This window comes from Peromyscus maniculatus, chromosome 8, assembly GCF_049852395.1.
Source record: "Peromyscus maniculatus bairdii isolate BWxNUB_F1_BW_parent chromosome 8, HU_Pman_BW_mat_3.1, whole genome shotgun sequence".
NCBI lineage: Eukaryota > Metazoa > Chordata > Mammalia > Rodentia > Cricetidae > Peromyscus > Peromyscus maniculatus.
Window position 1 is genome coordinate 83,835,951 of NC_134859.1, and position 104,079 is coordinate 83,940,029.

Here is a 104,079-nt window from a genome sequence, read left to right on the forward strand (position 1 = left end):
ACAGGGTTTCTTTTTTTTTCTTTTTTTTCCGGAGCTGAGCACCAAACCCAGGGCCTTGTGCTTGCTAGGCAAGCGCTCTACCACTGAGCTAAATCCCCAACCCCGAGACAGGGTTTCACTATGTAGTCTAAGCTGGCCAATGAGGCCATTCCATTTATTTTTCCTAGTGCTGGGGAAGGAACATGTTAGGCAAGGACGCCATCACTGAGCCCTTGCCCTGTGGGAGACCTGCTCCCACTTTTACCCCAGGGTACTCTTGAGGAGGGAGAAGTGAGAAATATTTAGATAGAAGGATAGAGGGGAGAGAAACAGAAACACAGGATAGCTCGGGAGGGCACCTTCTGTCTCTTCTAAAGGTCTATTTATAGGAGTGCCCAGAGGTGGAGCAAAGACCTCCCCCTAGCTCAGCCAGGTGTAGACCCTTCCAACCACCTGGTAACCACGCGCATGGTCAAGCAATCCTCTAATGCAGCCCTGCTGGGTAAAGCAAGCTCAGATCTCACTAGGAAACCTTTGTGGGCCTCCACATTGCCCATGATCAGCTTTTTCTCCTCTTATTGTTTTTTTGACAAGGTCTCACTATGTGAACATGGCTGGCTTGGACTCATAGAGATCTGTCTGTCTCTGCCTCTGGAATGTTAGGACTAATGGCCGTACCACCATGCCTGGGCCTCTCCCATACTCCTAACTCTTGGAGACAAGGTCTCCTTATGTAGTCGGGGTGGTCCTTGAACTCATGGTCTTTCTGCCTCAGTTAAAGTGGACAGAAGTTAAAGTGGATGGAATATAAATCCAAAGTGTAAGGTCATACACCTGTAATCCTAGACCGTGGGAAGCTGAGGCAGGAGAGTCTAAACAGGGCAGCAAAGGCAAAGGGGCCATAATAACAGAAAAGGCACGGTTGAAAGGAAAAACCACCAACTGGAGGAGACAGGGAATACCAGAGGTGGAATACAGATGGGGTAATGGTCTCAGGTGGGACCAGGACGAGACGCAAGGTGCCAGCTTTGGTCTAGGATATCCCTACCTGATGCCACTGGCACACGCTGACAGCTGAAATTTGGGTTTTCCTGTGTCGGGTCTGGTCAGAGTGCTGTGCACACTCACCACACCCTAAGGTCAGCAGCACCTTTTCCTTGTTTCCAGAAGGAAATGAGGCCCAAATGGGCCCAGGAACTGATCTCAGTTCACACAAGCAGCAAGAACAGGACTAAGCCAAGAGCCCCATCTACAGCCACACCCACTGCCTTGCTGCTGTTGTTGTTGTTACAGTTTTGTTGGTTGAGACAGGATCTGGCATCGCTCAGACGGGTCTCAGACTTTCTCTGTAGCCAAGGATGCCAACAGTCACCTTGAACTTCTGATCCTTCTGCCTCCATCTCCCAAGCGCCACCCAAGTATTACAGGCACGTGCCACCATACCCAATTCATGCTATTTCTGGTGCTTAGATAGAACCCAGGGTCTTCTGCACACAGGTAACAGCTATATCACGGAAGCTGTCTCCCAGTGTCTTCTCATTATTATTAGATTAATAATAATTAATCTTGTACTGGAGTGGGGAAAGAACACATAAATGGTGGTCAAGAGACCAGATACACGTTAGTAACAGGACGTGTTGGCTGAGGGCCCGTGAGTGAGCAGGGCCACAGTCCCAGGCTCCTCTCCCCACGCTGGCTGTGCTTTTCCTTTGTCCTGGGCTCTAGGCCCTGCTGCGGAGCAGGTGACTGCATGCTTTGGATGGTGAGTTTGTGTTTGGTCTGAATAATGCGGACTGCCCTGTACTGGCAAAGAGAACAATGGATTCCACCTGAGCAGGAGTCCGCCTGCCCCTGACAAGCCCTCAGTGCGCATGGGCTGACAGAACTGATGGACAGTCCGTACGTAGCATTCCACTTAGCCCATGCTCGCAAGGCAGCCAGCAGGTAGAGGTGCAAAGGATTCTGGGAAAGGGAGGCTCTACTTTCTTATGTGAATCAGGGAGAGAGCATTAAGCAGAGAGGCAATGGGAGAAAGAGTCAACCTCAAACTATGCTAAGCCCTTGGCAATAAATTCCCATCAAACTAAGACTGCTGAGGACGGAACTTGGCCTGGGCCTCCCTCTTTCCCCGAATGTCTTTTACAACTCTGACAGCTGACTGCTGGGAACTTGGTCTTCAAGTTTGCAAGGAGCCTTGCTTCTCCCTTCCAAGAAGACAGGTCAGGCCAAGAAGAAGAGCTCTCCGCAGTGGCCACCATGTAAAGCTCATGGTGTCAAGCAAGTCCCAAGAGCACTGTGCAGCCCAATTCATTAACCCTTAGGACAACCCTGTGCCATTCTGAGGAAAGCAAGCATGGACCCAAACATCCCAGAATGAAGTTAAAGGGGTTCAGAAGTTGGCCCCCAAATCAATCAGACCTGCTCCGGGAGCCCGCCAGGTGGGTTTGGTGTCTCTGGCCTGGCTGGGAGGGGTGGCCCAGAAGGTAGCAGAGCCAAAGGCAAAGGAAGCCCAAGGTTCTGAAGATCGAGGTCAGGACTGTCAGTCAGGGCCTTGGACCTACCTCAGCCTAGGGGTCGGGGAGAGCCTCGTCTTTACCAGGCAGTGAAACAGGCCTAATTCCCGAGGGAGAACCGTGCCCAACCCCCCTGTTCGCCACACCGTGATCTCATCTGCTGAAAGACCCGTCAACACAAACTGTTTCCCTTCCTTCCTGGGGAACTGAAAAGTCAGAAAATACCACTTCCCCGCTGGCCAGAGGTCAGGTGCTCAGGTCTGGCAGGAACTGGAGCCTCTAAAGCCAAATCCAGCCTGGCACAGTCACAGGGTCCTCTGGGCTTCTCCCCACAGCCTGGGCCCTGTAAGCAGTGGCGTCTGTAACAGCTGGTGACTAGGCAGGGCCGTTAGACCGGGCAGGGCTGGCATGCCTCAGTGAGCTGATGGCCGCTGCACAGACTAGCCAGACAGCCCTTGGAGCAGATGACCAGTTGGGGTGGGAGGTGGCAGGTATGTGCTCAGACTTCCGGATGGGAGCCAAGAGGAGCAGCCAGGCCCCAGGACTTGGGCCTCTGGGGTAACCGCAGGCAGAACGCAGCCCACTCACACCCCTCTAGGTCCTTGCCTTCTCAGGACAGTTTCCTGACACCAGACTTCCCTTTCTCAATTCCTCCGAAAGGAGGTGACCAGGCAAAGATTGGGGGGAAGCGGTGGTTGACAGTAATCGATAGGAGCGTCTCCGCACAGTTCATGCGGCCTTATCTCTCTCTCCTTTGGATAGCGTGTGTCCGCCGGAGTCCGCGGGGTCGGTGATTAATAGGGGCCATCACTCACTGTCCTGGACGGCTGAAAGGCAGCAGGGAGGGGGCGGCCCTCCCCAGAACTGAGATAACAAGCAGCAGGAATAATGAGGGGTGTCACTCCACTTTTCATTTTGATGGAAAGTCATTAGGGGAGTCAACGGCGGCAACAAAGAGCCATGAATCAACTGCTCTGCTATGAAATTAAAATCGAATTGCCGGCCACCCCCAGCCCTATCCTTCCTGGGAAACAGGGATGGGTAGGTGGCTCGGGAGACGGCCGCTATCCTGGGGTGGGCTCTGCCCAATCCCAGAGCAGGCGGCTGTGGGCAGGAAGTGGACAGACAGGCAGCTAGGAAAGGTGACAATTCCTGTCTCCACCTTCTTTATCAGACCTGCCTCCCCAAACCACATATCCCCTCCGCCTAGAAGGTAAGCTGTGATGCAGAGGAAAATACAACTTTGCTGCTTCCCACAGGGCTGACTCACTGCTCTCCTTGGGCTGCTGGCTGGGGTGGGGGCAGCATGGGCCTCGTCAGAGCAGGGGCAAGGCTGCACTGGCCACCCCGAAGGCCCTTCCCGAACTATCTGTCAACACTTGTGGGGAGCGACCACAGGAAGCAAGGAGAGGTCTCTACAGCTGCTGAGGGCCTACTGGATCGAGAATCCAGGAAAACATGTGCCCAGCTTCAGCGGCGAGCAGGCCCAGGGAAGAGGTGTAAGGGACACCAGCAATGAAGTCTTTTCCTTTTTTATTAAGCCTTGCTTGATAACTAGAAGGAAAAGCTGTGGCTTCAGGCTGACAGGCCACAGAGCCACAGGCCACAGAGCCACTCAAGCCAACCTGCAGAGATCACAGTGAATGCCAGCGTCACCATTCAGGTGACACTTCACGCTTAGCCCCCGGGTGTGCCTGGCTTCTTGCTGGCGAGGCCTGGTAGCACCAGCCTGGGCTGTCCCACCTCCACAGGAGGCTGGGAGCATGTCACAGAGAGGTTCCCATCAGGTTCACGGGACGGCCACCGTACCTCTTAGAGATGTCAGCTTCAATCTGAGAGACAGAGAGCAGAGTGGGCAGGGAGCAGACAGGCAGGCGCATGGCCTTGGTCTGTGGAACTGGGGGACCCTCCTCCCCCCGGGGGCAGGGCAGGCTCCCCCTGGTGAGTCTCACCAGCTTCTGCAGCTCTCTGGTCTTCTCCAGCAGCAGGTCCAGCTTGGGTTCCAGAGCTGCCTGCTCCTGAAGCGCCTCCTGCTGCTTCTCCACCATGAGCTCTTTCTTCAAAGCCAACAGCTGGGACTGCTTCAGCTTCTGCTGAAGGAACTCCGTCACTCGGTCCACATACCTGTACAGGGCACCCTGTGAGGCTGGCTGTCTGCTACTTAACTGCTGGCCCGGGGGAGGCTCGGGAAACCAATTCCCGGGCAGGCCTCCCCTCCACTCCCCTCCCATCCTTCAGTCCTTTTTCTGGTAAGGAACAGAAACTATTCCCGATTCCTACCTAGTTGGGAAGCAGATTCTGTCTGTAGACATTAATCGACCCTCTGCTGCCCCAAAGAGAAGCCCTATTCCCAGGAGAAAGCCATGTCCACAGGAAGAGGGAGCCATGGAAGAGGAAGAAGACAACACGGAGAAGCACAGATTCAGCAAAGCCAACCTTGGCGAGGCCAGGATCATGAACAAGTGCTGCATTCGGAGACTGGTGAGCCGGCCAATCAGGTCCTGCAGTGTGGACACCAGGCTGAGCATCTTCTCTTTGGTCTGACCCTGAAGGATGGCAGGAGCCAGCTGGAACTGGCTCACGGACAGGATATCGGCCTCCTCGCTCATCTCCACTGCTCTCTGGGACAAGAAGATCTCGAGCTGAGGAGGGAAAGGACTTGGTTCACACCCAGAGAAGGACTCAGAAGCTGAGCCCTCCAACAGGGAGAGCCAGGCTCTGAGGAGACAGACTGTCCCCTCTGCACCCCCTACTGCGGAGATCCCTTGCCTACAGATAGAGAAGGTATCAGCCCAACTGTTATTCTAGCCCCCACGGCGACCTGGGTCTGCTTAGCCCTCGCTCTGCTCTCCATCCTTCTGCCCCAGCCTTTGATCACATAAGTGAGACTCCCAGGGCAGGTACCAATTTTCTCTCCATGGGAGAGTGGGAATCATGCTTGAGAAACCCTGGGTTAGGAAAAGTCTAGAAAGAATATGAGTAGCAGCCATATTTCTAAAACGCAGTCTCTATGAATAAGTTAACCTTGGGCTAGGTAGCTAGCCCGACACCAAGCCTGATAACCTGGGTTTGATCCTCAGAACCCACATGGTGAAAGGTGAGATGTCACAGATGTCCCCAGCCATCTTCAATGCTTCTAACTTGAACACCAGCATGATAAAGAGTTCGTCTAAAATTAATATCTTGTTCCTGAATTTTCCGCAAAGATCTTTCTTTTTTTTTTAAAAAAAAGATTTGTTTATTTATTATGCATACAGTGCTCTGCCTGCATGTGTCCCTGCAGGCCATAAGAGGGCGCCAGATCTCATTACAGATGGGTGCTGGGAATTGAACTCAGGTCCTCTGGAAGAGCAGCCAATGCTCTTAACCTCTGAGACATCTCTCCAGCCCCTTCCGCAAAGATCTTTCATCTGCAGTAGTTGGCCCCCTTAATGCCATTTGCCTCATAAATTGAGGAATTTCAACATCCCTAGGTCTTGCTGAAACACTTAACCCTTCAAACAGTACTCCACTGTCTGGTAGGGTTGTTCTTCTACTTATGGTACTACTAGGTGAGTAAAGAGAAGCATTCCGGTCTCTACCAGTGCCGTATTATGAATGTGCATGTATGCACACACAAATAAGTAAGGACAAATTCTAAAGGGGAGAAAACCTATCTTACTATGTTATGAAAACTGAGTATCGTTTGTCCCCCGCTCCGCATGCGGCTACAGAAGGAGAAAGGAGAGGAAACCAGATAGGCACAGAATTTCCAGGAGGCTTGCCATGAAGCTAAGGATGACCCTGAAGTTCCAAACCTCCTGTCTCTGCCTCCCAAGTGCTACACCCGGTTTGTGTGGTACTGAGAACTGAACCCAGAGCTTCCTGAATGCTAGGCAGACACTCGACCAACTGAGCCTCCTTGCTTCCCGGTGATCTGAGGCACCAGTACCATCTGATGTAAGGCACACTCATCTCGCTCCTTATCTGCTCTTCCTGCTGGAATCGAAGCACCCCAGAGGAAGAGCTCTGAAAGTCTTCTTCATTGCTCTATCTCTATTGCCCAAGAAGAGCCAGTACTTTGGAGATGTATTGTAAATGCCAGGGTGGTGCTGGGGGGTTCCTAACTTGTGAGGCTCTGCTCTAGGAGGTGGACATTTGTCAGTACTCTTCACATAGCAGGAAGAGATTAGAGGTAATGTCAACTGTGTCAGAACCTGGTCACCCCCGATGCCTTCCAGAAGACAGTACCTCCATCAGCTCATCAATGAACTGATTCCGGGTCTCAGGGTATTCAAGAAGAGTCAGAGCGTCTGAGCCCCTAGCAACGCCCTCTGGAGCTGTGAGAAAGAGAGACAGGGACGTCAGGATGGAGCTGAGGACTAGAGAAGGAAGACTCTCGAGTTTGAGAGTCATCCATAGGATTACTATGGACACAGGCTCACCTCACTAAAGACTTCTCGGCCTCACCCAGGGGGCACACTACCCTTTTCCACACGTCTCAGTCCTACTCAGGTCTGCCTGCAAACTCCCAGGCAGACCCAGAGGCAGCTGGTGGCAGGAGGAGGTAAGTGTCATCCTGCACTGCCCTCTAGTGACACAAGTGGCTGCTACAGCCTCTCTGCAGACTTGGGAGGGGGTGGGGTCAGGTCAGACCCAGAGCCCAACAACCCCTAAACAGTTTACAAATGACTGGCCATATTCAGTCTCTAGAACAGATCAGAGTTGGTGGGTGGGACACGGTGGTGGTGCACACCTTTAATCCCAGCACTGGGGAGGCAGAAGCAGGCGGATCTCTATGAGTTTGAGGCCAGCCTGGTCTACACGGAGAGTTCCAGGACAGCCAGGGCTACACAGTGATACTCTTGTCTCAAAAACCCAAAAACAAGGCAAAACAAATCCCAACCAAAAAGGGAGCTCAGTTTCTAGACTTTATATTTAGCTGGCCCTCTCTGGTCACTTCCATTCACATCCTCGTCAAGACTGACTCTTATTTTTATGAGACAGATCTCGCATGGGCCAGGCCTTGAACTCCTGCTTCTCTACTCGAGGGCTGCAGGGGACAGGGCACTCACCCTCTGTTCCGGTCTCCAGCACAGTGATCTCTGCAGCAGCAGCAGCAGCAGCAGCAGCAGCAGCATCAACACCCCAGTCTATCTTGTCACCCCCAGCATCCTGGATGGACAGCAAAGACTCTGCAATGTCGGAACTGGTTCCCTAGCCCAGGGAGCCAGAAGAGACCAAAGGCCCCGAAAAGTTCAGCGACTGCAACCCCCATGGAGCTAGGGCTACAGGCCTGTGCAGGGGCAAGGGTGGTGATGCGGGCTTTGATGACGCCACCCTCCTTCCTGCTTGGTGAGGTCATCGGCTGTTTGTATCCATACACCCCAAACCCCAGGAGAAAAGAGTTCTAAACAGGTGACCCACTTTTGTGACTCTGCCTCCCTCAGGAAGCACCTGGCCTTAGAACCGGGAGCCGTCACATATACAGCTCTTTTCCAGGGCCGAAGCAGGACCACTCAGAGACAGACCTAACCTTTGACTCTGATTCCAGGGAGATGCCCCAGTCTATTCCAGGGGCCTCGGCAGAGATGCCAGAGTCGGAAACGGCCTCCACTCCGAAGTCACCCCAGTCAATCTAAAAGCAAACACAATGTCAGTGTGAACGAGGTCGTGAAGACAGGGAACGGGGTCTGCCTTTCTGAAGGTCTCAGCGCCTTGCAGAAAGTCCTCCTGCCAGTTGCAAAGAGCCCCGGCTCCCACAAGAAAGGGCTGTCTCACTGAAGACTCCCCAGGTCAACATGAGCCAGTGGCTGAGGCTCCTGGCCCCTGTCTGTACTCTGGTCTCAAGAAAGCCAGGAAAGTAAGGGGCCTCTGGGTTCTCCTACCTAATCTCTCTCTCACACACACACACACACGCACGCACGCACGCACGCACGCACACACGCACACACACGGCTGCCCTCATTCTTCACTGTGGTGATTCAGCTCAGGGCTTGGGCTTTGTGGCCTGTCTTACCTCATCTTCTTGCACCTGCTCAGGAGGTTCCTCCAGCTGCGGCCGCTCTACCACAGAGGGCTCTGTGCCTGTCCTCCATTCATACACGGTGGAGTTCCCCTTCTTCTTCACGTAGCGCAGCATGGGCAGCAGCTGCTCTGGGGGGCTTCAAGAGAGCATGCTAAGTGAGCCCTCCCACGGCCGCTTGGGAAGCTGGCACAGGCTCCATCCTGCACCCACAGGCCAAGGGCACGTCCTCCATGCTCCAAGAGTATGGAACAGGTGACATGTTATGTGGGGGCAATACAACAGGGAAGAGCCAGAGGGACGAGGGAAAGCACCCCCTCGCTCAGGGACAGCGGAAGTCCTCCTTACCTGTCACACACAAACTCCACACAGGCCTGGTACAGGTCGATGGCCTCCCCCAGGGACTGAGCTCCTGCTCCTATCTCAGCCAGCTGGCTCGGCAGCTCCTTCACCAGGCCCAGGAGCTCTCTCCGGACATTGTCTCCCTCGAGGTGAGAGAAGGGAAGAGTTAGGTCACACACGGTGGGAGGTGGAAATCATCAAGTCAAAGAAAACATCCAAAGCTGGGCGGTGGTAGCGCACGCCTTTAATCCCAGCACTCCGGAGACGGAGGCAGGCCGATCTCTGTGAGTTCGAGGCCAGCCTGGGCTACAGAGTGAGATTCAGGACAGCCACCAAAACTACACAGAGAAACCCTGTCTTGAAAAACCAAAAAAAAAAAAAAAAAAAAAAAAGAAAGAAAAAAAGAAAAAGAAAAAGATCCAAAGACCGCAGGAAGGTGAGACACTGAGCCAGGACGGGCACAACCCAGCTGAGAAGGAAGCCTAGCCTGCCCGCTGCAGAGGAGCCGGGCCCTGGAAGACAGCGGGGCCCCGAGACTCTCCCACCGGGATGGCGCCCACTCACCGTGATGCCGTACTGTTTGCATGACTGGTAGAACTGTTCGCGCTTCTCAGCGGCCCCAGCCTGGCCCTCCTCCTCCTTACGGCTGTATTCCTGCTGCAGCTGCTGGCACTTGGCAATCTGCTTCTTCAGTGAAGGGATCTCATAGCTGACATTCCGAACCAGGAGGCTAGAAAGCTCCACTGAGGAGGCCCAGGAGATTTACTGTAGGACGACAGCCTCGCCCGAAGGTGCACACAGACACCAGAGCATGGCGGGGAAGAGAGAGCTTGGCCTCTCAACTTCCAGGCCTAGCTCTGGGCCCCGAGACAAGTTGTGTGCCCTCTCCTCCTCAATCCTCAGCTTCCAAACAGGGATCATGGTGTTTGTCGTGCGGACCCACATAAAACACCAACCAGAACCCCCTGGGCGCTTGGTATCTATTAATTATTACAGTTATTTACTATTCAGATCCACAGTCCAACCTACAATCAGCCCATTAGCTGTTCTCTCTCAGTCTCCCAATGTGGCCTCCAGGATGACCCACACCTCTTCTGCCAACCGTGGAATGGGAATGCAGAGGAAAGCGGGGGTGGGGGTGGGGGGGTGGGGGGGTGTACATACCACCCCCAAGGGAGACAGAGAGGTCAGACACCTGCTCAGTTGAGCACACCAGTGTCCACTTCCTGCCTGATCACCCTTCTCCCCTGGCACCCGAGGAACTGTTTCTCACACCTACAATCAGGCAACATCTGTCCTGCACCCCATTTCCTTCTGTGTGCCCCCTAAGCTTGGTGTTTCAGAATCCCAGGAGTGGGCTTCCCCGTGGATGCTGGGGCCACGTCAGGGTCACTTTACCTAAGTAGGTGTTGTCTTTCTCATACAGGCTTATGATCTCCTGCCAATCCTGAGAAGAAGAAGAGAGGAAATGAGAGAGAAGCACTCAGCAGCCCCCTCACAGGCGCTCCCTGAAGGATGCCCCAGGCTTCACACCAAATCGAACTCCTCAGCTTCCTCCAGCTTTAATGTTGGCTGGACCCACACCCATAACTCGGGCTGTGACACTCAACAGTGATTCCCAAAGGTCAGGACATGTAAGGCCAGGGGACAGGTCTACTTTGGTATAAATTATAGGGACAAAGAAAGACCAGGAAATACACTATGAGGGCATTTCGACTTGTTCATCCGTGAGACTAGGAAGCTGTGGATTGGATGTCCCAATTGCACATTACCAGTCCTTGACCACACTTACCTTCATCCGCTGAGAAGAGTACCGGCCAAAAATATTTTTGGTGGAGGCCTCGGTACCTTTAAGAAGGTCCACTATTCTTAGGCAGTGGAAGTAATGAATGTCTAGAAAGCAAGAATGGGGACTTTCAGAATTCTACCGTTCTTCCTCTCTTCCTCTGACTATGGCAGGAGCCTGACCCACGCACTCCGCTGCCAGTTACTTTGGCATGGAAGGAACCAGCATCTACAAGCCAGAAAACAACCCTCTCTCCTGGGGTCAGCCCTTGGTGGACACACAGGACTCCAGGGAGGAGGGGGCACCAGAGACACGGCTCCAAGTCACTCACAGGATCCAGAGAGCAGCTGGGCAATCTCTTGGCTCTCTGGCATGTCCTGGATGGCAGTGTTGATCTTCTCCCTGATGGTCAGCACCAGGCTTTGCCATTTTAGGTTACAATGTCTTCTGTCCACCAGCCAATCTGCGTGAGAATCAGTCGGTCGCCACAGCCCGCCACACCTCCAACCCCCGCATCAGGAATTCACCAGTTCAAGCATCACATACTGGATAGTGAACGGCAGCTGTTTTGGTACTGGCTAAGGTATCAGAGGACGCAATGGGAAGATGAAAAGGCAGACAGACTCAGAGAGGTGCCTGGGCTAAACAAGCTCTGGCGCCCCAACTTTATCCCCGGAATGAGCTTTACAGGGCCACTGCCTCAACACAGGGATAAAGACAAACTTTAAATCGGCCCTGACATGAAAGTGCCATTTTTGACCAGTCTGCAGTCTCTGTAATATTTTGCTTCTGTGGGTAATTATATCTTTCTTGTTGACAGAGGCTGCTGTTCGACTTCCATTTCCTCGGGGCTGGGATTAACCACGACAATGGAAAACACACGGTGGTTATGCCAAGCCCCGGATGAATGAACAACGGCAAAGCCTCTAACACCTATGGTGCCCCAAGGACTGGATAATGTTAGTTGATGATCTGTTCTTTTTTTTTTCTTTTGAGACAGGGTCTCTCTATGGAGCCCTGGCTGTCACTAGGTAGACCTGGCTGGCCTTGACCTCTGCCTCTCCAGTGCTGTGATTAAAGGTGTGCTCTACCACCACCTGGCCTCGTCACTGGTCTGTTCTCAACCCTGAGTACCTACCACTCTACCACACGACCACCAGTGTAACTGACCTGGTTTGGAGGCCTAAGAGCCATGCTCATTTCCTAAGGAGAGAACTAAGGTTCCAGTTAGATGGTCCTGGGGCCTAATTATCAAGTTTATTTAAATTATTTTTTAAATATTTATTTATTTGTTATGTATACAATGTTCTGTCTGAATGTTTGCCTGCAGGCCAGAAGAGGGCACAGATCTCAATACAGATGGTTGTGAGCCACCATGTGGGTGCTGGGAGTTGAACTCAGGACCTCTGGAAGAGCAGCCAATGCACTTAACCTCTGAGCCATCTCTCCAGCCCTTAAAACAGTTTTTATTAAAAATTTAATTATACAGCCAGGTGGTGGTAGCGCATGCCTTTAATCCCAGCACTCAGGAGGCAGAGCCAGGTGGATCTCTGAGTTTGAGGCCAGCCTGGTCTATAGAGTGAGATCCAGGACAGACTCCAAAACTACACAGAGAAACCCTGTCTTGAAAAAACAAAAAAATTAATTTGTTTATTTATACACTGTACATGTATGTGTGTGTGCACACAGGATCCACAGCTCACAAGTAGAGTTCAGAGAACTACTTCCAGGAGTCAGTTCTCTCCTTCCATCATGTGGGTCCTGACATTGAACTCGGGTCCTCGGGTCTGGCAGCAAGAACATTTACATTAACCTACCGAGTCATCTTGCTGGTTCGAATTATCAAGTTCCTCAGTCAAGTTTCTTTCTCTTTGTGCCTCAGTTTCCCCACACATAAGATGACGTGCTGAACACTGTGCCTTGTGTGTAGCAGTGACTCAATAAACCCTAGTGATTTCATTTTAATAAAGACAAGTGTAACATGGCACCTGGTATGGAGCAAACACTCAGTGAACGGCGTTCCACTGTTCTTCTCATGACTAGAGGACAAGCTCTCACCCCAGGGTGGGTACATCGTGGCCCGTGCCTGTAACCCCATCACTTAGGGGGCTAAGTGACCAGTGCCCATCAAAGGACCGAATGCCCCTCATAGGGGTAAATTTAGAAAGGTGGCCTTGTTGATATATCTGTCCACTGGTCAAGTCTCTCAAGCCTCAACAGTATCAGGAATTCCGTCTCTGCTTCTGCTGTGTGTTCCTCTAAAACTGTCAGAAAGACAAACTGCAGATGTCAGAACTCCTACAAGGGCCTGAAGTCATCACTGTCTTAGGGACATGACTGACATGGACCGAGGAATATGGTGAACATTTAAAGGGCCAGGAGCTGTGCACATGTCCAGAAGAGATAGAATGAGGGACATGAACAAGGTACAGAGATGGCCTGGCCACTAAAAGGTCTTGTCTGTCTTTAGTGTCTTTCCATGTAGTCCTAGCTGTCCTGGAGTTTGCTGTGTAGACGAGGCTGGCCTCTGCCTCCCGAGTGTTGGGACTAAAGGCTTTTGTTTTTTAGGCAGGGTATTGATATTGCTAAGTGTTCCTGGCTAGCCCGGTACTTGCTATGTAAACCAGGCTGCCTGAGAACTGCCAGCAATCCTCCTGCCTCAGCTACCCAAGTGTCATGGTTACCAGCATGAGCCACCATGCTTGGCATTAAAGGTCTGTACCTGAGTCTTAGGCCTCTCTTCTCCATAAATTCAAAGCGGGTTTGAAACCTTTTAAATAAGCGGGAGGGGGTTTTCCCACCCCAAAATAATGCAAAAAGCATAAAGCCAGAACCAAAGAGACTTAGGTCCAAATGGACAGGCCATTTGGTAATTGCCCATCTTGAACGCTAGCCACCTGTCCTGTGCGCCAGACTAGGATGTGATACTACGTTATAAATGTTATACATAGGGGCCAGTACAGACTTCCCATATGCTTCCTTCAAACAGGTCGGGCCTCCAGCGTAAGGCACCTCAACCCGGACTTGCACAGCCCCTGGCTGCTGGTGGCAGTGGGCAAACGAGCAGGCCTCCCCCGACAGCCGACCGCGCGGGGGCGCCTCTCCTACCGAGCAGCTTGCTGGTCTGGATGTCGATGGGCACGTGCTGGTGGTCCTGGTGGGAAACACGACAGGGAGGGAGGGGGGCGTGAGCGCGGGGAGGCGCCGGGCCCCGCGCGCGCGCGCGATCGCGCCCGTCTCACGAACCCAACCGCCACCCTGCAGGGCCAGGGCGCCCGGCGGAGGACAGGAGGAGTTGAGGAGGCCGGACAGGGGTCCCAGGGTAGACCCCACTTTCTCCAGCCCTGGTCCCCCACACCTGCATCCTTTCTCCACTTCCGCTTCCGGCCAAGACCCCAGCCCGGCCCAGCACCAATCCCGAGCCGGGGTGCCTGAGCCTCCGTTCAGAAACAAACCGGCCTCCTTCCGCCACGTCGTCGTCTTCCGCGGAGCCAATCCGAGCTCACGCCCCGCCCCCCTCCGAAAGCCCCGCCCACCATGAAGTTCTGAATGGCTGAGTATCGGGGGGGGCGGGAGAATAGCGGATAGCCAATGGGAGACGAGAGGCGGGCTCGGGGCCCGTGAGCGTCTGGACGGGCTGTAGCGCTTGCGCGGTGGCGGTAGGGGGCGCCCAAGAGCCGGCATGGGCGGCTTCCTCCCGTGCCGAGCGCAGAGCCCCCTGCTGGAGAACGAACACGTCCGCGGACAGGGTCCTAGCGCCGTCCAGATAGCGTTTTCGAAAGAAGTTGAAATTCCTTTCACCCCACTTTTCCTCCTAGGTTTACCACCTATAGAAGATCGCAGGCGCTTTTCACACTTTGTCCTTCCATTTTGTTTATGTGATAGGCATGGGTTTCAAGTACCCGATTCTTGTTGGGAGATCAGGGACGGGGGAGGGAGCAACATTGACACTGAGTATTAGAGTAAAAGCTGAAGAAGGAAGAGACGGAACAAAAACTGTACAGGCCACAAACTGCGAGAGAAGACTCGCAGCATATGCGTGGTCCAACGCGAAGTGGAATGCGAGATTCCTTGTTTAAAAATTACAGGCTGGAGAGATGGCTCAGAGGTTAAGAGCACTGGCTGCTCTTCCAGAGGTCCCTGGTTCAGTTCCCAACACCCACATGACAGCTCACAGCTGTCTGTAACTCCAGTTCTAGGGCATCTGACACCCTCACACCAATGCACATAAAATAAAGTTAAATACATTATTTTCTTAAAAATTACAACCGATTTCAAGAGGACACTATACAGGTCTCCTACCTATGGCTCATCTTAGGCCCACGCTATGCAGTAAAAGGCTTAAGCAGGGAATGACCTGAGAGGAGGTTGTAAAAGGCAAGGGTCATATCAAATAAGGAACTTGGACTTCGCCCCTGCAGACAAAGAGGAACCACGGAAGGACATGCACATATTAGTTATAAGGATGGGTTTACGGGAGATAAGACTGGAGACCAAGCAACTAGAAGGAGCCTGAAATGCAGTGGTTGGAGCCTGACCTAGGGCAGAAGGTGTGGGGAGGAGATGGGCAGAATCTGAAAGATGTTTAAGAAGAAAATGGACAGGACTTGGCAATAGATTGGCTGAGTGGGTGAGGAGACAGACATCAAAATGATGATCAAGCCGGGTGGTGGTGGCGCACACCTTTAATGCCAGCACTTGGGAGGCAGAGGCAGGCGGATCTTTGTGAGTTCAAGGCCAGCCTGGTCTACAGAGCGAGATCCAGGACAGCAAGGGCTACACAGAGAAACCCTGTCTCAACAAACAAACAAAACAAGAAGACACTCAAGTGTCGAGTGGGAATCCCGCCACCTGCGACAGTGACGCAGCAGGCTGAGCATGTGTTGGAGAAGAGGGGCCTTGAACTTGTGAAGCTGGCACTGCTGGGAAACCATCAAGTGGAAAGTGTGCAGAAGACACTTGGGTCTGTGATTAGGACTGCAGACAGTGACCAGGCCAGACAGAAGGACAGCCTGGAGAGTCATAATAAAGTCATCATCGAGGTTCGGTGGCAGCTTCATTCCAGGGAACGCTGCAGAGCTGGACAAGAAGTGGGTAGAGTGAAGAGAGAGGGTGAGGTGAAGGGCCCAGGAACCTCACAGATCCGGGTACGGCTTCCTAAATGCTGTCTTCCTTCTTCACTCACCCCAAGGCAACACGACACCCAGGGTTTAGTAGATTCTGGACTGAACGGCCTGGTCTGATACAGGACTGGGTGGACCTAGATTCTGGCCCTGTGAGATTTTGGACAGTTTCCACACTTCTCCAATAGCCACAGTTCTCGCCACGTAGAGATAACACTTAGCCTATCTCAGGGTATTTGTTTAGAGGCTTAAATAAATAAACACACTAAGGGTGCAGAACCCAGGGCAGAGCTGGTAGAGTGTTTGCCTGGGACGATGAACTCCTGGGTTCTATCCCCAGCATCACACAGGACCAGAAATGGTGGCACGGCATGTATCTGTAATCCCAGCACTTGGGAGGTAGAGGCAGGAGGCTCAGATGTTCAAGGTCATCCTGGGATATACAGACCCAGTCTCAAAAGGGGAGAGGAGGGGAGAAGAGGGGAGAGGGAAGAAGAGGGAAGAAGAGGGAGGAAGAGGGAGGAAGAGGGGAGGAGAGGGAGGGAGAGGGAGGGAGAGGGAGGGAGAGGGAGGGAGAGGGAGGGAGAGGGAGGGAGAGGGAGGGAGAGGGAGGGAGAGAAAGTTAAGAGCACTGGCTGCTCTTCCAAAGGACCTGAGTTCAAATGCAGCCACTCACAACCACCTGTAACTCCAGTTTCAGGGGAGTCTCACACCCTCTTCTGGCTTCCATGAGCATCAGACACACACACACACACACACACACACACACACACACACATACACGGTACACAGACATTCACACAGGCAAAACATTCACACACCTAAAATAAAAATAATAAAAATATCTTTGAAATGTTCAGAACTTTTTATAGTTGACAACATGGTATAGATATGTAATCTCATACTTTGTGAACTATACATAAATAAAATATCATATACAATCATTATTACTATTGACTAAGTCAACAGGCGTCCCTGGAAACAGTCCACAGGGGAGAGAGAACTAAGGGCCTCTTCAGGGCTCTCACAGGAACTTGGCTCCCACCTCAGAATCCTGACTCAGGCATTGCTAGAACTCCCCTATGATTAAACAAACACTTACTGGGTTCAAATCGTGTGCTGCAAGTTCCCTGGGACATCCCCAAGAAGCCTGGCACCGCCACACCCTCCAAGTTTATCTCTCCTCCTTGAACCAACAGGCAGGGCATGGCAGGGCAAGGCCAGTCTGGTAGACCCAGCCCTGGTGATTCGGTGAAACAGAGACCACCAGTCCTTCCCCGTCACCTACAGCTTCCGGGATGACTCATGTTGTCCTCAGCTACTGACCCTGGGGGAAACCAGCCCAGAGACCATAGGCAGGTGGTGTTTTGGTGGCATTCTGCGCTTTTCCAAGCTCACAAGGCACTTGAGGTCTCCGGGCAGACTCAATGACCAGGTTATCCAAGTCATTAACTCTGCCGACTTGGGGGGACTTCGATTGTTGGGATCCCAGCAAGGAGAGGAGACGGGAGGTTTCTGATCACGAGTCTCTGCTGATTTAGAGGAGTGGGGGGAAGGGTACATGCCTGGAGATGAAAAAAGCGACAGAGCCATTGCGGGGCAGGCTTCGCCCCGGGGAAGCCCAGAGCCCCGGTGCAGGTGCCACGCCTGCGGACTGCCCTGCCCTCTGTTATTGTTAGCTTGATTATTAAGTGATAACCACCTGCCAGGGTAGAGCTGTTTTACAAGCTATCTCTAATTTGATCCTTGTAACAACTCATGGTGTGGATGCGATTATTTGCCAAGTTGAAGGCAAGGGATCCGACGCTCCGATTGTTACTTATCCAACATCAATACAAATGCTGCTGGTGGGGTTGTGACTCACCCCCCCCCCCGCCCCCGTCATGTCAAGCTGCTCAGCTTCCATCCCTGTTCTCTGTGTGACACACCTGTGCCTACCCCTGCCTGCCCCGCTGGCTCAGCCACCGCCAGCCCCTATCCGTCCTTCAGCGGTCTTCAGACTGATTTCCACTTTCTCCCTAGTTGTTAGGTTAGACTCGGTGTTCTCTCACTCCTGAAGTTCCTTCTCCCGTACAAAGTCCTTTCTTAGCCACACCCAGTTTTGGACCAGTGCCCATGGCTTATCTTGAAATACTCATAAAACGAGGCATTACCTTTGACATCCAAATGACCTTTATATGCATCCTATGTGGATTACTTTATGATCTGAACATTGGTGTGTGTGTGTGTGCACACGCACGCGCATCTGAGGAAGAGAGAGAGAGAGAGACCTGTTTCCTCTTTTTCCCCCAGGGTACTCTTGAGGAGGGAGAAGTGAGAAATTTGTAGGTAGAAGTATATATAGGAGAAACAGATAGAAACACAGGATAGCTCGGGAGGGCCTGCATCCTAACCGACTGGCCCCTTCCATCTCCACTAAAGGGCTCTTTAAAGGAATGCCAAGAGGAGAGGCAAAAGACCTCCCCCAGCACAGCCAAGTGTAGACCATCCCAGACACCTGGTGACCATGCACGTGGTCCAGCCATCCCCTAATGCAGCCCTGCTGTGGAAGCAAGCTCAGATCTCACTAGGAAACCCTGTGGGCTCCCACAGAGAAGCTCCCTGGAAGCCCCAACTGGACATTTTGCTGTTTGGGGTGTACCTCTGTGTTCTTACTGTTTTCAGTTTATCCCTCAGCTGATTTGTGAGCGCCCTGTGGGAGAGTTTACAGACTGGCTCATCTCTGTGACCCGGTACCTGACAGCTATCTGCCATGCAGTGACAGTGGCTTATACTAAAAGGAAGGATGAACGGTGTGCTGTCCACAGGGAGGTATTAATGATGCTGTGGTTGTGATTCATGTTCTAGGGGAAAGGACTTCAAGGTCCCCAGCTCCTCCCCCCCCCCCTTTGCAGGTCAGGATATGAAGCCAACTCCCTCTTGAGCCCCTTGGGAGTCAAGTAAGGGGACATTGGAAGAAATTAGGGCTGGCTGGCTTCCCAGGTTAAGCATAGGTCCATGAAAGTCCATAGGTCCAAAGGTCACACAGACTCTGCCATTTGTCGTCAGGGCTACCGACTGTACCCTTCTTGGTTGGCCATGCCCTCCATCCCCTCCCTCACTTTTATCCTTAGGTGGCCTCATGAACTTGGCCCTCTGTGTCATCTCTCAGGTACACCACTGTGTTTATTTCTGCACCTTTGCTGCGACAGGGGAGTGGATCTAATCTACCAAGAGACAGAAGACTAAGTCCATGATTAAAGCACCCTTTATCAGTCTCCATTCCCATGCAGGCCCAGTGCTGGCGCCCTTAACTCAAAGACACAGCTGTAGTGTTGGAAAAAATCCAGCGTGTGGTGTGACGGCCTGCCCCACTCTGCATCCCATGAAACCTCCCTGGAGACCAGGGCTGTGTTCATCTATCAAAAGTGCTTAAATAACCCCCTATGAACCAATTAGCGCGCATGCTCAGAGCGCAAGGGGAGTAGATAACTGAACTCTCACCCAGAGGAGCACAATCGTTCACACACAGAGTGGAGAGAAGTGAGGTCGGAGAAGTTGGCAAGGATGGATCGTGAAGAGGAGCCCTCAGGTCCACAACTGGGTTGGAATTGAATCCTGTGGACAGTTGATCCCACCTAGAGGGCAGCAGGTCCCTGGAAGACTATCAGTTGTCCAAAAGATCTAACTATCTGTAAATGAGTTTCCTCCCCCTACCCCTGTGGATCCAGTGAGAATTTTTTACATCCAAAAAGGACCATTTCTATGAACATGAAGCCCAAATGGCCAAAAAGCACTTAAGTGAGATGTCCAACCTTATAAGAAACTGGGTGTATAGTTTGTTTTACCGGTGCTGTGGCAGATTATCACAAATCTGAACGCTGAAATCCAGGCAGGTTCCTGGGTGACAATTTGTCTGTGCTTCCCTGTCTCTGGCAGTGGCCAGTGGGCCTTGCTCCTGGCCTTGAGGAATGCCAGTCTCTGTCATTCTTATCGTGTGTGGTAGACTTTCTGTGTGCCTCTGTGTCTCATCCTCCCACAGGGAGGCCAGGCTTTGGATTTAGGGCCTATCTAAAGTGGTGTGACTACATCCTAACTAAATACAGTGCACCACCACTGCCTGGCGAGTTTTTGCTATTTTGCTTTTTGAAACAGGGTCTTGAGTAGTTCACCTGGGCAGGTCTCAAACCTTACCTATCTGGGGATGATTTTGTTTTAAATTATTTTTAAATTTTCTGTGTATTGTGTCTGGGTGCTTTGTCTGCATGAATGTCTGTGCATTGAATGCATGCAGTGCTCTCAGAGGCCAGAGAGGGCGTCTGATCCACTGGACATGGAGTTACAGGCTGTTATGATGTTATGAGCTGCTTGTGGGTGCTGGGAACCAAACCGGGGTCCTCTGGGAGAGCTGCCAGTGTTCTTAACCTCTAGGCCATCTCTCCAGCCTCTGAGGGTGATTTTTTTTTTTTTTTTTTGAGACAAGGTCTTACTACGTAGATATCCACCTAACTCTGCCACTTAAGAGTGGGAGTTAGGGGCATGTGCCCACAACACTGGCTCTGAGGCTGATTCTTGGAGTCCTGGGCTTCCCTCTACCTCCCAAGCACTTGAATTACAGGTCTTCACTACCATGGCCGGCTGGATCTTCATTCCCGCCCCCCTTTGGTTTGTTATTGTTGTTGTTATTTGTTTGAGACAGAATCTTGCTATGTAGCCCAGGCTACCCTAGCCTAAACATTCAGCAGTATTTTCTCAGCCTCCTGAGTGGTAGGATTAGAGGCGTGTGCCTCCAGGTCTGGCCATAGGGACTGCCAGTCTCACAGTGGTGGGCTGCAGGTGGGGGCAGGGGAGCTCTGGGTGAGTATCACCCCTCAGAGTGTCCTTTGTGGGGACAAAGTAACTGGGTTTATTTTTTCTCTAGACACAAGTGTTCCCAGAAGAGCATGGCCTTTGGCCAAGTGCTTCCTGGGGCTAAGAAAGACCCCAAAGGAGTCTTAGCTGTTTGCCAGCTGCTAGCCACTCCCAGGCTTATCAGTAAGTCCTTCCTCCGTAGAGGACCTCAAGGCACAGTTTCTGCCACAGCCTGAAAATGCAGAGTGAGTCTGCAGAATGAAAGATAGGGCACACTGAGAAGTGACCCCAAAGATATCTCCCTTAAGGTCCTGGAGCAAGCCCTAGTGACCTTATTTGGAAGGAGGAGTGTTAGGCTGGATCTTCTGATGAAGAGATAACCTGGGCTCACTGTGGTGAGCCCTGATGGCCATCCTGGGTGTTCTCTAAGGAGCAAGGCAGAGGGAGCTGAGATACACAGATACACAGAAAAAGGGTGGCATGAGGGTACAGTGGTACAAGTCCACCATCCTGGCATTTGGGGGATGGAGGCAAGAGCTCAGGGCAGCTTCAGCTGCATAGTAAGAGCGAAGGAGGCAGAGGTATGAGTGGCCCCAGCCCAGGCAAGCTGAGTGTCAGTCACCAAAGCTGAATGAAGCTGGGAGCAGAGCTCCCAATGAGGAACCATGATCCTGCCTTGATCTGGCCCTCTTGATCTGGTTCGTACTTGTGATCTCCATCACTATGGGAGAATCAATTTATGATGTCACATGCTGGTAAGTTTGGGAGGACCTCCTCGTGATGGCCATAGATGGTCAATACAAAGGGTAACAGTTGGGCAAAATGCAAGCAGAAGCCAGGCTGGTGGCACACGCCTATAATCCTAGCTTCTCTGAGGGCTGAGAGAAGTTCAAGGCTCACCTAGGCTACTAAAAGAGTTACAGTCAGCCCGTGCAATTTAGTGAGAGCATATCTTTAAATAAAACATAAAACGAAAGAAAGAAAAAAGACAAGACGGCAGGAATGCGTTCTCTTCTGGACTCGGCAGCAGAAGGAAGATGAATAAGAACATCTTTTGGGGAGCATGGAAAAAAGCCACAATCATTGTCAGGTGCTCTGAGGCCCCCACTTTCAGAAGGCAACCTGCGGCAGATAGGGGTCCCCTGCCAAGTATGAGAGAAAGTGTAGCCGGGCGGTGGTGGCGCACACCTTTAATCCCAGCACTCGGAAGGCAGAGGCAGGCGGATCTCTGTGAGTTCGAGGCCAGCCTGGTCTACAGAGCGTGATCCAGGAAAGGTGCAAAGCTACACAGAGAAACCCTGTCTTGAAAAACCAAACCAAACCAGAGAGAGAGAGAGAGAGAGAGAGAGAGAGAGAGAGAGAGAGAGAGAGAGAGAGAGAAAGTGTAACTGGAGAGCCAAGACTAAGAAACCAAACACCACGGGGACTGGAGACTTGAGGCACCCCAAGACTGTCACAGATTCAGACGTGGACTCGTGAAGGACCAACACCTAAACCCAAGAGGGCCACCATTGCAGCATCGGCTTCATCTTGAGGGTTTTGATGATCGGTCACAAAACAAACATTCTGGGTTTCAAACACTAAAACCAAAGCAACAATAACAAAATCAACAACCAAAAGAACAGTACTGGGGACCCTGCCCAGCAGCAGAGGTCCTAGATTCAATCCCTAGTATGAAAAAAATGTTGTTGAGGGCATGTATATACGGATATATATATATATATATATATATATATATATATATGATATATATACCAATATATCATCAGTATACCATCAGTATGCCCACTAAGAGGCTCCACCTGTGAGCTGTGAGGTGGTGAGAGGATCCAAATTCTCACTTGAGGAGTGGGAGGCATCTGGAAGGGTACTTGAGCCTGGTCCTCATGTGTGTTGACTGCTGAGATCCCTATACCTCCTGAAAAAAAAAAAAAAAAAAAAAAAACCTCTTGCCCCTGGTGTGGCCCATCAGATACTGATCTTTGCCCTCTGTGCTTGTGACATGGGCTAGGCTAAGGCTCAGGATCTGGTCTCTTTCGCCTTCTGCTGTTGGTCACATGGACCAGGCCCTACACGCTCTCAGGGGCTCCAGTGTCCCAGAAGGGCAATGTTAAGGGTACAGCTCCCTTCTCCTCTCTATCTTATAAACTACCCCTGGAAACAATTTCTGTTCCCTGGGCAGAGCTCAGGACAACGGGAAGTCTATGTCTGACTTGGCTAGATTTGGGATCTAATGGGGGTCGGTGGCTGTGTGCCCCAACAGGACGCCGAGGTCCTCAGTTCTCTCATGGGTGAAACTTAAGCCCAGCAAGGACACATTTCTAAACACACACACCACAGGCTGTGTGTGGTGCATCATACTTGAGCCTAGTTTTTGAAGATATGCTTTTAAAAATGCCATTTTTTTAAAACACAGCAATAAAAGAGAGCAGTGATGTCCAGAACTCCAAGTCGCACCTCCCAGAATAGATGTGTGAAGGCCACAGGTTGGGCCTGCACCTGTCCTGGTGGCATTGACTAGGGGTAGGCCACAGGCAGGCCCGCCACTGAAGTTCTCATGAGGGGCTCCATCTTCGCTGTGGAGCCGAAAGAACGGGGTTCTGTTCCTCTACTGTGACTCAAACACCACAGAGGCGGGGAGAAGGAAGAACTTCAGGACAAACCCCTTCTGTGCGGATGGGAAGTGGTGAGGTGACTTTGGGAGACCGTCCACAAGCCAAAGCACACCTCGTCATTCCCCCACGGTCTCCCGATCAACTGAACTGCCGTCAGTTTTCAGCTTCTGACAGACAGCCTGGGATAGCTGAAAGTGACCTGCCTAGGAAGCCATGAATACCTTACTAAGACAATCAATGGTGTGTGCCTTGCCCTAGAGACAGGGAGACCTTGCAAAATAACTTCCTCAAACTCCCACCACATGTACACGTGCATGTGTACACACACACACACACATACACACACACACACACACACACACACACACACACACACACACAAGCTAAGCCAAGAGGAAGCCAGTTGTGTAGCTGGAACTTCAGAGGTCGTATACAGGCTCTCCTCCTCACATACCTAGATGCTCCAGGGAGAGCAGCGCTGGGCACGTGGCTGCTGGAAAGCTGCTGTAGATAACATCAGTGATGCTTTTCTCAGCAGCGGTTTTAAAGTCCTACTAAGTGCCAGGCATAGTGGCGTACGCCTTTAATCCCAGCACTCGGGAGGCAGGGGCAGATCGATCTCTGTGAGTTCGAGGCCAGCCTGGTCTACAGAGTGAGTTCCAGGACAGCCAGGGCTATGCAGAGAAATCCTGTCTTAAAAAACCAATAAATAAATACATTAATAATAATAATAATAAATAAATAAATAAAATCCTACTATGTAGCAACTGTATTGCTGTTATTGGTGGTATGTCTTTCTGGGTTTAAGGAGCCAAGAGTCTATAAAAGAGCCCAGCATTAGAGCATCTCATTATATTCTATTTATCTGTATGCGTGCATATGCATGTATACATAAATCAGTCATGGCATCTATATCTTACTCAACGAAAATATAAGAGCAACTTCTATGGAGAACAAGAAAACCCTTGCTGTTATGGGAGGTGTAATAATTATTAGTTCATGTTTTGAGGGATGAATAGGAGTTTGGTTTGGAAAACTGAGTGTGTAAGGAAGCTATTCCTAGCTCAGAGCATAGCCAGTGTTCCTGAATTCACCTTCCTAAGCACCTTCTGCTCCCATATAGGCCCCCAAAGAAGAGCTTGGGTTCAGGAGAGTTGGGCGGGAAGAAGAGTCTAGAAGGCTATATAGTCTCAACCTTCCTAATGCCGCGACATTCCTCATGTTGTGGTGACCCCCAACAATAAAATTATTTTCTTTTAAAGATTTATTTATTCATTATGTATACAGAAGAGGGCGCCAGATCTCACTACAGATGGTTGTGAGCCACCATGTGGTTGCTGGGAATTGAACTCAGGACCTCTGGAACAGCAGTCGGTGTTCTTAACCGCTGAGCCATCTCTACAGTCCCCCAATAACATTATTTTCATTGCTACTTCATAACTGTAATTTTGCTACTGTTGCTGGATGTGGTGGCGCATGCCTTTAGTTCCAGCACTGGGAGGCAGAGGCAGGCAGATCTCTGTGAGTTCGAGGCCAGCCTGGTCTACAGAGTGAGTTCCAGGACAGGCTCCAAAGCTACAGAGAAACCCTGTCTCGAAAAACAAAAACAAAAACAAAACAAAACAAAACAAAAAAGAATTTGCTACTGTTATGAATTGTAATGTAAATATCTGGTATGTGACCCTCAAAGGGGTCGTGACCCACAGGTTGAGAGCCACTGCTATGGAGGTTGCCTCCTAAGAGAGCCAGGGATGAGGGAACTCCAGTGTGGGCCATGGGATGGGAAGCCTTTGAAGGTCTGTCCATCCAAAGGTTCTCTAGGATTGGGGGGGGTGGGCTATTAGGATAGAGAGGAATAAAGAAACAAGGTTGTTTATGATATGTTTATGATGGGGAAGACTTGAGAGTTGGCTAGTTAGAGTCAAACGCTGTGGGGAGAGAGCCAGGGAAACAGGGACTTCTGGGCCGTTTTTGGCCCCAGTGCCTTGCTCTGTGCCGGGCACACATACCCAGTCCAGAGAGGAAGGAAGGCAGCTCTGAGTATGTTAGGGACAAGAAGCTTCCAGAACCCTGGCTGTGCGGCAGCTGCTTCTTACCCTGGAGAGATGCCCATCTGAAGGATATGCCTCAGGACAACTACCCAACAGCATTCCCCAAGGCCAGCTGCCAGGCTGAGGTGGGTTTGTGGGAGGTGGCTGTGTACACACACATTCTACCTTTCTGTTTACCTATACCTACCACCTCCTCCTCCTTTCTCCCCTCCTCCTCTCTCCCCTCCTCCTCCTCCTTTCTCCCCTCCTCCTCTTCTTCCTCCTCCTCCACCTCCACTTTCTCTTTGGGAGTCTGAGAAAAGTTGACGCTTATGCAGAAACCCTCTGCCCATAGGAGATTCTTCGTGCAATTTCAGCATTCTGAGAAAGAGTTCTCTATGTAGCCCAGGCTAGCCTCAAACTCATGATTTTCCTGCCTCAGCCTCCCGAGTGCTAGGGTTACACTGCACCTGGCTTTGGCATATTATTTTAAGCCCCCTCCCCCCAAATCACCTCTTAGCAGGAGGAGGCTATGTGAGGGGTCTAAAGAGCCTTGCCCACACACCAGGCTACCCCGTTTTCCTCCAGTGAGATCTCCGGGGGGCCTTCAGGTTAAGGGGGGAATCCCAGTCCCCCTGCCTGGAGATGAGCTCTGGGTGGGGGAAGAGCCGACAGCCTGGGAACCGGTCTGCCAACCAGTTCAACAAGAGGCTGGTTTCAACTCAGGGAGTTCAAAGGAAGCTGGGATGCCCAGCCCGCTCTGGGAGCAGCGGGCCCTTAACCCTTTCTCTGTAGTGCCCTGGCAACATCCAGGGGGTGGCCGGAGCTGGAGAGGGGTCTGAACCTCTTTGGAAGATAAAATGGGTGGGGGTGGCTTTGGCGATGGCCTCAGAGTGCAACCAGGACCCCGAGGAGCTGGGAAACTGAGGAAGGAGGCTCCCGGGCTCCCCCATCCCAGACGTCCCTTGAGATTCGGTCCTCTAGCCTGGTGATCCCAGGAGGACGCTGGCTTCTGGGTGGATGCAGGGGCACTGGGATTGGATTTCTGGGCTGATGAATATTCATCAGCCTGAGCCGGCCTCTGCTTCTGTTTTCTTAGCTGGGAGGGGCCGGGTTTCAGGTTCACCTTGACTCCAGGAGCTCCTGCGCAGCCAGCAGGTACCTGCTCCTCCTGCACCTGTTTCCCTCACACCTGCCCTGCAGCTGCTCCTACCCACCTCTCCAGGCTGAGTCTGGCCAGCGTGACACCCCGGAGACACCCTCTCCTCCTCCAGTCTCACCTGCAGCTCCTACATTCAGCTCCTCTAGGGAAAGTCTCACCTCCAGCACAGAGCAGTCCGGATTACAGGTACAGGCAGCAGGGACTGGTGGGTGGGGAAACTGTGACCCGACCAGGGTTCCCCCTCCTGCCTCCACGGTGGACAAGCCCAGCAGACCCTGTCTTCATCCAGCCTCACCCCACGGGCCTCTGGGAGAATGCCCAGGCCTCCAACAGAATTCCTGCCGAGAAAGTTTCACTATTAACTCTTATTCCACTCAAGACCATCCCCTCCGGCCCACAACCTGTGTGTGTCGGACCATCTGGTAGAAACATCGCCCACTTCCTACCCAGTCTCCTTCAGGGTGGTCAAGGGCCATTGAGGACCCTGCAGAGGAGGGGGAGCAGGTTCCACGATGCAGAACTGATACCCTTCCTTCCCTGCACCTCCACCTCTGACTCAGTCAATGGTTAACTCGTCCAGCTCAGAAGGAGCTTGGCCCACTCCGGGAAAAGCCCTTCAGATAGTGTTCTAGCTGGGGTGACGGGACCTGTCTTGGGCACTTCTGTGCATGCCATGGTGCTAGCCACCCGAAGCAAGAGGTGGCAAGTTGTCTTACAAGGCCTTTCATGGGCCCTGAAGCCACACAAACAGCAGAGGTGGATTGGCATCCTTGGGACCTGATTTCCCTCATCCCACGGCTGCAAGGCCCAGGGCAAGGGACCAGCCCTCCAGCTGGCATCTCGGGGCCCTGTATACGCAGACAGCTGGTCTCACCAAATGTTAGATCTGTGTGTCCACTCCCAGGTCCGTCCGTCCCTGTGTCCAGTCCCCCACCCCCACCCTAACCTCCGGCTTTCCAGGATCATGCACCAGCATGTGACTGGAAACATTTTATTCTTTAGGACTCTGGAGAGCTGGGAAGCTTGTACACCAAGCCACTTTTTGCTGCTGTTGTTTGTTCATTTTGTTCATTTTTTAAGACAGGGTCTCACTTGGAGACCAGGCTGAACTTGAGTCTTGTTGGGTAGATCAGGCTGGCTTTGAATTCACTGTGTATCTTGTCTGAGGTCGGAGATTCCAAGCGTAAACTCCTACACTTGGCTCATACCCCCTGCTCCTGTTTGTTTTTAGACAGTTTCTTTTCTTTCTCCTTTTTTGGTTTTTCAAGACAGGATTTCTCTCTGTGTAGCCCTGGCTGTCCTGGAACTCACTCTTTAAACCAGGCTGCCCTCAAACTCACAGAGATCCACCTGCCTCTGCCTCTCTAGTGCTGGGATTAGAGGCGTGCGCCACCACTGCGGGCTAGACAGAATATCTTTATGTAGTCCTGACTGACCTGGAGCTCCCTATGTAGAGTGAGCTGACTTTAAACTCACAGAGATCCTTCTGTCTCCACCTCCTGAGTGCTAGGATTTAATGTGGGTGCCACCATGCCAGGCTATATTCTATATTGGTTTTTATGTGCACTAAAGACCGTTGAGGCTGAGTTATTATGCAAAAGAAAGAATAGTCCACTGCTTAATCTGTTTTACAAAACCAGATTTCCATGTATTAGGCTTGCCTCAAGGGACAAACACTAGTTCAGGTGTTTAGGTGTCCTGGGCAGAGAGGACAGGAAGGCCAGCAAAAGCATCCATAAGAGTCCAGGGTCCAAGTCCAGGACACAGGACACCAAGGCAAGCATTAAGCTGTTCCCATTAACAATCTTCTAAGCAGTGCCTGTGACCTGTTGCTCCATCAACTTCAAGGAGAGGTAGGCTCTGGGAATGCCACCTTGAGATACAGTACTTTTTGTTTGTTTTTTGAGACAGGGTTTCTCTGTGTAACTTTGGAGTCTTCCCTGGAACTCACTCTTTAGCCCAGGCTGGCCTCGAATTCACAGAGATCTGCCTGCCTCTGCCTCCTGAATGCTGGGATTAAAGGCATGCAATACCACCGCCCAGTGAGATATAGTACCTCTTAAAATGGGTACATCTTAACTGGTGTGGGCAGAAGCCTCTCTCCCGCATAGAGCTAGGAAGTCAGATGCTTTGAGTAGATGCAGGAGCTAGATCAGCCAGCCGCCTCGCTAGTCCCCCAAGTCTCCGGCGGCTCCAGATGGGCAGTGGTGGGTCGACAGGGCAGCTACTGAGCGGGCACCCTGTCCCTCCTTCCTTGCCCTCCTCCTCCAGCTCCTTCCAGTAACCCGCTCTGGAACACCCAGTTCTGTGCAAGGCTGTGCTAAGCCCAGGAGGGGCACACTGCCAAGGCAAACCTCTCAGGCTGTCCCTTGGTGCGCTCAACTCTCCAGGTGCCAGGAAGTACCCCTCCAGCCCTCACCCCTGCTCCCCAAGGGCCGCGTGTCCCTCCCCCACCCCCCCACCCCGCTCTAAGTGGGAGCTGCATAAGATCTCCATTAGCTTCTGTTACTCGGACTAGCTGAGAGGGTAGAGTGGGCAGCGGGGGTCTGCTTCACGGACAAAGGAATGGGAAAGAGTCTCCTGGGCTGGGGGTGGGGTGTGGGGGGGAGTAGGGAGCGTGTGTAAAGGGGTAGGAGTCACCACAGGGGCAGCGGCAAGGGGTGCTCAGCTTGTTTCCAGTCTAGGCCAGTGTCTTGCTTTTGTTTTTTTCTGAATGGGATATGCTCCCTCACCCCAAATACCCATATACATTATGGAAATTATGGAAATCAGAAAGCCAGAAAGAGAGAAAGCAGCACCCTGTATTTCTTCTACTTATTAAAAAAAAACAAAACCCCAACTGGTACTCAATTTGCATTTTTTTTCTTTCTGGTGATTTTAGAAAATGTAATGAAGGCCATCAAGATTTGGAGGGTTTGGTGCTGTGGATTAAACCCAGAGTTTTGGTTATATTAGGCAAAGTCTCTGCCGCTTAACTATGCTCCCAGCTCCCTCCATCATCAGCTTTTTAAAAATTACATTTCTGACGCCTTTAATCCCAGCACTTGGGAGGCAGAGGCAGAAGGATCTCTGTGAGTTCGAGGCCAGCCTGGTCTACAGAGCGAGTTCCAGGACAGCCGGGGCTACACAGAGAAACCTTGTCTTGAAAAACAAAAACAAACAAAAAAATATTTTTCCGTGTACATAAGGGGTGCATGCCATGGTTTATTTGGCAAAGTCAGAGGACTTTTGAGAATCAATTCTCTTCTTCCAGCGTGTAGGCTCTAGAGATGGAACTCAGGCCCTTAGGTTTGGTGGCGGGTGCATTTGTGTGCTGGCCATCTCCCAAGCCCCTCCCCCCCCCCACGTCGGCTTTTAAAGGAGGTAACACACGCAAGTCTGGGCTGCCTGGCCACCCAGCTTTCTGGGGTCTGTTAGCTTCCACGCCCCCCTCCCCCAGTGTTATCCCAGGGCATGCCTAGGGTCATAAGACCAGACCTCCAACCTCCCTGGCCCAGAGGGGCCTTTGCTTATGTCGTTCAGCTCCCTCATAGAATTTAATCCCTCCAGGCTTCCGTCCCCCACATGCTACAGACATCTCTGTGGCCAGAGCGCTTCATTCCCTGGCTTTCCTCTAGCTCATATGTACCTTTGTGGAAATGAATAAAAGATGAGGTCTGTGTAGAGGTGGATCCACGTCAGGGCACACAGCTTGTGAGCTGTGAAGCTTGGATTTCACCCCCAAATCCCACCTTACACCTTAGAGAAGGGTTCAGACAGCACAGCCTGTGAGGATGGCGTCTCCCAGGCTCCGCCTGACTGCCTTGCAAATTTTTAACTCTCCTTCCAACACCTGTCCTGTGGCAGCTTGCTGGTGGGGAAAAGAACAGTCTGCTAATGATTACTCTGTCTCCTAAGTTTAACTTCGCAAAGCTGATCTACCCGTGTGGACAGGCAGTCACGGTTGGGCTGAGTGTTAGGACTGGATGGGACGGATAAGGACCCCGAGGCCCTGAGAAGTGACTTGGCCGAAGCCAAGAGTCTAGGCAGAGCTTCCCAGTCCTAGACCGCTGCTCCCAGCCCTCTCCTCAGGAAGGGCCCATGCTCCTCACCGTTGGGAACGACACATGTCTGGAACTATTGCCAATTCTATTTAATTTTGTCACGAGTTCCAAGCGAAACAGCCAGGAGGTTTCTGCCGGCGTGACCTGTCAATGGCCTGCCCACACTGGGCAGAGGTGGGAAAGACTGGTCATGGTGCCAAAGACCAGGCTATGTGTGTCTAGGTAAGGGGTTCCCCTAACCTGTAGCCTGAAGGCTTGGAAGGAAGGGCCTCAGATTTCTCTCTCCAGCATTGTAAGGCAATGGGGTGGAGTTGTCACATTGTCCTTTGCCTGGCTCAGTGGCTTTCCCGTTAATGGCTGCTTTGAAGGCTCGTTTCCCAACCCTTCAGTCCTACTTTCAAATTTTTCTTTATATTTATTTGTTTGTTTGTTATTTTTGAGGCAGGGCCTGACTATGTAGCCCAGGCTAACCTCCAATTCCCAACCCTCCCAGCCCAGCCTCGGTGCTAGGATTCTAGGCGTTAACCAGCTCTTAAAACAGCACGTAACTATGAATAAGCCTAGGGATGGCTGGTCCGAGTATCCATCCTCTCCACCCACTGACCTTTGTCTCTCCCCCTCAGTCCAGCAGAAAGCCCGGCCTGGGCTTAGGGACCGCCATGACTGAGGTCGGCTGGTGGAAGTTGACTTTCCTCCGGAAAAAGAAATCCACCCCCAAAGTGCTCTATGAAATTCCTGACACCTACGCCCAAACGGAGGGAGGTGCTGAGCCGCCCGGCCCCGACGCCGAAGGCCCTCACAGCGACTTTAACACCCGCCTGGAGAAGATTGTGGATAAGAACACCAAAGGCAAACACGTCAAAGTCTCCAACTCGGGCCGCTTTAAGGAGAAGAAAAAAGTCCGGGCCATGCTGGCAGAGAACCCCAACCTCTTTGATGACAGGGAGGACAAAGGACAATGAAGGCAGCCGAGGAGGACACTAGCACCTCCCTGCTCCCCGCCACTGGTGGGGTCTCAGGCAGGAGCTTGCCACGCTGGCCTCTTTGGTCATAGCTGAAGCCATGGTGGCAGGTGATGCCTGCTGGCAGGATCGCCTGGTTCTTAGGTTTGTATTTATGTGCCCCAGATTTATGAAGGGCCTGGGAGATCCCAGGGTCCTCCTCCCCATGATCACATACAAAGGCACTCTGGTCCAGGATGAAAAATGGCCACCTAGAAGTACAGCCGTCCTTGGCACAGTGGCTTGGCTCACGGGGAGGCAGCATGGCAGAGAACAGACTGGGAGCCTGACAGACCCCACCCTCTCCCTGGGCACAGGGTCAAGGGTGAACTTGGATCGCTGTTCCCTCTACTTTCTCTACCTGTGACTTGTTCCCCCGGACCAATCCGAGGAGAGCAGAGGTTCCAGAAGTCACGTGATAGCGGTTTCCTTGGTGACAGAGGCGGAGTTGTTGAACTTGAGATCACCTCTTAATTCAAGGAGTAAACTTCCTGGAACTTTGCTCCCCAGAGTGGAGGGGCAAAGGACACCGCACTGCCTGGGCTGCAACAGAAGGCCAGATCAGAAATCCCTGAGTTATTGCCTCGACTGCCCCTTGTGTGGGTGCTGAATTACATAACCCCAAAGAGAAACCTCACTAGCCCAAGGGTCCAAACTGGAGGAATGGATGGAGTTTTCCTCTACCCGTTCCCAGATAGTATTTAAGATGGATCAGCCCCAGAAGTCAGTCCTGGAGCCTTGAATTTTGTTTGAAAAGTAATGGTAGGTTCTACCTAGTAATAAACAATGCTGCAGACACAGAGGTATTTACGCTCTTACCTCACATGTATGGGGATGGCCACATCTCTACCTTTGTGCAAGTGAAGTGAGTCTTTGAGCTCTTCAGATCTCAGGAAGGGCCCCCAAGTGTGACCGTGTGGGCCTGTGTCAGTAATTCAGCCACCAAGCTAGGCTTCATATGGCAGGGGATAAGGGAAGGAGACAGACTCCCACACACACACAACAGAGAGCCTGGGGCTCTAAGAGAATGGGGTGGACCGTTGGTGATGGACCCAAAGTCTCTGTAGTTCTCGGTGGTTCAGTTTGGGACCCAGATTTAAATTCTGGTGCCACCAGTTAATAGCCTGATGAGCTTGGGGACATTTCATAGACTTCTCTGTAAAGCCAGGTCTAAGGGCAAATCCCTGTAATCTCAGCTCTTGCTGAGGCAGGAGGATTGTAGATTCATAGGTCAGCCTGGAGTATACAGGAAGGCCCTGTTTCAGGAAACATAACAGAAGTGCCTCAGAGTCTCAGATGATTTCCTTCCTTTTCCTTACAGAATGCCACCATGTCCACTGCTTTAGTTTAAGAAGCAGGAGAGAGCTCTCACCTGTAATATTAAGGTTCATGCCCAAGCCACAGGACCTGAGAACTGAAAAAACAAAAATAAAACAAAACAAAACAAAAACAGCCAAGCCGGGCTGTGGTGGCGCACACCTTTAATCCCAGCACTCGGGAGGCAGAGGCAGGCGGATCTCTGTGAGTTCAAGTCCAGCCTGGTCTACAGAGTGAGTCCAGGAAAGTTGCAAAGCTACACAGAGAAACCCTGTCTCGAAAAGCCAAAAAAAAAAAAAAAAAAACCAAAACAAACAAACAAAAAATAACAAAAACCAGCCAAATCCCTGGAGCTCATGGTGGGAAACACCAAGGTGGCCACTCAGCTATGTGGTCCAGCAGCTTCCAGGTCAGCTCCTCAAAGTCGGCTGGGCCACCCCACCCTAGGGAGCTGTTGCTGAGGAAGTTTATTGCCAAAACAAACAGACCTGTACAAGGAGACCTTTGTCAGGTGCCTCGCCCAGGCCAGGGGAGCTCAGGGGATAAGGGAGGCAGACCGGGGGCTGAATGGAAAATAGACTCGGGGCCCTGCCTTTGCCTCAGCCTTTTGCACCCTCCCTTCTCCCCAGAACTTTCTAGGTCTCACTAGTTACCCAGTTCATAAAGTCTCCCACAGAGAGTGGAGATGTCTCCAGTCTTGCAACCTTGCTGTTAGCTACCACACACGCGGCTTACAACAGGCTGTCTTCCTAGTCCCCCATCCCCCAGCTCCCCATCACCGAGACAGCTGCCGTCAGCTCCATCTTCGAGTTAGCTGAGGGTCAGAGAGGTGAAATCCCCAGCCCTTAGTCAGGCACTTGGTTAAAGTGAGAGCTGGCCTGTATGTGTGAACCATGATGATGCCCTGCCCCCCAGTACCTTCCATTCATAAATCTCTTCGATTGTGTGTTGGAGTGGTATGGACAGGAACAATCAGTTATCGTCTGCGGAACGGGACGGGGTGGAGGTGGGTGGGGGCGGAATGAGACAGGACAATGTCTAGGTCTTAGGCCACTGGGAGGTGACGGCCACCAAGGGGAATGTGCAAGCTCTGGAAGCAATGGGAGAGAGCCAACCCATTAGCTTAGGGGCTGGGTGTCCTCTAAGACCCATACTGCGGGTCACATCAGCTCATCCCGAGATTACCTCACCCTGGAGAGGGAATGAAGATAGGTACTGGGTATAGATTCGTGTTTGTTTTTGCTTTTTTGAGACAGGAGCTCACACCGCAGCCCAAGTTGGAACTCACTATGTAGCCCAGGCTGACCTCAAACTGACTACAATCCTCCCGGCTCTAGCCTCCCAAGTGTTGGGATTACAGGCATGAACCATACCACCTGGCTTATTACACCCCTCCACAACCCCCAACCCCCTGCCCAGTGCTGAGGATTGAATTTACACATGCTAGACGACACACACACACTCTACTGCTAAACTGTATCCCAAGCACTTCCTTCCGTGGGGTCCCGGGTCTCTAAGTCTTTTACAGGCACCATCACAGCCCCAGAATGATCTCTGCAGGAATCTTTCAGGGAGACAGTGCATGTCCCCCTAAACTGGAGGCCTGGCTGGCTCCAGAGATCCAGCTGCCCCAGGGAGTCCCAAGCTGGGAAGCTGCAAGCTTGCAGGAGCCGCTAGGAAGAGGAGGAGGAGGAGGAGGAGGAACCGAGAGTGCAAATATGTGCAGGAGCTGGGAGAGGCCATGGTTATCAACCACAGTTTCACTGGGAAGCCACCCAAGCGGAGGAAGGGGGAGGCAGAAGGGGCCGCCTGGAACTGGTCTCCACTGCCCAGCAAGGGTCAACCCTAGCCAGTGGGCTCCCCCTGCTGGACCCAACCTGTCTGGCCAGAAGCAAGGAAGGAGGAAAGTCCTGTAGATTCACTCACTCCGCAGCTGCCCTGTGGGCGGAGATACGCCTCCTCGTGGGGGCCGACAAAATGAAATCAGGTTAAACATTAATATCACACATGACCAACAAGTTTTTATTACACACTTACTTGCATGTTGGAAATGACAGCTGAGATCACACTAAAAACTGAGGACACACAACCCCCTAAAAGAGGAGGGGGTACAACAAGGTGTTCTCCTCAACAACTCATTTGCACATACTGACAAAGTCACAGTCCGGGGGCCACAGGGTCAATGTCCTTGTGGACCAAGGCATAAGTGGGGGGTCGACACAAGAAAGGACTGCCTTGGGGGAGCCCTGGTCAGCGACAGAGGATGAAGCACACACCCATCAGGTCAAAACAAGCACAGTGTCCAGAGTGACGAGTTCAAGGCCAACCAGAACAAATAGCAGTTCTCTGATCCTGGCTGAGTCACAGCCAACGTAGACTGGCCCTGGCTCCTTTCCAAGGCTGGTATGCCACGCACATCTGCAGCCTGATTATTCTGTTGCTGGAAACTGAGGCATACCCGCTGCTGCCCCCCAAAACCACAAGCAAAGCAAAGGGGGATCATTGCGAGATTCTTGGCCATTTGTGACTCTCCAGGACACGAGCACACTCTACTCCAGCTGCTGGATGCCAGCTGAGTTCGAGAGCTCACAGGGTGAGTCCTGGGGAGACTTCAATACAAGCTTCCCTTAGAGAAGGGAAACAGGGCTCAGTTTAAAAGTAAGGACTAGAGCTGGGCCTGGTGGTTCAAGCCTGAGATCACCGCGACTCAAAAGTTCCAGCGTCGAGGGTTGTCTGGCATACAGACACAGGGAGTTCAAGGCCAGCCTAGGCAACTTAGTCCCAAAATAAAAGGTTAAGAAAAAATACTGGGACTATAGCTCAGTGGTAGAGTGTTGCCTAGCATGAGCAAGGTCCTAGGTTTAAACCCAAGTGCCCCCTCACACGCAGAGAAAGGTAGACCCCGCTCCCAGTCCTTCACCCTCTCTTAGCAGATCCCCCCCCACTCTCCTTCAGCTGATGATCCCCCAACATTCCAGAGTCAAGGTGCAAGTCTCTCATATACCCAGTCTTCCTCCCCGCGGTGGGTCATGGCTCCCAGAGGGGAGTCTCCTGTTGACAGGCCTCGGCGGAAGACAATGCGGTCGTGCAGGCGGTTGGTTTGGCCTTGCCAGAACTCCATCACCTGGGGGTACAGGATGTAGCCACCCCTACGGGAAGAAGCACAGAGGTTTACTGTTCCCTCATCCCCTCTCATCCCAAGCTCTCTTGCAGCAGGCTCCAGGATGCAGCTGACGAGGGCTTCCTGGAGAAGGAGATCTATAACTCCACAGGCAGGGCCCTGTTTTCCTTTCTGGATGTCCACCAGGCACAGGTATCACTTACCAGTATTCTGGTTTAGGCACCTCTTGTTCCTGGTAGAGCTGCTCTAGCTCTTCATTTTTCTTTCTCAGGTACTGTTCAGGGAAGACAGAGAAAGAGCCAGGCGTGGGTGATGATTCACCTAAGGACTTAGGGACATAGGCTCCGGAGCAGGACCCAGGCCAGGTATGAGGGACGGAGGTGAGCAAGGGAGCTGGGGTAATGGTCAACAGGAGGGCCGGACAGAGGCGGCCTGTGTTCCGTCTTCCTTCTCTTCTCCCCTGGGGACATCATCATCCTTTCCTCTCTGCTAGATTGACAGGACTCTGGCATCTCCTGGAGATAGCCTCTGGGGAGGAGCCCAGCGCCTCACTAATCAAGAGGATCATGCAGGAGCCCCACTTACCTCCCGATCGGGGATCACAGAACTCTGGCGACTGACCACAGCCCCAATCTGGCTGCTCTTGGGGCGGGAATGGAAGTAGTTCTCAGCCTCCTTCTCGGGCAGTTTCTTCACAGGGCCCTCCACACGCACCTGCTCACGGATGACCCGGGCTAGGTGATGCTTAATCCTACCACCCCCCCTCACCAGCACAGGCCCCGTATCTCCCTGTTCTCTCTCTCTGCTGCCCTGACACCCTTGGCTCCAAGCAGACTGTCTGAGAGCTGGGTGAGAGGCAGAGTACCCAGGCCGAGGCAGAATATGTGCCTGGTCTGGGGACACCCTCCTCACATTCATTTATAAATTCACCCCTGCCCACACCGTCCACTGGAAGTTGTCTTGGGGATGCTCACTCACCTGCCGGTTCAGGGGCTCCCAGTAGAAGACGAGAGAGGCAAAGGGATTGGAGTCCTGGAAACAAGAGAGGAGCCATGGGTACCACCGGAACAGGAAAACGATGCTTCCTGAATGTAGGAGGACGGCAGGACAGGCTTTCCACAGATGCGTGCACTGTTACCTCTCATTTAAACTCTGAAAGGTGAACCCCCCGTGACAGATCTGAAGACAGGCTCTGAGGGGCAGAGTGACATGCTGAAGTGTACACAACCAGTGGTAGAGCTGGTTTAAGCCGGTTTAACTCCAGAGTGAAGTGTGAGGCCTGGCCATTCCAATCACCATAGCTGTGGTTTTAGATATGTTTGTTATTGTTTGTGTTGGTCTTGTTGTTTTTGAGACAGGGTCCTACTCTGTAGCCTAGGGTGGCTTAAATGTGCCTAATCCTCCTGCCTCAGCTTCCTCAATACTGGAAGGTGTGAGCCACCACACCCAGCTCACTCATGGAGCTTTGAGAGGTGATGTGGAATGCGCCTCAGGGTGGCATGACCAAATATAAATGAAATGCCAACTCCTGTGCACGTTAGAACAGGTGTTGGGGACAAAACAGATTAAATAAAAGTGGCATCCTTTACTCCACAGAGATGACAAATGTCAGTCAGGTCACCACATAAACAAACGCACAGTCAGAAGCTGAAAAAAAAAAAAAAAAGACAAAGTAAAGCTGTGAGGTGTACTACGGGCAAACAGTGCCATGTGCCAGGGACTGACCCGGGTTAGGTAAGGAAGGCTTTCCTAATGAGAGACCGCATGGTTGAGACAGAAAGGAATGGCAGCTGATTGGGGAGCGAATGATGGAGGTGGGTGTGGTTCGTTCATTCAGAGTGCAAAGGCCTGAGGCAGAAAGGAGTCTGAGCAGAGGAAGAAATGGACGCAGGAGAGGAATCAAGACCGTGTAAGCCAGGGTGGAGGCTAGCCCTGTCAGCCCTGGGAAGGACGTAACCCTCACCAGCTCTTTTCCCTTCCGGCTCTCGTAGTTAGTGAAGAAGCGGAAGCCATCCTTGCCAAAGCCCTTCAGCAGCAGCATGCGGGCAGAGGGTTTTCCATCTCTAGGGGCACACACAGCAGGGCACCAGGTCAGAACCCACTCCAGTGTTCCCACCCCTGAGCAACCCCTTCCCTCAGCCACGCCCTGAGTGAGGCAAATATCAATCGTGCGATCACATAAACAAACGCATGGTCACGAACCGGGGGACGGGGGGAGCGGGGAGGCAGAGAGTCAAGCTGTGGGGTCCAACACCATCACACAGTGCCCTTGGGAATTTGCGCTGGAGGCACAAATGTGGTGCCACTGTCTGGGGGCTCCTTGTGGATCAAACAGTATCCCCCTGAGGGATGTACGGCACACAGCATCCCTGACAGTCTCTTGGACTTCCGGCCTCCAGACGTGTAAAAAGTAAACTTTCCTTGCCTGAGCCACCCGGTCTTTAGTACTTGGCTGTAACAACTCTGAAAAAAGCACATAAGACTGGAAGAGAACGGGCCGGCAACAAAGCACGGAGCCAACTGATCACCCAAAAGGGGTGACGACGGACGGTCCTCCGCTCAGAGCCCTGGGTAATACTCGGAGGCCGGTGACAAAGTCCTGTGGTGAAACCTGGTGCTTTCATAAGACCGGACGTGAACAACTGAATTAAGAGGCTAATATAAGAGATCTCTTGCCGGGCAGTGGTGGCCCACCTTTAATTCCAGCACTCGGAGGCAGTGCTGAGTTTGAGGCCAAAGAGAGAGGCAGAGAGAGAGAGAGAGAGAGAGAGAGAGAGAGAGAGAGAGAGAGAGAGAGATCTCCAAGGGTAGGACTGACTGGCAATCCTATGCTGGTTTTCAAAAGAGGGAAAGGGCTTGAGCATGAGGGAGACCAGGGTCATGAGTCGTGAGTGGATACATCAAGTATAAGGAAGTGCATTTTATCAGTGAAGTGTATTTAGTGCGCTGGCTTTTGGTTTACCAGTTAAGGGCTGGTTTCCTGGGGCTCAGAGATCAGTAACTCAGCTGGGGCTTTATAACAGAACTGCAAACACACAGGTGAATGCACTTAGTGTGGGCCGGTCTTCCTAAGTCTCAAGCTCCATCTGGACCCACCCACACAGGGGCCCACGGCTGTGCCTACCTGGTGCAGGTAGCCAGACACATAGCATTGGCTTCTCCGATGTCTGGACACTGAACAGCCTCCTCAAACCAGGAAGCAAACTGCTTCATGGGGTCCAGAGAGGTCAGATGAGCCTCCTCAAATGCCTAGGAAGAAGAGTTTGACTTCATTTAATGAACACATAATGCTTACTCTGTGTCCGGTATGGGTGGAGGTGCTTTTCAAATGTAAATGCATTTAGTCTTCGTAACAGTGACCTTGAGACAAAAAAGCACCTCCGGGGTTGGGGACTTAGCTCAGTGGTAGAGCACTTGCCTAGCAAGCGCAAGGCCCTGGGTTCGGTCCTCAGGAAGTAGGGTCTGTGCCCATTTACAGGCATAAAATGGCCCAATAAGTTTCTGCATCTCCTAACCACAAAGGGATGAACCAGGGTTCGAGGGTGCTGAAATTCCTGTGGGCCACCTCATCATTTAGTTCTAAGTTTCACGAAAACCTACATTTTAGTCAAGCACTTCCAGAAATGCTTAGCTCTAGATCTCAATTCCAAAACGGATCTATCTCTCTGACCTGAGGAGGGGAAAGGAAGAGACCCAGGAGGTGCTGAGGGTGGTAAAAACTAAGAATGTCCAAGTTAGCCTTGAACTCACTGGGTAGCAGAAGAATGAATGACCCTGAACGTTGGATCCACCGCGCCTAGTTCATTTTGCGCTAAGGATAAAATCCAGAACCTTTGTGCACCCCAGGAAAGAACTCTCCCAACTGAGCGACAGACCCACCCTCCACTTCCTTTTTATTTTTATTATTATTGGTTTTCGAGACAGGGTTTCTCTGTGTCACAGCCCTAGTTGTCCTGGAACTTGACACCCGGCCTTCTTTATTTTGTGACTGTTTTAATTTCTTTACAAATGCCTAAATACAGGCTGTGGAGATGGCTCAGCAGGTAAAGGCATCTGCCACCAAGCCTGACGACCTGAGTTCAATCCTGGGTGACCTTCACTGTGGAAGAAAAAAAACAACTGAAAATTTGTCCTCTGACCTACACACCACACACACATACATACTAAATGAGTAAAAATTAGAAAAACCCTAAATCGCCCGGCGGCGGTGGTGGCACAGGCCTTTAATCTCAACACTCGGGAGGCAGAGGCAGACGGATCTCTGTGAGTTCGAGGCCAGCCTGGTTTACAGAGACCCAGGACAGGCACCAAAACTACACGGAGAAACCCTGTCTCTGAAAAACAAAACAAAACAACAAACAAAAAACCAAAAAACAAAAAAGAAAGAAAACCCCTAAATCCGCAGCATCCTTATAAAGTAGATATTATCACTTTACAGGTTAGTAAACTGAGGCCCAGAGAGGATAAATTGCCCAAGGTAATATGGTCAGAAAAGGGCTGGGTTCCAACATGGGTGGGTTCTGAAGTCAGTACCCCTTACCACTGCGACAGGAGCCTATGAGCACACCTTTATCCTACGTTTTCCTCCTCAGTTGCTGTCTCTGAAACCCCCTTTTCCCCATCAGGGTGATCCCTAAATCCGGTTGCCCTATAAGTGGCCCCCGAGGCCCCACGGCGCTCCTCCAACCCCCTGGTAGTTGACTCAGGGGCACCCCCTTTTCGTGCCCCGGCGGCAGCGGCTGCACCTCTCGGTCCCCGCGGTAACTCTTGCGCATCGGTCCCAGGTCCATGACGGCACTCCAACACAGGTGACGGAGGTAACCTGGCCACTTCGAAGGTCGCCTGAACGTCACGGTGACGCTCAGCAGCCCGCACGTCATGTAGGCAGCCAGCCACGTGACCCGGCGTCGCCTGGCCCTGGGTTCCTCTGGGTTCGGAACCAATTGCTCAGCCTGGGTGTCTAGCCTGGGAAGAATTTGCTAGTGGCCCAGGCAAGCTCACAAGTCCTAAATTCTCGGAGCCCAGGGGCCAGGACAGCCAATAGCTGTCCAGGATCGGAGCGGGGAGACCGACGCGGAGAGCTCATTGGTTTGAGTTTCCTGAAGCGAGACCAATTCGAACGAGCACAGAGGAAGCCAGCAGCCAATGGGCTGCGCCTCCAGGGACGGGAGGCGCAGAGACGAGGAAATGCTGTCACCGCCGTTAGCACGCACGTGGAGGTTTGTTAAAGGTATAGGGACCGCTGCAGCCGAGGCAGGGGGCAGGGCGAAGTCCCGGGAGCTGGGGAGGAGTGGTCTGCAGGAAGTGGCAGGGCTCCTGAAGAAGAGCATAGAGCAGGAAGCAACCTCCTGGCAGCGGAGGTTGGTAGACGGTGGAAGGAAACATGGCATTGGGGCCCGGACTCGGAAGCAAGGTGATGAAGACGCAGAGAAAGAGGGGTTAGGCTGGCTGAAGATTGTGTCTTGAGAGCAGCAGGACGGGTGGAAACGGCTTGTGGACCACACACCACAGGTGCTGAGGGCCCTGAGGATGGGTGGGACCCTGGGGGCTGGGAAGATGCCCTGAGGTCATGGGGGGAGACTCTTCGGTGAGAAGGGAGGCAGCTGAATAGAAAGAAGAGGGGAAATTGGGACCAAGTACCCCAGACCAGAATGGCCTTCGCTCATGACTTGGAGTCCACTCCTACCTCGTTTTCCCAAGGGGTGGGCTGGGCTCAGAGCATCCTATCCCTGGGCAGTGGAGTTTTACTAGCCACTGCTCTAACGGATGGAAGGTTGTCCCTCTCCCAGGCCTCTTGCATCATGGTTATTACCCCCTTTTCACATTTTTTTTTCCTTCCTAAGTAGGGGGGAGGCATTGTTCTTAGTCAATGCCAGCAATAGCCAGCCGAGGATACAGGGGGACGGGTCCCCGCAAAATGATGTCAGGCTGTGGATGTAGGGCTGAGAAGCAGATGTGGTAGAGATGACTATAGCCCTGGTGTCTGCCAGCCTCTGGAACGGGGGCCACAAGAGCAGTCAGGCACCTAGGACTGTGCCAGGTAGGGGAACTTCTTGGCCTGTCTAGCGTCTGCAGTGGGGACCTGTCATCGTGTGGTCATAGCTTGAGCCAATGGAGTCTGCTACACAGATCAAGACGAAGCTTGCTGGGCATTAGTGGTGCATGCCTAAAGGTCATCTCAGCACTTGTTAAGGCCAGCTTTAGCTACGTAGCAGGTGTGAGGCTAGCCTGGACTCCCATAAAACCCTGTCTCCAAAAAAAAAAAAAAAAAAAAGACGAACCTTAACCGTATGGGTCTATGGGTTGTTCGCCGGCTGGAAGGTTCGGTGCCAATCTTGTTTTCTCCCATGAACGTGATGGAGACAGTTTTCCGGCCCTTGCAGGTGTCCCACGTAGTCATTCATGTTCTTTATCAGCTTCCACTCCGGGCTACTGTTACATTGGAGCTGGGGTCTCATAGGTACCAAGACTTCAAAGACAAGAGCACCAGCTGGATATGGTGCCACACACCTGTGACTCCAGCACTTGGGAGACTGAGGTGAAAGGATCCTGAGATCCAATTCCGCTACATAGTGACCCCTGCCTTTAAAAAAAGAAGAAAAAAAAAAAAAGGAAAGGGAAAAGTACCTTGAGATCTTGAGATGTGCATTTTTGCATCCTATCTGTTCGATAAACGTTTGCTGAAGACTGCCTTTGGACCGGGCATTGAGCCAGCAGGTCTTACAATACTGAAGTGAAGGCAATAACATGGTTGCTGTTCACAGCGGCAGATCTACGAGCCAGAGAGAATCTTGGGTGGTTAACCTGTTTCGGTTAGGCAAAGGAAAACAGAACCACAGGGGACAGTCGGTCCAGAAAGGCCTCATCAAGGGAGCCGACAGTAGATTTGTCTTAAGGAGTATTTGCCACATTGGCAGTGGAACAGTTCAGGAAGAGGGGAGGTGGCCGGCAACAGCAGATGCACCTGGGACCTTGGAGCCATGCGGAGAGTGAGAAACCGGAGAGATGAGCTGGCAGAGACTTGGGCTCCTGGCTGAAGACCTACTGTGAAGGTAGTGAAGGCCACCTTTTAGATCCATTGGTTCTAATTTTTTATCTTACAACATTGTGAAACCAAGAGCCTAATTTTGGGGTGGGTATTTTTGTTTGTTTGAGACCACTTTGAGAGGGGCAGGTGTGATGGAATGTGCCTGGGAGCCAGCTACCTGGGAGGCTGAGGCAGGAGGATCATGAGTTTGAGGCCAGCCTGAGGGGCTTAGCAAGAATTTGTCTCAAAAGAAAGATTTCCAGCCGGGCGGTGGTGGCACACACCTTTAATCCCAGCATTCTGGGAGGCCGAGGCAAGAAGATCTCTGTGAGTTCAAGACCAGCCTGGGCTACAGAGTAAGTTCCGGGACAGCCAGAGCTACACAGAGAAATCCTGTCTCAAAAAACCAAGGGGGAAAAAGAGAGAATAAAGGAAAGAAAGTCTTCATTTAGGGTTAGGGATGCAGCTCAGTGGCAGAGCACTGGTCTCTCATGCACCAGGCTCCGGATTCCATTGCCGGCTCCATAAAAACAAATGCACACCAGAGGAGATGGGGAAAAATCGCCGGGTTTGATGGCCTCTCCCTTCCTTGGCCATCATCTAAGAAGTTTACTGTTGATTCCTTTTCTATGTTTTCCCTTTGTCTTGAAGTTACCAAACAGGCCTGTGTTGTGCTTTTCTCCTAAAAATCTATGAGGTGCTAGGTCAATGGGAGAAAATAAAACTGCCTTCTTTTTTCCTGTGGCTCCTATCTGTCCAAGCTCTCTGCCATATTTCTGCAGGGTGGGGGGAGGTGTGTTCAGTCCCTAGGCAACCTGTGTACAGCTAGATGCCTCTGGTGATAGTTAAAGGGAGATCTGGAACTAGAGGTAAGGTTTGGGAAAGGAGGAAGTTAAGCTTAATTGGCACATCCGCCAGGCCTTCTCAAACTGGTAGCCCGGATGCTTAAGTCTGTTCTTAGAGAGTACAGAGGTATCTCTGATAAGGTACTTTCCTCCATCTGGGGATGGACCCGGCCAGATGCTGCCAATGATGATAATTACGGGGAGGCTTGAACTGGGGTTCTGGCTGAGCATAGCTGTCAGCACAGAAGGTTATCTAAATATTCCTAGAAGTGGTTAGGTAAGGAGTTAGCGGTCTATAAAGTTAGTGAGGCTGTAAGAAAGGAGGGTCCAAGCTAAATTGTGTAAAGCTATTACTGAACGTCCACCTGACCTAGGCGGTGTCCCCTTGTGGAATTTACCTTAAATCAGGAGACTTGCATGTGGACTGTTATTACTGCTAGTCCTTGAAAGTGGCTAAGGAAGAAACCTTTCCTGAGGCTGTTCTCCAAATACCTGGAATGTGTATATCCAGAGTGATCAGTCCACACTGTTAGCCCTTCTTAGGGAAAAGTCAATTGGGAAAACTATGAAGGCACACATGATTTTCATAACAGAAGACAGCTGATATATAACAAGCCAAGTAACACCAAAAACTCCTTGGGATTTGGCTTCCTCTGGAGGAATTCCCTGATCCCTCCAGGTAGTGACTTTGCCATAACCAGCTGAGTTCTTATGATATATTCCTGTGGCCCTCAGAAGAGGCTCACAATGAAAGAGGTTTCCTGAGCTTCTGGAGGGACTGCATTGACCTCTGTGAGAACTGTTAAGACTTCGGAGACTTCTAGAGATGGATTAGATGCGTCTTATATTATAGAGGTAGGATGCTGTAAGTGACGTGTTTGATCACCGTTGGTAAGGGTGGTAGTCAACCTTTGCTAACTTGGCTAGGTCAAGAATCATGTTCCCAGAGAGGCGGAGCTGACGAAGACTCATCCTGGGCTGGGGTCCTCGACTGACTAAAAGTGGGGAAGGGAAACCAGCTGAGCACTGAGGTTCATCTCGTTCTGCTTCCTAAATATAGATTCAGCATGACCAGCGTCCCACACACCCAACCACCCTGGCCTCCCGACCACACTCTATTCCCTCAAATCCTGAGCCAAAATTAATCCTCCCTTAAGCTCAGGTAATTTTCACAGTGACAAGAATAGTAGCTAATACACAAAGGCCCTAAGAAGATAACTGTAAAGTAGATGGGACAGTCGGAAGGAAGGTTTGCTAATTAAAAAAAAAAAAAAAAAATAGGTGCTGGAGAGCAGTGGCTGCTCCTTGCATAGAACCAGGGTGTAGGTTCCCAGCACCTACCTGGTGGCTCTCACCGTCCGGAACTCCAGTTCCAGGGGAGCCAACGCCCTCTTCCGGTTTTTTTGTTTGTTTGTTTGTTTGTTTTTTGGTTTTTCAAGACAGGGTTTCTCTGCGTAGTTTTGTGCGCCTTTCCTGGAGCTCACTTGGTAGCCCAGGCTGGCCTCGAACTCACAGCGATCCGCCTGGCTCTGCCTCCCAAGTGCTGGAATTAAAGGCGTGTGCCACCACCGCCGCCGCCGGGCCCTCTTCGGGCTTTTGTGGGCACTGCATACATGTGCTACAGATATATGTATGCAGACAAAACACTTATGCACATAAAATAAAAATAAATAAATGTTTTAAAAAAGAAGCTCAACAGTGGTATCATAGGCCCTTTTTGTCTCTGTAGTTTTGGTGCCTCCTGGATCTTGTTCTGTAGACCAGGCTGGCCTTGAACTCACAGCGATCCGCCTGGCTCTGCCTCCGAGTGCTGGCATTAAAGGCATGCACCACAGAGGTAGCAGAAGGATCTCTATGAGTTCAAGGCCAGCCTGGGCTACAGAGCTAGTTCCAGGAGAGCTAGGGCTGTTACACAGAGAAACCCTGTCTTGAAAAATAAAAATAAATAAAAAAGGAGAAGAAAAAAAAGCAAAACAAAATCCCCTGTGTGTGGTGGCTCATGCCTGGAATCCCCACACTCAGGAGGCTGAGGTTGGAGGGTCTTGAGTTCAGGACCCCCTTGAGTGCTGTCTAAGATGGTCTCAGAAAGCCCAAAAGAAACAAAAACAAAGTGGAACATTGCTTGGGCTTGCCCTCAGGAAGTAGGTCTTTCCTGCTGCTTCTCCAGGAGGTAATCCTGGTGTCTGGGCTACTAAAGAGCTGCAGTGTTGACTGTGAGGGGCAGAGGCAGGACTCCAGGGAGAGCTTTGGTAAGATGACCTGAGAAAGGAACCCGGCAAAGGAACAGCCATTGGTTGTAGGGGCCCCCTTAAACCTCTGGGTGTGGCTTGAACCTAGTCATCAAGAGCCCCTTTAAGCTGGGCGGCGGCGGCGGCGGCGGCGGCGCACGCACGCTTTTAATCCCAGCACTCAGGAGGCAGAGGCAGGCAGATCTCTGTGAGTTTGAGGTCAGCCTAGGCTACAGAGTGAGTTCCAGGACAGGCTCCAAAGCGACACAGAGAAACCCTGTCTTGAAAAACAAATGAGAGAGAGAGAGAGAGAGAGAGAGAGAGAGAGAGAGAGAGAGAGAGAGAGAGGGAGGGAGGGAGGGAGGGAGGGAGGGAGGGAGGGAGGAAGGAAGGAAGTAAGGAAGAAAGAAAGAAAGGAAGAAAGGAAGAAAGAAAAGAAGAGCCCCTTCAAGTATGGAGGTCTCTTGCTCAGGGAAGAGTAGGTACAACAGATGCAGCTCTCAGATGCAGGGCCCATTTGCAACTGAACTTTTGGTGTGTGTGTGTGTGTGTGTGTGTGTGTGTGTGTGTGTGTGTGTGTGTACACTCATGTGCTTGCACAAGCGCAAACATACACAGGCCAGGGGTCACCTTTGGATGGTTTTACTTAGGAGATCTCCACCTTGATTTTTTGAGACAGGTTCTCTCTCTTGGATCTGCCTATCTCTGCCCCCCAGGACTGGGGTAACAAACATACCACCAGGACTGGCCTTTTTAATGATTTATTTTTAATTTATGTGCTTTAATGTCTTGCTTTGTATGTCTGTATGAGGGTGTCGGGTCCTCTGGAACTGGAGTTACAGACAGTTGTAAGCTGCTATGTGGGTGCTGGGAATTGAACCTGGGTCCTTTGGAAGAGCAGCCAGTGCTCTTAACCACTGAGCCATTTCTTCAGCCCTCCCAGGCTGGTTTTTATGTGGGATCGAACTCAGGTCCTTATGCTTACACAGCAAACACTTTACCCACTCATCCATCTTCCCAGGTAGGAGTCTTTCTATTCCTTGATTTCATCAATGCTAGGTAGAACATATTCTCCACCTTGTAAAACTCAGGCATCCAGGGGCTGGAGAGGTGGCCCAGGGGTTTGGAGCACTTGCTGCTCTTCCAGAGGACATGGATTCAGTTCCCAGGCTCCCAACTTGTCAGTACCTCAAGCTCCAGGGGATCCGATGCCTCTGGCCTCTAAGTGCACATGCCCTCATGTACACATGACCATATGCAGACACACACATACCTACACATAATTTAAAATAATAAATCTTGAACCAACAAAACATCCCAGGCATCCCGCAAGAGGCATGGGTAGAATGTCACAGCCTGTATATCTGCATGTCTCCCCAAGAAAGGAACTCCCATATGCCTGCCTGCTCCTTCTAGCTGGGGCTTGGCACCATTTTGTTCACAAAGGGGGCCACGGCGTCAGCTCAGCATAAAGTACAGGCCTTGGAGTCGGCCCCCAGGTAAGCCTTGTGCCTGCGGCAGTGTGTGGTAGAAAGAGGTCAGTTGGTTAATGCTCCCCTTTGCACTACCCAGGATTCAGAACACAGCAATTCAGAACCCAGGATTCCTTCCCCAGCCGCCAGGGCTACACTGAGATGCAGGCCGATGGGCTAATGAGGCTTCTGTACCAGGGTTGATCCAGCTATTGGTCTAATAATGCCCAAAAGGCTTGAGAATAGGCAGCAAGGGTCACTCTTTGCCGACAGAGAAGCGATTAAGGGCAGAGAGCCCGCTGGGCAGCGGTGGCACACGCCTTTAATCCCAGCACTCGGGAACTTAATCCCAGCACAAAGAGAAACGCTGTCTGGGGTGTGGGTGGGGGAGCAGAGAGCCCAGATCCACCTGAGACCCGTGGCTTTTTATTTTTCAGGTATGTGGAGTTGACTGGCTCTGGGAAAAAGCTGTTGGCTAGTGGAGGCGACAAAGGGAGACTTCTGGGCACTTCGCAGAGCTGCAGTCCTAGCTGGTCGGAGGGTAAGTACAAAGTATCCAGTTTTCTACTGAGGCAGACTGGCCTCTTCCTCCAGCCTGGCTGCTACCCTTCAGGCCCCCGAGGCTTATACACTAACTCCAGTTTTAAATCTGAATAAATCCCAACCCCTGACTTCTCTGTAGTTCTGTCAAGATGAAAAAGTCCCCAACACAATTTCAGATCTGCAGCCCCACTGAAACCCAGAGACACGGCCAACCAGCTGTTCTCTCTGAGGGGCTGGGTGAGGGGACAGAAGAGAAACAGAACCCAAGGCTAGCCAGGGTGCTCTTGCAGGAAAAGCTGGGCCTCTAGCTGCTGACCCGGAAGAACCTGCTTGGTCCTCCACTGTGGGCAGAACTCTCGCTCCATGGGAACGATGTTTTGTGCAAACCCAATCTTGTAAGACAAGGTTCTTTTTCTGTTTTGTTTTGTGAGATGGTTTCTCCGTGTAGCTTTGCGCCTTTCCTGGATCTCGCTCTGCAGCCGAGGCTGGCCTCGAACTCATAGAGATCCACCTGGCTCTGCCTCCCAAGTGCTGGGATTAAAGGTGTGTGCCACTGCTGCCAAGGTTCTTAACTCCTCTGCTAGCTTCTTAGGCACTGGGAGGCAAAGGCCTTCCTCCAGGGCTGGGGCATAGAGTAGTTGGTCTGCCAGCTCAGGAGGTCCTTCCTAGTTGTCTCTGTGACTGAGGCAAGACTGGGCAATGGAAGGAAAACACAGAGACATCTGCGTTGGTCTCCGGACTCCGGAGGTCCCCAGAGGTGCTCTGAGCACGCCTCTCCTTTGGGCCAGGAGGGTAAGTTGAGAGCACGTGGCTCCTTCCTCAGGAGTCCCCTCTGTGAGACCTCTGAAGTAATAAAGGGACAGAAGGAGCCCAACTGCCAAGAGCAGACTTTGCCTCGGGCAACTAAATTTATTAGCAAGAAAAATTTTTGTCAGCCCAGCACTGACCAACAAAATACATCGTTAATAAAGGATAACAAATCTGTCACTTAATTAATAAAACATCCTCAAGCAGTTACAACGAAAAATAAAGTTGGATTTTTGTTTAATTTAAAAGCCTCAAAAATAACAAGCAATATGTTTTTTAAAACATGTCGTAGACACAATTGTCTATTATACAATATACACTGTACACAATAGAGCGGGGGCGGGTAGGGTGATGAGATGAGAGGACGTGGAGGGGTCAGAATGGAAGGTGTTCTCATGGGAGTCCAGATCAGAGCTGAAATGTTGTGTCATTTAGAAAAGAAGTGTTAGTGAGAAAAAAACTCCTATGCTCAGCATTGCCCCCCAAAACCCTGAACTGAACGCAGGCGAGGGGGAGGCGGCTAGTCAAGAAAGGAAGAAGGGAGCAATTAAATAAAATGTCTTTAAAGCACACACATACACAGTGTTCATTATCTGAAGTCTGAGTATAAGGCAACGTTCTCCAGAGAGAAGGAGTGGGAGGGCCAGTCCGCCGGCATCTGGCCTGTCGAGTAGGAAGTTGGAATGTCTGCAGGAGAGCCGGGGCAGGGCTGGGCAGTGGAGTGGAGGCAGCCTCCCCAGCCTCCGCAGAGGGGGGTGCCCGTGGGAGGCTGGGTACAGGGTCCCGGGTCCCGGGGTGTCCCTAGCGCCTAGGGGAGGAGGTAATTGAGGGGGACAAGGAGGCACAGGATTGGGGGGCATGGCACAATGGGACTCCGGCAGTGTCGGGGCAGGGGATGGGTTGGGACGGGGGCTCACTTTGCTCCTCGACGGAGTGAAATGCATGTTTTTCCTTTGGAAATAAGGGTCCCCACGCGTCCTGGTTTAGAACGTCTCATTGGGCATGGCCAGTGTGCATAGCCTGGGCGGGCCAGGAGCTCATGCTGAGAAGGGAAAGGCCTTTGGAAGGAGAAGAGCCCCTCCCTGTGGGGACACAGCCACAGACCAGGAGTGGGGTGAGGGCCGCCCAGGGCAGCTGTGGGCACCGTCCACCATCGACCCAGGCCAGTCAGATGGGGGATTCCATCTTCAGGGCCTCCTGCCTCAGTTGGCCTTACAAGTTCTTCGTGACAAGGTGGGTCTTGTAATGCTTGGTGAGGTGGTCACTCCTCATGAAGCGCTTCTGACACTGGGCACACTCAAAGCGCTTGTCGCCTGGGAAGAGGAAAGAACTGTTAGCAAAGAGCCTACGTACAGACACCGCCACAGTCCCACAAGGAGAAGCACACGCGAGAGCCCCTGGAAAAGCCACGTGCATATCCCGCTCACAAGGCACGGCTGTCTACTGACCCCACCTCTCTGCCCCAGCCGTCCCTTCTAACCTACCCGGCTCCAGTCGGGTCCTTGTCCCTTGTCCTGGAGCCTCTGTGCACCTGGTTCATTCTGGGCTGTGGGCCTTGGACTTCAAACTTTGATCAACACCCCCTCCTCACAGGAGGACACCCTGGACCACGCTGTCAGGGTATCTGCACTCCTGCCTCTGACGAGGTATGATCTAGCCGGAAGCTGTAACTTGGGGTCACATATCCCCTACCTCCTCAGGGCATCATTCTTCACTACAGCAGTATCGGCACTGTACCCTGTGGACACTGGGCATGCCCAGGACAACTTTAGGACCCTTTCCTATAGTTTGGCCTGTATTCCTTAGTACATTAAAGCACAGACCTGTGATAGCGACCCTGATACCAAGGCTGCTTTCAGGGCAGCCTGCAGGAATGTTGGAACAAGCCTGTGATCCCAGCAGTTAGGAGACAAGAGGGGTGCCATGAGTTTAACGTAAACCTAGGCTACACAACAAAATCCTGTCTTTAAGGAAAAAAAAGAGCTAGATGTGGTGATTCACACCTATAATCCCAACACTTGGAAGGCTGAGGCAAGACCGCTGTAAGTTCAAGGGCAGCCTGGATCACCAAGCAGAATCTTGTCATCATCCCCGCCCCACAACCAAAAAAACAAAGAGGGTTGGCAAGCCAGGTGCTTTAGTCCACGAAGATTCCCACCTGTACTTCAAGCACAGAAGGCCGAGCCCTAAGACAAACTGGTACATCTCCAGAACCCATCTCCAAAACAAAACAAAACAAACAAAAAAGTGGGTTTGGGTTGGAACCCAGCTTGTCTACCAGGAGTCGCTCCTCCAAGCCTCTCCGAGGCTGACTGGGACTAACTGAAGTTATCTGAAACTGTAAAACACAGTACCTGGCAAACCTCCCCAGTGCTCGCTGGGTGTTTCTGGTTTATTTTTACTTGTGACACAATCTCTCGGGTTACCCAGGCTGGCTCTCATCCTCCTGCCTCCACCTCTCTACTGATAGGACGACAGTTGGCCAGCTCAGTGCTTGGTAACCAGCTCTGCAGAAGTGACAAGAGGTTGTCACTGCTGTGTAGTGCAGCACCTGCCGCTGGACGGGCAACAACTCGTGGGGTGACCTGCATGGCTGCAGAGCTCCTGCACCAGCAGTGATGGCGCTCAAGGCCAGCTGAAGGGCGTGGGGGAACTGACCTGTGTGGGTTCGAGCATGTCGCTGGAGCTCATCGCTCCGCGTGAACCTCTTTCCACAGAAGAACCAGTTGCAGACAAAGGGTCGCTCGCCGGTGTGTAGGCGGACATGGGCCCGAAGCAAGGACGTCTTCCGGAAGGTCTTGCCGCAGTCGGGGATGTGGCACACGTGCTTCTTCTTGCCCTGCTCCCCAGACCTGCGGGGGTTGGGTTCAGAGTAGGGAAAGGAAATGGGAAGAAGGGAGAGAATGGACAGAGGCCGTGGAGGTCGGTCAGAGCTCAGGAGAGGTGGAAGGCAGGAGTTGGCAGCTGCCACTGTCCCGGAGCAGCCGTGGAGCAGGGCATCTGCCAGGCTGCGGGTCTGCCCTGCCGTGCCTTACCTCTTCTCCCCGTCCTTGCAGTTGGGACACGTGCAGGCCATGCGCCGCCTCTTCTCCCCGGGCTGGGCCTCTCCTGCGAGGGCCTGCTCCATCTGCAGCTGGATCTGCGTGGGGCTCAGCCCACTAATGGTCAGGTTGTTTCCAGAAACGTTCTGCACTGTCAGCTGCTGCTGGCCTGTGAAGAAGAGAAGGACGTGGTTCAGGAAAGAAAGCCCAGGCCAGACCTCCTCTCCCTCCGGCACAGGTTAAGGATGAGTCATGGCAGCTGATACTCGGAGAGGAGTGAGAGCCAGAGGTCTCTCTGAGATACTGGCAGGAAACTCTCCCAAGAACTTTTATTCATGGGAAATCACTCTAGGCTACCTTGTCCTCCCTCTTGGTGTCCCCTAAAATTGGACAAACCAAATGCATAAAAATGCATTAGGGAGGAAGAGAGCCATGAACTCTCACTACCTTGAAAGCTGCCTTATTCCCAGGTGCAGGATGAAAACTGCTTCTGCAAGGAGCTTCAGCTCTCCCTCTCCCCTATTTTTTTAAAGATTTATTTCCATATTTTATATAGAGAGGTGTTTTGTATGCATGTATATCTATATACCAGAAGAGGGCACCAGATGCTATGGGACTAGTTATAGACTATTATGAGCCACCATGTGGATGCTAGGAATTGAACCCAGGCTCTGGAAGAGCAGCCAGTACTCTGAACCACAGAGCCATGTCTCCTGTCCCTCTCCCTCTAATTTTCAAGACTCATTCACAGCATGCACCATCACTGAACTCATGTGCAGTACAAACTGGTCCTGCTGTCCAGGACACCCTTCTCTGCGGCTCAACCTCAACACCAGCCTTTCTCTTTAACAAGTCTTCCTTAGCTGGGCAGTGGTGGCACAAGCCTTTGAACCTAGCACTTAAGAGGCAGAGGCTGATGGATCTTGGAGTTCAAGGCCAGCCTGGTCTACAGAGTGAGTTCCAGGATAGCCAGAGCTACACAGAGAAACCCCATCTCGAAATGTACAGCCCACACACACCAAAAAAAAGGGAATCATTCCTTCACTTCCTTTACATGGTATGGCACAGTCACCTGACCTGGACAGGTGACCATCCAAATTAATCTGAGTTTATATATTACTTAAACACAATCTATTTTCTCCCATCATTATTCAACATCTGAAGTTACCGTATGTGGACATGTGAATTATTATCTCACAATACCACTGTAAGGATCAGGTGTGAAGATATACATGTGCGTGCCCTGAGGCTGGAGCGGACCAGGCAAACACTGGGCATCACCTTGGATGGACAGCATCCACCTCATCATGGCTGCTACTGGGAATCCCAGGGGCCTGGCTCAGGATTCCCACAAGCTGAATACAAAGTCCTGCTGCCGACACCCTGGCTGCAGGACTTTCCCTCACCGCCGGTGTTGGTGATGGTGACAGGCACACCCTGGACTTGGACTCCATTGATGTTGATGGTCTGCATGGCCTGAGCAGCTGCTGCCAGCTGTGCGGCGTTCAGGCTGATGATGCTCCCGGCAGGTGCAATCTTTGGCAGGGGTCGCTCTTTTCGGAGAATTGCAGCTGAATGCTTTTTGCTGGTACCACTCAGATGGGGAGCTCGGGGTGCAGGGCTGTTACAGGTGGAGGTTGAGGTGGTTGCAGCTGTTGCTGGGGGGCTGTCCTGGACGAGGACTGTCTGTACCTCACCAGAAGGTGTACGAATATAAACCTGAGGGGCCAGAGAGAAGAGTGCCCTGAGAGACATGGCACCACCAGCACCTTCACACAGCCCTCCTTGTCCAAGGGGACACCTCCGTCCGTCCGTCCGTCCGTCCGTCCGTCCGTCATCCTGTCTTCCAACCAGCCCAAACAGGAACTCAGACACTACTGACAGTGTTTAACAGGACACTAACCTGGTATAGCTGGTTACTGACCTATGACCAAACCTTTGCTTTGCTTAGCATGGAAAGAGATAACTGTTAAGTTTCAAAACTGGGAAATTAGAAAAAGCACACCACCAGTATGGGCTACAGAGTGACACCCAGGCCAGCCTAACCTGTATAGCAAAATCATCTTTGAAAAAGGAGGGTGGGGTGGCTCAGTGGCTAGGAGCATCGGCTGCTCTTCCAGAGGACCCAGGTTTCCCCTCATCCACATGGCAGCTCACAATCATCTGTAACTCCAGTTCTAGAGGATCTGAGGCCCCCTTCTGACCTCCTTGGGCACCAGACATACACACAGTCAAAACACTCATATACATAAAAAATAAAATAATCTAAAAATTTTTTAAGAGAAACAGGATATTCATCTTATCCCAAAATGTTGTCTCTTTTCAAAATACTGATGAAATACAAAGAGAAAGAAAAGTAATTTTATCTCGTGTGTGTGTGTGTGTGTGTGTGTGTGTGTGTGTGTGTGTGTACGGGTACACGTGTGCTAAAGCACACTTGTGGAAGTCACAGGACAGCTTGGGTATGAGTCCTTGCCTTCCACCTCTGGGAGGTGGGGCCTCTTGGTCACGGCTGCATATGCCAGGCTGGCTGGCTCACAGAGCTTCTGGTAGTTCTCCTGTCTCCTCCCATCTCTCTCTCTCCTGTGAGCACTGCCATGGCAGATGCAAGCTACTGCATCCAGCTTTGTGTGGCTTCTAGGGACACACACTCTGGTCCCCAGAGTGCATAGCCTGTGCTTCACCCACTCAGTGGTGGGAGATGTCTCCAGCCACACACACACAAAAGTAACTATTAAAGTTCGGGAATCTGTCAGGTATTGACACTGTAACCATCCCCAGCAACGGGACAAACAGAAAGCTGGCACTGCCTTAGAACAGAGCACACATCTACTTTGTGACACTTGAGCAAAAGCGTGACAGCCTGCACCCACCCACGGGGGAAGAAACAGCACACAAACACAAACCGGAGGATGTTCCACAGAGTAACCAGCCTGCAGCCTTGGAGTGCAGCAGGGTCACGACAGTCAAGTTAAAAAGCAAGCGAGCTGGGGATGTAGTTCCAGAGCAGAGCCTAGGACCCACCAGTCCTGGGTTTCATTCCTGGCCCCACGGAGCTGAGTGTGAGGAGGTGTTTCAGATGAAAAGAGCTGCGACAACTAGGGGGAAGGTGGCCAAGTCCTTAAGAATTGCCAACCAGAACACGCAGTGAAACCTAATGGAGCCCCCAATTACAACAGCATTTCACTGCTGACTTCACAAGAGAGATCGCTGTAGTGTGTACAGAAAATGTGCTCGTGTGGGAGAATTAAAGCACTTGGAAGTGAGAAGAGGATCATGGTGACAATTTATGACAAAGTTTCTTTGTAAAAAAAAAAATTCAGCTGTGACGTGTGTGTGTGTGTGTGTGTTGTTGTTGTTTTCTCTGTGTAGCCTTGGCTGTCCTGGAACTCATTCTGTAGACCAGGCTGGCCTCAAACAGAGACCCACCTGCCTCTGCCTCTTGAGTGCTGGGATTAAAGGTGTGCACCACCACATCTGGATCAGCTGTGATTTTAATTGGGGTTATTTTTAATTCCTGGATCACTGAAGACTTTTTGATAACACATAAACCTGCCATCCCTTAATAAATACACAAATGTCATGTCTCAGTCCCGGTTTTCTAGTATGTATCCCTTTTTAAAATCTTAGCGTTTTGTATTTGGTTCTTTCTTTTGGGAAGTAAACAGGTTGACTGAGTGACTAAAGAGAACCTGCCCACCTTCTGTTATTCTCTTCTCTAGTTTCTGATACAGAGTCAGGTGAGAGGACTCTCTTCTCCCTTGGATGGCACCAAGTGGATGCTAAGCACTGTTTGATTTTTATTATTATCATTGTATTGTGTGGGTGTTTTGCCTACATGCATGTCTGTTTATCATGTGTATGCCTGGTGCAGATGGAGGTCGTTGGATCCTCTGGGAGTGGAGTTACAGGTGGTTGTAAGCCAGCACATGGGTGCTGGGACTCGAACCTGAGTCCTCGGGGGAAAAAAGCAGCCAGTCTCTCAACCACTAACCTATCTCTCCAGCCCATGCTGAGCACTGCTAAAGTCTGCTAAAATCATTGAGGCTGGTGGACTCCTCTGTAATCCTAGCACCCAGGAGGTGAAGGCAGGAAGGTCAGAAGTTCAAGACTACTATCAGCTGCATGCAAACTCAAAAGCCAGCCTGCTACATAAAACTGTTTCAAAACAAATTCTGCTAAATTCTTAATTGGTGTTATGGTTTTAAGTCCTTGTTTGTTTTTTGGTGTTTTGAGACAGAATGTCACACTGTAGTCCAGGCTGGACTTGAACTCATGTCGCTCCCCTGCCTCAGCCTCCTGAATGCTGAGATTACATGTGTGAACCACTGTACTGAACTAAATTGTTTAACTTTTTTTGAGCACTCCTTCTCATCATTATTTCCCTGTACATAAGCAGTGACGCCGGGGAACGGGGCACTCGGATGCCCCATGGCTGCTGGAGTCTCCTCACTGTCTAGGCTGCCTCCAGCAACATTAGGCTCCAAGAGAGGGTATCTGAGTCATCTGCTCCTGTCTGCTTTTAGAGCGGTGCAACACAAGAAAGGAGCAGAAGAGACTGGAAAGTGGTGGGCAGGGCGGCTGCAAAAGTACACAGTGGCCGGCGCTTGGCAGCGAAGGAAAAGAGCTGAACAGCCGCAAAGGGGGAAGTGGAAGCCCAGAGTTGACAGCAGCACAAACAGCAGCTGGGAAGCCCCTTCCCAGGGTGGCCGGAACAGAGGCCGGGCAGTGTGGTCGGAGGGCAGCCAGGGAGGAGAGGCCTCCTGTGAAGTGAAACACGTCTTCTCCCTTACGTGGAATCTAGACTGGAGGGCAAGCGCTGGCACTCACGCCCACTCACACACTCACACAGGTGAACGGAGCAGAAGGGAACCATTCCCAGGGTTGGGGGGAAGAAAAGGATAAGCACGGGTGGAGAGAAGCAAGTACGGTGGCTCACAGGCTCACACTGTAATCCCAGCACTGAAGCTGAAGCAGGAGGATTATAAGTTTGATGAGGTAGAGGCCAACCTGAGATATCTAGAGAGACCCTGCCTCAAAAAAGGAAGAAGCCTAGCTGCTCCTGCCTGTTATTTTTCTTGTCATTAACAGTAGACAGCAGCTTTTCCTCATGAACTTTCCTACTTTATACCAAATTCTATGGTTCTGACTTGAATTCTCATTCTTACTGTTCTAATCTTACAATGGAAATTATTCCGATCTACCCCCTAGTTATACCCAGAGCTACCCCATAATGAAAGAATAAAACAGCCTAGATATCCCTGTTCCATCTGATTTCTACAGATCACAACTACTTGGCCTAAGACCCGAAGAGACCCCAGGGCAGAAGCCATTTCCTGCCTACCCCAAATGATGGTGACTCCAACTTCCCCTCACATCTGGCGATGATCTGCCTCAGTCTCAAAAGCAAGCCAAAGGGTGAGCAGAGGAGAGGGAGGCCGGGCAGAGGGCCTGCGGTACCTACCTGGGTTGGTGCTGATTCAGTTGTCTGGATCTGAAAGTTCTGGGAGGGCTTCTGGGGAACGGTGGGGAGGGTGGCAGAGGCAGCCTGCACCACTCGAAGCGCCTGCTGGGGGATCTGCACCACCTGCTGTTGCTCAGCCTTGGGGGGCACCACTTGGACTTGCTGGACCACAGCTGGCTGGCCCCCACCAGGGCTCTGGACAATCAGCAGGTTGTTTCCTGCCTGGATGATGTTGTCTGCTGTGGTCTCAATCAGCACCGTCTCCACTTGCTCGGCCACAGCCACTGATGGCTGTGAGACAGGAAGGCTCTTCTTCCTGGCCTTTTTGTTAGTCTTAGACAATGGAGTGGGGGGGCTCTCGGTGAGGAGCTGAGCGGGGGTCCCAGCATCACTGGTGTTCACCAGGTTGTTGACCGGCAGGGTGAGCGTCATGTTGCCGCCGCCACCTGTCAGCTTCACCACGTTGGCCCCGCTCTGCGCGGTGGTGGTAGTCGTACTTGATTTCTGGACAGGAGCTGGCTTGATGGGGACAGGCTTGTGGCCGGAGGGTGAGGGGGCGATGATGGCTTGGTTGGTGCCTGGGATGATCTGGATCTGGTTGGTGAGATTGGGCTGCACCTGGATGGTCTGGGAACTGTTTCCCTGGATCTGAGGGACCCCTTGGTACTGTATACTTGCACTTGACCGGCTCCCTTTGTTGATCACGGTGGGGTTCTGGATAGCAAACACCAACTGCCCTCCAGGATAGGAGGCACCCAGCTGGGAGCCCTGAATCTGAAGAATATTTCCTTTAGATGACAAAAGGCCAAAGCTATTCTTGCTGGGGCTGAGCGGGAGAGGGGCTGGCTTGATGGGGACCAGTTTCCGTGGGGTGGGCTGGGGGGGCGCAGGAGGTGCCACTGCAGCCTCCACAGCTGGGGGGCCAATTTTGCTACATGTCGCAGCCAGCAGGGCCAAGGGGGACGGCTGGGAGTCCTGCAAAGATGAGCAGAGGACAGGAGTGAGATGGGGAGACTGGCTAGACCCTTCATAGAGATCTTCTTCCCACCCCGCAGGCCACCACCAGCACCTCCGCCCGCCCACCCACCCACTACCCACCCCCGCAGTGGTTCCTGCTCCAGGGAGTGAAGGAAAAAGACAGGGAAGGCCTCTCAGGAGATGCCCCAGAGGCAGCCCTGGACACAGCTGTCTCCCCACTGGCCTGGCTGGGCTAGTGTTAGCAGGGACAGTGACAGAGCCCAGCTCTCGGATGGAGTTCTGTGGACTTAGCACAGAGCAGGCAGAGGAGGGGGATGGGGAGGGGAGGGGACCCAGGGGGCCGCTCTCTCAAGGGCAGCAGGCTTGTTTCTGTCCTGGTGTGTTATGTACATGCATGCACATCTATGTGTGTGAAGGGGTGTGTAGGTACTCGTGAGTCTGTGGATGTGGAGGTCAGGGATTACTCAGATTCTTAGTCCTCTCCACCTTGTTCTTTATTATTTGGGTGTTGAGTGCTTTACCTACATGTACGTCAGTGTATCTACCACTCAAGTGCCTGATGCTCTCAGAGGCCAGGAAGGGTGTCAGATCCCCTTGGACTGGAGTATGGAGAGTTATGAGCTGCCGTATGGGTTCTAGAAATTAATCTGGGTCCTCTGGAAGAGCAGCCAGTGCTCTTTACCACCGAGCATCTCTCTAGCCCCTTCACCTTAACTTTTTTTAATTTTTAAATGATTCATTTATTTTATTTTACATACATTGGTGTTTTGCCTGCATGTACATCTATGTGAGGATGTCGAATCCTCTGGAACTGGAGTTACAGACAGTCGTGAGCTACCATGTGGTCGCTGGGAATTGAACCCAGGTCTTCTGGAAGAGCATCCAGTGCTCTTAACTGCTGAGTCATCTCTCCAGCTTACCTTATTTTTTGCGACAGGGTCTCTCACTGAATCTGCTGAGCAAGAGTAGTTGGCCAGTGACCCCAGTGGACCCTTCTGTCCCTGCCTCTGCAGAGCTGGGACTACAGGCATGTACCGCCATGCCCTGCTCTACATGGGTGCCTGGAACATGCCTGTGCGACAGGGACTTTCCTGACAGCCCTGGCCTCGGGCTCTTAGCCAGGCGGCTGTCTTAGTTCAGAGAATGAGGACAAGGGGACCGTCCCGGTGTTTGCAGTGACAGTGCAGGCTCCTGAGTGAGGTGGACAAGCCACTTCAGCCAGCAGCGCGGCTCTGGCCCCTGGCCCCTGCGCACTTGCCTGGGTAGTAGCGGCAGCAGGCTGCAGGTAGTCGCTGGGACTGACGGCAGCAGTGGCAGCCATGCTCATCTGTGGATCTGCTGGGAGGAAGATGGAGCAGTACGTAAGACCCCTGAAGAGGACCCCAGGCCCCTTGCCCCGGCTTTTCTTTTGGCCTCTCTTGCTGTTTCTCTGAGAAGTTTAACAGCTCGAGCATCACAGCCCGTGCCTGTCAGGGGCGACGTCTCCTCTGCTCACAATCTATTTGGGCCAGGCCTGCCTTCACCACATTGTCCCCACAGCTGGGACACTCCAGGACAGAAAGAAGACTGGGAGACTCCAGGACAGAAAGAAGGCAGTCTGTCTCAAGACTAGCTGTGGTGAGTCTGGAGCACCCCCTGGTGGACACCGATGGCTCTGACTCTCTCCATTAGGGGCAAAGGAGCCTCTAGCCAAGTCCTGCACTCTCTGAAGCTACCAGCTCAATCCAGCTGAAGCAAACCCGTCAGGGAGGGAGGCAAGGCTTGGCCAGCAGCACCCTGGCCCCTTTTGTCTTTGTGTGGTCCAAGCATACCTGTCCTTTTCTAAAAGCTGTATGCTCGGACCACACAAAGACACAAGGGGCCCGGGAATCAGTAGATGGCACCTGGTAGTTCCTTTAAGTGAATTTACACAGGACAACTGATATGACCCCTAGTCATAAACTAGGCAGAGCTAAGAACTACATATAAGAATGAACACTGAGTAAAGCCTATTTTTGTGTATACATAGTTATATCTCGATTGTACCGTATTTTCTCATTTTCCCACAATGATTAGAGAGTTGGCCTCCATAGCCACAGGTTCTATATCCACAGATTCAACCAGCCATGCACCGAAAAATGCTGACTCTACATAACACGCAGATGATTTAAAGTATATAGACGGTGTGTAGCTTATATGCAAATTGTACACTTTATATAAAACTCTTGAACATCTATGGGATTGGTATCTCCAGGGGCTCCTGGAACCAATCCCCTGTAGGTGTTAAGGGACTATTGTATCCTCTTGTAATTTTTAAATTTTATTTTTACTTTATTTGAGACAGGGGTCTTACACCGTATCTCAGATTGGCCTGGAACTCATTCCTCAGCCTCTCCCAGGCCGGGATTACAGGTGTGTGCCACCAGGCCCAGCCACTTCCTTTCAATAAAGGAGGAACTAATAAAGGAAATGTTTATCTTGCACTTAAGTTTGATTTAAAAGGTAAACAAGATTGGAGGCTGGTGAGATGGCTCAGTGGTTAGGAGCACTGGCTATTCTTCCAGAAGACCCAGGGTTCCCAGCACCCACATTGTGGCTCATAATCCTCTGTAACTCCAGTTCCAAGGAATATGATGACCTCTTCTGGCCTCCATGGGCATCGTACACACTCATGTTGTGTAAAATGTACGTGCAGGGAAAACCCTCACATACATACAATTTTAAGTAAATAAAGGTAAACAAAAGCCTGCGTGTGGTGGTGCACACCTTTAATCTTAGCACATGGGAGGCAGAGGCAGGTGGATTTCTATGAAGCCAACCTGGTCTGTCTACACAGTGAGTTCCAGGCCAGCCAAGGGCTACACACTAAGACTATTTCCAAAAAGAAAAGAAAACGGAAGTCCCAAGAGTGTAGGGCGAGAGACTGCCTGCCATCATACAGTTCCCCAGTCACTAAGGCAAGGCACGCTGGGCCGAGTCCGGCATGTACCCAGACATTCGGAAAGGAAGTTCCAGGGAACAGACAGGGAAGACTGCTTAGAAGACTCGAGGGACAAAGGCTCAGTCCCTGAGCCCTCGTCAGGAATCTAGTGAGGACAGAGGGCAGGGAGAGAACACAACCATTCCTGCTTTTTCAGTCCTCTGAGGGAACAGGCTTCTCAGATGGGAAAAGATAAAGGGTAAAGGAGAACCACACTGGCTGGTCGGAAGCCAACACAAGGCCCCAAGTCCATGAGCTGGCTGCCAATGCTGCCAACTGTGAAGGACAGAGGACGGCTCTGGGCAAAGTGGACATGAGATCCTAGGCCACTGCAGACACAGATGTCTGCAGTCATTGCAGCTGCTGAGGAACGACCACACATAAAAGCATGCAGTTGCAAAACCCAGTCCTGCGATCACAGCTCAGTGCGCTAAAGGTTCCAGATGGAGACCCACCGCTAACATCGAAATGCTCCTAACAGTTTCGTGAGCAAGGAGGGAAATGAAGGCAGCAGGGCGCTAATACAGTTTGGGGGCTAAGGGTTGGGGAGGTATGAGCCAAGCTATCTCCAACGCAGGCTGGGGCTCAGGACCAGGGACTGAAGGCTTCTCAGGCCTTTTTACTGTCATGTTTTCCTCAAGGTATTTGCCCTTTTATTTTTTTAATTTATTTACTCACATTATGATTCATAACAATAGCAAAGTTACAGTTATGAAGCAGCAACAAAATAATCTGATGGTTGGGGGTCAGCACAGCATGAGCAGCTGTATTAAAGGGTCGCAGCATGAGGAAGGGTGAGAACCACTGAGTTAGAGGTTAAACAGAGCCTACTACTGATGTAAGCTGTAGGCTGCTCGGGCTCCCGGCTGCACTATCTCAGTTCGGTTTCATTCTCCTCCCCAGCAGGCTCCTGAAATACTTCTTTAGTCTAAGACCACCGTAAGTGCTCTCCTATGGTCACCGAGAGCTTTATGTGGCCCCTGGGCTGCGACCTGGTCCATCAAAACAGAACCATTTCTCTGCAGAACTACAGACTTCTACTCTGGAAAGAGAAAGAGAAGGGAAGAGAGCAGCACTTCCAGCTGGTGTGTGGAAAGGAAAGTGGTGAAGGAGAAGAGGGCACACCCGGAACCGTAGTTCTCTGCGCAGCCTCATTTAATGTGGAAGCTCGTGTTTAAAATGTGTAATGCTTAACTCTCCCTCCATGCTACTCAAAGCACTGCTAAGCGGGAGACGAAGGCACAGAGGGACTCGTGGAGGTAATTCTGTAACTGCTTCACACCACTTCCACTATGGACACACTTTTCTTTTTGTGCTAGGGGTTGGGCCCAGGGCCTCACATACGTGGGGCAATGCTCTACCCCTGAGCTATCTCCAGCACATCCACCATTTTTTTTTTTTTTTTTTTTTTTTTTTTTTTTGGTTTTTCGAGACAGGGTTTCTCTGTGTAGCTTTGCGCCTTTCCTGGAGCTCACTTGGTAGCCCAGGCTGGCCTCGAACTCACAGAGATCCGCCTGGCTCTGCCTCCCGAGTGCTGGGGCACATCCACCATTTTAACAGTACCACTGGCCGCTAACAGCAGCTTATATTTGGTCATTGAAGCGTACATTTATTTAGCAATATGGGCAATAGGGAGCGCTGCATATCCCTTCTTTTTCACATTGATTTATCTTGTGTGTGTTTGCTCACATGCAGACATGCATAGTGACACGTGAAAGCTCGAGAACAAGTTGGGAATCAGTTCTTTCTATCATGTAGGTTCCAGGGACTGAACTTTGGTTATGAGGCCAAATCCTCGTGGATGGCAGCAATCCCCTTATATCCATACATTACACACCCTTACTGAATATTCTGAAAGTAAAAAGTGCGTATCTCTCAGGGATATCATTTGGATTTTGTCATTAATTCATTTCAGCTAAAACTTCCCTAAGTCTCTAGGCTGACGTCAGCAGAGATCGATGATGCAAGCATAGACCAGTACACCTCAGCCCTAAGGAAAAGTCCTGAGGGGCTGGACAAAGCAGCAGGAGGAAGGAGTATCCGGTGACAGAGGGACCAGAACAGAACCCCAAGACTGACAGAAAAGAACCTCGCTTCCAGACTCTCACCATCACCTTCCCCCTCCTCGGCTAAACTTGGTCCCCTCCACGTCTCCGTCCAGTCCATTCTCGGCGGGCTGCTTCTACCCAGGTCACCAGAGACCCCTTGGCTTCTAAAGCAACAAACCTCTCGATGGTTGCCTCCCCTTGTAAACTCCCGTGGGCTCCTCTTCCTTTGCCACCACTTAAATGCAGGCATTCTTCAACAAGGGTCCCTCCTCCTCACCCAGGATCCCTTCCTTGGGGGTCAGTGTCCACTTACAGGGCTTCAGACAGTGTCGCAGAGGTTGACACTCCCAGGTATGGGCCAGCTCCGCCCCCTATGGGCCTTCATCAGGCCAGCCAGACACTCCCAACCTGAGCGTCCCCTCCAGGCTTGTTCCTTCTTTCTCCTCCCCAGCCTCCACAGGCCTGCCTGCCTGTAAGAAGCAGGAGCTTATCTCCGCCGCCCTTCCCTTGCTCAGGGCTTTTCTGTCATTTCAAGCAAATGCTTTGACAGCCATCTTGTAACACGTATAGCCTGTCCATGGGGTCCTTTTCCGGACTGAGATGAAGTCAAGTCCTTTGCTAGGCGATCGTGAGCCTAAGGTATGGGGGCAAGGCCCTGCTCTTCAGTAAGCAGGGTCTGCACCCAGCTGCTGCTCCCAGACCCGGTCCCGTACAGGGGCAACTGCAGTTCCTGGGGAGAGGGGAAGAGCACAGGAATCTTTGGAATGTAGCTTCTTTCTGGCAGGTCCACTCACAGCAGAGCCCTGCACATCCACCTCCTGCTGGGGAGCTAGGTCCTGGGGACTCCTCTCCTCCAGAGAAGTCTCCTCCTCACTAGTCCCATGGCCCTGGTCCTGGCTTCAATCACCCTCCCTCAGCCTGAACTCCCACCCACAACCTTCAGGGCAGCTTCCAGCCTCTGGCCCTCTCTCCCCCTTTACCTAGTCAGAACACTTCTGGAAGACTACCTCTGTGAACAGAATCCTACGCAGCCACTCCCCTGGCTACACCCTCCCAGTTTCCGAAAGCTCTTTGGATAAGTTTAGAGGAACCAAGCACTGAGCCTCCTCCCTGTCCCTCCCTCCTCCCTGTCCCTCCCTCCTCTCTTGCATTCTTTCTCTTCCTGGGAGCCTGAGGCCTGGGCTCCCCCTTTGGCGTTTTTAACCTCTAGAGACTGTTTCTCACTTACTCTAGAAGCAGATGACCTTGCTGGGTGCCCGAGTACACTCCCCGTGGCACCCTTGGCAATGCTGGCCTCACCACAGGGTAGGGAATGTAGCTCTATCCCGGGGCAGGGGGTGTCTGTCTTCCTCTGGCAGACTGGCTTGGGACAGCATGATCTAACAGGAAGGACCCTAGAGCCCTGGTTATCAGGCTGTCCCAGGCTAGAAGAGGCTCAAAGTCCACACCCAGACCCTAGGCTGTTGGTTTTTGGTTTGTTTTTTTAAACCTTCACAGCTATGGCTTCCTTGGCCTTCTACTATGGCACTCCCAGCAGGAATCTCACTCTGTGCAAACAGTCCTTCTGGTGGCTATTCTGGTCAGTCTGACTGGGCCAGAAGCCAGTAAAGCAGTTTCCAAGGCCAGGCTTCCCCGTTGCCTAGCCTGGAAGAATTCAGAGCTGGAAAGGGAAAAGCGAACCACGGCTGGTTTTCTAGAACAAAACTGGACCTCCGGGGAAAGCGGCGAGTCAGCCTGTTAAAGGTGGGGGGAGCAAGCTTGGCTGTGACAGGTCCAAACTGCCAGGACCACTCAACACCCAGCAGCCACACCACAGGACAAGGCCGCTCATGCCTGGCCCTGCAGAGCAGCTCTGGGGAGAGGATGCTAATGCCACAGGCCAAAGGGAAGAACAGAGATCTTCTCCACCCTCACTCCGACCCCAACTGAGCATGACCCTGAGATGGTCACTCGACAGTTATCAATAAGTTACACTTCCTTTCTGAGCTGCGATTCCTCACCTCTTCTCTCAAACAAAACTCCTCAGTCACCGTGTGCAGACAGCTCCTTACTTCTGTGGTTCAACTTAACACGTTTTTTTCACATTTCAATCATACTTTATTGTTATATACACGTGTGCACATTTGTGTATGGCTACACACCTGCCATGACTAACATGTGGAGGTTCTCTCCTGCCATCATGTGGGTCCTGGGGATTGAACTCGGGTTGTCAGACTAACCCTGACATGACAGGCACTGGGCAAACACCTCCAAGCACTGAGCTAACCTGTAGGCCTCCAACTGAACTTTCCAACGTGATATAGTACATGAAAGCATACTCATAATTATGTTTTCTACTTTTAGTATAGTACTCAATAAGTTACATGGTAGTCAACATTTCATTAAAAAAAATAACTTTGTGCCAGGAGGTGGTGGTAAAGCGACACAGAGAAAACCTGTCTCAAAAAAAACAAAAAAAACAAAAAAATTTGTGGTAAATGATTTTGTCCAACTCTCAGCAAACCTAAGAGGTCTTTCTTTTTTGAGACAGGTTGTACTCATGTAGTCCAGGTTCAAATTCACTATGGCGCCAAGGATGACCTTGAACTCATGATCCTCCTGTCTCCACCTCTAGAGTGCTGTTAATACGGATGTGCCTGACTATGCCCTAGTCCCCCCACCCCCACACCTTTGTTTTCCAGACAGGGTTTCTCTGTGTAGCCCTAGCTGTCCCGGAACTCACTCTGTAGGCCAGGCTGCCTAGAACTCAGAGATCCGCCCGCCTCTGCTTTCCCAGTGCTGGGATTAAAGGCCTGGGCCACAGCTGGAGGAGTTCCTGCAGATTTCTGCAGATGTTTTGATTCCGGGAGTGTTAGCACCTAACTTTGACTACCTGCCTTTTGTGATTGCTACCTCCTGTCTCCAGAACCTTCTGTTTGAAGTCTTATCTGAGAGTTTCCTAGGGGTTCAAAGCCCACGCAGAACTTGGTTGTGGAGGACTGGATATCTTTTAACTGAGAATTTGCATTTGGCACTGTCCCTTTGGGGGGCTTAGAGGTTTTGGTATAGGAACTGACTTGTTAAAGGTGTGAACTGTATAATAATAAAAGGTCTTTGCTAAGCTACAGTGAGTTAGTCCATGAGAGATTTATCTCCCTGCAACTGGAAAGTCTAAAATTTTCATCCTTAGAGTGCCTCTGTGCCTTCTTTCCATGGAACCAACGAACCCCACCAGACATACAACAAGCCATCACGCCGGGTTTGCAAACCCAGGGCTCCGTTCATGCTAGGCCAGCATTCTTCCAATGGAACTATACCCCACTCTGATATTTGGAAGGCTGGGTCTATTAAATGCATGTTTGACTTCCACTCTTTTCAACTCACTACAAATTTATCCAACAACAACCTCATCCTAAGCCAAGGATGTACTTGCTGTTCCTAATTACTCCCAAGAGTCATTCCTGAACTTGGCTCTAACCAGGTTGTACCACCCCATCATGCTACCAAAATTGCTAATGCTACCAGACCTCATGTTACCGAATCTAATTGCTAACTCCTAGACCTGAGCCCCCATCTTTTGGGATCTGACAGCTAACTTGTTTCTGGAAACACTCTTTGATGGTTCCCAGTCAGCCTCCCACCTTGCGGGCTACTTCTAAGTCCCTGATGGTCCTCTCCTTCAACTTCTCAGCAGTTAGGCCGCCCAGACTCCACTCCAGGACTTGTATTTCTTCTTTCTCTACCTATTTTCTAGGTGATCTCACCTACTCTCATGGCTTTCCATACTACACAGATACTAGATAACGATGGTGGCGCCTGAGTCTGTCTGCAGACTTACTTCTGCGTGATGCTGACACCTTCACTTGGACAGGTTAGAGGGTATCTTGACTCTAAGCAGCCCTGAATAGTGCTGCTGATGGCTTCCAATTCCATGCTTCCTTCAAAGACTGCCCACTGCAGTGAATGCTCCCTCCATCCTTGCAGCTGCTCAGTCCTAAAACCTTGGAATTCTCCTTGACTTTCGTTTTTCTCACACGCGAGAGCAAACACTCCCAGCTCTAACTTCAGAGCACACTCCAAATGTGACTGTGCTCACCACCTGCTGCTGTCATCACCTAGATCCATGTCTGTACCTAGTCAACTGAGAAGGGCCCCAGATGTCCTAACCTTGACCCTGTCGGTCCACTCTCAGCACAGCAAACACAAATGACGCCGCCTCACTCTTCTGCTCAGAGGCCCTCAACAGCAGCATCCCATCAGAGCCGAGCTCCAGCGTCACACAGGCCTGTGTCACCGGACTTCCGCCCGCCCTCCAGCCATGCTGTCTTCCCCAAAGCTCCTGGTGCTCTTCCTCTTCCTCACCAGGTCCTTCCTTCTGCTTGGTTCACTGCCTCCCCTCACTCTAGACAGAACCAGTTCAACCCCTTCGCCCTTTAGGGTTTCATGAAGTCACTTTCTCCTAACCCCCTGTGTAAACTGCCTCTCCCACACATTTTCCCTACCCTCTCTCTTCTATTTTTATCTTTAGACTTACCACTTTTCAACAAGTACTTATTAGCTACTTAATTACTGTCTCATTAAGAATGCAAATGTCCTAAAGGCAAGGGTTTTTCTTTTACTCACTGATGTAACTATGTAACCTAGCACACAGCTGGAGCTTTACAAACTTGTTTAATAAACTCGTGAATTAAATGAATCCTGAAGGAATGCAGAGAAAGAGAGTCTAAGTGGAGTTTAAGAACCAGAGGAGGAGCCAGGTGGCGCACACCTTTAATCCCAGCACCCGGGAAGGCAGAGGCAGGTGGATCTCTGTGAGTTTGAGGCCAGCCTGGTCTACAGAGTGAGTTCCAGGACAGCCAGGGCTACACAGAGAATCCCTGTCTGGAAAACAAAAAAATAAGCAGACAAAAGAAGAGCCAAAGGAGGGCTGGAGTGTGGTTCAGCTGCTAGAGTGCTCTCCTAGCGTGCTCTCCTAGCGTGCTCTCCTAGAGTGCTCTCCTAGCGTGCTCCAAGCCGGGGTTCCACCCCAGTACCCACTAACACAAGTGTGATGTGCCTGTGGGAGCTGGAGCAGAACAACACTTCGAGGAAGCAAGTCAACTCCAGATTACAGCTCCAAGCTCCACTCTGATACCCTTTCCAGTTAGCACACGCATGGACATTCGTGAAGACCGTGAGAGCATCTGAATGCACACTCCTGGTCTGTCCAGTTCTGATTCTCTTCCTCCATGCACGACTATTGTCACTCCCAGTTTGCTTATTGCCTGGGTCATAGGTCATCGATGTGGGGGCAACAGGGTACGACAGGAACACTTCAGCATGATGGAAGCAGTCCCAGGAAACCATGCAGAGCTTTTCTGCTTAAGAATATTGGGACTACGGGCTGGAGAGATGGCTCAGAGGTTAAGAGCACTGGCTGCTCTTCAGAAGTCCTGAGTTCAATTCCCAGCAACCACATGTTGGCTCACAACCATCTATAATGAGATCTGGTACCCTCTTATGGTATACAGGTATACATGCAGGCAGAACACTGTATAGATAATAAATAAATCTTGAAGAAGAAAAAAAAAAAAAAAAGAATACTGGAGCTCAGAACTCTGTTGCAGCTAACAGGAGAAATGCAAGCAACCCCCACCACCACCACCAAGAATCTCCTGATGCACAAGCTTGCTGCCTTCTCTGCTTTGGCTTGTATTTGTGAGTCACTCTCCTCGGAGCCTCCCAGGCTAGGATTAGCTTCTGAAAGGCGTAGTGACTTCATTTCCCTGGAGAAGAGAGGGAGGCTGGCTTGCTGCTTGCTCTTCTGAAGCCTGGGAAATGTCTTCATCTGATTTTTGGTTTTTCTTTCTTTAATTTCCAAATTAAACATAAACCAGAAGCAGAACTATTTCACTTCCAATCACATGACCCGGCTAGCTGTCTCATAATCCCTATTCACAGTCTCAGGAGCCACTCTGGGGTTTTACCAAATCCCAGGAGAGGTGACAACCCTGTGAGAAAGTTCTAGAAAGACATTTAGAAATGTGCACTGACTCCTGACTCTTCCTGAGCCACTTCTGTCCTGTGGCTGAGATGAATGGCACCTGAAGAACCTAAATCAGCACACAGAGGCAAACTGGCATCTCAGAGGACTTAGCCTTGGCCACCCAAGCCAAAGCTCTGCACAGCCCAGCAGCTGCTGGCTGGACACACACGCAGTCCTGGCGCTGAAACGGAAGGCAGCGAGGGGAAAGAGATGTCGCCTATCACCCACTCCAATGGCTGGGCTTCCCAGCAGGCCTGTGCTGTACTGTGACAGCCCGGACAGCTCAGCACTTGGCGCAAAGCACCAGGCACAGTCCCGTGCTAAGCACTGGCTCATCTCACTAGAGCACGCTGGCCTGGGCACGCTTGAGGAGAGGCACAGTGACACCGGTGACAGTGACAGAGCCTTCCTTCCCAAACATGTCCTCAAAGGTCGGGCTGCCCCAAGACGCTGGGGCCGGCTCTCAGCTTGCTCTGACGCTGGTTGTGTTTTCCTTCAGGATCCCATGAAGCAGCAGAAATTTTTCTATTTCACCATTTGTCAACGGAACAAATCCGCCATGACATGGGGGCGTCTCCTCAAGAAGGACCCCCCCAGTCCCATTCCTACTGAGCCTTACAGTCACACTCAACCTTCCCACCAGGTTCCCACAGAATTCTGATGGCAGTGTGAAACCCCTGTGCCCTGGGGCCCTCAGGAAAGCTGCCCACGAAAACATCTGTTAGTCATGGAGACAGCACCTTAAGACACAGACCTGCTACCACATTTGAGAAACAAAGACCTGAGCTCCAGCTGAGGAGAGGAAAGGAGAAAGAACTACAGGAGGCAGATGAGCCATGCGGGAATATTCATGACAAAAGCCACCAAGAGTTTGTGACACACCACATTTCTCAACCTAGAAATGCTATTTGGTCCACCCTGTAGGTAAAATTTCCTTGTTTTCATTTTTATTTTTTTGAGAGAAGGTCTTGCTATATAGCCCAGGCTAGCCTGCAACTCACTAAGTAGCCTAGGGTGGACGCAAACTCTCAATCTTCCGCCCTCAGCCTCCCCTGTGGTAGGGTTAGGGGTGGATGACCACACCCAGCCTGGGTTCCGGGTTTAGAACAAACTGGGAAGAAACTCACAAATCCTTTAAGTCACCCAAAAAGACAGTCCAGACACGCCACCCAATAAACATACAAGGAAGTGGATGACCTTCTCCAAACAGATTACTCCAAGTTTACAGCCCACAGGCTTAAAATTAGGCCAAGTAATCCTATCAACTCAGACGTGTTCACTTTAGAATACGCCATCAATCTTTACAGCAATGTCCCTCTGCCTCTTTCCACTCTGTGGCCATTATCCACTTGACCCAATAATTACTAATATTTTCAGTGTCTGGAAGCAGGGTTTCCCTGTAGATGAAACAGAGATGGAATAAAGGTAACTTAGAAAAAAATGGCCCATTTCTAGCACAGAAATGGGAGGGGTCAGGGTCTAGAAAACTGCTGAGCCCACATCAATACCAGAATCTACTGGCAAGAAGCTTTAAAAGTTGTTCTAAGGACCATGGTTGGGCAATACTTGCTTAAAGTAAGCTTGGGGATTGCCACATACCTCTCTGGTCAAGGACTGGTCACTGCTTAGTACAAGAGACGATAACTTCTCCAAAACACTTAAGCACCACAACAACTAAGAGGTTCAAGACCCAAATACTAACTTCCCTACCTGCTAGAAAGGCTTGGGCTTCTAACCCAGACATCTGCCATCATCTTTTTCCCGCTTCTCTCCTGTTCCACAGGCCCAAAATATCCCACACGCCCCGCCCCGCCGTGTGTGTGTGTGTGTGTGTGTGTGTGTGTGTGTGTGTGTGTGTGTACTGTAGAAGTTGTTTCTCTCCTTCTACTTGGTAAGACCCAAGGATGATGAGCTCAGGTAATCAGACTTGGAGCAATTGCCTTTACCCACTCCATCATCTCACTGACCCAGGCCCAAACCTTAAACCAGATCTAAGGAGAACCAGTCTCTGTGATGTCTGCAGGGATGCCAGAGCCAGGGGAAGGCAGTCATGAGCAAACCCTAGTTAGCTCTCTTTGGCTTTAGCAGCTAGCTCAGGGCTCATAATGGTGTCAGACCAGCTTGTTTTCCCTGTTGCTGTTGCTTTTAACCAAAGAGAAAGTTTCTTTACCACCAAGTAGAAGAACTAGAATGAGACAACTCACCAACCACCTCAGCCAAAGAGAATTCATATTATCGGGGACTGATGTCTGTTTGGTCACTGGAAACCAAGCAAATTGGTACACACCTATAACCCCAGCACTTAGGAGGCTGAAGCATGAGGATCTCAATTTCAAAACTCACACAGATTACAGTATGATTACAAGCCAGCCAGGGCTTCATAGCAAGACCGAGTTTCCACCCACCTCCCATCCCCCACCCCCCAAAAAGAAGCCACTGGAAAACTGACATGAACCCCACTGATTGGTTTTAAGATCTGCTCCTTTCATTTGTCATCGAGAATTTAAAAGTCAACAAGACACTGATGAATACATCACTAGAGACAATGGATTCTTTGTGTCAGTAACGGAAGTTGCTGCTGTGATCTGGGCTCCATCCTTCCCTCTGCTAATTCACTGCGTGCTGGCTAACATCCTAACCTTTCTAGCCTTCAAAACCCTATCCAAGACAGCTCCAGGCTGCAGATACAGTGGTAGAAGGTGTTTGCCTAGCACTTGTGAGGATCTAGATTCAACCTAGATCACAGCAGGGGTGGGGATCAACTCAGGGCTTTATCCTCCTCTGTAATGCCCAGTGCCTTCTACGGCACTGCATGAAACAGCTGTAGGCAGTGCATGCCAGTACACACTGAAACATCAACCGCCTTCCTGCAATGAAATCTGTGTAAGGGGGACCTTGGGCCAATTCATGGCTCACAGATCACTGGCCTCTTTCTCCATGAAGCAACAATTAACCTCCTAAAGGGGAAAAGTTCAGGAGAAAAGCCAAACGGAGTCACGTTAATTATGAAACAATTAAACATGACAGACTATTGGAATCCAAACCAAGGAATGCAGTTTGAGGACAGGTTTCTCAATTGCCCATGGCAGAAGAAACACTTCCTTTCATTCTAAAATTAGAAAGGCACCGGGAAAAGAAACCTAAGAAGGAAGGGAGGAAGCTGAGCACCATTAAGTCAGCAACGAGGATGGAGGAAGAAAGCGACTATTTTATTTCTTGGGTCACCTCCTAAGAACGATAGCGCCTACGCTTTCTTGGAATTTCAGTGCATTTTTGACCCCCGCACGGGGCATAGAGCAATAGTCTGGGAGCTCTGTCAACAAGTTCTCAAAACTTCTCAGAATTCCAAGAGCTTGCGGATGCCTAGTCGCAGGTACAAACTAAAATTCGGTTTTCACTCGGCAGTCATCAGCTGCCCAGGGAGTGCCTGACACCGTCTGGGACTGCGGGGCAGCAGGCTGCAGCCTAGGCCAGCCTGATTGGCACCACCAGGATCTCAAGCGTTGCCTGCCCACAGGGCGAGCCCGAACGGGCTTCGGCCACCTGCGTGGAACAGACTCGGGCGCAGTCTGAGGGCCCGGCGCCCCCTGGGCCAAGAGGGCGAAGGGGGGTTCCAGGACCGCCTAGCTGCCCGCGCCGCCTGCCAGCCCCGGAAGCGCCTACCTCCCGCCCGGGGCTCCGAGGGGCGGGGAGTCTAACGCCCCCTTCCGGGTGCCTCCGCCCGGCCGGCCAGCCGCGCTCCTCCTCCGGGCGGGAATCCTTCCTCCCCCGCCCCTCCCGTAGCCGGGCCCCGGCGCTGGGCCCAGTCCCAGGGGGGCACCCCCGGCTCCGGCTTCCCCTCCCCGAGGCCTCTGCCCGTCTTCCCGACCCTTGAGGGCCGGGAAGACCCCGCCGGCAGAGGCCAGGACCCACCGCTCATTACGACATCTTCCTCCCTGGCCTCCGCCGCCTCCGCCGCCACCGAGAGCCTGACACCGCCCGCCTAGCACCCGCCAATCCCGGAGCCCGCCACCGCCCGAGCGACGGCAGCGCTCACCAATAAACGCTCGGTACATTGGGGACCGACAGCATTTATAACCAATCATCGCGAAGCATCTAGAGTGACGTTGGTCTGGCCAATGGAGCTGCGAAATGTCACTGATAGACGGTAGTAGTCACCAACCGGAAACCAACTGAGGAATGAACGACGTTTCCATTAGCCAACTGGCGGGAGGCAAAGTCCCGCCTGCTAGGAGGTTGATGGACAGCAACAGGAAGCGGAATGGGGAGGGGTTTAGCTGAGAAGTGATTCCGTATTGGTCGTGGTTGACCTTCCACCCACCTCTAACCCAGAAGATGAGTGATAGATCTGCCCTAAAGCCAATCAGAAGTGCGTAGTGGGAGGCCGAGGAATGCCCCATAAGGAGCTTATAGATCGGTCTTAGTACAGTCGGGCGTGGGGAGCTCTAGGGGAGCGGCCGCTGCCCGGCGCCGTGTGAGCGTGTGGCCTTCAGCTCAGCTCCTCGGCCCCTCGCCCGCTGTCGCCCGTGGAGATTCGACGCCCTGGCGGGGGTTGGATACTTAGCACTTCCCAGAGGGGACTGTCCTTCTATCATTACTGCTCATCTTCATCCGTGTGTCGCAGGGGCCCCCGATCCACGCGGCTCCAGACGGACTCGCCCGAGTTGTCTGAGCCGTTTCCAAAAGCAGATTCCCAGGGTCGTCCCCAGTCACATTTGCTACCCGTCAGGCGTGCCCAGAATTGCACACTGGAATCCGAGCGCCCTGCTTGGTGCCTGCCTCATTTCCTCCTGAAAGAGGTACTGCTTGCTCTTGATAGGCATCCCAGGTAGGTGTACCTTCTTCCTCTGGCAAGTCCTCCCCTGGGAACGACTAACTTGGGCAGACGGCGTGGCATCGAGAGGGAATTCACGTTGGCTGAAGACCAGCGTGGGCCGGAAACGTACACACCCCATCTGCTCTGGAACCTTAGACTCCTGTTGAAGCCAGACTGCTCACACCTACACCTCAAGGGAGTGCCTTTTTTTCTTTTTTCCACCCACAGTGAGAAAAAGGTTTTACCTCCTGTAAACTAACATACCGGAGTATACAACAAAGCTTAACAAAATCAATGCTTGAGAGACACTGATCATAGGTAGATATAACATACACAAAATCAATGCTTGAGAGACACTGGTCATAGGTAGATATAACATACACACAATCAATGCTTGAGAGACACTGGTCATAGGTAGATATAACATACACAAAATCAATGCCTGAGAGACACTGATCATAGGTAGATATAACATACACACACCTTTGCTGGTGTCTCATATAGACCTTTTGTGACGCTGAGGATGAACCCCGAACACTGAGCATGAACTTCATCATTGAGTTATACCCCCAGCTCTCAGTACATTTTCTCTTAGCCTCTTCTGTCTTCTTTTCCCTTCCTTCTTCCTATCTCTGTGAAGGAGAAGTTGCTGAGATAAAGTGATAGAAAAATAAAGAGCCAAATACTTTGGAATTACCAGTCTACCTCTGGTTAGCTTTTGAAAAACAAAACATTAGATGCTGTCTGTCACTCCTGTAGCTAAAATCCTTCACTGGGGGCTAGGAAGGTGTCACTTCCTGCTCAAGCATTAGAGATGTGAGTTCATATTCCCAGAACCCATGTAAAAAGCTGGAGCCCAGCATCTGAAACCCCGTCATTCACGGTGAGGTTTTGGCACAGCTAGAGGATGGCAGGGCTTTGCTGGCTGCCCCCCTTGCTACAGGCTTTGTGAGACGCAGCAGGAGCAGAGCAAGCCCCCCAACGTCCTGCTCTGGCCTCTGAGAAACATGTATCCCACACCATGCCTTCACTGGGACTCCGCCACTTACAAAGTCAAAGCTTTCTGCCTAAACCAGGTCCTTCACACCTGGACCACCACAGCCGACGCCCTCCACACTCCACACCTCCTACTTTGTGTAGTCTTTTTTCTCAAGGGAAGATGTCACAGTCCCTAAACACATGGGTCTCTTCCTGACTAGTTCCCTTTCCCCTTAGGTAAGGCTGGTAAACTCAGGTTTAAAGGCCCTGATCAAAATCTCTTCTCAAGCGGGGCAGTGATGGCACAAGCCTTTGATCCCATCACTCGGGAGGCAGAGGCAGGCAGATCTCTGTGAGTTCGAGGCCAGCCTGGTCTACAGAGTGAGTTCCAGGACAGCCAAGGCTACACAGAGAAACCCTATCTCAAAAAAAAAAACAAAAAACAAAAAACAAAAAAACCCTCTTCATCCTGCCCAGCCAAGCTCTGCCTTGTTTGTGCTGCCCTGGACTGTTGTGGGCTCATGTAAAGGGCTTCCCTCTCATACTGTCTACTTCTGTCTGTCTGTCTGTTTGTTTGTTTTGGTGCTAGGGATCAAGCTCAGGGCCTCCCACGGACGAGGCAGTCTCTACCACAGAGCTCCATTCTCCCTCCTGACGGCCCTAAGACACTGAGCTGTAGTGGAAGGGCTAAGGCTCCCGTACAAGATGATCAGGAAATGGATTCAGAGTTCAGGAATGACTGTTTGCATGCACTTACATCTGCATACGACCTGTTTAGCCTATACGTTCTGTTCCCAGGACAGTTTCCAGTTTGGCTTGCTTCATGGTGTAGCTAAGGACTCCACCCGGGTTCTGTGAGTCAGCTGCATTAGGGTGCAGGGGTTTTGGTGGGGAGGTGGGGTTGACTATCCTGCTGGGTGGCTGTCAGGCCTCTTCGGGGACAAAAATTGAAGGTAGCCTCCTGTGTTCTACCTAGAGGCCCTACGAGGAGCACGTGACGCATGTGGGTGAGGGACAGTGAGAAAACCTAGAATCCACCAATGGTTGGTTGGTTGGTGTTTTCTTTTTGAGACAGGGTCTCAAGTAGCCCAGCCTGGCCTGAAATTCTTGATGCCCCTGCCTCTGCCTCCCGAGTGCAGGGATTGATTACAGGCGTGGGCCACCAGCCCCAGCTTGCACCAGTAATGTTTTTTTTTGTTTGTTTTTATCCAGACAGGGTTTCTCTGTGTAGTTTTGGAGCCTTTCCTGGAACTCACTCCATAGACCAGGCTGGCCTCGAACTCACAGAGATCCGCCTGCCTCCTGAGTGCCCGGATTAAAGGTGTGCGCCAGCACCGCCTGGCACACCAGTAGTTTTGAACTGAAGGATTCTGCCCTTTTAAAGCCTGTCGATTGTTTGTTTCATTTTGGGCTTATTACTCTTACTAAAGGGGCAGACAAAGACGGAGACGCTTTGTGTGTGTGTGTGTGTGTGTGTGTGTGTGTGTGTGTGTGTGTGTGTGCATACGTCCCTTGTCCTGGAGATTGATCCAGGGCTTCATGCATGCTAGACCAGCGCTCCACTGGACCATATCAATGGAGTCTTTGAAAAATTCACTCACAAGCCCCCCCAGACTACCACACAAATCCTTTTCTCACAGATCTCTTTTTGCAAGTTGGCCTCTCTTCCAGGTGAGGGAAGAGGCTAGGCTCCAAAGTGCTGGATTTCTCCCTGGCCACGGTTTATTCTTGCCATGCAGGGGGGCACACACAGAGCCTTGTGCATGCTCGGCAAAGTGCTCTACCTCTGAGCTAGAGCTCCGGTCTCCTGAGCATACTTCAGACTCAGCAGAAAGCCTCTCGCCGGTTCTGAAGTTGAGCTCCTGTCCTGTCCCAGGAAGTCAGTCCCTAGGATGGAGCCAGGCGTCTGTATGAAGAAGATACTCAGATCATTCCTGTGTGTAAGCAAAGCACACACACACACACACACGCCTTCACCAGAGACCCTCAGCCAACCCACTCCTACCCTTCCATCCCCGACTAGCTCCTTGGCCCACCCTACCTGCAGTGGTATTTGAAGAGCAAAGGTGCTCAGCTGGTTCCGGTCGGGTCTTCCCACATCGCCCAGGGCGCCATCTTGTCCCTGATGGGCCTGGAGGTGAGCTGTGTCAGTGCTGGTTCCCTTCTTGAATCCAGCTGCTTTCAACCTCTTCCCGGTCCGAGTTGTCACTCTGTCCCCATTCCTAACGTTCTGTGCAAAGTTACTTGCTCGCCACCGCTTCCGGCCCCGTGTTCATCTCCATCTCCGCGGCACACTCCCCACTCCCAGCATAGTGCCTGTGGCGGGTGCGCGGGTGTTGGCTGTCCTTGAACACTTCGCACAGCCTTGCCCGCTTCCCATCCCGACTCAGCTTCCTCTGCGTCCACTTTCACTTTCCCCCTTCCCATCAGCTTCCTGTTAGGCCCCCTCTGTGCTTTTCCTACTTCCCAACCCTCCTTGTTCGCCTCTGCATGTGGCTGCCTTTGTCTCTTCAGGGTCCCCAAGGATGCTGACCACACTGAAGGAGGTACACGGAGTCACAGTCCCTGTCCCCAGGAAGCTGCAGACAGCTTCAGGGGCAGCTTATAGAGAGATGGACCATGCTCGTGGCCTACAGTCTAGAAGTGCAGCCTTTGTCCAAGGGCGGCCTTGGGCTCCACGCTGGTTCACACTCCCTCCCATAGCCCCAGCTTGACAGGATAATTCTTCAAACAATGACAGGCGCCTCAGCCTTCTGAGGATCTCCCCAGAGATCTTGCCCTAAGGATCTCCCCATCGCCTCTGCCCTTTCCTCCTCTGGTTTTCTCTCTCTTCATCTTCTCTCTGCCTGTGGGGATGAAGACTTTCCCAGCCTGCCTGCTTCCGTGATACACAAACCCTGACAGTGGCTTGATGGGAAAACTCTTGGTTTGAGTGAACCGTGGGTTTTTCCCCCCTCATAGGTTCCTCCATGATTTCTGTGGTCTCAGCCACTCCAGTCTTCCAGGAACTCCAAAAGTAGATTCCCTATTATGTTAGCTGTCCCCACTCTGCATACATACAGCCACCAACCGCCCTGTCACAGACCCAGGGATGCCACTGCTGTCCGTCCCATGCCCTGACTCCCCAGCTCCTCTTGGCTTTCCTGCCCAGGTTGATGGCTGCTGGCCAACTGCCACAGAATCTCTCAGCAAAGACATTCCAGCCATCCCTCCCATAGGGTTCTTCCTCTTTGCTAGCCCTCCTGGGTGGGATCTGCACAACTTCCGGAAGGGCAGAGAGAAGATGCTCTCTGGGCGGGTATGGGTCCTCTGCGGCCCTTCATGTTCTTGCCACCAGAGGGCACCCAAGGCATTTCCAGAAACCCGAGACCATGGTTTAACCTGACAGACGCAGGAGGCCCAGGTAACCTGGGGAGTATTAGGACCTCCTGTGGGCCAGCCTGGGCCCTGCTTCACCCCCACCCACCCCAACCCCCGCTGTGAGAGTATTAGGGCCCCCTACAAAGAGACTCTGTAAGAAGAGCCACTTGCCTCCTCAGGAAAGCACATTGCCACCATCAGCCTCTCAGTGTCCCAGAGAACAGCGTCCCGTCCCGTACAACTCGGGCTCCTATAGTTCACGGGCCCTCTCTTAACCATGGCCATACATATCTCCACAGAGCTGCTAGTCTGTTTTCCCGACTTCCCAGAGCAGACCGCAGGCGTCCCCAGGATAGAAAGGGCTTAGGCATACAATGAGCAAGCATGGCCTCTTCCCAGCCCCCTCACCTTGGACCTCTTGCCTCTTTCCATAAAGCCACACTGGAATAGCCTCCCAAGGGGTCCCCTGAGACTCTTGAGTGTGGAGAGTGGAGGGTCACAGAGGCCATTGGCAGAGTTCCTTCTCCTGGAAGCAGGACCCAGCTGGCAGAGACTCGGGAAGTGGGCGACGGGTAGTGATAACAATAACAATAATCATATTAATAATACCATCGGGGCCACAAAACGGCTGTGAAATACCCTCTAATGATCCCTTGTATTTATAGATCTCCTTCTCTTCAGAGCCCTTGCCCAATTAACCCTCCCAGCTTCCCTAGAAGGGACAATTAACCCCATATTTTATGACCAGGGGAAACCGAGGCCTGAGAAGGTGCTGGAGTTGGCTGAGGTCACAGTGAATTGGCCATAGAAGAATTTGTAGAATCTGTAGAATAGCATTCCTGTCCTTTTCTCTATACCCAGCCAGCCCCACATGTGCAGATACATGCCAGCTCTGCCGAGCCGGCCTCTCAATGCCTGGGAAAACTCAGGACACGGGCAGAGGAGAGCCGCTTGCAGTGACGAGGACAGAGGCCTTAGTTAAAGAGGACTTAGCCAGGGCCAGTGGAGCCTCTGAAGACCTGCTCATTTCTGAAGGCCATGCCTCCCAGTCTTTCATGGCCCTAGTCGAGACTGTTGAGAAAAGGAAGGAAGGAAGGGTCTTGGGATGCCCCCACACAGCATCTCCCTACAAAAAAAAGGCACAAGGACATGCTTTTCTGTGTGCACATGTGTGTGGTGTGTGAGCACTGGTACATGCATATCATATGCGTATGTTTGTGTGTGGGGATAAGAAGTTGACAGTGAGCCGGGCAGTGGTGGCGCACGTCTTTAATCCCAGCACTCGGGAGGCAGAGCCAGGCGGATCTCTGTGAGTTTGAGGCCAGCCTGGGCTACAGAGTGAGTTCCAGGAATGACTCCAAAGCTACACAGAGAAACCCTGTCTCAAAAAACCAAAAAAAAAAAAAAAATTCCACCTCATTTCTCCTCCTCCTCCTTCTTCTACTTTTAATAATTTATTTATTTGCATTGGTGCATCTTTGTAAGGATATTGAATCCCCTGGAACTAGAGTTACAGTTGTGAGCTGCCATGTGGTTGCTGGGACTTGAACCCAGGTCTCTGGAAGAGCGGCCAGTGCTCCCAACTGCTGAGCCATCCCTCTAACCGCCACCGCCCACCCCACCCCCAGTTCTTGACACAAAGTCTCTCACTGAACCTGGAGATTCAGCTAGACTGGGGCCTGCAAACCCGGGGTCCTCCTGTCTCCAGCTCCCCAGCGCCTGGACTACAGAGCTGCAACCACTGCACTCGGTGTTGGACACGGGGGCTGGGGATTTGAACCCGGGTCCTCCTCATGCTTGTGTAGCAACCACTTTGTCAACCCAGTCATCTCCCGGGCCCCCAGTGATCTGTCGTCCTTAGGAGCAGATGTCCACCCTGACAGCTCCGGTCATCTCTTCCGAGCCACAGTACTTCAGCGAGGCCGTCCCTAGGCAGGGGAGAGACAGGGCAGGCCTTAGAGAGAAGGAGAAGGTAGGGCTGGCTACCTCCTGAGAGGACTGGTCAGTCACTGTAACTCACACGGCGGGGCACAGATACACAGGCTGGCAAAACACTGCGCAGAAAGGAAGTAAAATAAGAACATTTAAAAGTTGACCTTTCAAAGGCTCAGAGCCATCACGCGGCCTACCCGGGAGGGATCCAAGCAGGAGGAAGAGTGAGGGGCCGGGGCTGGGAGCCGGGCCTCAACTTCAGCGTAGGTTTTCATCTGCAAAGTGCAGAAGAAACAGGAAAGTCCCACGTGGTGGGGCACACCTGGCATCCCAGGACTCAGGCAACTGAGGCCGAAGGATCATGAGTTTCAGGCTAACCTGTGCTACATAAGGGAACCGATCTCAAACATTAGAAAGGACGCGGGGCCTGGGGGCACAGGCCTTTAATGCCAGCACTCCACTCAGGAGGCTGTGGGCGCCAGGACAGCCAGGGCTACATAAGGAAATCCTGTCTCTGAAAACAAAACAAAACCAACCAAAGCAACAAAAAACAAATCTAGAAAAGACAGAAAGGACAGAGTGTGTGGCTCAGAGGCAGTGTTCCCCTGCATAGCCAAGGGTTTGATTCTCAACTCCCTAAGAACGAGAAATAAAGAGAAAGCTTTTTTCCCAGGCCCGGGAAGCAGGACCATGGTGCTGTTTGCGGCAGAGAACAGAGGTCACCTAAGCTAAAAACTGGCTGTTAGGAAAAGGAGTTCTGATAACCGAAAGGGACAGCGATGTGAGAGCGGGGTGACATTTGTCTGTGTCGCACTCTGGCCTGGAGAGAAGCTCCTGTTTGGCCTGGCCACTGAGGTTGTTGGGGTCTCTGTATTAAAAGAAGAGCCGCACCAATCAAAGTAGCCTTTAACTTGATGCTCCTGGCCTAGCTGTCCCCCCCACCCCCCCACCCCGCGCACGCCTCCCCCCACCAGTCCCCACCCGCCCCAGGCTTCCACTCTCCCTCTGGCCTCTGACCCCTGCAGCCCCAGCCTGGGATGATGGGCTCTCTCCTGGTTCCCAGTTTCACCTCTGAAACTCCAAGGCTCCACATTGCTGAGATTTTACTAGGGCTCCCAGCTGGGTCCCACCTTTGATCTGGCTTCAAAAAATCAAGAGCCCTAACAGGAGAGTAATTTTCCCTCGACCTGCTGGGGAGGAAGGCAGGCTGGAGGCAGGTCCTGACCAGCCCGGCCCACTCTCGTGAGAAGCTGGTGGCCGGGGGTGGGGGCCACAGGAGCAAAGCCCTAACTTCCTTTTCCATGGAGTGCAGACCCACTCCCAGCAGGAGGAAAGCTGAGGTAGCTGCCTTCCGCACCTTCTCCCCACCCCGGGCTGCACCCTGCTGGGCTGGGTTCCTCCCGAACCTCTGTCCTTCCCCTACAGTTCCCCTGGCCTGTCCCTGGGGAGTGGCCACTGGTCGACCACACAGGGTAGGGCCTGACAGTGGGCAAGTCCACCCAACCAGGCGAGCACTTGAGACATGACTCAGGTGACTGTCCCCACAGCAGTGGGACTCTCTTAGAAGTCTGGACTCCGGAAGAAAAAGTCGAGCTGGGGAAAGGAGGGACCAGCTTCATGGTGCCCCCTCCCCGCCCCCCAACCCCAGTGATACAGACTGCTGGCCCTGGCCCACGGTTTCCATCATCCTCAGACAGAGGCCCCACCCTTTCCTGTTCAAAGGCTCCCGGTCCTCCTCACCTGTTGGAGAGATGCTCACCTGCCTTTTTAAGTGGTTGGCAGTGTGCATCCTCCATCCCCAGCCGAGGTCCCGGGCTTCTCAATGCAGGTGCGGATGGAGCCTGGGAGATGGCAAAACTCTCTGCCAGCTCAGTTGCCCCCGGTACAGACAAGGATGCCACTGGATAGCCTCCTTAAGTGTGAAAAGAGTAGGGGTCATCCTAGGAGAAGCCTGGCAGCCAAGTTTAATTGAATAAGAGCTAAAGGCAAGGGACCTGGGGGAAACCTTTACCAGCGTTTTGACCCTGGCACCCAACACCAGGAGTTGGGTACATTTTCCTGTCCCTATTTTGCCATCTGCATCTGAGTCCAAACTTCTAAGAGAGTCCCCCCTCCCCCTCCTAGAGAGGTGCATACGCGCTCCAAGTGGTGCCTAAATATTGGGACTTCCCTAGGATTGTCTAGACCGGTGTGTGCTGCCTCACACACAATCTGGGGACAGTGGGGGACAGGGCCATGACTGTCCGGTAAACATGAGCCCAGAAGCTCGGTTTACCCGCCTGGCTACAGGGCAGACCCCTTTGAAAGTGGCCCCCCGTATGTTCTCCTCCATCTTGCCCTACGTACCTCTCCCTGACCTGGGGGCAGAGAAGAGAGTCCAGGGAATGGAGGAAGTTGGGAGCCACCTAGTCTCCAGGGGGCGGGATCCCAAATAGAGTGATAGCCATCTTTCTGGCAGCTCCAACCTGTTCTATCAGGTGAGTAAGTTTTTTTTTTTTTTTTTTTTTTTTCCTAGAGGAGAAAGGTGAAGGCCTTGGTGGGGAGCTGTTCTGACTCTCAAGTGGCCCTGCAGCTCCCTGGCCCCTCCAGGCCTTGTGCAAGCGAGATCTGTAAATCTCTCACCACCCACAGGCTGGGGGGTGGTGCTGATCCTCTGCTGCAGACTTTCATGTCAGGGAGGTTTTATGCATGTGTTGCTTCTGGCAGGCTCCATGGCTCCTGCCTGGGGCCTCTCCCCAGCCAGTAAAAATCCAGCCCCATAAATCTTCGCTGCCTCTCTGGGGGCCAAGCTGAATCCTCCCACTCCATACTCCACCAGGAAGCCTCTGTTTCCCCCACGATCCTACTGAGCAGTGGTAGGGAACAGAGGCCCGAGGACTTTGAGAAGAGACCCCCTCTGCCCAGCTCCTTTGGTCTCTGCCACTGCCACACTGGCCTTAGAACCTGTGATTGGCGGCCTGTTTCCAGCCGCCGGCGTTGGAAGGGCTTCTGGGGGTCTCTAGTGGCGAGGTGCCAGCATCCACCTGAGCCTCCCGCCCGAGACAGGTGGTGTTGTGCCTGCCAAGCCCCCAGGTGCAGTGGAGGGTGGCAAACAGCCCAGAGACTAGGCTGCTTTTCTGGCTCCAAGAAGGGAACCCCAAGAGTGGGAAAGACAGTAACGGTGGCCGGTGGCCGAGACGGAGGCTCCAAATGATGCATGCTCTGACAGACTCGGTGGTGGAACAGTTCGTGTTGTGATTTGAGCCCACCTCCACCTTTTTTTTTATTATTATTATTTTATTTTATTTTACAATACCATTCAGTTCTACATATCAGCCACGGGTTCCCCTATTCTCCCCCCTCCCACCCCCTCCCCTTACCCCCAGCCTACCCCCCATTCCCACCTCCTCCAGGGCAAATCCTCCCCCGAGGACTGCGATCAACCTGGTAGACTCAGTCCAGGCAGGTCCAGTCCCCTCCTCCCAGACTGAGCCAAGTGTCCCTGCATAAGCTCCAGGTTTCAAACAGCCAACTCATGCAATGAGCACAGGACTTGGTCCCACTGCCTAGTTGCCTCCCAAACTGATCAAGCCAATCAACTGTCTCACCCATTCAGAGGGCCTGATCCAGCTGGGGGCCCCTCAGCCTTTGGTTCATAGTTCATGTGTTTCCATTCATTTGAGCCCACCTTTTTTTTTAAAAAATGTAGCCCAGGCTGGCTTCAATCTTGCGGCAATCTAGCCTCAGCCTCCCAAGTGCCAGGTTGCAAGGTGAGTACCACCACAGCTGTCACTTCCCAGTCTGATGGGGAAGACCGGATACTCACCCCGGATGGGGCAGGTGCCAAGTGCTGGGTTGATCCCAGGCCAGGGCAGGCATGAGAGAAATGGGGTTGCACCCCAGTGTCGTTCTGGGGAAGGCAGTGAGAGAAGCAGAGGGGGCAGGGTGTCTCCAGAGTTGGGAACACTGTGTTCAAAGGCTGCTGGGAAGAAGATGCAGCCTGGACAGGAGAGGTAAGAAGGTGGCTGGTGCCTGGCTCTGCCCTTCCTGGAACCGGGGAAGGAAAGGCAAGAGTGGTTTTTATGCTGAAGGCCAGGAGAGATAGAGTCCTCTGTGGAAAAGAGGGTTCCACGGTGAAGGGACAGGAGGGAGATGTGGCCCCAGGGGCTCCCGAACCACCTGGCTTACAGGGATCGCCCTGTCAGAAGAGAGGATGCTGGGAAACCCCAGTCTCTGAGCCGGAAGTCATCTCACACCTCACCACCACACCACTCCTGCCATGCCCTGATCAGCTGACCTACATCCTGTTGCTGCACTCCCACGGCGGCTCAAATCAGCGCGGATGAGGGCTGTGGGCAGTGCTCCGTGGTACCGGGGTCTGTCATTTATTGTTGAGCACCTGCCGCCTGGGAGACATTGCTCCAAAGATTCCACGTGCATCTATCTGCCTTCTCAGTCCCACTCACCCTCAGGTCCCAGGGGAGGCTGAGGCACGGTGAGATTAAGTAAGGATCACATGGCACAGCTGGATGAGGCGTAGAAGTCAGGACTCCCAGCAGTCAGCTGGCTCCAGAGCCTCTTCAGGCTTCTGCCCTTCACTGCACAAAGTTCTACTAGCAAGGCTCTCGGGAGGGAAAGGGCTTCCACTGCACCTCTTTCTCACCTCCTACCGAAGCCAACAGGGGTGGCCCTGGGCATTTGAGAAGGCTGCCAACTTGTGCTCTTTGAGCGTCCATCCGGGGAGCTTCCCACCGCTCCGGCTCCGGCGCTTCCGCTAGTGCCCAGCAACCAGCAGAGACCAGGCAAGAGCAAAAGTGAAGCTGACTCAGCCGGTTTCCACCCCCGCCCAGGGAAACGGGGAGCAGCCTCGGCTGGACAACAACCAATTAGGCACTTTTTATTGCCCACGCTGTCATAATCCTCGGAGTTTGGCTGGGAGGAACAAGAGGAAATGGGATAGGACGGAATTCCAAGATACCTTCCAGTTTGTCCCAGCCACTTTCCTGCTTCCGGGCCGGGCAGCCCAGATGGCATTCACAAGAAGGTCTCAAGAGAGAGCTGGGTTCTAGAGGTCCACGGGCCTTTGCACATACTGCATGGAAGAGCCCTGCAGTGTCCAGAGTTCTCTCATCCTTTGCAACCCAGGAAGAATTGTCTCAATTTTGTTTTCAGGATAGGGCTGGGACAGCTAGGATCATACAGTTAAAGAGGCCTCTAGGCTGGGCGGTGGTGGCGCATGCCTTTAATCCCAGCACTCGGGAGGCAGAGCCCGGCAGATCTCTGTGAGTTCAAGGACAGCCTGGGCTACAGAGCGAGATCCAGGACAGAATCAAAGCTACACAGAGAAACCCTGTCTCAAAAAAACAAACACACACACACACACACACACACACATACAAAAGAGGCCTCTAAACCAGGCAGTAGTGGTATATACCTTTAATTCCAGCCCTCAGGAGGCAAAGGACAGAGGCAGGTGGATCGCTGTGAGTTCTAGGCCAGCCAGGTCTACAGAGTGAGATCCAAGGCAGCCAGGACTGTGACACTGAGAAACCTGTGGAGGCGGTGAAGGGGGAAGAGGCCTCTGATATTGGTTATCCTGGATGCACCCCAGCATGTTGGCCTTAGGAGTCAGAGGAGTAATGATTTTTTCCCAAAAAAGCAAGCGATGTTCCATATCTGTGATCCCAACACTCTGGAAGTAGAGTCGAAGATTAGAAGTTCAAGATCATCCTTGGCACACCTTTAATCCCAGCACTCAGGAGGCAGAGCCAGGTGGGATCTCTGTGAGTTTGAGTTCGAGTTAGCTCCAGGACAGGCACCAAAACCAAAAAAAAAAAAAAAAAAAAACCAAGATCATCCTTGGCTACACAGTGAGTTCTATGACTGCTGGGTTTCAGGAGAGTCTAACACACAGACACAGAGACAGACAGACAGTATGAGTGAATACTGATTTCGCAAAGTCCATCCTTGCAGACCGGCAGCTCCCAAGGGTTGGTGATTCCCTCCAGTGCTGGGAATCAAAGCCAGGGTCTCAAATGTATTACAAGTGCTTTTCCTAGGAGCTACATCCTTAGACCTTGGTTTTCAGGTTTCACTGTGTAGCCCAGACTAGCTTAGAACTTGTGATCCTTCTGCCTCAGCCTCCCAAGTCCTGGATTACAGGCATGTGCCACCACACCCCCACAGGCTGTCCCTTGTCTTCTCCATTGGACTGACTGGTTTGGTTTGGTTTGGTTTGGTTTGAGAACCCTGTGGCTAAGCCAAGTCCATCAGTTCCAGGAGCTGTCAGGGGGGCCTGTGAGCAGCCCAGGCAACCTCCAGAGGGAGTTCAGACACACACAGCTCCTGAGGCAGAGCAGAGGGGGGCAAGTGGTTCTGAGGTTCTCTGCTTCAGAAGACCAGGGCCAGCATGGGAGTGGGGTTCTAAGGTGATGTGATGTTCTCAAACCAGCAGAAGTGATAGTTTGTTGTAGGGGTTGGGACACAGGAAGACCTGTGGAGGCCATGATCTGTCCCACACTGTGGATTCCAAAGTCACCTGCAGGAGGGGAGGGGACAAGGAGGTAAAAATATACCTGGGTGGGGCTGAAAAGATGGCTTAGTGGTTAAGCGCATCGGCTGCTCTTCCAGAAGACCCAGGTTCAATTCCTACACCCACATGGCAGCTCACAAGTGTCTTTAACTCCAGTTCCAAGGGACCCAACACACACAGACATTCATGCAGGCAAAACACCCATGCACATAAAATAAAAATATATAAATCATTAAAAAAAATTACACCTGGCCTAAGCACCCACCCACCTTTCCTATCACAAGTAGACATGGTCTGGATGAGTTCAGAGTGGTCCCCAAGCTGGTTCAATACCATTGTTCCCCCTAGATAATGGAGAGGCTAGATAGTGTGGGAGGGGGTAGGTGTGGCTGGAGGCTGGGGCAGAAGGAGAGGTATACTGCCTCTCCAGCTAGTTCAGCCCTCAGTAAGGACAGGATAGGGCTGAACAGGCTGACACTTGGCATGGAGCCAGGGTCCTCAGGCAGCCTGACAAGCTGGTGAGAGGAGAAAGCAACACCAGAGCTTTGTTTATTGGTTGGTTTTTTAAGACAGGGTTTCTCTGTGTAGCTCTGGAAGTTCTGGAACTCACTCTGCAGACCAGGCTGGCCTCAGTCTCAGAGATCCACCTGCCTCTGCTTCCTAGGTGCTGGGGTTAAAGGGGTGCACCTCCACTGCCCAGCAAAGGGGCATTTTTTTTTTAAGACGGGGCAGTACCCTCTCCTCATCCTAGGTTTTAGGCCACTAAAGAAAAAAGTAAATAAGATTAGGAAAGTGTGCTGGGGTGAGGTGGAGCACGCCTTTCATTCCAGCACTCAGGAGGCAAAAGCAGATGGATCTCTGTGAGTTCGAGGCCAGCCAGGTCTACAAAGTAAGTTCCACTACAGCATGGGCTATTACACAGAAAACCCCATTTCAACAAACAAAAAGATTAGGAAAGTGGGACAGGAGACTTGGTTTTTATTTTTATTTTTGTGAGGCTGGTCTCTCTACATAGTCCTGACTGTCTTGGAACTTGCTATGTAGACCAGGCCAGCCTTGGACTCACGGAAATCCTCCTGAGTGCTGGGATTAAAGGTGTGCACCACCATGCCTGGTTTTATTTTTATTTTTGAGCCAGGGGTTCATATAGCCCAGGCTAGCCTTAAACTTGATACATAGATGAGGATAACTTTGGCGCACAAGTTGATCCAAGCCTGTTCCCACGGTGGAAGGAGGTGGCCATGTCTTCCCAAAAGTTGTTTGAAGTTTTCATTTTATTTATTAGTGTGTGTGTGTGTGTGTGTGTGTGATTGGGCACCTGAATGTCACCATACTCACGTGGAGGTCAGAAGACAACTTTGAAGAGTTCTTTTCTTCAATTGTGGAACCCAGGGGTCAATCTCAGGACATTAGGCTCATGCACTGGGTCCTTTTATCAGCTGAACCATCACAGGGGGCCTAGCTTTTAAAGTTTATTTTATTGTATTATGGTCCCAAGGATTGAACCCAAGACCTCATACATGGTAGGCAAACACACTATACTGAGCTACAGTTACAGCTTTCCTGTCCTACCATCCACACATGAGTGCGTGGATTCTTGGTTTACATGGGTTCTTAGGACTCAGACTCTTACCCACTGAGCCATTGGACATGCATGTGGAGGTCAAAGGTCAATGATGGTATCTCCCTCAATCATTCACTACCTTATTTTTTCTAAGACAAGAGCTCTCATTGAACTTGGAGCTCGTCAGTTCAGCTAGACAGCTGTGCAGTGAGCTCCAGGGATCCCCTGACTACCTCACCTGTGCAGTGAGCTCCAGGGATCCCCTGACTACCTCACCTGTGCAGTGAGCTCCAGGGATCTCCTGACTACCTCACCTGTACAGTGAGCTCCAGGGATCCTCCAGACTACCTCACCTGTGCAGTGAGCTCCAGGGATCCCCTGACTACCTCACCTGTGCAGTGAGCTCCAGGGATCCTCTAGACTACCTCACCTGTGCAGTGAGCTCCAGGGATCCCCTGACTACCTCACCTGTGCAGTGAACTCCAGGGATCCTCCAGACTACCTCACCTGTGCAGTGAGCTCCAGGGATCCTCATGACTACCTCACCTGTGCAGTGAGCTCCAGGGATCTCCTGACTACCTCACCCGTGCTGGGTTCTCAGGATTGAAGGCTAGGTCTCCATGTCTGCACAGCAAACATTTGAGCAGCGGAGCCATCTCTCAGCCTGCCTTTTACATTGCATTAAGCTGGCTAAGTTGCCCAGGCTGGCCTTACCTAGCATGCTTTGGAGTGATGTTTAATGTAACAAACCCGAGTGAAGAAGTGAGTGGACTTCCCATGGGGTTTCTGTTGGCTTCACAGCCAGCAGGCAGGGTCCTGGGCCAGGCTCTTGGATGGTCTATGGAGATCCCTGTAGGGATCAAGATACAGTCTGAGGGGAGGACCCAGCACATCACTGATTCATTTGCTGAGAAACCAGAACAGGGCAGACAGCAGCTGAGTAGATGCTTGAGGGAAAAAATACAGGGAAGGAACCAAGACATTTACTTGGGGAGAGCTTCCTAGAGAAAGCTATGGAAGGGATTTAGAGGGGAGAGGCTTGTGAATGCTGGTTACCCCCAAATGATGACAGTCTCCAAAAAAGAAACTGCTTGAGACTTCTGATCGAGGATTCCAAATCATCCCTCTCCCTAGGCTTGGGCTTCTGTGTTTGGACAAGGGACATGAGGGGAAAGAGAGAGGGAGGGAAGGAAGGAAGGAGGGAGGGAGGGAGGGAGGAGGGAGGGAGGGAGGGGGAGGAGGGAGAAAGGGAAGTAAGAACTGCAGGGAGGTTCCTGTCCTATTGGTGAAGATCCTCCCTGGCCCATAGATGACCCAAAGTCACTTAGCTAGGAAAGAGAGAGAGGCAAGTTGAGCAGGTCCTAGTCTGGGTCTGGCCACAGTGAGTCAGGGAGCCGGGCAGTCTGATCCCATGAGCCAAATCCCCCAATCTCCGGGGAATCTCTTAAAGACTCCAAATGTCCAGCCTCAAAGCCACTGACAGGTACAGATCTGCCCCTTCTCTGACCTCTTTTTTCCTGCCCTTTGGGTGCCCTCTGACCTCTGATCTTGGAGCCCGAGGGACCCATTCTTTTCATAAGGCAGAGTGGACTCCCCCCCCCCACACACACACACTCTAGAGACTTGAGGATAAGTCTGTATAAGAGATGGCGTGAAGGACCTATGTGGATGGGTACAGGGCAGAGGAGAGGGAAGCAGAAGAACCCAGAAATCTGGGGGAAGCTCATCTGCCCCTGGCAGGAGGCATGGCTCCCGCTGGGGCTCCTCCTCCAGCCACCCAGAAAGAGCCAGGAGCAGTGTGTGAAGTTCAGGGAGAAAGCGGAGGTGGAGAAAAGGGGGAATGAACATGGGTCCCCAGAGAGCCCTCCACTCGGTGCTAAGTAGGATATAAAAGAGAAGGAGGCACCCAGGGGTGGGGTCCTTCATCTCTAGGACAGCATGCTCTGTGCTCCTTCCTTTGAGTGGCCCCAAACCAGGACAGCTCAGAGGGGTTCCTCAGGGACTTTTCAAGGGAAGGCAGTTGAACTGTGCAACTTCTGGAAGGGTCTTCTGAGCCAGGACCTGAGGCATTTGGTCTCCAGACACATTTAAGGGGTGAGCCTCCCCAGCAGTACTGAGAGTCCATGCAGAACAAGGAAGACCTGGCTGTCTGTCTCTTCTGTGGGGAGGGGAGTGGGGGGACCTCCTGAGCCCCTAGACAGGCAGGCGAAAGAGCTGGCACTGAAGGCCCACACTGGGAAGGCCTGGAGCCTGTCTGAGCCCCCGTCTCGGGCAGGAGAGAAGAGGGTGGCAAGGGGAAGGATGTCTCTTCCGCTTGGTAGATTAGGGACTCTGAGACAGGAGAGGGCCTGTCACCAGCCCATAAATAAAGCAGCTGAGGCTCCTTCCATCTGTGTTTATCTGTCTGGCCTCGAGTTTCCGGTGGAGATGTCTAGCAGCCCCGGCATCAAACGCCAGGCGCTGGAAGGAGGGCTGGCCTCCCTCCCTCCTCCTCCTCCTCCTGCATCTTCAGTTCGGTTTCTGTGGAGCCCTTTCCTTGAAGAAGAAGAAGCGGCTCTCAGCTTAAACACTGGCTCCAGGAGGTTTCTGGGCGGCCCTGGGGGAGAAGGGATGCCACCAGGAATGGGTGTCCTGGAATCTCCGCCGTTTCTTCCCACTGGTGCTCAGCCTTCCTGAACTCAGGAGAAGGTGCTCTGCTGTGTCGTCCATCCATCCCCCCCCCCTCCCCCAAACAGGAATCAACTGGCTGCCAGGAGGCCTGAGCACAAGGCAAACCTATGAAGACCTCGTATGCCACCTCCCACTCCAAATGACCCCTCCTACCTCTGTTCCCTGCCTCCCTGGGTTCTCAGACCCCAGGACATGTCCCAGGTGCAGTTCCTGGGACTACTGGCCCCGACCTACCGCACTGGAAAATGGGAGGGAGACGCTCACTCACTCAAGTGCAGATTCCTGAGCCTCCGAGACCTACTGAATCAAGAGGGGTTTGGGAACTCAGGTTTTGGTGAGCACCCCAATGCATACTGGTAGGATTTAAGCTCAGAAGGGCCAGTTCCCCTAGATGAGGGCAACCACACTTCTCCCCTCCGGCCCTGCACGGTGTCTAAGACATAGATATTTATTAAACGTCCACTTTAAAAAGAATAATTTTATTTATGTGTATGTGTGCCTGTGTGTGCATGCATGAGGGTGCCCAGGGAGGCCAGAAGAGGACATCGGATCCCCCCAGAGCTAGAGTTACTCAGCTTGGGTCCTCAGCAAGAACAAGTGCTCTTAACTGCTGAGCCATCTCTCCGGTTCCTCGTTTAGATGTTTTGAAAAAAGGTTTTACGATATAATCCAAAGCTTCAAAGTCATGATTCTTCTGCCTCAGCCTACCTAGTGCAATTAAATGCATTTCTAGGTAGTGTCTAGTCTTTCCACTCACACCCCAGCTTTTCTAAGAACCCCTAAATCTACCAAAGAGTTCTTGCTTTCTGATCTATGTTAGCATCAGCATGTGCCAGCCAGGACCCAGGGTCACCTGTCTTACGGCATTCATAGAAACACTCTAGTGGTAAAGATTTGGGGTGCTAAGGCAAGCTAATAGGGGAAGCACTCAGTAAAATAGGCAGGACTCCTCAGCCCCTTACAGATTCCACAAAGGATCACCTCCTTTACCCATCCTCAGTGAATGATGGGGTACAAGGGCCTGTGCTGGGCTGGACACAGAAGGCCAGAGCCAGGAAGGTGAAGCACTTCAGGGAAAGTACTGAAACTTTGAGAAAGAAGAGTTATTGTTGAACAAGGTCAAGGGTCAAGAGAGCGTCGCTGTTGTACCACTCAGGACCAGGCATCCCAGCCAGGGCTGCATAAGCAAGCTGCTTTTCCCTCTCAGTTCTGGTTTCCATGAGTGCTGGATGGGTATTCCCCCAAAGGAGGAAAAGAGCTTTTTCCTACAGGAATCCTCTTCTGGGTCGGAGCCACTTAGGGTTATGCATTTTGTTTGCATTGCATTTACATTAATTTGCTCGGGCTGGACCAACAAATGTAAATGAACATAAAGCGAATTTAGGTAAGGAGTCTCCCTGAGGCAAGACAGAGAAGAGGCAGAGGCGGGGAACCCTGAGAGCTGCCTTGAGCTGGAGTAGGTCCTCAGTCTCCAGGGCAGAAAGGACAGTCCACAGACAGCATCTGGAGTCCCAGCACTGAAGGCCCCAGGAGGTCTGGGGTGGGGGCTGGGAAGCAAAGGACCTAAGCACTCTGGGGGTGGTGTGGGAGGACGAACAGGATTCTCAGGTCCCATGGGACAGCAGGGAGCCTGGGAGCCAAGCCCAGGAATTCACCTACATGGCAGATGGTAAATACTTGCCTGGAGGCCCTACAGAGGGATGAGGGTGGTGAGAGGCTTAGGAGAGGAAATGGAGGAGGCAGATGCTACAGTTTCCCGAAGAAGGAAGGGACAGCATCACTCCTGGGCAGGACAGAAAGATGGCAAAATGCTGTCCCCTTAGCAGTGGCAGAGGCCTGACAAGGGGAGTTGGGAGGGAAGCTGAGGAAACTGTCAGGGTCAGTGAAGGACCTAGGAAAGAGAGAGAGGCATGCTGTCAGGTCCCTTCGCCTGTGGAGCGGCTCCCATGGAACCTACTTGGAACAGGTGGAGGAGAGAGATCCTGGGACAGAAGTCCTGATCTCATGATGGAGACACAATCCTATTCTGGTGGGAACTCTGCTCTCAGAGAACGCTAGTATTTGGAAAAGTCACAGCCTGCATCTTTGGGAGGACCAGAGTTGAATGGGCAAGACTGCCTCCAGCTGGGTTGCAAAGGGTTACGCTCCAGCTGGGGTGTAATGGATACTGCCAACATGATAGGCACTCCAAGGCAAGCTCTGGAAACTAGTGAGTTTTTCACCCAGAGGGGACTTGACATACAGGAGTAAGCAGAATCCACAGGGCTAGCCAGAGGAGGGTCCCAGCAGACAATCTGAACACATAAACAAAACAAGGCTTTTATTTCTGTGTTCTGAGTCTTTTGCCTCCACATAGGTTTGGGCGCCATGTGTGTGCCTGGTCCCCAAAGATGCCAGAACTGGAGTTACAGACAGCTGTGAGCTGTCATGTGGGGCCTGGGCTCAGCCTACCCTGGAAGAGCCTACTGCGCACGCTCTTATCCACCAAGTCATCTGTAAGGCAGGCTGGCCAAAAATGTAGTGATGCTCCTGCCTCAGTCTCGAGAGCACTGCAGCTATGGGTCTGAGTCACCTGCCCCGCACGCCCCTCCCCCCCCAGATGTCCACTTGGCATTGAGAGAAACAGGCTCAAAGAAGAAAGGGAACGTGCTCAACATCACCTCGCAGCAGCTAACCACAAAGCGGAAACCAGAAACCAGACTTCAAGACTGCGGGTGCTGTTCCCCCTCCAGCTGGCCTATGCTTTGATAACCTTGGGCTGTTGTGAGAAGGTTCCAGGAGCCTGTCATCCCCGGGGTGGGCTGTTAGAGCACGGGAAAGTACCTTTATCTCTTAAGGCCTCTTTTTCCCCATCTGTACTTTGGGCTTTCATCTAAGGAGGGAAAGTCCTTTTCAGGAAGCCATGGTGCTGGCAGGATTTGCTTGGTTTTCTGGTAGGGATGGATAGACGGATGGATGGATGGATGGATGGACGGACGGACGAACGGACGGACAATGGGGAAGCCAGCAGGGCCCAGAGAGGAAGAGGGACTTCTCACGAAAGACCTTGATCTAAGGATTAGGGGTGAGGGAAAAGCGAAGGTAAATTTACATGTGATTTACATGTCAATTGTGTGAATTCCAGGCCGCGTGCTCCGGAATCTCCCTGGCTCCGGCTTCCCGGGCTGTGGTTTCCCCACCTGCCTGACAGCCTCCTAGTTGCCCGTTGTGTGGCCATAGCTGGAGAAAGTGGGTTCATAAATCGGCCGCTGGCTTCCCCAAGACCAAGCAAATTTCCTTAGGCCCTTCGTGGGCCTGGGTCGGCGGCCTTGCTCACTTCCCAGCCCGGCGCCCGGGAGGCCTCCCCAGGCCAGGCCTGGTGGGGAGCTCGGGGCTGCTTCTCGGGCTGGCCTGGCACTCGGCGGGCCGAGGCCTCCTCCGACTTTCCCTAGACTCCTTGGGGGAACAACCCAGGGGGAGTCCCGGGAGGCCCTGCCCTGGCCGCCCCCAGGGCCGGGGAGGTGAGAGTGGACCCTGCGCCCCAACCCGCCGCGCCCTCTGCAAGGCCGGGGTGTTCGGCTGCAGTGGGCCGGCGGAGAGCTGTCCCCTCCCACTGGAGCCAAATAATTGCCTCCTGCTTTGTTGTGTGGTGTCTGGGGCCCGGGGCCTCTCATTTGTGGGGACGTGCTGTGGCGAGAGCCTCCCTGCGTAATTACCCTCCTCCCCATCGCCGCCGCCGCCGCCACTGAGCCTCCTGCGTCCGCTGGGCCTTACTCACCCCCGCCTGGCCGGCCTGCAGCTCCCCCCGCGGCCCAGACGCAGGGAACTCCCTCCCTGTCCAAGCTATCCCCCCCCTCCCTGTCCAAGCTGTCCTCCCCCCACCCCACAGAGACGGTTTCTGCACCCCCAGCCCCGCAGCACACACAGACACATGCACACGGGTCTGGGGAGACTAATCTAATAAAGACTATTTCTAATACTAACACTAATAAGGGTATGTCTAATACGAATACTAACAAGGGTATTTCTAATCTGAACGCAGTCCCCACTCCGGCCTCCACCAGGGCTGACATAGAAATTGGGTCCAGGGCACCGGCCTCCATTTGCGCAACATCTGGGTATCAGTTGCACCGGTTGAGACCTGTTCCCAGTTAAGGTTGGAGATCTCTGCCACCCTGAGACCTAGGAGAACATTCCCCAACCAAACTCCCATCGGCCCTTCTCCTGTGTCCCAGCCACCTCTCTGCTATGAAGGAAAGGGAGGAAAAGAGGAGAAATAGTGCCTGCCTGTGAACGCACACCACCCACCACCCACCGGGAGCGGAGGAGTGGGGTGGAACACGACACAACCGAGGGGCTCTCAAAAAAAAAGGCTCCCCCAACAAAGAAAGGGCCATGGAAAGGAGCCAAAGAGGGGACACAGCTTAGCCAGAGAGCCCAAGGCACATGGAGACAAATGCACAGAGAAATGGAGATTTTAAGGGAAGAAATAGATCAACAAAACAACCCATCATGTCTTATTAAATATTGAATCTACTTGGCGAACAACCCAATGAAATTGAATGAAGGGGGGTGCACCAGGCTGAGCAAAAACAGACAAACGTTTATTTATTTCATAGAGGGTCTCACTGGGTGGCCCTGGCTGGCTTAGAACTCGCAGAGCTCCACCTGCCTCTGCTTCCTGAGTGCTGGGATTAAAAGTGTGAACCTCCACATTCAGCTAGCTAGGACTCTTAAATTATGAAGAGACCGTTGCCAATCACAATATATATACGCACATGATATATATGTTCAATAACTGAGGGTTGGTGGGGGACTGAACCACTCTTTGGGGACCAGAACAACTATAAAGCATCAGTGATGCAGATATAGGACGGATGTCCGCAAGCACTGGGACCATCCATTCATCCACAAAGTATTTATGAGCACCATGTGCCAGACGCACTTGGTGATTATGATACAACTGGGGAACCAAAGGTCTTTGGAGTGCTGGAGAGGGTTGTGGACTCCTGCAGGAGGATGCTCAAAATGAGGACAAATCTCTCACTTCAGTGTCTTTTAGGGATGATTCAATACGTTCAGGGAGTTGGAATTTGTCAGGAAACTAGGAGAGGTCCCATCCATCCAGTGAAGATAAATTTGCCACAGAGGCATTTGTGGAGTTCAGAGCCTAAAGAAGATGATCCTGCCGGGCGGTGGTGGAGCACACCATTAATTCCAGCACAGGCGGGCTCTCTGTGAGTTCGAGGCCAGCCTGGTCTTCAGAGCGAGATCCAGGACAGGCACCAAAACTACACAGAGAAACACTGTCTGGAAAAACAAAAAACAAACAAACAAAAAGATGATCCTTCCTAAGGTGACACAGAACAGGCAGGGTGTCCATGTCTGGAATAGCTGTGAGTTCTGGTGTGCCAGGTCGGAAAACTAGATGATTTGAATACTTGATACCTGAGAGCTGCCTGCAGGAGGTCCCTGCATGGGTAACAGGGTTTTCTGCAATGGAAACCCAGCAAACGGCGTTATCACTGGATTTTTTTTTTTTTCCTCAACCCCTCCATGGCTTTTTCCACACCCTGGTTATCAGGAAGTCTAGCTCAAAGCCATCTCCCTTGTCCTCAAAGTCATGTCCTTGTCTTTTCCTGGGTGGAGGAAGACAAAGGAGCAGGGATGTCATTAGATGAGGTGGGGACCTATGGCTCCTTTACAAACATCCCAGGCACCTCTCCCAGCCACCTCTTTCAGGCCCTGGAGCAGAAGAGGGAGATGAAAGGGACAGAGCTCACAATGGAGTGGGGAGAAGAGGGTGACACCCAGACTGGACTGATTGAGGATTTGGGGAGCAGATAGAGGAGGTGGGGCAGAGGAGAGCAGGATCCTGGTGATCTCATTGGTCCTTTTAACATCAAAGCATCCATTGGCTTTCAGCGAAGTAGGAGAGACAGTATGTCTGTGTTGAGTACTGGGGTAAAGTTGTGGACTGCAATACAGGCTCCTATATAACCTGTACAACAATGGCAACCTCACCAGGCAGCGGTGGCGCACACCTTTAATCCCAGCACTCACTCGGGAGGCAGAGGCAGGTGGATCTCTGTGAGTTTGAGGCCAGCCTGGGCTACCGAGTGAGTTCTAGGACAGCCAGGGCTATACAGAGAAACCCTGTCTCGGAAAAAAAACACACACACACACACACACACACACACACACACGCACGCACGCACGCACGCACGCACAGTCCTCAGGAGCTAGGGTCAGAGCTCAGTTAGTGGTATGCTTGCCTACTGTGCACAAGGCCCTGGGTTTGATCCCTTCCCCAAGCTGGTGCAAGCCTCTTTATTCAGCCAGCACTAGGGAGGTAGAGGCAGGGGGACCAGAAGTGTAAGTTACATGGAGGTAGAGGCCAGCATGGGCTACATGAGATCCTCTCAGTTTGAAAGATGGCTGGGTGGTTAAAAAGCCCTTGGGAAACTCCAGTTCCCTTCCCAGCATCCACACAGCACTCACAACCATCTGTAACTCTAGTTCCACGGGGTCCAACACTGACTCCTGGACGAGGTGGACATCGAGCAGGCAGGCAATGGTACATATCCATAGATTTAGGCAAACACTCACACACATACTTTTTTTTTCTTTGTGTTTGTTTTTTTTTTTTTTCGAGACAGGGTTTCTCGTGTCATTTTGGTTCCTGTCCTGGATCTCGCTCTGTAGACCAGACTGGCCTCGAACTCACAGAGATCTGACTGGCTCTGCCTCCTGAGTGCTGGGATTAAACGCGTGCGCCACTGCCCAGGTATACATAATATACATAATATATATATAATATATATAATATACATAATATATATATACATATAAAGAAATAAAGGGGAAAAGAAGAGGAGAACAAGAAGAAAAAAGGAAGGAGGAGAAAGAAGAAATTGAAGCTGTCCTTGGGCTGACAATGCAGCTCAATGGAAAAGAAAAAGTTCACGCTTGCCCTGTGCCTTGAATTTGATCCCCGACACCTGCCCCTCACTTTTCCTCCCATTTGGCCTCACAGAAAGTGACGGGGAGAAGAGCACCTTTAAGGAATCACAGCAGTCTTGGCTAGACCGTAAAAATCTTTTGATGTAAATGTCTCTGGACCTATGACATATAAAAAGTGTCATACCTGTGTGACTAGTTAAGCTATAAGTGTGAAACTGAGGGACTTGAGGGAGCGTGTATGGTAGAACACGTGTTCAGCATGCTTGGAGACCTGGCTTCCATGCCCTTACCAAATGCACACACCACAGGAGAGATTTTCACAAAATGGACACACCCAGTTAGTAACCACCACGCAACCAAGGCCTCATGGCACCGTGGTGGCCCCTCACGTTACTCAAGCCCCCAAGAAGAAGGGGCCTGTATCCCGACTTCAAAGAGTACAGATTAAGGTTTGCTTCTCTCCCACTTTTGATCTTTCTGTGACTGGAATCCAGCACATGCTCACCTGGCACCCTGCACTCTGCATGGCTGTGAGGTGCATCCTGTGCTTGACTTGAACCTATCTGTGACTGGAGGGCTAGGAGCTCTGGATATCCCCCAACACACTCTGGAGTCTCAAACTCAGATTCCCCCGAGGTTCCCCTTTTCAAAGCTTGTAGTTAGCATCCACACTTTCCTGGTCCTAGACTCCCAGATCCCAAACAGGGTGAACACAGGAAATCTGGTAGTTCTGGGGCTACTATCCAAGATGAGATCTGGGAACTGCTGGTCCCAGACACACCCCTCCAAAGGGACTCCAGAGGAAGTCCCCGACCTGGGCGGGGTTAATTAGATGGCGCTTTGAGATCTCAGGATGAAAGGACTGCCTAGGGCCATTGTCCTTGGCCTCCTGTCCAGCTTTGCGGGGGAGGGGAAGGAGCAACCTGTCCCTTCAGGCCCCAGGCATGGGCATCAGCCTATTGGGAGTGGCATTGCCAAGCTCCGGAGGAATTCTGGTTCTGAGATGCATCTGCCCACAGAGACAGTGTGTCCAGGGCTGAAATATGAGGGAAATGGGGAGTCAGGGGCACACTCCCCTTGGGGTCTGCCTCTCTGCCTCCTGGGCAGCGCCCAGACAGCCCGGCTCTGGTGCCGTGTGTGGTTTCAGGATAAGCTGCCGATGCCACCCAGAGCGCCCTGCTGACAGACAAGGATCTCAACCGCTTTCAAAGACGCCCTTTCATCTGCCAGGGCTAATTACACCTGCAGAGTGGAGGAGAGGGCACTGGAGCCAGCCCCTCCCTCTTCCCCCGGCCCAGCTCCCAAGCCCCCTGCCTCAGGAACCCTTCCTCTCCCTCCTCTCTGCCTGCTCCAAAACCCTGGCGGCACCTGGCAATTAGAGGCTCCCCTAGGGACAAGCGGCCCTGAATTCTAGGAAGGAGCAGCCTATAGACTTGGCCTGTGTGTGTAGATGTGTAAGCATCGTAAGCACAGGAGGGTTACTGAGATGATCTGGCAAGCAGGGGCTGGGAGGGTCCTCCTGAGTGTGGACGGTCCAATCCATGAGAGAGGCAGCTTAATGACAGCTGGAGCTGGCAACCTGGGCATGGATGTGAGAAATTTTCAGGCTACAGAGATTGGGCCGGTCCCCAGAGTACTTCACGATACTCCTTTCCTTCCCCCAACACATAAACATGCAGGGCGCCATGCTGACCTGTCTTTCAGCCCAATGCCTAGAGCTGTAGCGTTCCGTACACGAGCTGACCCTGTGAAACTGGAGCGTGTGTGATGGAGACACAGGAATGAGGGGGACCTCAGAACTGTGTGTGTCTCTGGGGTGACAAGGCCCCAGTGTTACCACGATATTGTAAGTTTAAGTGATACAATAAGGGAAGGATGCTGTGTTTACCCAGGGCATGTAAGGAACCAGTCATGTGCAGAGTATGTGTCTATATTGGGGGTCTGGATGGGCCTCTCGGTAGGTGATGATCTATGGAGTATGTGGCTGTGTGAAGGGGTATGCTAATGTGCCTGTGGGTGATGGCTGAGGATACACATGTATAATAGCACACGATGCTCTGTGCTCTGTCATCTGTGTGTGTGCGTGTGCGTGCGTGCGTGCGTGCGTGCATGCGTGTGTGTGTGTGTGTGTGTGTGTGTGTGTGTGTGTGTGGTGCCATTGGTGGGGACACAATTCCGTGAGTATGGCTATGCTAGCGGGTCTCCAGAAGGGCATATATAGCTCCCAGTTGGGGAATTCTTTCCCGGGCCCATCACTTCAAAGCTGAGAGAGAAAACATCAGAAGAGGCCATTGCCTTTCCAGGCAGGGCATGTGGTCGGCTGTGGGTACCACCAGCATCCTCCACTCACCCCCCTGGCTCAAAAGAACCTGGTTTCCCTGGGGATGACAGGACCAGATAGATGACTGTGTTGACAAGTGGCCATCTGTAGATGGGAAGCACAATTCTGTAAGCTCTGTGTCCTGTGCTCCTTGTGTATGAAGGGCCTTCATTCAATCTACCAGCGGTCCTTCACCCAAACTAAGACATTCTCTTAATCAAGGGCGATCCTTGCGCATTGCCATGTGTTTGTATATCCTCAATCTGGGGGTGGTTGACATTGTGGCTTCTCCATAGCCCTTCATCCCAATCTCTCAGCCTCTCTCCTTCTGTGGCTCTGTCTCTAGGAAGGGCCATTGTCCTGGCTCTGGGCACCTTAGTACCGACTTGTCAAATGTTTTCAGGTCCTCCTTGGGGGCTGGGGGCTGGGCTATCCACTGGCAGCATGGTGAGATGGGGTCTGACGGCCCAGCTGAGGTCACTGGCCACTGAAGTACGTCAGTGGTGGGTGGGTGTGTCCCAGGCGGCCACAACCTCTCTTTCATCCTTTGTTCCTGCCAGCCCGGCCCATGGCCCATTCCCACCGCAGATTCTGCTTTCCAGCGTGGCGTGTCCGATGAGCCGGCATCTTCGCCCGCCCGGACAGATCCCTCTCTCAGCCCCGCCCTCGGCTCATCTCCTCCCAGCCGCTTTCATTCGGGGCCACTGCTTTCAGCTCTACTCTTTGCCTTGTCTTTTTTTTCCCCTTGCCAAGCCTCCGATGGCCACTCCAAGAACTGTGGTTAGACACAAGGAAGAACTTTTGTAGGGATTGCCATGAGCCCCACTGTCCAAAGTGCTGGTCAGTGGGTTGGGGAGGAAAGGAGGCCCAGTACTGAGGACTGAGAAGTGGACAAGATGACTTCCGTTTCCTGCCTGCCCCGGATGCCATCCCTCAGCCTGTATTCACAATAATGGCTGGCCACTCAGGACCTACATATAGCCCGTTCCCAAACATTTCTTCCATTTGCACTGGCTGGAAGTTGGGTTTCTATATGGCTAGAGAGGCAATTGGTATCTGACTCCCAGCTGTCTGCCCCATACCTGCCAGGAATGTGCATCCTGTATCCTGGCTACCAGCCTCTTCCCAGGCACTCTTCCATCTCTTCAACTTGGGTCCATCTTCATGCTAGTCTCTAAGAATTCTGTGGCTTGAGTTTTCTCCTCTGAGCATCTCCTGGCCTGCTCCCAGTCCTGATGATGTAAAAAGCCCATCCATTGTTGGCCTCTTCTCTGCCAGAGTCTGCCAATTCTCCCTTGGGGGAATGCCAGAGTCCAGTCTTGCTTAGGTGAGCTAGATGTTCTCTAGGAATGGGCCTGCATCTCTCCCCACCCCAGCTGGGGGCTTCCCAAGGATGGACACGTTGTCGTTTCCCTCCAATGCCCAGGATGTCCACGGGACCAGCACAGGGCTGGGATCAGTGAACAGAGACCCAAGGCACTCCACAGAGGATGACAAAGAGCTGGCCAGAGGTGAGAAATGTGTCTCCTGAGCTCTGCCCCAGAGTAGAGCAGAGAAGGAGTTCTGGAAGTTTCCTGGGATGGGGAGGAAAAGAAAGTGGGGCCGGTGAGAGGGTCACCGGAAAAGCAGAGCCAGAGCTAGGAGAGGTGACACCCCCCCACACACTTTGCAAGGGCAGATGACCAGAGATGGAGGGAGTCTGGACCACCTGACCTCACTTTCTGGACCCCTGCTTGCCTAGCAGTAAGGTTTAGACCCATTGACACACAAGCCACACAGTCTTAACCATGCCAGCAGACGTCCCCAGGCATCCTTCAGTCTTGTCCTGGAAAAGAACCCACTGGGCTCTAATCCTGCCATTAATTAGTTTGCTGAGTGATATCTGGCAGACTGTCCCTCCATTTCTCCTGTTCCTGTCCCCACTTTACCACACCATGAACAGGTGTCTGAAGTAAGAGCATGGATGAGAGAACCACCTGGAATCCCATCTGGTCAGAGCCAGAGGTGCCTTCCTCTGGACCTTTTCCTTGGTCAGTGGAGGAGGAGGAGGAGGGAGACACTGTGACTTCAGTATCTCATACCCTTCAGTAAGGCCACACCCTTCTCCTACCTCTGTGCAGGGGGTTCCCAGAATCCCCTCTCATACCCTGCCTACTTCCCAGATTTCTCCACATCCGCCCGCACATCTCAGCCCTGTACGGTAGCAGGGGAAACTCTCAGAGAGAGAGCCCAGCGCTCCTGATGAGCAATAATTTGTTTTATGACAGAAAAGGAAATTGTCTTCAGTTTCACAAGAGCAAAACGAATTCGTTTGAAGTAGTTTGCCCTGAGGCAAGCAGGAGAGGGTTTCTCTCTGGAGATTGCTTTCCTTCTCCTTCTCTCCCCCCCTCCCCTTCTAATTACTGAAGCTTCCAAGCGGCTGGCATGAATTGATGCCAGGCTGTCAGATGCCAACTGCCTTGGGATCTCGCCTTTTGGGTGTGGATGAGGGGATGGAGCCACGGGAACAAGGTGGGGTGGCTCTCGGTTCAGCCTCTGCTATGCCTGAAGCCCTACCTGGCACCATCAGGGAGGGAGAGGGAGGCATCATGCCAGGGCCCAGAAGAGCAGCTGGCTCCAGAGCCTTGGGGGACCCCAATGTTTGGATACCCTGAAGGGGCCTGCTGAAGCCTGAGCTTTCCTATGTGGACTGTCCATACCAAATGGTTGGTCCTTCTTCTCCACCCTCTGAGGCAGCAGCCTGGACGCTTAAGTCCTTGGGAGCCTCTGGGCAAGAGCCCGGGTCATGGCCACTGACTGGTGTCAAGAGTCAAGGATGGAACTCGGGTGAAACTCAAGTGGTTGTTTAGCAGGCATGAAGTGGTGGGGTGGATCCCCAACTGGACATGATGATGCACGCTTAGAATCCCAGCAATTGGGAAGTGGAGGATGAAGGATCAGAAGTTCAAGGCTAGCCTTAGCCTATTTTAAATTTTAAATTCAAGGCAGTCTGGGCTACTAAGTGAGATCCTGTCTCAGGTTTAAGAAAAAGAAAAAAGAAGAAGAGGAGGAGGAGGAGGAGGAGGAGGAGGAGGAGCCAGGCCCGAGGGCATGTGCACTCAGCATAACAGTAATCCTAGTATTCAGGAGGCAGAGACAGGTGGATTTCTGAGCTCTACATAATAAGATCAAGGACAGCCAGAGCACATAAAGAGACTCTCTCAAAACATCAAAAGAAGGAGGAAGAGAGGAAAGAAGGAAGGGAGGGAGGGAGGGAGGGAGGGAGGGAGGGAGGAAGGAAGGGAGGGAGGGAGGAAGGAAGGAAGGAAGGAAGGAAGGAAGGAAGGAAGGAAGGAAGGAAGGAAGGAACTCAAAGATGCATTTGAAGGGCTGGGGTTATAGCTCAGTGCTCAGTGGTAGATACTTGCCTAGCATGTGCAAGGCCCTGGGTTCAATCCTTAGTACTGAAAAAAAATCATTTGGAGGTAGGCAGGATGGAAAGGACCCATTCATAGAATAAATATCTGTGCACTAATTAAGAAGTCCAGAGTTGCTGGGCATGATGGTGCACACCTTTGATCCCAGCACTTGGGAGGCAGATCTCTGAGTTCAAGGCCAACCCAGTCTAGAGACCAAGTTCTAGGACAGCCAGAGCTACACTGAGAAACCCTGTCTCAAAAAAATAAATGAATAAATACATAAATAAAAGCAGAAGTGCATGAATG

At 52.0% G+C, this 104,079-nt stretch overlaps 5 protein-coding genes across 24 annotated transcripts; 2 read left to right on the top strand and 3 right to left on the bottom strand.

The window, feature by feature from the left end:
- Positions 1–4,008: 4,008 nt before the first annotated feature.
- On the bottom strand, positions 4,009–14,146 carry Cdk5rap3 (CDK5 regulatory subunit associated protein 3). The gene is made up of 14 exons (XM_006971887.4): positions 13,983–14,146; positions 13,733–13,778; positions 10,956–11,087; positions 10,631–10,731; positions 10,237–10,285; positions 9,403–9,581; positions 8,845–8,981; positions 8,491–8,635; positions 8,008–8,109; positions 7,547–7,646; positions 6,723–6,811; positions 4,929–5,134; positions 4,445–4,616; positions 4,009–4,324 (listed from the first exon to the last, which is right to left on the bottom strand). The coding sequence occupies exons 1-14, from the start codon at positions 13,986–13,988 to the stop codon at positions 4,259–4,261; spliced, it is 1,530 nt and encodes a 509-aa protein (XP_006971949.2). The 5' UTR covers positions 13,989–14,146; the 3' UTR covers positions 4,009–4,258.
- Positions 14,147–26,286: 12,140 nt separating this feature from the next.
- On the top strand, positions 26,287–32,228 carry Prr15l (proline rich 15 like). Of its 6 annotated transcripts, none has more exons than XM_076543238.1 (2): positions 26,287–26,570; positions 31,059–32,228. In XM_076543238.1, the coding sequence occupies exon 2, from the start codon at positions 31,087–31,089 to the stop codon at positions 31,387–31,389; it is 303 nt and encodes a 100-aa protein (XP_076399353.1). In that variant the 5' UTR covers positions 26,287–26,570; positions 31,059–31,086; the 3' UTR covers positions 31,390–32,228. The 6 variants fall into 6 exon arrangements, with proteins under 6 accessions (XP_076399353.1, XP_076399352.1, XP_042138641.2 ...); XM_076543237.1 differs by having other exon boundaries at positions 26,291–26,570; positions 31,056–32,228; XM_042282707.2 differs by having other exon boundaries at positions 26,299–26,570; positions 31,051–32,228.
- A 2,518-nt stretch (positions 32,229–34,746) lies between these two features.
- Positions 34,747–40,746, bottom strand: Pnpo (pyridoxamine 5'-phosphate oxidase). The gene is made up of 7 exons (XM_006971885.4): positions 40,612–40,746; positions 38,991–39,115; positions 37,830–37,929; positions 36,845–36,898; positions 36,452–36,580; positions 36,070–36,140; positions 34,747–35,894 (listed from the first exon to the last, which is right to left on the bottom strand). Exons 1-7 carry the CDS (start codon positions 40,744–40,746, stop codon positions 35,726–35,728), a joined length of 783 nt encoding a protein of 260 aa, XP_006971947.1. The 3' UTR covers positions 34,747–35,725.
- A 203-nt stretch (positions 40,747–40,949) lies between these two features.
- LOC121831447 (uncharacterized) lies at positions 40,950–65,191 on the top strand. Of its 10 annotated transcripts, XM_076543236.1 has the most exons (7): positions 40,950–41,085; positions 47,876–47,979; positions 56,356–56,681; positions 57,113–57,247; positions 59,209–59,888; positions 62,256–62,489; positions 63,146–65,191. In XM_076543236.1, the coding sequence occupies exons 1-3, from the start codon at positions 41,012–41,014 to the stop codon at positions 56,601–56,603; spliced, it is 426 nt and encodes a 141-aa protein (XP_076399351.1). In that variant the 5' UTR covers positions 40,950–41,011; the 3' UTR covers positions 56,604–56,681; positions 57,113–57,247; positions 59,209–59,888; positions 62,256–62,489; positions 63,146–65,191. The 10 variants fall into 10 exon arrangements, 1 of the variants encoding a protein (XP_076399351.1); XR_013041892.1 differs by lacking the exons at positions 40,950–41,085; positions 56,356–56,681 and adding an exon at positions 41,103–41,377; XR_013041893.1 differs by lacking the exons at positions 56,356–56,681; positions 59,209–59,888.
- On the bottom strand, positions 49,009–78,248 carry Sp2 (Sp2 transcription factor). 6 transcript variants are annotated; one of them, XM_076543234.1, is made up of 9 exons: positions 77,118–78,248; positions 76,861–76,982; positions 74,582–74,730; positions 59,530–59,606; positions 57,294–58,268; positions 53,236–53,548; positions 51,824–51,998; positions 51,447–51,640; positions 49,009–50,101 (listed from the first exon to the last, which is right to left on the bottom strand). In XM_076543234.1, the coding sequence occupies exons 4-9, from the start codon at positions 59,596–59,598 to the stop codon at positions 50,001–50,003; spliced, it is 1,827 nt and encodes a 608-aa protein (XP_076399349.1). In that variant the 5' UTR covers positions 59,599–59,606; positions 74,582–74,730; positions 76,861–76,982; positions 77,118–78,248; the 3' UTR covers positions 49,009–50,000. The 6 variants fall into 6 exon arrangements, with proteins under 6 accessions (XP_076399349.1, XP_006971945.2, XP_042138644.2 ...); XM_006971883.4 differs by lacking the exons at positions 74,582–74,730; positions 76,861–76,982; positions 77,118–78,248 and adding an exon at positions 73,195–73,323; XM_042282710.2 differs by lacking the exons at positions 74,582–74,730; positions 76,861–76,982; positions 77,118–78,248 and adding an exon at positions 73,195–73,323 and having other exon boundaries at positions 59,530–59,609.
- Positions 78,249–104,079: the final 25,831 nt, after the last annotated feature.

What these genes read in the sequence shown, in the direction of transcription:
- Pnpo (XM_006971885.4), bottom strand. Translation starts at nt 40,746, where the DNA reads ATGACGTGCGGGCTGCTGAGCGTCACCGTGACGTTCAGGCGACCTTCG. An exon ending in GCCGGAAGGGAAAAGAGCTG is followed by an intron (nt 36,899 to 37,829) that starts GTGAGGGTTACG and finishes TCTTGTTTCCAG; the next exon opens with GACTCCAATCCCTTTGCCTC. An exon ending in GGGAGCCCCTGAACCGGCAG is followed by an intron (nt 36,581 to 36,844) that starts GTGAGTGAGCAT and finishes ATCCGTGAGCAG; the next exon opens with GTGCGTGTGGAGGGCCCTGT.
- LOC121831447 (XM_076543236.1), top strand. Translation starts at nt 41,012, where the DNA reads ATGGGCTGCGCCTCCAGGGACGGGAGGCGCAGAGACGAGGAAATGCTG. An exon ending in CCGTTAGCACGCACGTGGAG is followed by an intron (nt 41,086 to 47,875) that starts GTTTGTTAAAGG and finishes TTTATTTTTCAG; the next exon opens with GTATGTGGAGTTGACTGGCT. An exon ending in CAGTCCTAGCTGGTCGGAGG is followed by an intron (nt 47,980 to 56,355) that starts GTAAGTACAAAG and finishes GTCTGCTTTTAG; the next exon opens with AGCGGTGCAACACAAGAAAG.
- Cdk5rap3 (XM_006971887.4), bottom strand. An exon ending in GCAAACAGTACGGCATCACG is followed by an intron (nt 8,982 to 9,402) that starts GTGAGTGGGCGC and finishes TCTCACCTCGAG; the next exon opens with GGAGACAATGTCCGGAGAGA. An exon ending in TCATTGATGAGCTGATGGAG is followed by an intron (nt 5,135 to 6,722) that starts GTACTGTCTTCT and finishes TTCCCTCCTCAG; the next exon opens with CTCGAGATCTTCTTGTCCCA.
- Prr15l (XM_076543238.1), top strand. Translation starts at nt 31,087, where the DNA reads ATGACTGAGGTCGGCTGGTGGAAGTTGACTTTCCTCCGGAAAAAGAAA.
- Sp2 (XM_042282710.2), bottom strand. An exon ending in CTGCTGCCGCTACTACCCAG is followed by an intron (nt 58,269 to 59,529) that starts GCAAGTGCGCAG and finishes TCATCTTTGCAG; the next exon opens with GACTCCCAGCCGTCCCCCTT. An exon ending in TGCAAGGACGGGGAGAAGAG is followed by an intron (nt 51,641 to 51,823) that starts GTAAGGCACGGC and finishes CAACCCCCGCAG; the next exon opens with GTCTGGGGAGCAGGGCAAGA.